The sequence below is a fragment of the Notechis scutatus genome, chromosome 1 (genome assembly GCF_049901735.1).
Source record: "Notechis scutatus isolate UNSWTSFEM ecotype Mainland chromosome 1, rNotScu1.2, whole genome shotgun sequence".
In the NCBI taxonomy this organism is placed as follows: domain Eukaryota; kingdom Metazoa; phylum Chordata; class Lepidosauria; order Squamata; family Elapidae; genus Notechis; species Notechis scutatus.
The window spans coordinates 37,960,483-38,104,661 of record NC_142009.1 but is presented as its reverse complement, the minus strand read 5'-3'; the positions used below and the strand labels follow the sequence as shown (position 1 = coordinate 38,104,661).

Genomic DNA, 144,179 nt, shown 5'->3' with positions numbered 1-144,179 from the left:
CCAAACCTGTATGCTCTTTAGACACAGGGACAACATTTTCAGGACCATTGAAAGGCTGAATGGCTGCTATGCCACATTTTCTCTCTATATTAGTTTGTTTTACAAATCCAAATTAGAAATTTGATTAGTTTATGGTATTGCATAAACCCAGAACATCAGTGCATTCGAATACAATTAGGTAGTATGTCCCTGAGCTGAATATGTTTTTCTTTCTGGAATAAGCTACTTCACGGGATTGTTGTGAGGAGAAAATGCAGAGAAGGTGACAAAAATGTAATTAAAGAACTCAATAGACCTTGTTTTTCACAAATATATGATGCATGTTGTGGTTCTATAGCACACCACTCCTGGGGATTGTTTCACTTTCCTCTAATGTCACAATGCACAGTCTTCTCAAAATATAAATCCTGACATTTCTGGAAATCATTAGATCATTAGAAGCTTGAATGTTGCTTTATTTCATGATGGAAATATGCAAAAAAAGAGGAAATGCTGTCAATAAAGCAGCAGAATACCTAGCAAAACACTTGTCATAAGGAAAGCTATTTGTGGAATTGTGATCAGACAGGTATTATTCCTGTTCCAGAAGATAGGCTAATGCATGGGCACACTGTCATTACCTGCCCGTAATTCCACTGAGAGGTCCCGATAAACAAAACAGATGACACAAGTGAAGGGTGAGCCATTTATATGTGCTATCAGCTTCTTGGACCCTAGCCTACCTGGTTGAATTATGCTCTCCATAATGGCCGGTGGCCCATGAACTTTTATTTATGGTGTCAGCTATGCTAATAAATACAGCCATGAATAGACCACAGCACAGCACAAAAGGTGACCTATGGGCCTCGTTTGCTGAGATGATGGACAGGACTGGTATGTGAATGGCTGTGTGCAGGCTTGGGCTAAACAGGCCCATCCTCAAGTGTTTAGAAACATTCCCTGCGTTCTCGTTTATTTTTCTAAAATAAAATCCATTCCGTGACCCTCGGGAGAAACAGCTATTTGGGACTCATCCAGAAGTTAATCCACCCTGTTATTCTACATTCTTGATGTTAGCCTTGCAGAACAAATAAAAAGGTATCTGACAATGATGATAATGACAATGGCTGAAGGTGGTGGCTAGTGTTGTAAAACAATGACCAAAAAAACATGCACAATCTAAGAAGGGTATTTGTGTTATGGTTTTTCTTTTGAAATATCCTCTCAGAAGTTGAGAAGAACTTTGGGAAGGCCCATCAGTGTTTTAAGGAAATACGGGTGGGTGGTGGGTGGGTGTGGATGGAATTCTGCTTTTGATAAATTGGAATATAACAGCTGCATGCAAGCATCCATCAAGTTCTGAGGAGACCCCAGAAACTGAGGAGAGGAGAAGGTAAACAAGGCATAACCCAGTGCCTCTGCCTCTGCTAAGCCTGTTGTTATATTTGGTATGTTGGGCTGCAGATCAAGGACTCTTCTTGGTCCTTGGTCTGCACTTCATCACAACTAAAAACCCTCATAGGCTTTAGCAGCATTATTGATGATTCAGAGGAATCAACTCATCTTCAGGAAATAACACTGTCTTCAATAGCTATAGTACTTAGACTTATATACTGCTTTACAATGCTATACAGCCCTGTCTAAGCGGTTTACAGAGTCAGCATTTTGCCCCCAAATTTGGGTCCTCATTTTACCCACCTTGGAAGGATGGAAGGCTGAGTCAACTTTGAGCCAGTGAGATTTGAACTGCCAAATTGCAGGCAGCCGGCAGGCAGAAGAAGTAGTCTGCAGTACTGCACTCTAACCACTGCGCCACCACGGCTCATCCTCAGTGTGTAAGAAAGAATTGGGGCTAAACCTTTCAAATAATACTGAAACAGGGAACCCACTCTACTTTTGTGAATCCCAACATAGAGGGTTGGAATTGTTAAGTTTGATATGTATGATATGAGAGATAGCTTAAAGTTTCTCAGTCATGCACACATAAAAACAGGTGAAGCTTCAATTACACTCTTGTGGTGGTCACCTTGAATTTTTTTGAACATACCTGGGGACACTCTTCAGGAAGGAATTTTCATCTCAGTGGTGGAACATATCCATAGCAGGGTCTTTTTTTTCTGTATGTACAGTAGAAGGAACAAGAGTACTAGTTAATACAGAGAATGCATCTTTAACTCTGCATTATGAATATTACATATCCTTCTTACTGAAACAGGTTGTTAATAAATATTTTTCTTACAACATTTCTTTTAATTAGCCTGCTAGATAACCTGACCCAATTCTGAAAAATCCTCACATTAGGATTCCATTAAACTTAATATTACAACCAGTTTGGTAGACCAGTTCAGGTGCCAGACTAATAGCAGGTTGTATGTATTCCTCTTTCATCACAGGTAACTTTGGGACTGTCTATGTTTCTGTCCCTGTCCTTCTCTCCCCGAGGTAGGTAGGTTGACCTCACAGGGTGGTTGTTGTAGAGAACAAGTAGAAATATGAAATATCCCCCCCCCCCCAAAAAAAAAGAGGGGGTAAAGGACAGCCTTTTATTTTTGTCCTGTCATTTGGTTTTGAAGCAAATCATACAGCACATGGTTATGAGATCAAAGAATATAAACGTGTAAGAAGAACCCTATGGTTTAGACCAGTATCAGGATATCATCACTAACAAGTCAGAAATATACAGGTTTACAAGCATTGTTCAGAAAGGCTACCATCCTCTTCCACTGTGGCTCTCCAGCAGCATCCCTGGAGGTAGATACAACTAGGGTAAGTTTAAAAACCATGGAAATTGAGGTCCAGTGCCACAACTGATCATCACCATCATCACTTAATGGCAGCAAATTAAGTTAGTTTAATTATGTGTGTCGTGGGCAGAAGTACATTCTTTTACTGTTTTGAATCTCCTCAAATATAGTTTCAAAATGAAATAATACTGAGATTCATCAGGGGGACTCCACATTTTTAAAAGGCTGGTTTGGGCCTTTCAAAACCACTTAAAGTTTGAAAGAAATGTGGCATGCCAAGAAAAATGTTTAAGACTGCTGAAGTTAATCACAACCTTAACTATTCAGGCAGCAGTATGCCAGCTTTTTGTTCCTATTATGTTTAACACTCCAGATATATAATTTAATGTAGACTTAATGATAGACTCAACCATTCAACTTTAATCGATTTTTCCTCAAGTTCTACACTCCAGAGTGAAGCTTATGGGCCACCACTGAGGCTGTCCATTACTCCAGTGTCAATATGTAAAAAAGAAAAAGAAAATGGTGTAAGAGAATTTATCTTGAACTTATATTGCTATTGGTGTGTAATATACAATAAAAACAGTTAAATTTCAATTACCCACAGGCAATTATAATTTTATTGTTTGACAGTACTGTGGGGATTTTTATAATTCCCAAGACTAATAATTTTCTATAATTTTACAGATTGTGAAATAAACTATTAGAGATTATCTTTGAAAAAGTTCTGAAATTGTAAGGGTGTATCACACTGTTCACGTACATTATTAGTAATTAGAGATCTCTGGATAGTGAAATATCCACTGGTGTTCTGCCAGCTGGATACCATATTTTCTTGCAGGTTTCTATAATCTTGAACTAAAGCAATGAAACTTCTCCAGTACAGCCCACAATCACATCTAAATTTTTATTAGCATTTCCTTGCTCTCTTATTAAGTGACTCTGAAGTGTTTGATAAGTGATATTTGGGCTTCCTGATGGGGTAAAAACAAGGAGAGCCTATAGTATCCTCTTTTCCTGTCATGTCAGAGAGATTTTGTACACATACAGAGAGAAATCTCAATTGTTGATTCTGGAAGACAATTAGTGTTGTTGAAATACCTTTATTACAGATAAAAAGCCAATATTTCTTACATATAAACTATACTTTACCTTAGCTCATACCAGCCAGAGAATGTGATATTTCATACAGTTCTTCATCAAACTACAGGTTGTGTAGTTGATTTTACATTCTAAAGCCATATAATGTTTGAAAACAACAGAGTGAATAGGTTTGCCAGGAAGAGAGACTATTTGGTCCAGTAGTTAAGACACCAGGCTAGAAAACAAGAGGTTGTGAATTCAAGTCTTGCCTTACCTATAAAAGCCAGCTGGGTGACTTTGGAGGAGTCACTCTCTCTCTTAACCCAATCCACCTCACAAGGTTGTTGTAGGGAAAGTAGTAGTAGGAAGATGTTGGGTAGTTATTTGTAAAAATAATAAAGGTGGGATATGAATAAATAATTAGGGATTTGCAGAACAAATATAATCTGAGAGCCATAGTGTCACAATGATTAGAATACAGTATTGCAGGCTAACTCTGCCGACTACCAGTTGTTTGATTCTCACCGGCTCAAGGTTGACTCAGCCTTCCATCCTTCCAAGGTCAGCAAAATGAGGACCCAGATTATTGGGGGCAATATGCTGACTCTGTAAACCACTTAGAGAGGACTGTGAAACACTGTGAAGTAGCATATAAGTCTAAGTGCTTTTGCTAGATGCTATTGCTAATCTGTCTCATTTTATTATTCACTTTTGAATGATGACTTGTCAAGTTTTGTTTTGTTCTGGTTTTGAATTAGTGTTTTTCCTTACAAGAAAAATATTGTTTAGTTGCTGAGTTGGCCTATCCATTGTATAAGAAAACTTGGGACTTTACTCTCTTTAAAAAGGCAAAGGAACATAAACAGGTGTTCTGGTTTTTTACATTTCAAATTGGTAAATACTCTAAGGAGTGCAGAATTCTCTACTGGGATGCAACCTATTTTTCATTGCTTTTTGAAAGGACCATATGCTCATTCATCTACTAACATGCACATCCCAATTCAGGTTGCTTTGTATTTTTTTCAGGTGTGATTTTGACTTACTTTTGTGATTTTGATGTTTTTTTTTCTTCCTTTTAACTACTGAAGTAGTGGATAGCTTCTGCATTTTAGGATCAACTATTGCGAAAGACATGGCAACCATGAAATGTGCCACATGTTCTCTCGGTAGAGAAGCCAGGAAGGCTTTGGAAAAGTTATTCAGATACAAAGATGTACCTATATCTACAAATATCAGAAGCATACAGGCAATAGTTTTCCCTATGAGACTCTATGGAAATGAAAGTTGGATTTATAATCAATCAATCAATTAGACTCAATTTTTTAAAATATTTTTTTCAACAGAATTAAAAACATAACCTTCCTTCCTTCCTTCCCTCTTTCTTTTACACCTTAGAATCTTCAAACCCATAAATCACAAGTTTATTTTCCTCTTTTTTTTTTTAGCAAAAAGTCCATAAGAGGTTTCTAGTCACTGATAAATGTAGTTGCTGATCTTTCTCTAACTAAACAAGTTAAGTTAGCCATCTCTGCTAGTTCTGTCATCTTCACCAACCAGTCCTCTGATGTGGTTATTTCAAAGTCTTTCCACTTTTGTGCATATGATAATCTTAGATCTTTACTCTCCAATAAACAATTTGGTTTCAGAAAAAAACTATCCTGTAATCTGCAACTCTTACACTGCAAAAACATATGGACTACACAACTCGACCAGGGCAAAGCAATAGACGCAATCTACATAGACTTCTGTAAAGCCTTTGATTCAGTGGTACACGACAAACTACTCCTAAAAATAAAATCTTATGGTATCTCTGGACAACTGAATAACTGGATAGAAGCATTCCTGTCAAACAGACAACAAATGGTCAAAATCGGGAACGCCCTATCAAATCCAGTACCTGTCAATAGTGGTGTTCCCCAAGGCAGTGTTCTAGGACCAACTCTCTTCATAATCTACATAAACGACCTTTGTGATCATATCAAGAGCAATTGCGTTCTCTTCGCTGATGATGTAAAGCTGTTCAATACCACAGACAATACTACTACCCTACAAAAGACCTAGACTATGTATCTGAATGGTCTAACATATGGCAACTTCAAATCTCAACAAATAAATGCTCTGTCTTACATATTGGTAAAAAAAATCAGAAAATAAAATACAAGCTGAATAGTCAAGATCTTGTTGATGACCCAAGCTCTGTAAAGGACCTGGGAATACTCACCTCTAATGATCTAAGTGCTAGAGCCCACTGCAACTACATAGCCAAAAAGGCATTAAGAGTTGTTAACCTAATCCTACGTTGCTTTTTCTCTGGTAATATCTCACTACTAACCAGAGCATACAAAACATTTGCTAGACCAATACTCGAATACAGTTCATCAGTCTGGAATCCTTATTACGTATGTGATATTAGCACAATTGAGAAAGTCCAGAAGTATTTCACAAGAAGAGTTCTCCACTCTTCTACTCATTGTAGAATACCTTATGCCACCAGACTCGAAATTCTAAAACTAGAAAACCTTGAATTACGCCGTCTTCGGTCCGACTTAAGCATGGTATATAAAATCATACATTGCAATGTCCTACCTGTCAATGAATACTTCAGCTTTAACCATAACAACACAAGAGCACACAACAGATACAAACTCAAAGTAAACCGCACCAAACTTGATTGCAGGAAATACGACTTCAGCAATAGAGTGGTCAATGTCTGGAATACTCTACCCGACTCTGTAGTCTCTTCCCCAAATCCCAAAAACTTTAACCTTAGACTGTCTACTATTGACCTCACCCCTTTCCTAAGAGGTCTGTAGGGGGCGTGCATAAGCGCACCAACGTGCCTACCGTCCCTGTCCTATTGTTTCTCTTATTCTATTATTTTTCTTATATGTACCCATTTCATATATTCACAACTATGTATACACTTGTACTTATTATCTTGTAAACAATTGACAAATCAAATAAATAAATAAATAAAATAAATAATTTACTGTTCCTTAATCAAAGCAAGAAAATTTCTCATTTCAGTTGAATTTTGATCTTTAAAATTTGAACTCCGAAATTTCTGTTTTGTTACAAATCCACCAGGCATGATAAAATGACCCTTCAAGATATTTACATTTCCAACATAAATTTAAAGTATCTTTATACATTCTAGATAGTTTTACTGGAGTCATAAAGCAACATTATATCATTTTATAGATGTTCCCTTTTAAGTTGTACTGTAACATACATTTCAATCCTTTTAACAATATATTTCAATCCCATGTTCCATCAAATTAACTCCCTATTATGTCCAAATCCTTCTTCCATTTTATCATAGTCTTTCACTTGTTGTTCTTCCATTTCAAATTTCAATAAAATTTTATACATGTTATCATTTACCTGTTCATCATTTGTACAAAGTTGAGTTTCAACTTCTATATTCTGTTGCTCAATTCCAAATGTCCTATTATCTACCATAAATCTTGCTCTTAACTATTCATTCCAAAAACCATTGAAAACTAAATCCCTCTGCAGCCAATTGCTCTTTTGATATCATCTTATATTCTCCGTGTTCCTGTTCTAACAACTCTCAATAGGTTAACCATTTTTCTTTACCTACTATTTCTTTCCTAAAAATGCTTCTTGCACTGAGACCCAGAAAGTCATTTTGGGGCAAAATCTGGGGTTATATCTGATCCACATTCTCAATATGACACTTCTAATGTAATGATTCTTAAAATGTACATTAACTGTAACCTTATTGTACCATAGAAAGTCATGCCGTTTCAAATCTCTAATTCTATTATCTTCTTGTCTATGGAGATTCTCAATCATTCAGGTCATGGTTTCCCAAAGATACTTTTGACAAAAGGCAACTGGACTTTCTTGGTGTCCATTAATTTTTCTATTCCTATTAGGCCTAAGAAATTCACTGGTCTCTTACATAGCTTATGTAACCCATGGCAGCAAAAGATAAGGGTTATCCATCTTTGGTTCTTTACTAGTGCAGAGAAGCTGGGATTCAAAATCGGTCTTCATAATTCAATGTACATAAATGTACATATGTATCTGGTGTGGGAAGTGGGTGGGGCACAAAACTTTAAAAGTGAATTAATTGATCAGAACTACAACAACTGTTGTCCTGTTTTGTCCATACCTAAAGAGCAAGGAGTTGAAATATTCTAATGCTGCCAATAAAAAATCCTTTCCACCAAAATGTGTGTATGTGTTGATATAAAAAGCGCAAAATCTAGGAAAATACTAGGAAGAAACTGATCTCATGAAACGATCCAGTGAGGTTGTACTGTGATAGAGATTCTGATTTATTACACAAGTAAAGTGTATACGAGTGAATGTTTTATAATAAACTCAAAAAGATGGAGGAGAGGTGAAGAGAAAAGAGGTGATTTCAGCTCAGATAAAAATGAAACAAGAATTAAAGAATTCTCCCATCCCAAAGAATATCATTTCACAACAAATGAAAATTTTACAACAGCAAAGAGATAAATATGTCTGGAAAAAAGAATTGCTCCAAAAAGATCATCTCAAGGAAAGGATGGGAAATTCTAATTCTCTGTGATTTAGCTGTCTTCATTGCAACATTTTATGTAGCAAATAACCTTATCTTGTTAAGTATTTTGGGAAATAATATTACCAATTTTAGTACATTCTGTTCATTGGGTAAAGGCATGGGATTAAGAAAATGTGCCTAATGTTCAAAGTCTGCTAATCTTTTCTCACTGAAGCAGCAAGAACTGTTGTACCTAACTGAGCATGCACATGTGCAGGAAATTGCTTGAATAAGTAGCTGTCTTGAAATGAAAGCCAGTTATGTGCCTTTGAATTAAATTAAGCAATTCACCTGGTCATCATCATCAACAATGAATTGCGTGCATGTAGGTGGCAAAAGATGGATAGCTGGCTGTCTTGCTTCTCACTGCCAATTTCTTTCCATGTTGGCTTTGAAAGCAATGAAGGCTTTTGCTGTGAGATCCATAGAACAGGACCATGGAAAGGGTTTTTCATTCTATTGTTAATCCCTTGCATTTTTCAGTGCCAGAACCAGAAGACAAATGTTTTACAGCTGGCAAGAAAAAAGGCTATTAGTTCCTTAAGCTACTAGGAAAAGAAATTATCTATGGATTCATTCACAAGACTCCATTTAGGTGTTTATTATTGTAATGCATATCTAACATAGTTACACATTTGTTAATCTTTTAAATAAGGAATGGAAAGCCTTTTTCAATCAAGGTACTGTGATTTCTTAACTGGAGGTGATGTTATGATCACATTAAAAATGTATGGAAAAATATGGAAATTTCTGTTCCCTGTTTTAGAGCAATTTGATGCTTAACTTCAACTATACTGCACTATCATGTATTTATATATAACCTTTGACTTTTACATATTTGTGACAGTATTGTTCTGGGAATTCTGTGGTCACCCAACAAGAGAATTTAGTTGAAGATGTGTGTTCTAAGGAAACTCTTTTATTCAAAACACTCCTAAAGGCTTTCTGGGTTTAAGAAGAGCATGAATGTATTCTTTCTCAGTATGAATATATAAAGGACAGATATGTTTTCATCACTCAAAATCAAGTACAGCATCCACATTTGGATGAGCATTTGAATCTCATTTACAGCTGCAGTTCTCAAAAGTAGAGGCAGCTAAATAGAAATCTCCATGGAATTAAGAATTAAAAATTAAATTCAATAACCAGGACAACCTCAACATAATACTGGGAGATGAATTTTGGACTTGGATGAACAAAATGACACAGTACTTAGAATCGGGGTGGGCTGCTGGGAGTTTGCAGGGGTTTGGGAGAGCCCCTCCCTAAGATTCTGTGCAGTTTGGAGAACCCCCAAATCCCACTCCTGGCTGGCCCTGCCCACCCTGCCCCTGCCCTCCCAGGAGTCCCCATGTGGCCTGTTTTGGATGCAGGTAAGTGCAGGGTGCACACGGGAGGCTCAGGGAGGGTGAAAAACCGGATTACCAGAAGTTTGGGAAGGCCAGAAATGGGCCCATTTCCAGCTTCCAGACAGCCTCCAGAGCATGGGGAGGCCATTTTCATCCTTCCAGAGGCTCAAGGAAAGCCTCCGGAGCCTGGGGAGGACAAAACATCCCCCTGCCGTGGTCACCCTCAGCAACTGGGCAGGGAACCCATTGCTAGAATTTTTTAAGCCCACCACTGTTTAGAATGCAGTATTGCAGACTAATTCTGCCAACTGCCAGCAGTTCCATCCTGATCGGCTCAGGGTTGACTCAGCCTTCCATCCTTCCAAGATTGGTAAAATGAGGACCCAGATGCTGACTCTGTAAAAACCACTTAGAGAGTGCTGTAAAGCACTGTGAAGCATTATATAAGTCTAAGTACTATTGCCTCCAGAATGATTTGCCTCTAGAAGTTGTGGATGCTCCAACGTTGGAAGTTTTTAAGAATGTGGACAACCACATGTCCGAAATGGTATAGGGTTTCCTTCTGAGCAGAGGACTAGAAGACCTCTACGGTCCCTTCCAATTCTGTTCTTCTGCTGTATAACAAGCTACTGGGTATGGGCTATGGGAAAGTATAAATAATAATGATGCCTATGATGTGACTAGATTAAAGTCAAAAGGACAATGAGCTGTGATATAACAGAGATAAAAATAACGTTTAATGCTTCAAAGATATATATTATTTACTATTGGTACATGGAGTGTCAGAACTATGAACCAAGGTAAACCTGATGTCAGGGAAGAAATGTCAGGACCGAAATGATTTGAACTGCAGTCTGCTATTTCATATCAGAGGAGTATCACATTGTCTATCAGGGAGAAAAAATTCATAAAAGAAGTTGAGTAGCTATGTCTGCTAATTTACAACAGTATCAAAATAAGTCCTTAGATACAACCAGGAAAATGAGAGAATGATCTTAATTCAAATCATTATTGTGATAATACAAATTTATGCTCCAAGCAAAATGTAGAAGTGGAAGTCTGACTAACCATAGAATGCCTACTCAGCACCAACAAGGATGTCATTAAAAAATTGGAATGCCAAAATTGGAAGTAAAAAAGCATCTACATTCATATATATCATGAGAAATAGACTAGAGGAAATTGGACTACAAATAAATCAATTAACAACTACTTGTTCAACGACTAAACAAGTATTGGTTCAGTCCTCAAAGTTCCACTCATCCAAACACTCCCACAGTCATGTGATTATGATTTGGCCACTTGGTAACTGCCTTGCACTTACAACACTTGTCGTGTCTCCTAGTCACATGATTGTGATTTGTGAACTTCCCTGCTGCCTTTCCTCAAGCAAAGTCAGTCAGGAAGCTGGCAGGGCAGATTGAAAATTACTCAGATAAGTCTCACCCACCCACTTTTCCTCAGCCCTTCTACATGTATGATGTGCATCTCCATCTACTTGTGCACTATCTTCACCCATGCCTTTCATGTATCACCTTTCATGTATCATCTCCCACCTGGCAGCAGCCATTCCAAGTCCCACTGTGCTTGTGCTGTGCCTCTCAGTCACCCTTGTGCACCCTCCCCAACCAGTCACACACCCTTCCCTCCCCTTCCCCTGGCAGTCACTTGGAAAATGGAAAAATGCAAAAACTGGTCTGTTCCTTTATATTAAAAAAAGTAGAATTTTATCAACAGGTAATGCCAACCCAATGCAAATAAGTAGAGAAGATGTTGAAGCATAACATACTTTATAGGCTTCAAAATTCATAGAAACAGTAACTGTAGTAATAAAATAAAGAAATGTCTGTTACTTTGAAAATAGACTATGACAGATTTGGACAAAATATTAAAGTGCAGATACATCATGCTGAGAACAAAGGTATATATTGTCAAAACCATGTTTTTTCCAGTTGTGAAAGCTGAGCCATCAGAAAGGCTGAATGAAGAAAATCACATGCCTTTGAATTGTGGTGCTGAAGAAAATTGTTGAAAAAAATTTGGACTTGAGAAAGAACAAGTAATTCAGTGCTAGGCAAAGTAAAACCAGACACCTCACTGCAAGTATTAATAATAAAACTAAACCTTGGACAAGTAATATTAAGGCAAAATTCATTGGCTATCTGGTGCTTGAAAAAATTGGAGGAAATATTAAAACAGGGCAGGTGGGAACAACAACAGAAGTCAAGTTGGATAGATCCTACCACAAGTGATGCAAGCATAATTACTCAAAGACAATTCTGGCAAAATGTACATTGAGTCACAAAGAGTCAGAAGCTGCTAAACAATTGAATGGCAACAACTGCATATTCAATAACTGTGAGGGTGCAATTCAAATGAAACCTACAGCTGCACTACCACTTTTCTTCTGCAATAATTTTTGACAGGATTTGGAAAGAGCAGGTAAGTACTGCTGTAAGTAATACCACAGGTAAGTAATACTATGCTACGCTAAGCATCCACAATGATTGTCTATATGTTATATTTGAATGATGAGAATTGTATTCCTGCACATTTGAAAGGTATCATATTGGAGATATGTGTTGTGAAGATATGAAGACCACATTATTGGTCTTCTAAGAAACGAATTCCTCTGAATTAAGTGGAACTTATCCTTGGGAAATGTGGCTTGATCAGCTTTGTAGTTAGGCCCAGGGTCAGTGGTGGGATTCAATTTTTTTACTACCGGTTCTGTGGGCGTGGCTTGGTGGGCATGGCAGAGGAAGGATACTGTAAAACCTCCAGTCAGAGGTGGTATTTGCCGGTTCTCCGAACTACTCAAAATTTCTGCTACCCGGTTCTCCCAAACTGGTAAGAATCTGCTGAATGCCACCTCTGATCCCATTGGGCCCTGAGGGAAAAGAGCTTTATCTTGTTATTGCTGGTGAACTGGACTAAGCATGAAATAGAAATGACAGAGAAGTATCAATAATAATCATGGTGGAATGGAGGCTCAGCTGCCCTCCAGGAATGATGAGTCCTGAAGCTAGAGGGCCTTTTGTTGGAATGTCAGTCTCTTACAGTGCCAAATGAAGCCAGTACCTGAAGTTCAATTGTCTGTTTCCTTTACTGCTCTGTAACTACCCATTTTCAAGGTGCTTGCCAGCCTCAGAAAGGACTTTTGAATTGAGCCAAGCAGTCTCTTCTGAAGCAAAAGTACTATTTATCGGGGCTTTTTAAGTGCAAGGCAAGTGACCTTGGCATCACCTCAGCTTAGGGCACTTTATTCTTATCAAAGTGAGTTATCTTGAAGCTAACGCTGAATCTTTTCCTGCTATCTTATCGTATTTAACTTCTGAAAAAAGGAAAATGTCTCTTGCAAGGACAAAGTGACAAACTGTCTAAGCCCCCAGAAGTTTTGTGTGACTTGAAAGGTTGAATCTGTAGATACACACCCTGTTTCCTTGGCATGAGGCTGCAGCAAAGATGTTTTATTTGAGAGCTTCAGGTTCGCCCATTGCCTTCTTAGAATAAACAGTGACTTCAGAAAAGGCAGAAGAGATGATGCAAAAAAGATTCTAGAAGGCTGCTCGAAGCCTTTGTCAGTGGCACTCCAAAAAAAAACCATGGTATTCTGGACCGACGGAAGAGCTCCTGTCAAACAGACAACAAATGGTCAAAATCGAGCGTACTATCAAATCCAGTACCTGTCAATAGTGGTGTTCCCCAAGGCAGTGTTCTAGGACCAACTCTCTTCATACTCTACATAAACGACCTCTGTGATCATATTAAGAGCAATTGCGTTCTCTTCGCTGATGATGTAAAGCTGTTCAATACCACAGACAATACTGCTACCCTACAAAAAGATCTTGACTATGTATCAGAGTGGTCAAACAAATGGCAACTTCAAATCTCAACAAATAAATGCTCTGTCTTACATATTGGTAAAAAAAATCAGAAAATAAAATACAAGCTGAATAGTCAAGATCTTATTGATGACTCAAGCTCTGTAAAGGACCTTGGAATACTCACCTCTAATGATCTAAGTGCTAGAGCCCACTGCAACTACATAGCCAAAAAAGGCATTAAGAGTTGTTAACCTAATCCTACGTAGCTTTTCTCTGGTAATATCACACTACTAACCAGAGCATACAAAACATTTGCTAGACCAATACTCGAATACAGTTCATCAGTCTGGAACCCACACTACGTATCTGATATTAGCACAATTGAGAAAGTCCAGAAATATTTCACAAGAAGAGTTCTCCACTCCTCTACTAGTTGTAGAATACCTTATGCCACCAGACTTGAAATTCTAGAACTTGAAAACCTTGAATTACGCCGTCTTCGGTCTGACTTAAGCATGGTATATAAAATCATACATTGCAATGTCCTACCTGTCAATGAATACTTCAGCTTCAACCATAACAACACAAGAGCACACAATAGATACAAACTCAAAGTAAACCGCACCAAACTTGATTGCAGGAAATACGACTTCAGCAATAGAGTGGTCAATGTCTGGAATACTCTACCCGACTCTGTAGTTTCTTCCCCAAACCCCAAAAACTTTAACCTTAGACTGTCTACTATTGACCTCACCCCTTTCCTAAGAGGTCTGTAGGGGCGTGCATAAGCGCACCAACGTGCCTACCGTCCCTGTCCTATTGTTTCTCTTATTCTTTTATTTTTCTTATATGTACCCATTTCATGTATTCACAACTATGTATACATTTATACTTATTATCTTGTAAACAATTGGCAAATCAAATAAATAAATAAATAAATAAATAAGTTTTAAAGGCCAAAATGCTCCAGTTTACTGAAGTGAATGGAAAGAAGGAACTTTTGATTCCTTCTGAAAAATGAAAATATTTCCTGTTCTTCTTTTTATAATTTTTATCCTGCCTTTATTATTTTTATAAATAACTCGAGGTGGTGAAAATACCTAATATTCCCTCCTCCTCCTATTTCCCCCACAACAACACTATGAGGTGAATTGGGCTGACAGAGTGATGGGCCCCAAAACAACCCAGCCAGTTTTTCATCTCTAAGGTGGGACTAGAACTTTCAGATCAATGGCTGTGATATCATTTTAGAAACAGGACCCAAGTGACCAGGCCTTCCATCTGCTAATCTATTAGAAGCCATACATTCACAAGGACCTCCAAATTGGAACTGGTCCTTCGGGGATAATGCAACCCCATCCAGAGACAATAGAGGGATGATGGAGGAAGTCCAATGTACAAAAACTAGCTCCCTCTTACTAAGACTTGTTCTCTCCCATCCAGATCCTAACAGCATCTAGACAATGGGAAAATATTTCAACAGCATCTTCAGTGGGATCTGGGATCATAATATACAGTTACTGTACATTTCATCAGTGTACTGATGGTATTACACTGAAATCACTGGTTGGCCTGCTCTAGTGATATCTTTTGTGTGTCTGAAAGCAATATTCTCTTCTTTTTTCTCTCTCTGTACATCCCAACTTCTTTTAATGATGCACATTTCATGAATTTAAATTTAAATAGTAGCCATGTAATGAAATTATTGAATTGTGTAACAAGTGCATATATAAAATATAAACAAATGAATAGTATTTTCATCAGAGATATCAAAAGCTAATTAAAACAGAATTTATGATCTGGGGTTCATCACACAGAATGGTCCCAAAGGTGCTTTTTCAAGAGGCAACTGGACTTTCTTGTTTTTCTTTGAAGACTTTTCGCTTCTCATCCAAGAAGCTTCTTCAGCTCTGGAGGGTGACTGAAAGTATTTTGAGAGTGGTAACGGAAGCTGTAATATGCAAACAAACATGTGGGAATAGGGCATGTTCTCCATTTTTCCCCCACACTGGAGAGGCTTTGTTGGGATTTTCCCCCTTTAATGTGTTTTGTCTATCTGGAGCTTAAGTTACAGTCTTTGTGGCTTTATTTTAAAACTATAGCCATTTTTACCCTGTTGATTTTTCACACTCACACTCAGACTATGCTCCAAAACTGTTAAAAGCAGAGGTTGGTATGGTGGTTTGACATTGAAATGAGACACAGGGAACTGTCTCTGAGAAAAATGCCAACCCTGAGAGAACTCAGGTAGCAGTATTTATTGAGAAAAAACACAAGCAAAATACAGTATGCATATTCAGAAAACAATGACCTCAACAGGAGATTACTTCACCAGCATGAGAACACACAATCTTGGAAAGTCCCAGATGTTACCTTGCAAGGGTGAGATCATACAGCCACGGAAAGTCTCATGGGAAAGTTTGGAAAGTCCCATGAGAAAGCACAACTGTGTATCTTGTACCTTGAACTTTCACCCATTTTCCTATTCCTTCTAAACTGGCAGAATCAAAACAGAATGAGGCACTCTGAGCAAAGATACTCCTACCCCCACCAAGAATGCCCACATCTTCCTAGACTTACTGCTAGTTATACAAAGGCCTTACAGAAAATGATAAAATGATCAATAGGTTATATTACCACATTCCCTCCTTTTTTATTTATTCAAAGATAGGGGGTGTTTTAGTGGCATAGTACACAGTTCCCTCATGACCTGATCCCTCACGCCGGAAGACTGAGGTACACATTTGTAATAGATTAGGAATACATTGAATAAAACAACATAATAAGATACATATAGCAATAATAATAACAACCCCTTGCAATAAGGAACGAAACCATGATCCATCAGGAAGCCAGGACCACAGACTGTCCCAGAATGATGCATTAAACCCATCAGCTCCAGATTGATGCTGAGCAATACGATCTTCCATGTCCTGAACAGTTTTTGTAATGTTTGGCTCATAATTATGTATAAAAACACAACAATGTGAATGAATTAAAGCACAAACTCCTCCTTGAGCAGCTAACATAATATCTAAAGCATATCGATTTTGCAAAGTAACTGTACAATTTCAGACATTTCTACATTAATCATCTTAATATTCTTTATAGTATCATTAAACATAGCAACAGTAAAATTATTTAAAATATGAATATCCCTATAGTTCATAGCAATTCCCAAAGGCGGGATAAGACCTCGAGAAATTTGTGTCCATAGATTACCTCCCCTGGTTAGACCTGATTCCAGCTCACGCTTGTTGCGGATTCTGCCTTCCGGCAACTGATCCAGTTTATAAATTACAGGTATTACAATGTGCATATCCCAGACCAATTCCCAGGAACCTCTCGATACCCATACTCCCACATAGGAACCACACATCATTCCCCATAGCCCAAGGCTCCCCGGGCTACCTCAGAACCATTCTTCATCTTCTCAAGATATTGACACATATAGCACTGAGGAGAATTGAACTGAGGGAGACAGGTATAGTTCTGCACACTGCTATTATAACAGATGGTTGGCATTTGAAAAGTGACATTACACCTGGACCAATTCCCTAGGAAAGTTCCTCCAAAGTCATTTCGGTGAAGCATACATACGCCCTTCCCTTTAAAGACACCTTGACCTTAGCCGTCACATTCCGATTATAATGTGTGCATTTTTTCTTTTTGAACATCTGGAATTGCTCTGTTGTAGCACAAGACAACTGTTTTCTCCAGGTTGCATTCTTTATTAAATCTTTTTCCTCAAAAGGCACTCCATGCAATGTTAGTCCTTCTCCCACTCTCCCAGGAAGGTGCATACACAACCAACAATTGGTGATGTTCAAGTTTTTGGCAGTTGTGCGCAAATCTTTAATGTAATTATTATCGGTCCACAAATCATCGCCCAAATCTCCGGCACGCTGAACATGCTGTCGCTGCTCTCTCCGCACCCGAGCAGCCCAGGACAGATTAGGCAGAATCAGCAGGATCAGGAACCACAGATGCGCCATCCTGCTCCTCCGAAACTTCCTTCACAGGTGCCTGCGAATGATCAGGCCGAACACACCGACCAGGAACCCAACGAATTTGACCAAGATGTTCAACTGCTGCATAACCACGTCCCCACGTTATCAGCTCAGCAGGAACCCATGCCGGATCTGGAAGGAACCGCACCAACACCCGAGGTCTCACTGCATCTGTAGAAGGAGAAGAAAAATGCCTGCTGGCCGCGCTCGCAGGGGGTTACCAGACAAATTTAAAAATTTAAAGTATACAAAGCTAGATTTAATTGATCTTGAATCGCGGAAGCCCCAGGAGCTTCCCTCCTTTTTATTTAATTTAGTCAACATGGTCTTGAGCGTGGAATTATGACGTTCTACAATAGCCTGCCCAGTAGAATTGTATGGAATGCCAAATTTATGTTCCACAGACCATTGTTTGCAAAACTGATCAAAACCGGTGCTCCGATAAGCCGCACCATTATCAGTTTTTAAAGTTTTAGGTGTACCAGCAACTGAAAAAGTCTTAATGCAATGATTGATGACATGTTTAACCATCTCACCTCTTTGAGGGGTAGCCATTAAAAATCCTGAGTAAGTATCCACAGTCACATGTATATATTTCCAGGGCGCAAATGGCGGATATTGAGTAACATCCATTTGCCAAATCATTGAAGGTTTCAACCCTCTGGGGTTAACTCCCATAGGGATATTCGTGCCCTGCTTTGAACAAGTTGGACATTGTTGAATTATGGCAGCAGCTTCTGCAGTAGTAAGTTTAAATTGCTGTGCCAATGCTTTAGCGTTTTGATGAAAATAACTATGACTATCCCATGGCTGGACAGTGAGGACTGAAGTTACAGCACTGTCAGCTTTGGCATTACCTTGTGATAAAATTCCAGGCAAATTACTATGACTACGAATATGAGCAACAAAACACACATTCACACGCTGCTCCAAACATCCTTGTAACAGCAAAAGCAATCTTAAAATATCAGGTGATATTCCAGGAGACAAATAAGAACCTGCTACTAAGGGTAACAAATTATACACATACAATGAATCCACTATTAAATTAAAATCCTGATTGTGAAAATTTTGAAAAGCCAAAACTACAGCAGCAAGTTCTGCCTGCTGGGCAGACTTCTGCTCTGAAGTCACTTTTGTATGCCAAATTCCAGATTTATCTTTCCAAACACAAGCACCAAAAACTTTCCCTCCATCAGTAAAAACTGTAGGAGCATCTGATATAGGCTGAGTTACAAAAGACTTGCTAAATTAATTCTGACTGATTTATACAAAGATAGCCTAGGATCGGCTGGAGGATGACAAGAAAATTTCCCTGGCCAGGAATGTACCAAAACCTGCAAAAACTCACTATTGCAAATCATCTGTTCCCAGGTAGCTAAAGCAAAAGGAACATAACATGTTACTGGTTCCATACCAGCAATAGCCTTGCAGCGCTGACGAGCACGATTAAAAATATCAGCAAGCTGTTCTGTGATACAATTTATGGATTTCGATGGTGTATGAGACAAATGAATCCATTCCAGAATCCTTAAAGCAGTTTTTCTTTTACCTGAACTATCAATGCGGTAGCCCTTCGTTCTGAGATTAAAATTACTGATAATGGACAATCTAACAAACATCTATCTGTCCATCTATGGCTTAAAACTTGTTCAATCAATGACAAAATCTTTTTTTGTTCTTCATTTAAGGTTATTATGTCAGATGCTTGTTTAGCACTAGCCAAAGCTTGAAACAAAGGACTTAATTGAAGTGTAGTTAAACCCAAATACGGCCTGATCCAATTTATATGACCCAAAAATTGTTGTAAACCCACTAAGGTTAAAGGATTAGGAAGAACAAATTCCAATTTCAGGGGTGTAATGTGACTCAGGAATAATTTATGACCTAAATAAGCAAAAAGAATATCCTTTTGCAATTTTTCAGGACTAACTATTAGGCCTTTCTCCTTTAGTATAGCAGTTAAAAGAATGACAGCAGAATTCATGGCATCATCAGAAATATTAGCAGCTATCAAAATATCATCCATATAATGATAAACCTTCCAATCCGGGAATTTACTCCGAAAAGGTTGTAAAGCCCAATCCACAAACATTTGACACATTGTAGGACTATTTAACATTCCCTGCGGAAGGACAGTCCATGCATATCGCTTAGCGGGCTGCCCCTGATTTATACTCAAAATAGTAAAAGCAAACAAATCTACATCTTCAGGGTGCAAAGGAATGGAGAAGAAAGCATCTTGCAAATCTAACACTCTTATATTCCATCCATCAGGTATTAAATTAGGATTAGGCGTTCCACACTGAAGTGGACCCATTGGCTTTAATATAGAATTTATGCTCCTCAGATCATGTAAAAATCTGTATTTTCCAGATTTCTTTTTGATAACAAAAACTGGAGAATTATAAGGACTAGTGGTAGGCACTATATGTCCTTTTTCTAATTGTTGTTGAACCAATTCATGTAAATGAACTAATTTCTCACTAGTCAAAGGCCATTGGTCTATCCACACTGGCTCCTGTTGGAGTAGTTGTAATTTTAATAACTCCACAGGTGGGTGTTCAGTCATCATGAATGACAACCCTTGTATCAAACTGTTGCATCAAATCTCTGCCCCACAAGTTAACGTGAAGGCGCAGAACAATCGGCTGGACAAATGCAACAGCCCCTCCCTGCTGTGTTTTAACTCTAAGAATCTTCCTACTAACCCGTGCGTCTTGAAGTCCTCCGACTCCTCGAACAGACGGTGTAGGATCTGTCGGCCACTCCCTAGGCCACTCACTTTCACTGATCACAGAGACATCTGCTCCAGTGTCCAGCACTCCAGTAAACTTTCTGCCTTCAACCAAAAGAGTTAATTTTGGTTTGTCATTTTGCCTAATACCTTGCATAATAGAAAACACACTAGACTCCCTATCCATAGATCCAAATCCACCCTGACAAATTCCATCTGACTCTCCCAAAGACATATTTGGCAAAACTATAAGCTGTGCAAAACAATCCCCTTTTTTCAAAGATTGAGGGACAGGTGAGTGAACCTGAATTTTGATCTGACCCTCATAATCCGAATCAATAACCCCAGGAACCACAAACAATTGACGCCTATGAGCCGATGATCTAGGAAGAAGAAGACCCACAGAAGCCGGAGGCAACGGACCATAGAAATCCGTTGACCCCAAACAAACTACATGCGGAAACCCCAATTCCAAATCCTCGGCTAATGGAAGATCAATTCCTGCTGAACCTTTAGTAGCTGTACCTCTCTCTGGTGGTTCCAACCCTTCGGACATTACTTCACTCTTTAGAGTAGGGAGAATGCCCTGATCCCTGCTTCCTAGTTTTTTCCCTCCGAATGAAGTCTGCACTGATTTGCCCAACGGTATCCTTTCTTACATTTCGGGCACACTGATTTAGGACCAACACCCTGTCCCATTGATCTCTTATTCTGCTGACTTTGACCTCCTCCAGGAGCCCGACATTGCGCTTTAAAATGTCCAGGCTTCCCACAATTGAAACAATTCCCCTTTTGAGCATGTCCTGTTTGTAAAGCCAGAGCTAAAGTTTCCATGTTAAAAGACTGACTCCCAACCTTCCTACATGCATTAATCAAATCTGCGATTTCTCTCTCTCCACTTGCTACCAGTGGATTTAAAATCTTTTTGCAATCTGTGTTAGCTTGTTCTACTGCTAACTTAAAAAGCAACTCTTTCTGGGCGAATTGATTATCAATTTGTCTTTCAATAGCCAATTTCAGTCTGCTAATGAAATTTTCATAGGGTTCATTGTTCCCTTGTTTGATGTTAGTAAAGGTCTTCTCACCACCTTCGCCGTCAGGAGAGACCCTATGGCTTGAAAAATTATTTGTGGGAGAAGAATGAACCCTTCCTCAGGCATACCATCTCTGTTGTTCCACTGTTGTAAAATTACCAGCTCCATAAAGCTGATCTGGGGTAACATTTGCTGTTCCCCTCTGGACTGCCAGCTGTCTCCATTTCTGATCTAACACCAAATATTGAGCTGGAGTTAAAATCATATTCAACAGAGCTTTCCAGTCAGCCGGAATCATTTTATTTCCATAACCAACTGCTTCTAACAATGCCTGAGTATATGGCGTTCTAACACCATATTCTTTTGCTGCTTGCTTAACTTCCTCAAAATTCTGAGCTGTAAAGGCTTCCACTCCCGCCGCGGATTTAATGCAGCATCCATGACAATTTCTACTGGATTAAGTTGAACTTCTACTCCAAACTCCACCAAATCATCTCCTGATAGTTCCCTCTATTCTTTGCTTCTTGAATAGCTGCAGTAACTGCATCCACCTGAACCCTTAAAGGTAAACTCTTATCTTCTGACAAAGTATTTCTAGCGCTAGACAGTTCCCCAGATTTATCTGGAGGTGCCGTCGGCGGCAACAAACGTACCGCATGGTAAAGCGGCAAACCTTCTTCGGGGTGATAGGAGCGGTTGTTCATAAGTAGCTAATGCATCCATAATCACTCTCCAGGTTAACAAAATTGAAGAAGGGGCACGGGTTCCTCGTGCAAAAATTTCCCTATCTTTTTCCAGGACTCTACTTTAATACTACCTCCCTCCGGATATGACTTAATATTTTTCCAAACATACTGTAGTAAGTCCTCAATTTCTTTCTTTCCTACAGCACAACCCCTACTGCCAATTCCAAACCCAAAACTATTCCCAATGATCCCTCTCAATTCCCTGATGTGCTCTTTCTGAGCCTTCGAGAGATCTCCCCCATACTCACGAAAAGAATCTATCTTCGTCCAGCGAAGAAGATGAGGGCCCAGTCGGCGTCCGCACGATGAGTATAGGATGCGGAAACGTATAGCCTTCCAAGCTATCACGTCGGGGTCACCATTTATGGTGGTTTGACATTGAAATGAGACACAGGGAACTGTCTCTGAGAAAATGCCAACCCTGAGAGAACTCAGGTAGCAGTATTTATTGAGAAAAAACACAAGCAAAATACAGTATGCATATTCAGAAAACAATGACCTCAACAGGAGATTACTTCACCAGCATGAGAACACACAATCTTGGAAAGTCCCAGATGTTACCTTGCAAGGGTGAGATCATACAGCCACGGAAAGTCTCATGGGAAAGTTTGGAAAGTCCCATGAGAAAGCACAACTGTGTATCTTGTACCTTGAACTTTCACCCATTTTCCTATTCCTTCTAAACTGGCAGAATCAAAACAGAATGAGGCACTCTGAGCAAAGATACTCCTACCCCCACCAAGAATGCCCACATCTTCCTAGACTTACTGCTAGTTATACAAAGGCCTTACAGAAAATGATAAAATGATCAATAGGTTATATTACCACAGGTTGGGATAGGGGAGATACAACCCTGAAGCTTCAGGTTGCTGTTGCTGCTCTATGGGCTTTGTCTTTACTTTTCTTTGAACTTTACCAGATACATATCAGGGAAAGGAAGGAAGGAACTCTTGGTATGTGGAATTCACAACACTATAAAATGAAAGCTAATTGTGTAACCATAAGGGAAGAAACTGGCTAGGAGAATAGCTGCAATTTATACTAGAGTTACTATGTGGGCAAAAATAATTGTTTTGGCTGTGTTGATCTCATCAGTTAGTGAGTATGGCTTCTTTTTAGATATGCTATCTGAGACCCAGAATGAAAACAGAACATAAGCCACCCTGGATTTTGTTTAAACCCATCACAGTAATATGGAGTGTCAGAGAACTAAACAAGACATCACAATCTTGTAGATAGAAGACAATGTTTGGAAGGAGGTCAGCTGTTTCAGCTTTATTTGTACACAAAACCAGAGTTGTATTTCAAGCAATGACACCTTTTTGAAGAGACATTCTTATAAAAATAATACTTCTATTCCTTTCTTGTTGTGAAAAGAGGAGAAATAGTCACTCTAGGAAAATATTTCCTTCTCCTCTAACTAGCTGTCTAGATTCTGTGACTTATTTTATTGTTCTGTAGAACTGAAGAAAGGGAAATGCATTTTTCTTTTCCTAAATTGAGCTTTATCTCATTAATACAAGAACAATTTAATGGAAAGGAGTTTCTAAAATTAAACTGGATACTTGGACACCTAGATTCAGCCTGGAGAAAACGAGTATTCCAAAGCATTAAACTTACTTTATCAGGCATTACATCTGACAAGCTCTCATAAATTTTACATAGATTTTAACTTATTTTAATATTATGCAGACCTAGCTTAAAATATTCTCATGAAATAACTAAAATGAAGGTGCTCAGCTATAAATTAGATGTATCATCTGTGCCACTCATGCATGCATACACACACACACACAGAGAGAGAGAAACAGACACACACCACACACACATACACACACAGAGCAAATATATTCATATATTACAGATGCAGAAAGACAGATAGTTAGATGTGACAACAATGGGTGAAATAAATTAAATAAGTTCTTATTATCCATCCAAAACTTGTATGCTTACTTTTTGATGTAATTGGTTACTTTTGTAGAAAGGGATATTTAAGTTGATGTAACATGTCAGACAAGGTTTACCTGCTGAAATGGTTTGTAATACAAAAATGTACGTGTGCATGAGATATATCCCATTATTTTGTTTGCTTGTTTTCTCTTGGCCACTACAAAATCTTGGGGATCCTGGGCTATTTCCTACTCCCTCCCCCATCACTCTGTCAATTGGAATTGAAAAAAATGTAGTTGCTATTTTTACAAAACAAGCTAGGCTCAAAGAAATAAAACTATCGTGGCTTAACTCTGGCCTCCTTTCAGTCTATCAGGTTATGCAAATCAAATTCCTAAGTATAACATTCCTTTCCCCAAAATCCACTGACTTCACCTTCTATATTACCTGATGAGTTCACTGGTGGTGCAGGTTATTTCTGGTGCTGTTGCTTTGGCTTCAGACAAGAAGTCTCTCCTGATTCTGTCCTAGTGCTCTCTCCTTTTCTCCATTCCTGGGACTGAGAAACTGGAATACAAAATTGTCAAAGTCTCAGATTTGTCCAAACATGGAAAATGTATACTGTGGAATTGATATACATGCACATTTATGAAATGTGTGTTGCAATTTGCCTACCAAGGCAATGAACTTCCACATAGTTAGAATTCTTCTCGCTTACCCTGTGTCTGTAGATACTAAAAATCTGCATATTTTTACCCCTTTCGGCTTGTCATTAATGTTCAGAGAAAGCTCTATGACATGTCATTATCTCCTCTTTTTTATTATTATTCTGCTACCCACAGACCTAAGATAATCAGGCATTTTTACCAGCATCCTCTAATTGCAGTCCTGTGGTTATTCAACAGTTCAAAACATTGCAACTATCAGAGGATCTTGAATGAGGTCTTATGCTGGAAGTGTGTTTATGGACGCATATCAAGATGTCCTCTCAGTACATGATTGCAACAGGGCATTAACATGCATAGTCTATCCAGAGGAAAGGGGAGGGGACCTTATTTCGAGGTACAATCCCTCAGTGGGCAGTAAATTACCCATAATATCTCCCACACTAGCAATTAGCCCTGTTTGCTGACTGCCTGAATTGTTTCACAGTAGTTCGGCACAGTTACCACCGTACTTAAATTGGCATAATTCCAATGTATAAGTCCTCCTGCCTTACAGGCAGCATGTATGCAATGCGATGCGATGCGATGCGATGCATTGCAAACTGGCCATAGCATCATGAAACTTACCTGTCTGATTATGCTCCAACCAATTTTTTGCCTTGTTTGGTCCCCTCTGCCCCATATTAATGAAAGTTTCTGATTATGGTTTCAGATGAAAGTTAATGGAATTGGTGTTGAAAAAATCAGGAGGATTTCATTCCTGGGGGAAAAAAAGTAATGCAATGTTCAGTTCCTTTGGAGGGATGTTGGCAAATTCATTCAATTCAGATTTGATTGAAATGCAAAGGGAGAGGGGATCATGCTTAACTTAGTTCTATGAGATGATCAAGAATAATTTCCCTTTTACTTTCCCTTTCTTTCTTAACAGGATAACAGGGTTGGAAGGGACCTTCTGGAGGTCTTCTAGTCCAACCCCTTGCTTAAGCATGCTTTTATTGATGCTATACATATTTGCTAGCTGCAACTTCCCAAAAAGTTTAGAGACTCTTTCTGGTGCTTATTAAGTGATTGAAGATGTTTGCATAAACACTAATCTAAACACTAATAATATTACTATGATATAACATGGAGCATAGGATTATGCCAATGTTTTTTAAATATATCCTAATCTTAGCCAATCTCAGAAAAGGAAGCAGGGTCAGACATCAAGAGATCTCCAAGAAAAAACAAAACAAACAGAAAACACCTCAAAAAACCTTTTGAGGGAAGACAACAGATCATATTGTTGCTAATAAAACTGTCTGAAACAAGACCAGGTAACCATAAAAGATTTCATCTGTATTTGAATGTATTTAAGAGTATAGATATTTGTGCGACGTGTTACATTCACCACATCAGAAAAAGAGGACATGCTAAACACTGATAGACTGAGATACCTTAGAGAGATTATATTCCTTCATCCCTATCGCTTTAAGGCAGTGTTTCCTAACTTCAACAACTTTAAGGTATGTGAGCTTCATTTCCCAGAATACTACCAAACAGTTGGCATGGGGAATTCTGGGAGTTGAAGTCCATACATCTTAAAATTACTGTACTTGAGAAACACTGCTTTAGGTCATTATGTGTGATACTTCACCTATGTGGTAAATGAACCCCTGGAGCATCCTTTTGCTCTGTCAGAGAAAGCAGATTCCACCTCCACCCCATCCCCACTTCTAACCTTCTAACAGTGAGAGTATCACTGCTACTGATGGTGGGAAAGAAAGAAAGCAATTATGCCTTTGCCAGTAGCAACTGAGAACAGAGGTCCTAAACAGATATAAAGGTAGCATAAAACAATATGGAAGAGAAGCAAGATCACAGGAATTAGCACTTGGACTTGATATCCTTGTGCCTGTTTGAGTTTCCCCTGCCAGTTGCATTTCTCAACTCAATATTAATGTGTCCATTGATAAAACAGTGCATTTTTTTGATGTGACTACTTGATGTATGAGAGAATTAAGATGCTTTTGTGGGATGTTTAACTCATGCACATTAATCCATGCACATTAATAATATATGGAGCGAAAAGAGATATTGAACATCAAAGTGCACATAAAGGATCAAACTGCAGCTTTAAGAAGTGGGCTGGGGAATCTAAAGTTCCCAATCCCAGATCTAAAGGGATGCTCAGGATCATTCCATGTCAAAATGAATTGGCTTATGATTTGAATCCATGCTCCTCTTTCTGCTCTACCATTGCTCATTTTTCTTGTTTCTCCTTATGAAGAGCTTGCTCGTTCTGTTACATGGATGATCAAAATGGAACACTGCCTGCCCTCCCACAAGCCCCCTTGATTGTGATGCTAACATTAAACTCAAGATTTATTTTAACTTACTTCATGCTTTCCTTTCTTATGCTTTGCAGTCCCATCTAAATTTCCCCCATGGAAGTCAGGACTTTTTTTTTTAAAAAAAGTTTCATTTCAATTTCTCTATGATATAATCAGACACTACTTAATTAGAGAATATGTGCTATTTATCCAGGAATTATGAATTTCCAAATACATTTTCTCTCTGCTGATTGCAGATAATGCGAGGAAGCATTCCCTCTGATTCATTAGCCTAGTAAAAGAGATGTTCAGAATTATTTGGTATAATTCACAGCACTTAAGAAAGCATATATTTTCATAATACTTTAAATCCATTGCTTATGGTAGTAACTCAGCCATATTATGACTAGCTTGCCATAGCAATGTCATCTTAAAATTGTGGGGCTGCCATTTTTTTTTTAATTGTAACTGGCCAAGGCGCCAACTGATTTAGTGTATTCATTTCTGCAAGTGATTACCATGTGATAATATGAATTCTGGTTCCTGTGTTTAGCAAATTGTAATGGCAGTTGTAATAGCAGGGAGGTATAATAGTTTAAGAGAAAGAACAGTAGAAGAAAGAGGTGAAAAAAACATAGTTTCTGCAATGATCATTTCAAATACTACCCTGAATGTCATCTAAATTCATATACTGGTTTCTTTTGCATGCTTCATTAGTGCATAGTGATCTAATACCCAGCTGAAAAATCTGTAAGATGTAGTATGGCCACTAACTTAGGCAAATTTGAAAGGAAATGTAACAATTTTATTAAAGATGAATCATCAATGAATATTAATGAAGAATGATTAGTTATTTGAAAAAAAAAAACCAGGTTTGGAGACTGCATTTTTGCTTTAAATGAGATATACTGGGGAGAAATCGTAAAATATTTGTGTGCATGTATGTCTGATTAGAAGCTGTTCTCTAAAACAGGATTCAGTATCAAACAGATTTTTGTTGTATTTCATCATCTTAGTACTTCTGTTCATTTGAAATGACCTTTGTATAGCCACATATATATTAGAGATGTTCATGGTGTTGTGAACTAAAGAAATGTAATTAATAAAGATTCATTTGCTTAGCAGGATCATAATCCTGCACGTCCTATTGGCCCATATAATGGCAAGTTATGATTGGTTCATTCCGAGCAATCTGACTGGCTGTTGGAGGGCCGCGCCAAGATTCAAACGCTATAACACTATCCATTGGTTATCCGGATAGCAGCTTACGCTATAAAAGAGTGACTGCTAGCCGGGGTTTTTTTTGTCTCTGTTATGCTTGTGAATAAAGAGCTGAAGTTCAAGGTTGACAGTCTGGTCTCCGTTCATTAAACCCATGCCTCAAACTTAACACTGGCGACGAGGATGGGATACGGAGACAAAAGAGCTGACTAAACCCTACAGAGCACCAACCGAAGCACGTGGCTGAGAGCGCATCTACATCGACAGGATGTCAGGTGGCGCTATACCACCTGCTCCTTTTGACCCGGAAAAGGAAGACTGGGAGTCGTATATGGATCAGTTTCAAATGTTTCTAGAAACCAACAATTTGAAAGACGCAACACCCGGAAAGAAGCGGGCGGTGTTCTTGACCCATTGTGGACCAGCCGTTTTTAGGATGGCAAAGGCGCTCGCGAAACCAGCTGAGGTGAAATCAATGGATTGGGACAACCTCGAACCTATCCTACGGGCTCACTATGCCCCCGCCGTACCAACGTTGGTCCGGAGACACGAATTTTATCAACGGGATCAGCGGATGGGTGAAAGTATTGCAGACTTCATCGCTGACCTTAGAAACCTGGGAGGCCTCTGTGGTTTTTCAGACCTAGAAGAAGCTATGCGAGACCGCATAGTTCTGGGATTAGATGACCACACAGTACAGAGCAAGATCATGGCAAAAGGGGACATCGATCTTGCAGATGCCATTGCTGACACTACTGCAGCAGAGGCAACCAAAAAGTCGGCCGCTCGAATGCGCCGCACCAACGCTCCGCTCCGTCAATTCGCCCGTGAAGCCTCGCCTCAACTAGAAAGACACTCAGCAACAGCGCACCATGAGGACCTCGAGTCCCAATCCGAGAGTGATGAAGAAGAGGTTAACAGACTTCAGGCCGAACGAGATCAACAAACTCTAAAACTTCAGCGCCCATGTGCGGGTTGTGGGGGAAACCACCCGCGATCCGGTTGCAAATTCCTCGACGCAATCTGCCGTTCCTGTGGGAAGAGAGGCCACATCGCACGGGTCTGCAGAAGTAAGAAGGAATTCAACACAGACAGAAAGGAGAACAACCTCCGCCAAACCACAGGGAACCTCCCTGCAAATCGGGATCATTTGAATAACCAATGGAACAACCATGCCTACAGCAGCAAAACATCTGCTCTTCCAGCACGACGAGAAGAGACACACCAGACTATTATTGGGAAGAGAGCATCGTCCAGGAATTCCACGACGTGTTTTTGGACAACTTAGGCAAGTACAAGGGGACCCCTATATCATTTAGCCTCAATCCAGAAGTAGCCCCTATCCGCCTTAAGCCTCGTCGGTGCCGTTGCCCTTAAACCCAAGATTGACGAGCAACTGGATAAGTTAATAGCCCAAGGGGGTGTTGGAGCCTATTGACCATGCCGTTGGGAAACCCCATCGTAACCCCCATCAAACTGGATGGGTCGATCAGAATTTGTGGAGACTACCGCGCCACTCTGAACCACGCACTCCAACAGAGCGCTTATCCGGTGCGGTGGTTCAACATCTTCTCCACTCCCAGAAGTTATATAGAAAATTGAAAATGTTAAGAAGATGTGAAATGGTATGTAAAATGAATATGAAATTGAATTTGTGTCTGTACCAAGAGTTTTAACCTGGGATTAAGCAACTTTCAGAAAAGAGATTTTTTATATTTTTATGTTTTGTGTTTATGTGTATTTATGTATTGTTTGTCTTGAAAAATAAAACTTGTTTTTTTTTTTTTAAAAAAAAAACATCTTCTCTACTCCCTGGGCGGCGGGAAGATCTTCGCGAAGTTAGACTTAGCGCAAGCGTATCAACAACTACCCGTTGATGCGGAAACCGCAGAGGCACAGACTATCGTTACACACCGAGGTGCCTTCAAATGCAACAGACTCCAGTTCGGAGTGAGTGTAGCCCCCGGGATATTTCAGAGTCTAATGGAGAGACTTTTACAGGGAATAAAAGGGGTTGTACCATATTTCGATGACATGTTAATTGCTGCCCCAAATAGAGAAGAGCTTGAAAGGCGTCTCAGGTTGGTTTTACATAGATTTAAGGACGCCGGTCTCAAGGTTAAAAAAAATAAATGTCAACTATGCACTGAAAGAGTAGAGTTTCTCGGATACCTCCTCGATAAACACGGTATTCACCCTACCGAAAACAAACTCAGGGCAATCAAGAACGCCCCAAGTCCTAAAAATAAGACTGATCTCCAGGCCTTCCTGGGACTTATTAACTTTTACAACATCTTCTTGTCCCAGAAGGCGACCGTAGCTGAGCCCCTACATAGACTTCTCGACAAGAAAGCCACCTGGGTCTGGGGACATCGAGAAGAACACTCTTTTCAAAAAGTGAAAGACTTATTAACATCCGATGCTGTTCTAATGCAGTACAACGAGACTTTGCCGTTAAATATTACGTGCGACGCATCACCATTTGGGGTTGGAGCCATTTTGAGTCACGTGTTACCAAACAGACATGAAGCCCCCATTGCGTACTTTTCGCGGACATTATCGAAGGCTGAACGGAACTATAGCCAACTTGACAAAGAGGCTCTTGCTATTGTATCGGCCGTGAAGCAATTCCACGAATATGTGTACGGGCGGCCCTTTACTCTAATTACAGACCACAAGCCTTTACTTGGCATTTTAGCAGGTGATAAACCAACCCCGTATATATTATAGCCTAGAATGACTCGCTGGTCAGAATTCCTAGCAGCCTACAACTACGTACTGCAGCATCGCCCGGGGAAAGCCATTCCCCACGCTGACGCTTTGAGCCGTTCCCCACTTCCGGAAACCGTCAGCGACCCAGCTCCAACCCTCACCACACTGCAAATTGAAACCCTCAACTCACCACCACTAACGGCAAGAGATATCGCTGCCGGCACAAAACGAGACTCTATCCTCGCAAAAGTTCTCAGTTGGGTCGAACGCGGGTGGCCAGTCGAAGAAACCCCCACCATTTTCGCGCCGTTCAAGCACTGGCAAACGGAACTATTCTCCCAGAAGGGCTGCATCCTATGGGGAGATAGAGTCGTCATGTCAGAGAGACTACAGCGACTCGTGTTGCAAACCCTGCACGAAGGACATCCGGGCATCGTCCGCATGAAGGCTCTCGCTCGAAGCTACGCGTGGTGGCCAGGCATCGATAAACAAATTGAAGCCTGGGTTACCACGTGTAGAAACTGCCAAGAAGTCAGCAATGCCCCACCGAGAGCAATTCCCACTGAATGGGAAACTCCTCGAGGCCCTTGGTCCCGCATCCACATTGATTTCGCGGGACCCACGAAAGGACACACTTTTCTCCTAACCGTGGATGCTTACTCCAACTGGCTCGAAATCCACAAGATGAAAAGCACAACTACTGACTCTGTTATTAAAAAACTAGATAGATTATTTGCAACACCCAGTTTCCCAGACGTTCTAGTTTCCGACAACGGACCCCAGTTTACTGCCCTCACCTTCGAACAATACTTGGCGGACCGGGGCATCCGCCATGCCTTAACTTCGCCGGCTCACCCTGCGGCAAACGGTAGGGCTGAACGGATGGTCCAATTCCTTAAAAAGACACTCCAAAAAATGGATCCGGGGGACATCGACGCTAGATTGAACAAAATACTCTTACTACAACACATTACCCCCCACAGTGTCACCAACAAGACCCCAGACGAACTTTTAATGGGGCGGAAGCTTCGCTCCCACCTCGACCGACTACACCCGTCTTACTCGCCAGAGAAACCTTGTGGATCCAGCGGAACATATAGCCAATTCAAGGTAGACGACTTGGTCTATGCAAAAAACCTTTCCGGCGAACCATTGTGGGTCCCAGCCACCGTAGTCTACCTCACTGGCCCTAGATCTTACCGCCTTAAGACGACAGACGGCAAGATGTGGAAACGCCACATAGATCAACTTCGATCTCGCTTACAACCAAGTATCCGCGACCCCTCCGACTTCCAAACTCAAGGGGGAGGGAATACCGAGGGGGACGAAGGCCGTATAGACGATGATGTAATCGAGGACAGACGGCCGCTAAACTGAATACTCGCGCCACCTGAAGAAGGTCCGGGATCAGGGGCATCCTCCCCGCAGAGGAACATCGTAGTGGAAACATGCCCGCCCGATCCAGGAATGGACTTAAGGGACCCTGATAGTGCCGAAAACAGCACCGCGGAATCAACCCCGGGCGAAGACGAGCCTTGCGTTCCACCGGAACCGAACTTTAAACAAAAACCGGTGGAACAGCGAAAATCAAATAGGCAGGTAAAACGACCTGCATACCTGCGTGATTACATCACCACGGCCGTCAAACGAAACCCAGGGGGGAGGGGTGTTGTGAACTAAAGAAATGTAATTAATAAAGATTCATTTGCTTAGCAGGATCGTAATCCTGCACGTCCTATTGGCCCATATAATGGCAAGTTATGATTGGTTCATTCCGAGCAATCTGACTGGCTGTTGGCGGGCCGCGCCAAGATTCAAACGCTATAACACTATCCATTGGTTATCCGGATAGCAGCTTACGCTATAAAAGAGTGACTGCTAGCCGGTTTTTTTTTTGTCTCTGTTATGCTTGTGAATAAAGAGCTGAAGTTCAAGGTTGACAGTCTGGTCTCCGTTCATTAAACCCATGCCTCAAACTTAACACATGGGGCATGGTTAAAAAAAAGTAAAGAAAGCATTCATAATGGTACAATTAAAACTTTGCTTAATTTTTTTTAACCACACCTTATGGTACAAATAAATAATTGAGGTTTTATCATACAGTCTTTCAACTGGTTGCCTCATGCTCACAATTGGGAGACCACCTATGCAAACTGATTATTGATTTGGCATTTCATTCATCAATGCTAATAAGTGGCAAATTGCCACAAAAGTCCCAAACTGGTCAAGTTTGAACCTATCAGTCGCAAATAATGTATTGCACTTTTTGAACATTTCATTTCTGCAATTGACTGTGAATGAAAATTTGACAAACCAAAACATTTTTTAAAAATGGCTGTAATCCAATATGGGGTAACAACCCTTAAGCTCTTTATAATTATTAGGTTTAAACATGCTCATAACTGCCTTGAATTGTGGCCAGAATCTTAAATTTGTTGATAAATGATCTTAAGGAGACACTGTTTGTATATTCTCTTGCCAAATTTAATACTTCACACACAAGGTGCAGTTTGAAAAACTCAAAATCTGACAGCTGCTGTAATTGGGACCATTAAAAAAAATAAAATGAGGTGACTATCATAGGACCAAATTAGATATGACAGGGACAACCAGTTTTGGTTGTTCACATCTTTACCTTAATCAGCTAAGTTGCAAGGCCTAAAGTGTCACTTGATGGAGGGGAGTTGACCTCTGCAGTCCTTTTCTTGGCTTACCTGTCCTTATTTGTTTTGCACATTTGTTCATGCCAGGTAGAATTGGCTGGAATTGGCAGAGCATGGGAAAGTAAAGTAGGAGAGGAGCAGAGAACATTATGTGTACAAAGTGGAGAAGGATTGCTGGAGTGTAGAAGAAAGAATGGCATGGACAATATATTTTGGGGGGGGCGGGGGAGGTAAAATAGGATGGGAGAAAAACATGGGAGCTAGTGAAAAGTAGACAGAAGATAAAATATGGGAAATTTAGAAGGGGGTGAAAAGAGAGGAGGTAAAAGATGGGAAGTAAAGTGGGAAAAGAAAAAGAAAATGCAGAGCAGAAGAGAGGGCTTAATTCACACCTGAACTCTGACCTCTCTATTTGCGTTCACATGAACACACACAGATGAACTCAGATACACTCAGATAGAGCTAGAGAATATATTAGTAAAATTGTAGGAATGATATTTAGAAACAAAGAAACACAAGGCAGAAATTCTCCAAATGAATGACTATTCCCCATGCTAGTTGAGAAATGTTGGGAGTTGATGTCCTCAAATCTTAAAGTTGCCAAGCTGGAAAAACACTGGCATACAATGCTCCTAAGAAACACATCTTATCAGGTTCATTTCCAAGCTATGAATTAAATACACAAATAGTGGTTTTAAACCAAAGGTGATTATTTCAGAGAGCACAACATGCAGAGCCAATTGTTGGAGGTGTACAACCCTAATCCTGCTCTAAAACTCTTTAGATAGAGAAACCTTGCCATTGTTCCTTGAAAGTGCATGAAAGTGTGCTCTCCTAGGAATTCCAAGAAGTTGCCCTTAGCCAGAGAGTGTGCTTTTGCAATCAACATCCTTTTCCAGTTTCATTGTTTAGCATTTGTTGATTTCTTTCGGAAAAGCCCCATCCCCCACCCTTATCTGATCTTTATTTATTTATTTGGAAAATTTATATTTCTGCCTACTGATTAAAGAGAGCTCAGATTAAGCTCAGACTGGGAGGACTCTTCACCTCATTATAGTGTTGAATTTTAATATTTGTCTAGAGTCTAATTTGTTTCTTTAAACCTTTTGTATTGATTGCAGTGAAAAGAATATGTAGGGGGGTGACTTAAGGGGTGGGATTTTACCAGTTTGCACCTATTTGCTAGAACCAGTTGTTAACATTCTAAGCAGTTCGGAGAACTGGTTGTTAGAAGAAATTACTGGCCTAATTCTGTAAGGAAGGCAGGAAGGAAACATTCTGGTGTTGCTTACAGAAACTGCCTCTCCATTAACCCTTATTACATTCTTGGCAGGACTAGACTTCCTGTCTCAGGAACTTCTCTGGGTTTTTTCCCCTTCCTTTGATGGTACTTTGCTTGTGTGGAGTGACCATTCAAAGTTACAATGGCACTGAAAAAAGTGACTTATGACCATTTTTCACACTTACGACTGTTGCAGCATCCTCACAGTCATGAGAGGCCAGGAGAGGAGATGCGTGCCTCGATGTGAGTGATATTGAGTTGGCCACACACAGCCAATAACATGACCACCAAGTCATGTCCACCCAGTCACATGACCACCAAGTTTAAATGGTTCCACCCAGTCACATGACCACCATACCTGTTTAAATGGTTCTGGAGTATCAAAGCAAATTAAGATTCTTCTGGAGTTCCCAATAATGCTTTTCTCAGCAAGCCATTCAATAGCTGGACTAATGTGGCAAAACAGGTCTTCTGAATCTCCTGTCTTCCTCACATCAAATGATAGAAATACTTAGAAGATGTTATCAAGTGTAGAATAAAGAGTCTGGACCAAATGCAGGAAAATGATTTCTGAAGAAAGTATGTCCCATACTGATCTTGTCTGGATAGGGCACATTACTACGCAAATATGGCTGCTTCATTCCCTGCAGTTACAGGGAATTATATGAGAACTTTCCCTTCCTTGGTGTTCATGCTATTAATTCCCTTTTCAAATCTGATTCTAGATTGTGAGAATATGGAAGCAATATTTCTTGAAATCCACAGATAGAAGGAAAGTAGAAAGGGACAGAGTTCAAGATCTCCTTAAAATGAAAAGTTTCTTAGTGGGATAGCATTGGACACAAAATAATGCCTGTTATTTCTCTGATTTAAACCATAATCCTGGAAAGTCTGAAGTTGACAGAAAGCTAATTTGCTCTAACAACAACACCTCCCATATCATTGGAAGGGCAATTAAAACTAGGCTTGTGTCCATTATTTGCATGTTAATGGCATGTGCTAAAATATGTAGAGATTTACAAAGGAATAAAATCTCCTCCAACCCAAAATATATGAAATGGCTTTCATGCAGCTATGATGGGTCATAAACTATCAGTGGATCTGCTAGGAATGCTGAATTCACTGCATGGTTTTAAATTGCAAATGGCATCTGTGGTTTTTAAGAGAATAGGAGGTAGCCTGCAAACTGTGTGGATATGGGAGGAATGAATATATATAGTATAAGCTAAATAAAGTCACTTTGGAGAAATGCATTGTGTCCTGTCTTGTGTAAATTGAAATCAAGCTTTTGGCTCAGCCTTGGCAAATGTGGGGGGGGGAGGAGGAAAGGGGGAGTAAAGTTGGTTAAGGAAAGCCAGACGCGGTGACAAAAAAGCAAACAAGAACAGATCTGCAACAGTTCCCCTCAACCCCTCCTGCACTGCAAAATGGCCTCTGATTAAACATCTACAAAATTCCAGTCCCTGATATTAGCCAGACTCTCAAGGCCAAGTTTCTCTTTGCACATAAAACAAAAAATAAATTAAAAACAGCCACAGGCTGAGATTTTGTTAACAATCCTCTCCTTATGACCATGGCTTCCCCATATGGCCTTCTCATTTTTAACTGTATAATAACTCCCCCTTTTGCATTTTGGGACCTTTTAGGGGTTCTAGAGTATCAAAATGAAAGGAGAAAGGGGGAATTTCTTTAAAAGGGAAAATGGAGGGGGGGGATTGTTAAAAGAGTCTCTAATAAAAGAGCTTGATATGAACTTACAGGCCAAGCTGCCCCACCCACAGCAAAAAAATGAACAAACCCAGGCTGATAAGCCTTTAGATGGAACTGGACACTGGCTGTAATCAGGCCCAGTTCCTCTAGGCTAGAATGCCTATTCTCCAGGAATCTTAGTTTTTTTTCCATTTGCCAGCATGTTTTTCTCAAAAGAGGAAACATTCAGGTCTCATTTGTAAGTTTCTGAAAACATAAGGCTGCCCACTTGAAAGAGAATGCTGAACTAGTCAAATTATCAATCTCATCCAATAGGGCTCTTACATGTGGTACATAATTGAATAAATATTAATCATCTCTCAGCATAAAGGAACCATGTATAATCTGAGCCCACCACCCCAACATGATGCAGAATTATAATTTTTAATATGACAGAAGAAAATGTGGGAAATAATTATCTTAACTCTTTTTCATTTAATCTGATTAATTAAAAATAATAATTCCATTTAGTTTTGGCCTTGACTTATTCACATTCTCTTACCCTTAGCTACTTTTGTAAGTTTAGTCCATATACACCACTCAAAGGACTATTGTTGTCTGCAATATAAACAGCATATATAGTACCTCAAGGACAAAGTAATGAGTTCCTGGGCAACCAGAGATTCCACTTATCTCAGAAAAAGTCAAGAGAAATTTTAAAAAAATCATATCAGTCCAGAACAGTCTGTTTAGCCTCTTTCAGGAGAAAAGGGAGCCAAGCCCCAGTAAGATGTATGGTATGGAATCATTTACAGATTCAAGCCCAAAAGTCTGTTCTGAAGGACTTAACAGACATCAGGAATACAGCTGGGGTCTCAAACATTTTAGTTTTACAAACTCTTCATTCAGAACAATCAGTGACAGTCACAATGGTCTGGTTCATCCTCTTATAATGCAGTTTCAGGCTTTAAATGTTAGGGTGTTAGGGTAACATGTGGAGCCACCACCACTGTGACATAGTGTTATGAAAGTCAGGTTGTTATGGTTTGTTGAATAAATCATGGCTTAAAAATATTGCTTTTTTTGCATTATGTGTGAACTATGCAAATATTCCACTATAAGCTATAGACTGTTGTATATTTGCTGAAACTGACTATTTACGTTCCAGGGCTCTGGCTTTGTGCCCCTGACTTTCACTGATATTTCACATATTTGCACCTCACATACTGTATATTTATTAGCTTGGCTCCTAATTTTATTGTAGATATTGGTCTTCTGCATTACTTGTAAGAAGATGATAGAGCTTCTTGGGTCAAAGTCACATATGGAAAATATGCAGTGAAAAGTGGAGACTTTGCCAAGAATTGAGATATATTTTGGGGCAAGCCCCATAGTATAAAATGCTGGGGGGACTGAAATGGTGTTTGGTGCTATTGGACCTAGGAAAGATTTACAGAAACTTGGATACAGCTTTGTCACCTCCACAGTAGCAGCTGTGCAGTCTTTGTTTTTTTCTCTCTTTTTTTCAGAAGATTAAAAAAAAAAAAAAACTTCCCATCTCCAGGGCTGTCAATCCATTTTCCAGATGATGTTAAGTTTTACTTCATTATTACATGGTTGCAGGCTTTCTTTTTTTGGAACCATTAAAATGTATGTGTGGTGCATAGGGAGGAGACCGAGAATATTAGGGATTTGCAAATGACAGTCCAGACAGCTAGAGACATTTTTATATTGTGAGTGTCTGAACTGGTTATTTCTTACCTGAAATTTTCAGCAATAATTAACAAATGTGCTTCTTCTTCACAGTATTTCTTTTAAGCAGCCTGTTTTTATTCTTTTGTTTTTATAGTGTAATGGCACTTTTCCTTCAAGAAGTCCCAAACGAGTTCATCACAGCCAGTATTTTACCATCTGCATATAAAAAAAGAAAAAAGAAAGAGAGAAAATCATGAAATGTTTATAATTCAAGGAGTGTATATTTCTGAGCAAGTAAGCTCTGATGTACACAACTGCATTGTCTACAGGAGCCTCTCTGGTAATGATACAAAAAACACTCACATGCACCTAGGCAAATATAATGGGAGACCAGGCAGACTGTCTTTAGTGCAAACTTTAATCTCCTACATTACAATTATATTGTTGAAAATGATACTTGTGGCTGCATCTCATTTGTGAATCCCAGCAAAGGCTGGATCACAAATTCCTCATCAGAGGCAGCCGAACTTGATCTCTACCAAATTTGGACCACAGCAGGAGGCTGTGAGCAGAGACTGATTTGCATCTCAATACTTTGGCCACCCCAACCTTTAAATCTCACTGCTGAGCTGTCACAATGGAAACTGGGATGAATCTTTGGTGCATTCCTGATTTGCATTAAATACAGATTCATTTGTAGCACAATGCATTCTGGTTGTTAATGGGGGTAAATGGAAATGGGGGTGAATGGAACTCTGGATTTTAGGAAGTCTTGTTGGAAGTACTTGATAATTTCTTCAGGCTGGGGAAGGGGGGATGTTTGGTATCTCTTTAAAGATGATACTGGGGAGATTTTTTTTTTCCACTTCTGGAATCATTTATTTATGCTGATCATGAGTCTGATTCCTAATTTTACTTATGAAATGAATTGAGAAAAAGACATAGAGATTACACTTAGAAACTACTGCATGTCAAATTATTTGTCTAACTCCGACTAGCAACAATGGAATATGTATATATATTATTATGAAATCATGACACTGAAAGGGAACTCAGAGTTCATTTCATTCTAGGTACCAATCAGTGCAGATCCCTATCAATGTTTGGGCTTAGTGGGAGATATAGTCTCAGTTTATCTGGAAAGCATCAGTCCTAATCTATTCCCTGTCCTTGAATACTTTCTTGAATCCCAGCTGGGTGATTTGGGGCCAGTCATTCTTTCTCAGTCCAACCCATCTAACAGGGTTCTTGTGAGGAAAAATAGGAGGAGGAAGGACTATTAGGGATGTTTATCACCTTGAGTTATTTGTGGAAGGAAGGAAGGAAGGAAGGAAGGAAGGAAGGAAGGAAGGAAGGAAGGAAGGAAGGAAGGAAGGAAGGAAGGAAGGAAGGAAGGAAGGAAGGAAGGAAGGACATAGTTCTCACTATAGGACATTTCTCTGAATATTTAGACAAAGCTAAATTATCAGAGATTCCTAGCCTTTGTACTAATTCTGCTTAATGGAGCAATAAAAACCAATTTATCTTCTTCCTCTGCATGATAATATTTTAGATATTTGAAGATAGCTACCATGTCTCCCCATAATTTTCTCATTCTAGACTTAATATATTTATTTCTTTCATCCATTCTTCATGACTTTTTTATTTTTTATTTTCAGATTGCCTCAGAATATAATTTGCAAATTGTTGGTGTGTAATGATGCATCTGCAAGGCAAAGAAATTCTCCTGCATTTCTTTCCACTTTTCATGCACTTTGATGAAAAAAAATGTTTTAAAATTTTCCACAGAGTACATTTCAACAAAATACCCATGTCTGAATTGTGGTATTTGTACATACACAATAGTGAGGGGAATATTCTCTTTTTCACTTTAATATTCTCTCTCCAGCAATGTTCAGACAACCTAGTTTCCTACCTTCAATCAATCCTACAAAAGACATTACAAATTGCTCCTTCTCTTGTAATAATTCCTTTGAAATTTTCTGTTTGATAGAGAATTTTGAAAAAAAAAAAAAGTATGCTTACCTCTAATCCTGAATGGCTTGTGCAGACAATATGCTTAACCTAGTTACTGAAACAACGAACTGGTGCAAATACAGTCATGAAGTCTCTAATTCGTTATATGAGCATGTCATTCAAACTCAGATAGTCAAAAGTAACCAAATGCCCTGCTTAACCTTTCTTTCTTAGCCTTACAGATAATGGGAACATCAAGATCCTTTACAATGCATTTACTTCCTATTTGGTGGTCCGCAGGTGATTGACAGCCAAATAAGATAACCAGCCAGGTAACCAGATCTCCAGGAACTATAAATTTGAAACTGACATAGAAATTGTATTTTTTTCCCTAGCAATTCTTCCCAAAATATTAGTTTCCTAATGTAGTGTTAAACAACTTAATTACATTTGGAATAGTTAATCTTTTTAAGGAAAATGTATTTGATGATGCCCTGTTCTCAGCAAGTGGGAAAGGTCTCTCTCTCTCTCTCTCTCTATTCCTGACTATCAAATATTTTCTATTGGGTCCTGTGTTTGCTCCTCAATCTATCTGCCCTTAGAAAAGCAGGAAACAAAATATAGCTATTTTATGAGAAATGTTATTGTTAATTAATTTGAATATTTTAATATATTGTTTTGAATATTCTGTTACATGGCTTGCTTTGGTCTTTCCCCGTATAACTATCTTTAGATGCATTGGACTAATCTCTTCCTGTTCACCCAGCATTGCCAATTTTATTGGCTATGCAATTCCCACTAAGGAGTCACGAAGCTTGGTTAGACTATATTTTTCCTCCTTTCTTCCATAATTATATCTTTTTTTTTAAAAAAGAAAAGGTGAAGGGCTTAGATATGTTGAACACAAGTTGCCTCCTACAATTTATTTCCAGAGTTTCTTTTTCTAATAGTGATATGCAGATTGTTTAATAAATAATGTCAGTTTGAGGGGAAAAATGAATGAGAGACTCTCTCTCTCTCTCTCTCTCTCTCTCTCTCTCTGTGTGTGTGTGTGTGTATGTGTATAAGTCAGAGAGAGAGAGAAAGACAATGGAGACACAGAGAGAAGATACTAATTAAGAAATGGATTTAGGCCGCCACAGCCTCATACATGAGACAAAAGGTTAAGTAAATGCCAAGGGTGCTATGGCTTTTCAAACAATGAATATTAGTTTTAGAATCATTAATGTCTCCTTAGAAAACAGAGTCGTATCAGAGACTTTCATGGTAAAATAACCAAGATTGGATCTGTTTCTTTATAAAATTAGAAGTTAAGTTATTCTTTCTTCAAGAGCTAAATATATGCAATTAACAGAGCATAGAAAGGCAATAGGGAATTGGACTTTCACACTTTTGGCAAATGAAGTTGAAAGAACAGCTTCGCGAGGAGACCAGCTGCCTCATGAATGGGTCCTGAGCTGAACCTACTGGCGGGCATTAGGAACACCAGAGGCAAGCAGAGACTGCAATGTAGTTTTCATTAATAGTCCTTTAATTGCAGACAAAGCAGTACCTCACAATCGAGAATGAATTCGAACTAAGAGGCCTTTTCAATTCTATTTTCAGTGGCATGGGGCATTCCAAATTGTTTCCTTCCTCAGTAGTGCTGTCGGCCATATCAGAGGAGTTCCCGCTGGGGTAGCCTGACCGTTAGACACAGTAAGGTACAGTCTTCAGCAGTTAATTTTAAGGTAAACTTTTAGTTATTTTTTAAAAATGTTTTCTACCTCCAGATTTACTGGATACTAAACAAGAATTTTCCTAAGAAGAATGAAGAGTCATACTAACCACACAGAAACATTATTGTTCCTTCCTCCTGTCCTTGAGATAGGAGAAAATAATGTGAGTATAACTTGTGTTGCCCTCAGGTTCTCCATATAAGAAAGATCTAGAAAATTGGGGTGAAGTGATACTACCTAAGGAATGGCTAGATAAGAGAGCTGCAAAATGGATGAAGAAAAAGGCTCAGAAGGGAGCTTCCATAACTTCTCAGGCTGTAAAGGAGATGGTCGGTGATTTGTACTTTCAGATTTGTAAGTTTCTGTTAATATAGCTTTACAATAAAGTTGATTTAGTCATCTGGTTATATTTCTACCTGAGACGGTTAACACCCACCATTCCATGGCCCCAAATGCTAGTAATTGATAGATTTAGGCTGTTGAAAGGATGCAGATCATTTTAAAAAATCCACACCCCCTGGAAACTGTTGGTAAATGAGCAGCTACATTTTATTCCTGGACAAGGATGCAAAAGAAGTCTCATGTATTTAAAAAAAAACCAAAGAGAGAAATAAAGGAGAAAAATGTAACTAATCCTCAAAAGGGAGGAGTAAACTGCTCAGGAATTTTACACTATCTTTCTTTAGCTTCTCCTTTAAGAGATAGTGAACATCTTTAGGATAAGTAGAACTTCATGGCCACTTTCTGAACCATGGCTGCCAATGACATGCAATAAGGTGTTATTTGATGACATTTCTTTAAATATTTAGAAAGTCCATCTTTTAGGACAATGATATATAACCTTCTTCAGGAGCAGCAGGAACTACATTAATCTTTTTTCAGAGGCAGGGCAGATGAAGCTGGAATTTTACATTTGGGGAGATAATTCTCTTTGCGTGGAGGTCTGTCTTTGAAGTTAAGCTTTTCAGTACTTTTATTCCAGTGCTTCTTGCTTTGATACAGAAAGTAATTAAACTCCCACCTTTTTCACCCATTAAACCACCAAGATCCAATGGCATTGGAGGAAGACAAAGAGGCAACCTTGAGGATCACAAAACATTGCAGCTGTGAGTTATCTCTGATCTGGGACTATGAAAAATTGCCTTTTCCCCATGCAAGGCTGCCTAATTGTTCAGTTTATCAATGGATGTGAGGTGATGCTCCACCTTTTAAAGTATGATGCATGGCTTTCATAGGTTTGCCACCTGTAGTCCTCAACTTACAACAGTTCAAAGTTACAACGACACTGAAAAAAGTGATTTATGACCATTTTTCACACGACTGTTGCAGCATCCTTATGTCATGTGATCAAAATTCAGATGCTTGGCAACTGACCCACATTTATGATGGCTGCAGTGTCCTGGGAATCATGTCATCTTCTGACAAGCAAAATCAATGGGGGAGCCAGATACACTTAAGATGTTACTAACTTAACCTCTGTAGTGATTCACTTAACAACTCTGACAAGCAAAGCCATAAAATTTCTGTTGCTAAGTGAGACATTTGTTAACAACAAATATCTCACTTAGCAACAGAAATTTTGGACTGAGTTGTGGTTGTAAGTTGAAGATTACCTGTATTTCGGTTTTGTATCCAGTTTGCCTTCTTTTACAGTTGACACCATATTTAATATTTCTCAGTACTAGGTAAAGACAATTTCTTGTCTTTAGGTCTGTGATGTCATTTAAGTGGTGTCTGGTACATTGTTTATTTTTATTAAACCACTTTGTGTTCTATGCCTGAAAAGTTGCTGTTGCCCTTTTATTTATACATCATATTTATTACATTACTGCTATTTTGTTTAAAAAGATATAAGCAGTTTTCTTTTTTTATAGTTTTACTCAAAAGACAGGTAGAAATATTTTAAAGGAATAAATATAATAATAACATTTGTTCCAAGGTAAGAAATCACCTGTAGCTCAATAGATTCCTTTCCCTTCCAGGGAGGCTCTTCCAGTTTTATTTGAAAAAATTAAAGTGTGTTAATTACCCATCCTGAACTCTTGCTTGTGCAGACTGATAAACACTTAAAAAAGGAAACTGCTGACATTCAGGAAGGTAGTTATGAATACTTTCTCCATTTCTCTTGTGTTCTCAAAAACACATTTATTTGGTATTGTCCTTTGGTATGTTAAAAACTTGGTATGTTTTCAGATAGGCCATGACACAGTGTGCTCTGAGTATCCAGAGATGATTGGCCTGAGGTGATACTGCCAGTTAGATGCAGGGGAGATGAGTTAAAAATCTTTGGAAGCATTTGGTCCTTTGGGCTTAGCTGCTTCTGGCTACAGAAATGTCTTTTGCTCTCCACCTGCTGCTTGTGCAATCATGTCTTTCTTGTAATTCCAAGGTTCCCCCCTGACTGCCTCTCATGACTGGCACTCAACCAAGATGTCCTGTTGTCTTCCACATCTGTCCTGGTGATCCAGCAGCGTTGAGACAGCTCTGTTCAATAATAGATCCAATTCTAGCAGTTAACTGCTCTTTGGAGACTCATTGTTTTTCTACCTTAAGAAAAAAAATACTTAGTAATATGGTTGTAGTGTGCTTCAAATGGGGTGGAGTATTTGCATTAATAAAGTTCTGTTTTCTAGGTGTGGAACATGCTATCCATAAGAAAATTAGAAACCAGCCTGAATGGTCCATGTTGCCTAATAAAAGGTAAACATATGGCTGAAATAGTGCTTAGAATTACTGTTAAGCCATCTTCTTGCCTACAGCATCTTAAACATCTTATACAGTGTTACCAGTTGCAATAAACTGTATATGTATACACAGTACAAATAATGCTACTTAAACTATATTTCATCTATGTTTTGTTCCTAAACTTGGTCAGATTAGCTGGGGTTGGCATATCTCATTTGCTTACCTGAAGAGATTTCCTTTCTGCTTTTGAGATAAAACAACTGGAAGTAAGTATGCGGTAATCTAAGTAGCTAAACTTCTTGTGTAGGAATAATAGTATAAGATATAAGTTGCTTATTGTTCCCAAGAAGTTTTAAATAAAATATTGGATCTCTTAGGCTAATGTTCCACATTTTGGTTTCAGATGATGGGTGTTTCTAAATCATCACACTTAAGGAATCTCACATCAGTGAAAATTGATTAGGAAGGGTAAATTTAGACATACAAAATTGTAAAATGTAAAAAGTAAAAAATGTAAGTGCACTATCGTGCCTACCATCCCATTCCTGTTGTCCCCATTTATTCATACCTATTTCCTATATTCTTGCTCATGTTTATACTTATACCTATTATCTTGTAAGCGATTGAGAAATAAATAAAATAAAATATCTTGAAGATTATCTAGACCAGAGGTGGGGAACTATGGGCCATTTATGATTTGTGGACTTCAGCTCTCAGAATTCCTGAGCCAACATGGGAGTTGAAGTTCAGAAGTCATAAATGGTCTATAGTTCCTCATGATTGATCTATACTAAACCTGACCCACTGGAGGAATTTATTACTACAGCAACACCACAAATGGCTTTTCAGCCTCTATTTTGACATGAATAGCAGTCCATTTTTGAGGTATTTTAGTCCGCTGTTGAACAGCTTATATTGTTATAAAATCATTTGTTATGTCCAACTGTAATGGTTCTTTGTAATTTAAATATAATTTAATTTGAATAATTATGCCTTGTTTTTTATAAGACAGTCCTTCAAACACTTGAAAATAATTATCATCTCTTGCCATGCTAAAATAAAAAAAAACTTCCTCCAACCATACCTCACAAGTTTTTTCTTCTTAGTTGCTATTCTGAAGATCTTGTTTGCTATCCTCTGGACACCCCACAGTTTGTTAATGTCCTTTTTAAACTTAGTGCCCAGAATTATACTCATTGTTTTAGATGTAACCCAACCAATCTGAATAGAGTGAGATGATGACCTACTTGCTCTTGACAAAATGCTTTTGTTGTTGCAGCCTAGGATTGCATTTGTTTTTCTTTTTTTCATTATGATCACATTGATGGCTTATGTCCAGTTTGGATTCATCAGGATAACAAAACTCTATTTACATGTACTGCTGTTTATTATGCTGTCTACTGTGTTTTCTATTCCTATCCTATAGTCACTCCTTTAATTTTTCCTATTCAGATTAGGATTTTGCATCTGCCTCTGTTGAAATTCATCTTCCTGGCTTATGCTTGTTGTTTCAGCTTGTCACAATCTTTTAAAATAAACTATTTGCTATTCCTTATAACATTGTCATCTGCAAAACTGATAATTGTATTTTCTAAACATTCATCCAAATAATTTATAAATAAGTTCAACAATATAGGATGTAGAACACTTGATACTTACTTTCAACTTGATATGAAGGCAAACTTTTCAGGGGTCTTCAAACTTGTCAAATTTAAGACTTCTGGACTTCAATTCCCAGAATTCCTCCTCTAGCCATGTTAGCTCAAGAATTCTGGGAGTTGAAGTCCACAAGTCTTAAAGTTGCCAAGTTTGAAGACCCTTGTTCTATATCTAACATGAGCATTATGAATTTTGCCATTTCTCTTTCTACTATCTCATAGGAAACTTTGTTGAACGGTTTATTGAAATCAAGGCCATTAGGTTAGCCATATTTTTAAAGTTAAATAAATTGTTCATTCCAGCAGGAAAAAGATTGGATTATTTCATCATGATTTATTCTTGATAAAGAAGCCAAGTTATCAGTCATTCCTAAATTTTCATCAAGTAAATGTCCAGGGTTTGCCCAATATTGATGTAAACATATTAGACTGTAGTTACCCAGGTAGTTACCCATGGTTTCTCCCTTTTTAAAGTTAGGAAGAATAATCAGCCTTTTTCAGTACTCAGATACCACACCCATGATCCATGATTTCTCATAGTTCATCGAAAAGGGCTCCAAGATAACTTTCCAGACTACTGAAAGACTCTCAGATGTAACTGGTTTAACTTATGTATGATTGACAGTGCTTCCTTGTCATCTTTTTACTTACCTTGGATTTCCATTACCATATGTCAGAGTATATTCATGAACTGGAATAGAGCTTAGTAACAAGGTCAGCCAATGACAGTTGAATTGAGGGCTGAAACTTAATGAGAGAATCCGGGCGTGGTTTATCTCTGTTCTGTGCTCAGCTCTAAAGTGAAAGAGAAAGTAACTTGCTTGCTTGTCTGCTGAAGTTGAGTTGCTGCTCTGCTCTGAACCTGTAATATATCTGCTTCTGTTTGAGTTTGCTCCATGTTGGAGAAATCTACAACTGGTTTGTAAAATTTACTTTATTGTTTATAAAGAAGTTAAATGAAGCCTCAGCCATCTGTGTTTATTTTTCCGGTGCTGAATTTATACTGCATTACTCTGAACACCATATTTGTCAATTGTTTTGCTAATTCCATTTTAAGATGCTTTTGCTATGGGGAGAAGACAAAAACAAAATAGAAATGGAGGAATTCTACTATTCCCCATCACTTGCTACTATCCTATCATCCTCTTATAGAAAGGGATCTGTTCTTACATTTTCTAAGACAACCCAAAACTACCTTGTTTTTAGCCCAAGTTCCTTTTGCATTTTAAACTTTTGTTCTTTCTATCTAGAATGGTGTGGAAACTTTCCTACATTATTTTGAATTACATCTGTCACTCATTTTACACACACACACACACACACACACACACACAGAGAGAGAGAGAGAGAGAGAGAGAGAGACTTGGCATTTCATTAGCAAATCTCAAAGAGGTTTTTAATAAAATAATAGGCAAGTCATATATAATGTAGTAAAATAAAGCACAATCAAAATCATTACTCAAACAATTAAAATGGTAAACTATTTCGACACTTGTTAGATGTAACAGGCAATAAAGTCATCACAGAAGTGTCCAACAAACAAACATATTTATTGATTGGCAGTGCCTCTCCATGCTGGGACCCTGCCCATTCTCCTTCAGAAGAACATTCTCAAAGTGGACATCAGATCTGAGACACTTTGGGAACTGTATTCCAATGTAGACTCTGAGGAGCATTTTTGAATGTTACTTTTTCACAGCTTAAACTAGATCAATCGGAATGTTTGATTGCTGTGGAATTTTATACTCATACCTGGCAAATTCATAGCAACAGTGAAATGTTTTGAGAAATCTCCTATTTTTCACCCTTTTTTTTCCATTTGGGCCTGACAAGCCTGTGGGCGAAATTAAAGGTATGTCATTCACATTGCATAGACGTTGCAAAAGACTGTAAATTTGCCAACCTCTTTGATGAAATAAAAGGGCTGTATGTATGATTCATGTAGGAATATGAAGTTATTTTTATTCCTTAGGTGAACTAATAATCACCGGAGAGCTCAGGAAATGAAAAGGTAAACTGACAGGGAAAGTTCTCACTAAGGGGGACCCTCTGGGGTATTCTGACCCTTTTATAATGTCTTTTTGAACATGAGGTTAAAAGAATGTCAGAGTGCAATTTCCCCAACAAGCAGGGCTTGTTGGAATGATGATGAAAACAGTGTAGCACAACTCACACTATAAATCCCATAAGAAAGGGAAACACTCCAACTGCCCAAAATTAGTGTCATTACCACAAAGGAGAGGAAGGACATATTGATTCATGATAACTTTCCAGTTGCAGTTGGAGTGGCTTCCTTTGCTTGCTGAAATTCTTGTCTGGCTCCCTAGCCCAGAAGACCTATTTAGAGTTGTTGTTAAATCACTGGTACTCTTTTTTTTTCCAACAGAGTTTAGGAAATTCAAACTGCGAGTTCTCTGATTATTTATCGGCTTAGGGCATCCATCCCCAATCGCGATGAGTCCAAAATGATGAAGCATGCATGATAACATTACAGTCTAGCCTTTCATAGCTGCATCTTAGTGGTACATAATGAGTGGAATTTGTATTGTGATGTACATTTCACGTGAACCTGACTTGAAGCAGCCCATTGACTACTCATCTCATTATTTACTCTGAACTTAATGGTAAATTGATGGATTTTCACCACTGGTCTTTTTTTCTTATTCAATTATTAGTTGCGTGATAATTTAATCCATGATGATGCTTATTGGTTCCTTTTGGTAAATATGCTGATGCTTCCCATGAGCTCATGGTCATGTCAAAAACAATATATAACTACCAGAAGAGATAACTGGTTCAAATTGCAGCAATGTGAGCAGTAATGAGTATTGTTATGCCCATGTGTCATCACTGCTACACAAGATGCATTGGTTATCGATTGGATTTTGGATATCATTCAAGCTTCTGGTTATCAGCTATAAAGTCCTTCATGGCATAGGGCTTGCTTATTTGAGGGATCAACTGTTTCCAATTGTTTCCATCTGACTGGTAAAGAGGGTTTGTTCCAGGTCCCATTAATTAAATGCTATCATCTTATGATACCAAGGAGGACTGCCTTCTCTATCACAACCTCAGCTCTATGGAATAGCAGCTCCCTGGAGATACACATGGCTATAATTCTCCTTTGTTTCTGGAAGTCTCTTAAGACTGGTTCCATTCCCAGGCTGGGATTCAGGGTGGCTATGGGGCCCCTGCTAAGTTTTTTCATGTTAGGCAGTGTTGTTTTGACTTCATCAATTACGTAGTTTTTAATGTGTTTTTTTAATGTATAGATGAAATGGAATAAAACAATTGGAAGGGACCTTGGAGGTCTCCTAGCCCAACCCCCCTGCTCAAGCAGGAGACCCTGTACTATGATAGAAAAGTGGCTGTCCAGTCTCTTCTTAAAAGCCTCCAGTGTTGGAGCACCCACAACCTCTGAAGGCAAGCTGTTCCACTGGTTGATTGTTCTTACTGTGTATCACCCAGAGTCTTCTTGGAGTTGGACAACCTTAACAAATACAGTAAAAAAGAAAAATATTATTCGGATACAAAACTAATATTTCAATAGGGATGACTTATTTTTTAATGGTCACATAAATGGATTTCATGTATCTATATTCAGTAAAAAAAATTACCAGAACACAACCAGAACACAACTACAATAAAAAGTTTTGATGTGCAATTTTCATCCATCTATTATGCTGCACTTTCATAAAAGTATGCATCCAGCCATCACAATCATCTTGATTTTTTAACCGTACTCTATGGACATCTCTGCATCATGTTTGAAAAGCAACTAGAGGTCACTTGCAGCACTTTGTGAAGGCAGATCTGCTACTCTCCAAAATGGGTTTTAAGCACAGAAAGTGACACAAATATTATCTACAGCTTTGAGGAAGAGGATGTGTGCTCTATCCCTTCCTCACTGGGATTTTGTATTCATTCAAAGGATCTCTTTATCTGCATTTTATTTATGTTCTTCGGTGATTTTTTTTCATGCTTCCTCAGTCCAAAACCTAACTCCCCTCTCCCGTAGGCTTAATGTCTCATCTTCTATGGTTTTGATATTTCTGTTTTTATGCTGGAATGCATCTGGTATAAATAATGAGACTTTTTTTTACAAAAAAAATTAACTTAAAAGCATGCATTCAGAAGGAAGCAGAAACACACACATAAATGCACGGGAGGGGGGGAGGGAGAGGGGGAGAGAGGGAGAGGGGAGAGAGAGTTATCTACAATATTGTCTTATGGGAGACGTAGGAACCAAAGACCTGGGCAAAAGTTTAGAATGGAGTGGAGTGGAGTGGAGTGGAGTGGAGTGGAGTGGAATGGAATGGAATGGAATGGAATGGAATGGAATGGAATAGAATAGAATAGAATAGAATAGAATAGAATAGAATAGAATAATGAAGTTGGAAGGGGCCTTAGCAGAGGTGGTATTCAATAGGTTCTGACCAGTTCTGGAGAACCGGTAGTGGAAATTTTGAGCAGTTCAAAATAACATCTCTGAACCAGAAAATAACATCTCTGACTGGAGATTTTACAGTATCCTTCCCCTGCCACGCCTACTGTGATGACTCGTAGTCTCTCAAAATAACCCAAAACCCAAAACATACATTAAAGTCCAGTAATGCCTTCAACTTAACTTCACTGTTTTATTAGGCACAGTTTAAAGTCACAAAAATAAATAATGAGGCAAAATGAAAACCAAAACAAACCACATTGATGAGAATTCCGAAGTAAGCCAAGAAGCAATCCAGGAAGATAAGGGAGGAGAGTCCATGGGAAGAACGCCAGCAAAGATAAACCTCTTTCAAAGAAAACATTAAACTTTGACTCCAGCAATTCTGACTGCGCAGTTACAAACTTATATACATAGCTCCCAGCTGCAAGCCACAAGGAGGATCATAGTAATCTCCTCCTGAGTAGACCTTGCTTTTCCCTGATCCTCTCCTCCCTGCGTGACCTAGGATGGCTAGGGGATGGGCCTGGATCCTCCTCTGATTGCTCAGCCGGCCTCTGCCCTTCCCCAGCCTCCTCCACCACCTCTGGAGCCACACTCCTACTCCCTGTTGGCTGTTCCTCCTCTTCCTCAGAGTCAGTCTCCACCAGGGGCATGACACCTACCAAGCCACACCCACAGAACTGTAGTAAAAAAAAATTGAATCCCACCACTGGGCCTTAGAGGTCTTCTAGTCCAACCCTCTGCTTAGGCAGGAAACCCTATACCATTTCAGACAAATGGTTCTCCAATCTCTTCTTAAAAACCTCCAGTGTTGGAGCATCCACAACTTCTGGAGGCAAGTTGTTCCAGTGATTAATTGTTCTAACTGTCTGGAAATTTCTCCTTAGTTCTAGGTTGCTTCTCTCCTTGATTAGTTTCCAAAAAGAGGACTTCCCTGATGAAACAGTAAGAGCTGCAAGATTGCTAGGAGAGAAAGGTGCCACCTTTCGTTTCGATGACAATTTTCTCACATGGTGCAGGAAAGAATGGAAAAAGGTGGTCTCTTTCCTCTTTCCTCAGAGACCCTAGTGTTTCCACCTGGGAATGTGCATTGAATGGTCCTGTATCATATGGTCTACCTGCATCACACCATCTATTCTATTCAGAAGGTTCACTTTGCAACCCCCAGTAGAGTGGACCAGGAATTCCTAGGAGTTCAGTTGCCCACCACCAGCACCTTGGAGACTGGCCTTCCTCATCAGCAAGGGGAAGCCATTTCTGCTCAGCCCCAGGGACATGCTTGGTGGCAGTAGTCCATATGAGCAGCGCTACCAGTTTGGCAAAGCTTGGCTACCTGCCTTCAGGCAGAAAAAGAGGAAAACCAATCCCCCTCCAATTTTCCCACCAGGCCTCAAAGTGTTTGTGACCCGTTGAGGTAATTTTTAGGAGAATGAGTGCATACAGGGAGACGTATTTGAGAGTAGTGTTTGAATAATACACATACAGAACACAGATACACTGTACAGTAAATGTAGGTTTTTACTTCCAGAAAGATTTAAGCAAAGTTCAGAATAGGCAGTCCAAAGTCATTCACAGTTAAATCAGTCAGTTTTTTCAATCCAGGGATAATCCAAATATCAAAGTCCAGTGTCAAAAAACAGTTCAGTAACAGACTTACATTAAATCCAGTAATATCAGTCAATTAGAAGAAATGGTGGAACAGCAATACTTTCCAACAGAAGGAAACAGAGATACACTCACACTCTCTTCTGAGACTCAGACTAAGACTAAAACAACCCAGGTTTCTGGCTCCATCTTATGGCCGTTTGAGAAACCACACCCAACTACAGTTTTGCATTTTCTTAAAGATACAGTTTTAAAATATCTATCCTGCTTTATATATTTCTAACCCAAATACCTGTTAGGTGACTCATATTCCTAACATGACCCACATTTTGAGAACCCCTGGGATAAAGAAAGCAGCCTTCATGAATTAGAAATGTATCTGAGTTCTAGCTATGTAGTAATTAAAGTGTGGCCATTTCTGAAATGGTAGTGCCCTACAAGGAAAACACAAAATCACATAATATACCCAGAATGAAATGAACCAAAATCCACTAAAGAAAATAGCTCTAATCCTTCATTCTATAAGATTCAGGTTAAACACATGTTTGTGCATGTTGAGGAAATGTAAAAGCAGAGTGGCTAGACAAAATGTTAAAGTCAGGACTTACTTCTTCCCTAAACCTACAAGGGATAATGGGGTGTGGGTTAATGACATGAGAAGGTCTTGTGTTACAAAGCTCAACCTCAGATCCTTTCGCAAAGTTTGAGAGTATTTGAATTTGCCCTTCAATGAATGCCCTGCTTCACTAAATAGACAAGTGTAAACTTTGCATAGGATCATTGAACTACCTATTGGAACCATAAATGAAGAGTATTGGTTTTGCTAGTATGAATGATGCTTATGGTTTGAGTGTGGGGGCTGTGGAAAAAGGCAGCAAGATGTCTGCAGCTTACATTTCTCCACTGCCTTAACATTTAAAAGTAAATATATATTTTTTTCCAGGATGTATAATTCAGGATCATTCAGAAAGTATCTTTGTCATTCTCACAGTCATTGATAGAACGATATACTCAAATCCAATGAATAAACAATTTAAAAATTCTAAGGAATCCTGAAGGTAGAACCATGGCTTCAGATTTTTTTTGTTTTGAAAACATCTTGCTTCAAATCAAGTGGTTCAGTAATTGTTCTACTGCTGGGACAATAATTGTAGTCATTTTATTTTGTTGTATATCTTATAAACCAGATTGAAATGAAATGAGTTTCTCAAATTGAATAAGCTAAAAACCACTGGTGCTAAATAGTTTGTGCTGATGGACTTCAACTCTGTTCTGGCATCTGTCCTAAAAATGGGTGACATGTTGGTTATCAATGCCCACATGATAAACACAAGACATATGTAATTATATAGGATCTACCTCATATGTAACTGATGTAAGGATTGTGGATGAGGAGGATCAAATGAGAATTTTAAAAAGTGGACATGTCAATGAGGATGAACAATTTTTTTTTTTAGTTGTAGACTAATTATTACTTTAGGAACTTGTTCTTAGGTATAATATGTTTTAAGGTGGTTTGTTTTCTACATTGTTTGCCATTCAGAGCAAAATCTTCTCACTGGCAACACCAACATTATGGAAAATATTTTCCTAGGTGGTTCATCAGGCAATCAACTCTGCTTCAAGAAACCATAACATCAAACTGAAATGTATTAAGAAAGTTTGATAACCCTGGAAAAACTCCCTGAAAGACCATGTTCAGCCACAGCAACAGAATTAACATTTTTTTAAAAAGATGTCTTCAGTGCACATCACATAATAATGCAGATTGACTAGCCATGTGTGCTAGAATACTCCCCAGAAGTCTCTGCACCAAAGACCATTTGTTCTTGGAGGCAGAAGCACAGAAACCATTGCTCTCACCATTGCACAGCTCTGCCTCAAGCCTAGTCACTGCTAAATGCATCTCTGATGTATCTGAGAAAAGCAAACAGGCAGTTATATCATCAGTCCAATGTTTCCCCTTATAGAATAAGGGGATTCATTAGACTCACTTTATCAATGGTGAGGTTTACAGCTGAATACATGAGAGAAATTCGTGTGAAACATGAGCCAGGAGTGAGGCATTGCATCTTTTCATTAATAAGCCCTCTTCTGGGATCTGGCATTAGCGAGATTCAGTGGATCATAGAGCACAGGGGTATCATTTTTACACGATTACTCTAAATTCTTAAACTAGGGGCTTAAGAGAGAGTCTTCTTATAAAGGCAGTCATGGGAATTGTTTGAATGATTGCCACCGTGTGAAGCAAGAATATGATCTGTGCCAGGGACATTCAGGCATGAGGGACATCAGCAGGCAGCTTCAGTGCCCACTGGGGGAAAGCAAAGGCTACAACAAAAGAAACATGGAATGTATTAACCTGATAAAAATAACTCTTCCCTGGTTGTTTTCATTGCTTGGACTGAGCAAAGTAAATCATCCTCACTGGCACTCTCGCCAAGCTCTGAGTTATCTTTCTTCTTAGTTTCCTTTCACCTCACCAATCCCTTGCATTATTTCTTCTTTCTTCATTTTGCTCTCCCTTAAAGCAGGCTGTGCTGGAGGTACAAAATGTGGGGCTGTTCAATTGTTTTGCTTTGAGATTTTGCTCCCTCTAAAGACAAGGATCAGCAATTGGAGACAAGTTAGGCTCCCAGGGAGGTCATGCCAAGCCTCTAGTTGTCAGTCATGTAAGTAACTGCCACTAGGACAAGTTCCAACCGCAGCAAGATTTGAGGGCAGACCAGTTGAGTCTTTCCCCTCCAGTTATTCCTTCTTTACTGAAATAAATACCAAACAAATCTTTTTAGAGCTTAGGGCAATGTGTGATCCAGTCACTGAAGGTATATCAGATGGTAGAAGAAAATATTCTCTCCCCCCCCCCTGCTCTTTATAACTGACCTGGATATACAAAACAAATTTGGTTTAGATGAGGAATCACATCATTATATGGTAGTTTTTAGTAGACTTTTCACTCAGAATGGCATAGGTAGATTCATGTGTATGTCCCCCCTCCCCTGTGTGTGTGTGTGTGAGTGAGAATGAGAGAGAGAGAGAAAGGGAGAGGGAGGGAGGGAGAGAGTCTCAGTTTAGGATCCTGTCTATTGAGCTTCCTGTAACCAGATCTTGTCACTGCAGAAGTGAACATGGGTAATGATTTATGGTTTTCTTTAATTGGAACATCTCCACATTAACCAGACCTAGTTTAAATAATGGGATCTTGCTCTTGCCTGCTGTATTTCCAGTTCACAACTCCACCTCTGATAAGTGACTAATCAGCTTCTTAATTTACATGAAAACCAAACCTTTTTATATAGAATTGAAAAAGATTGTGTTCATGTGTGTGTGTGTGTGTGTGTGTTTATGTGCAGGTGTAAGAGAGTGAAAGGGCAGGAGGGCTGAGGCCTCTAGAATGTCTTCAGATAAATAGTAGCTGCTAAGGTATATATACTGTATATATGCAAGCTGTATATGTGCAGTTTGTATTTCAAAAATGTTTTGAAACATATGGAATACTTATAGAGAAAAGAATCCTTCTCTTCAGGTAGAGAGTGTGTGGTTTAATTAATGAACTAAAACAGTGTCTGAGGATCTGCAAATAAGGTTGTGAATGTAAAGTACAAGTCTTTCAGGCAAATCTGAGCCATAGTAGTAGACATTTTTCCTCATTGGAAAAGCAAGGACTAAGAAAATCAATTCCTCTTCTAGCAAAATCCCAAAGGTGCTTTTTCAAGAGGCAACAGGACTAGCAACAGCAATAGCCATCACTCCAGTTGTAGACAGCATCTCATTTTATTAGAAAACTAGAATATATCAAAATATCTATGGAGATTCTCAGTCATCCAGGTCATGGTTGTCCCAAAGGTGCTTTTTTCAAGAGGCAACTGGACTTTCTGGGTTTTCTTTGAAGACGTTTTGCTTCCCATCCAAGAAGGTTCTTCAGCTCTGACTGGATGGTGTGGAATGGAGGGATTTATACTCCTTGCAGACAGCTGGTCATTTGCATTATTTTAGTGAGTCATTAACACTTCTTGGATGAGAAGCAAAACATCTACAAAGAAAACCCAGAAAGTCCTGTTGCCTTTTGAAAAATCACCTTTGAGACAAAAGTATCTCCACAGATATTTCTAGCAAAATGTTCCAGTTAATGCAACCTTCATTGTGAAGTGAATCTTCGTAGTCTTCACAGTGAAGTCTGAAGTTTTTCTTCTTTTGGTTCAATCAACCATAGTCTAGACTGTCATACAAATTGGGCCAGACCATAAAGGTATGACAAGAACTGTACCTGATAAAAGGCTGCAGAAAGGTGCACTTTCCAACAATTAGGCTGAAATCACTTTTATGTGAACCCAGAAGGATTCAGGTAAGATGAAGAAAATGATTATTTCATCCAATGGTCTCTCAAGCTTTACTTTTATAGCTGTGGCACATATTTGATTTTTTTCCTCTTTCCTTTCAATTTTTTTTCTGGTGCATTTTGCATTTTCTGCAAATATGATTGCTTAATCAGGTACAGTCTTGACATGGGAGCTAATGCCATCTTAAATTTCATAGACAGACTTGTTTGTTCAACCTTATTCATCCAAATAGCAGATGAGGTGGTGAAAGCAATCTTAAATAGCATCCCTTCAGACAAACTAGCCAATCAGAATGAAAACTGGTCTTTCAGTCTTCTCATATGCAATTGTTTTCTTTGAGAGGAAAAAAAAACATAATTATTTTCCCTTCACCATGCATTCCAGTTTGGCAGGAAAGAAATAACACTTTATATGAATTGAAATCTTAAGAGTGGTTTTGTCAGATAAACTTTGGGTTACGTCATAGATTTACTACAAACTAAAGAACATTGGGCCACACTTCCTGGTCTAGATTCCTCTCAAAGTATCCCTTGTCACCAAAGCTTCCTTTGGGTCCAGAAAAGGGACAAAGGGAAAATGATGAAACTTGTATGGCAAGGCAATTATGAAAATGCCGGTCCAGCTTGCTTCAAATGAAGGCATTCAAATATGTAAGTCAGACATTTATGTAAAGATAAGATGCACTTGTCATTGTTTTGGAATATTACAGTTTACTGTGAGTACTGCTGTTTCCCTATAGAGTAGAATTTGACTTGAAAAAGCTATGCATGGGTCAGAATTTTTGTTGTAACTCAGAATCAGGCTATTTCGTATTGCCTCCAAGGAAGAAACATGTCACCCTCAAATTAGTTGATTCATAAATTTTAATTTAGAATATTTCATACATGATCATCTCAACATAATGGAAAAGACTATGTAGACTACAGTATGTGGTTCTTCATTCAGTTGTCCAAATGTTCCCATTTTTTTTCTTCTACTTTGGGTTGTTTAGGTTCTTTCTGGAAACTTGAACTGAATCCTTAAAGCAAAAGCCACCTTATTTACAGAATAGTTGTCTGACAGCTTTGAAACAGAGAATTGTTTACTGTAACAGGACACATGAATTATAGACTTACTTAAAATTGGTAAGTTTCTACAATGGTGGAGTTTCTACAACACATTGAATTAACCAACCACATATTAACTTAGACTAGAACATTGCAACATCCACAATATTTAGGCTACTGCTATGACCTAGAAAATTTCAGATGAAAAAATTTAAATTACCCCTAAATGGCAACAAAGAAATTGAATTTTCCTTACTTCTTTGCTGTCATCTGGTAACCAGGCAGATTTTGCAGCCTAGATCTGCTAAATGTCTATGGTGATTTTCAGTCATCCAGGTCATGTCCCAAAGGTGCTTTTTTCAAGAAGCATCTGGACTTTCTGGTTTTTCTTTGAAGATGTTTTTGCTGAAGAAGCTTCTTGAATGAGAAGCAAAACATCTTCAAAGAAAAAACAAATAAGTCCAGTTGCCTCTTCAAAAAGCACCTTTGGGTTCTAGATCTCCTAATTCTGTTATTGATTAAGTGCCTGAGGTAATATAATTTTATTCATTTTATATTTGTAAACATGATTGACTTAGACATGTATAGATTCTCTGCTTTGTTTTTGTGCAATGAATACAATCTTTGGCCAGTGAGATAGTGGAACATGTCTTTAGGAATGTGTTTTGGGGGACATTGTTGTAAAAGGGGAGATAAATGATTATTTTGTCATTCCCTCAGGTATTCTTAAAGTCTCACATTTCAGTTAAAAGTAGATGACTCTTGCAATAGGACTTTGTAATGGACAACTAGGGAGGCTGCAAAACAATTGAAGAAATACACTCTTCAATTATAGAGTGTGGCAAATATAAATCCTTATCCATAGCATTTCTTACCTCTGAGTAAAGTAAGATCAGAAAAATTCCTCCTCCCAAAAGAAACTGTAAACCATTCTCAGGATGGGAGAGGAAGGCAAAGACTTATTTGCAAGGGGCAACAGCTTTAGAAATTGCAGGACAGAGTTTAGCACAATTACACCTAAATAGTAGCAACAGCAATAGCCAACACTCAACTTGTAAACAACATATCATTTTATTAGAAAACTAGAATATGGCTACCAACAGGTAAATAGAGATAACTCAGTCCTTCTTGGTTTCAGTCTTAATTAAATAACATTTGTTCTCTTTTCTACTTCTTTCCCCCCTTCTTTGATCAAACTGCTTTGGAAAAAAAAGATACTTTACATATCTGCCTAAGTGCTGTTAACAACCTTTGCCTGTGGTTTGTTAAAATTAAAAGAAAAAGAAAAAGAGGGGTGGGAGGGAAAGAGAAGTGTGATCTTGCTAGAGAAGTAATTTGCTTCACTCCAACCAATGATGGCTTGCACTTTATGCAAATTGGTACCTAGGGACAACAAATCCCATTTAATACATATGCATAGTTCAAAAAATAAAAAAATAAAAGTGTCACAAAAGGAAAGAGCACAAGAAAAGATAAGCTGCAAGTCAGCAGAAGAACAGGTTCCCAGGAAATTTACTGTCCCAAATTGGACATTTGTAACAGATGATGTGAACAAGTGTTAAGTTTGTTTTCGGCAGCTTTTCATGTACCTTCTCTAGATATCACTTAGACTATAGTTTCAGAATTTGAACTGTTATATATAGTTTTTAAAAAATAAAGTGTGTCTGTGGGCTTTGGAGTGTTGCATTCCATATGGTTGGGGAAGAGCCGAGTTATTGCGACAAGCATCTTGTGAAGCTCATTATGCATGGTGGCAGCAGCCTTGGATGCGAAGTGATGCTCATAGCTATAGGGTACATACATGACAACCCACCGTCAGTAGATAGAAAGTGGAAATGAAAGATGCTGAGACACAGACTACAGCTTGGGGGAACATGTTAGACAAAACATCTGTTGGTATTGGAGCGTCACATTATCAGATCATTGTAGCCATGCATTTTTAATAAAGCTGTCCGCTCCTCCTGAAAATATAATTTTGAAAGTAGCATTTGATTTAAAAAAAATCTTCCAATAAGAATGTATTTACATGTGTTATATGTGATTTTTTAAAAAGCCTGCTAATAGTTCTTTATGAATGGAAGGCAGTATGAAATGCAAGCCTTTCACAGTGTTAGTAAAAGGCATCTAACCAAACCCAGAATGGGGCAAATTTGGTTGCAAAGCAAAATATATTGAATTAGCAATGTGTAGAACAAGGGTGAAGAACTATGACCCTTTCACGATTTGTGAACTTCAACTTCCAGAATTCCAGAACCGCCTGGCTCTGGAATCCTGGGAGTTGAAGTTCACAAATCGTAAAAGGGCCATACTTCTCCGCCCGGATATTGTTCTGACCCAAACCTGGTTCCAAGAGAGCAAACACAAGACAAAGGCAGCAGCACAACCTTTTAATGTTTCTTCACAGATAAAAGGCTGCTTCCAACTAATTAGCTCTGACAAGAAAGAGCCTTGCCAAGTTTTTGCAAGGCTGCCAAAAAAACAACAGATAAGAAATAGTTTACAACACAAGAGTCTTCAAATACCAACTGTAATGTCCATGAGGCTGAGCTTCAAAACGTCTTTGCTTCCTACAAAGAATGTTTGCTTCACAGCTGGCCTTTATCTTCTTGAAGGAGGAGCCATTACCTTGCAGCCTTACTCCCGAGTCGCCCGTGCTGTTGTAGCTGCTCTTTCCTGCAAGCAAACCTGCGTGCACGCGCGCTTGGCTCCTCGGGAACCTCCTCATCGCTGCTGCCAGCACCCACAATCTCTGAAGGCAGTGGTCCACTCCCTAATGGTCCTGGCCCCTCTGAGTCCTCGCTCTCCTCAGCTGTCCGCACCTGCTGCCAGTTAACCACAACAGATATAGACTATGCTAAATATGCTCCAGTAAAAAAAGTAACCCAAGTCAAAATGAAATACTGCATGACTCCACACACCTGAGAAGCAGCATGCATATAGAACATTTAATTGGGCCTCTTTCTAAGCTATATAAGTTAATATTCTAAAGAAAAGCTAACTTAGTAAAATGAAGTGGTAAGGTTTAAGCCTAACCTTATCTAGTGATTTTGAAATTTCAATTTCCATAGCTACAGTGTGAACCAAGAAGTTCGATGAACAATATAACTGACTGTCCCATTATGTCTTTGGATATTCTCAGTCATCCAGATCATGATTGTCCCAAATATGCTTTTCCAGGAGGCAACTGGACTTTCTGGTTTTTCTTTGAAGATGTTTCACTTTTCGTCCTTTTTTGGATCAGAAGCGAAGCAAACATCTTCAAAGAAAAACCAGAAAGTCCAGTTGCCTCTTGAAAAAGTACCTTTGAGACTGTCCCATCATATTATAAAAATAAAGAGATCCTTGCTACAATAACAAAGTAGGGATGCTAGTTCTCACCAGGGATTTTTTTTAAAAAAACCTGGTATATTGTGAATCATTCCTGAAAACTGGTAAATACAAATCTGGACTAGGTTTATACATATCAGTGCATTCATAGCATTTAACTGGAACGCTTCGAAGGAGAATCATAATTTTCCTCCCATCTTTCTTTCATCCCAGAATTTGCAATGAGAATACATTAGTTATTGCATCTTCTCCAAATATTAAAGTAAACTGATTTATGAAAAAACAAAAATGCACTTCATTTGATATCACAAATACATATACATATATATATGTGGATCTTTGGTTATTCGGGTTTTCTCCCGTGTAAAATTGGAAATATCTTGGCAACGTTTCAACAAAATCTCATTTATCATCTTCAGGCTTGGGTCTTCAGCTTTGTGCTTCTTGGAGTAATGTGAGCTTGCAGCTGCTTCTTCTTTTTAACTGCTAGTGGGGGTGTGACTTGATTGGGTGGGGGCTTGACTGTGTTCTGATTGGGTGGGGGTGTGTTCTCATTGGTTGGGGGTTTGGCTGTGTTCTGATTGGTTGGGGGGTTGGCCGTGTTCTGATTGGCTGGGGGTGTGTTCTATTCAGGTGGGGGCTTGGTTGTGCTCAGGTTAGTCTTAGTTGCTGGGGGATTTGAGCTGGTGAGCTGTGATCCTGTTGTTTGGCTTCGCATTCGTGGTCGTGCCACATGTTCATGGTGGGCGTCCGTTCGCTTCATGTATGGGTCGGAGGGGTTTGAAGTGGGTAGTGATGCAGCTGCGGTACGGCTTCTGGTCCGTGGTCATGTCTCATCATCTGTGTGGGTGTGAGTCTGCTTTCTACGTGGAGGTGTGGTGGTAGCATCTTATGTGGCCCTCATGGATGTGGGTCTGGTGTCATTCTTCATGTTAGGTACTCGTTTGTTAGTGAGGGCGGGTTTCCAAATGGCTGGTAGGCAGGAGGTATCATCTTGTTTATTCATGCTGTGTGGGCGTTTTTCTATCTCTATGGCTTCTCTGATTATTCTGTTGCTGAAGTGTTCAGTTTTGGCGATAGTTCTAGTATTTTTAAAGTCAATCTCATGTCCTGTGGCTTTGAGGTGTTGGACCAGGGAAGAGGTCAGTTCTTCTTTTTTGATTGAGTTCTTGTGTTCTTCAATGTGTGCACTTATTCTTCTGTTGGTTTGTCCGATGTATGTGGTGGGGCAGGCGGTGCATGGGATTTCATATACTCCTTGGTTTTCTAACTTGATTCTGTCTTTAGGGTTTCTTAGGATGGTGGATATTTTTCTGTTTGTGCAGAATGCTGTCTTAATGTTGCGTTTTTCGAGGATCTTGCTGATTTTGTCTGTAGTGCCTTTTATATATGGGAGGAGGGCTGTGCCGTTCTCTTGTTCTCTGTCTTGGATTTTGGTTGGGGTTTATTTTTGGATTAGGTGGGTAATCTTCTTTCTTTGGAATCCATTGGCTGTTAATACGTTAGTGAGAGTGTGTAGTTCAGTTTTTAGGTGTTGTTCGTCGGCTAAGCATTTTGTTCTGGAGATGAGTGTGTCGGCTACGGAATTGATCTGTGCTGGGTGGTGGTGTGAAAGTGTGTGTAGATAGCTGTTTGTATGTGTTTTCTTCTGCTAGATGGTGTGTCCTAGGGAGCCATTGGATTTTTTGTATACTAAGACATCTAGGAAGGGAACTTGATTGTTAGCTTCTGTTTCCATGGTGAATTGTATTTTGGGGTGTAGGCTGTTAAGGTGTGTGAGGAAGTTATTCAGTTTTTCTTTCCCATGTGGCCAGATTATGAAGGTGTCATCTATGTATCTGAGCCAGAGTTTGGGTTTGTGATCATATTTTTCTAGAGCTTGTGTTTCAAAGTGTTCCATGTAGAGGTTTGCGATGACAGGTGAGAGGGGTGATCCCATGGGTGCTCCTTCTATTTGTTTGTATTTTTGTCCATTGTAGGTGAAGTATATATTGGATAGGCAGTGGTTGGTCAGATCTAGGATGTGCTTGTGGGGGTTGTATTTGTTTTGGATGACTGTCAAGGCTTCTTTTATAGGCACTTGGGTGAAGAGGGATATGATATCGAAGCTCACTAGTAGGTCGCTGGGCTGTAAGTTTTGTTTCTTTATGATATCAATGAACTGGAATGAGTTTCTTACGTGTGAGTTGATGGATTCTGCATAGTGCTGTAGTTGTTTGGTGAGAAATTTGGCTAGGTTTTGTAGAGGTGAACCTATGGAGCTGACTATTGGTCTAAGTGGGGTTCCTTCTTTGTGTATCTTGGGCAGATCATAAAGCTTAGGGCATCTGGATGATTTCTCTCTGGGTATGATTCTTTGCTGGATTTCTTTGCTGATGGGGGAGGCTTTTATTTTGGATCTGGTGGTTTTTTCTAGGTAGGTGGTGGGGTCTGTGTTTAGGGGTTTGTATGTGGGGTCTTGGAGTAGGTTGGTTGACTTGGTTTGGTAGTCAGATGTGTTCATAACCACTGTTGTGTTGCCCTTGTCTGCTGGTAGGATTATTATGCTGGTGTCTTCTTTCAGGTTAAGTAGTGCAGTTTGTTCTTCTTTGGATAAGCTGCTTTTGGGTGGTTTGCTGGTGCAGAGGATGTTGGTGATTTCAAATCTGATTCTGTTAGCATCATCAATGCTAACAGTATTGTACCGCAGCTGCATCACCACAGCTGCATCACTACCGCTTCAAACCCCTCCTACCCATACATGAAGCGAGTGGATGCCCACCATGAAGATGTGGCACGACCACGAACGCGAAGCCAAACAACAGGATCACAGCTCACCAGCTCAAATCCCCCAGCAACTAAGACTAACCTGAGCACAACCACGCCCCCACCTGAACAGAACACATCCCCAGCCAATCAGAACACAGCCAACCCCCCAACCAATCAGAACACAGCCAAAACCCCAACCAATGAGAACACACACCCCACCCAAGCAGAACACAGCCAAGCCCCCACCCAATCAAGTCACAGCCCCACTAGCAGTTAAAAGGAAGAAGCAGCTGCAAGCTCACATTACTCCGAGAACCACAAAGCCGAAGACACAAGCCTGAAGATGACAAATGAGATTTCGTCGAAACGTTGCCAAGATACTTCCAATTTTACACGGGAGAAAACCCGAATAACCAAAGATCCACATACAAATACCCACGAAAACCTCAGAACACACACACACACATAATTTTTCCCCCCACTTAATTATCTTTGTCTTATTAAACTTAGCACATGGATGAACCTGTCCACCTTCAAGTTTGATAGATGAAGACACAAAAACAAAAGAGTGCATTTTGGCTAATAAGCCAACTGGAAGAGACATTGAAAGGTTGGAATTATGTATGGCAGAAGACAATTATGTAAGCTAAATGATTCTTTAATAATGAGATCCATCAAAAGACAGCAGTCAAAGAACAGCTGAATAGAAAGCTTTCTCTCTCTCTCTCCCTTCCTTCCTTCCTTCCTTCCTTCCTTCCTTCCTTCCTTCCTTCCTTCCTTCCTTCCTTCCTTCCTTCCTTCTTTCTTTCTCATACATGATGGAATATTACTACCTTTTTAAAAAGACACCCTGGAACAAAAATCTTTATACAAATTGGAACAAACAACATTATCACTGATTCAGATGGATAATCTCCCCCAAATTCATACCATCTAGATGGACAAAATTATAACTTCCATTATTTCCTGGCTACAAAAAAGACTGGCATATAGAGGGGAAAAACAACTTTCACAATTAAGAATTTTCAGATGTGCAGATTACAAATGTGCAAATTCAAATCCAACCTTCCAGGTATCAGACTGTTTGAGAAATATACCTGTTGGGATCTTTGGAGAGTTAGTTCTAGTTCATGTGGCCTGAATAAACAGATTCATGGCCTGACCTGATTTATATTATTATAGCTTATATTAATATAAGCTGATCTGGGACAGGATAACCCTTGGCTTCTGAAATGAAATTGTAACTGTTCAGCTAAACACAGGGCAGTAAATTAGAGGACTGGATCAGAAAGTTGCGATTTTAGAATTCCTGGAGATATCTATGGACTACATGTGATGTATAGAACTACTACTGTAGAACAATGCCTGCAGTGAAACTAGTGTCCTTATTAAAAAAAAAAAAAAAAAAGAATGGCAGCATGGGTAATCCATAGAAATTGGACCACTGAGATTTGCCTTCACCCCAAGAGTAAAATTTATATTATATTGATTTATATTGACTGTTTCCTAGTATGCTTATTGTACCCTATGACTATCATTAAGTGTTTGTGTACCTTATGATTCTTGATGAATGTATCTTTTCTTTTTATGTATACTGAGAGTATTTGCACCAAGACAAATTCCTTGTGTGTCCAACCACACTTGGCCAATAAAGAATTCTATTCTGTTCTGTCCTGTCCTGTCCTGTCCTGTCCTGTCCTGTTCTATCCTATCCTATCCTATCCTATCCTATCCTATCCTATCCTATCCTAAAAGGAATTCAATTTCTTCCTTTTTTGGTTGATCACTTTCCTATCAATAAAATCTTTCATTCTCAGAATGCTTTTGCACTAATCATTTTCAAAAAGCATTCAGAGTAGTTGAGGTATTTGTTGAAGAGGGATGACACTACTATGAGATCCCTTAGTGTAATTTGCTGACTTTTGAGCTTCCCACTTCAGCTGAATGGAGAGAAAACATGGAAAGGATTTCTGAGCCAAAGGAAACATTTGAGTTCTTCCCCCAAGCTACCCTTGCTACTTGCCATTCCAAAAGTCCCTTCTTCCCTTATATAACAGCTGCAGCTGCACCAGCAGAAACAAGAGGCTGTGACTCTTTCCTTTTCTTCCCATGTCAGTCAACACTCAAAATGCTGTGGTCAATTACTAGAACTCTTAAAACAAATCATATCTTTTTTTTTTTCTGATGAAAAATACATTTATGGCCAGGACTGAGTATCTATCCCAAATCATTTTTGCCTGGGTGAAGAGAGGGGGTGCATGCTAAAATATCTCCTTCTTTCGGAAGATACAGTATTGAGGGGCCATGCTGGGAGACATCTTGATGGCTGCTCTCCCCTCCTTTGGGATATCCTATTCCTCCAGGTACCTTTTCTGCCCCCATGCTTACCCTCTTGACACCCTACCACCCAATGTTAGGCTAACCTTGACCCTGTTGTTCTTACACAGAGCTGTTAAGACTTGGCTATTTTCCCACATCTGTCAGGGTGATAGTTGAGGTCAGATGGGTTAGTTGATGGTTTTCTTGGTTGCAATAGTAGTGTTGTCGTTGCTTATTGCTTTTATTTAATTGGTTGCTTGGTTTTTAAAATTTGTTAACCATTCAGAGTCACACTGCAAGATGGGCAAATTATGTCTTTCTGTCTGTCTATCTACAGTTTCTATCTGTCTGTCTGTCTGTCTGTCTATCTATCTACCTACCTACCTATCTATTTTTTCTCTCTGTGTGTCTGTCTGTCTGTCTTTCTGTCTATTTCCACGCTGTTACTATCTTCTAGGACTTACAATTTCATTATTTTAATTTAATTTAAACTTTACTTCATGTAAATTAAATTTTTCAATGCATCTTCAGTAATATAACTATTTGCATATATTTAGCATTTTTTCTGACATATTAAATCTGTATTTATCCTACATATATAGAATACATCTAAAGGCTTCATGCAAACATGGATCTTCAAATTGTGCACTTGAAGTAAAAACATAGTCTCTATGTCGGCTTTGGAAGCCATATTCCATGCTGCCATATAGCCTGAGAAAGTGGGAGGGGTGATTTCAATTGAGTAGTTCTAAGTAGACAAAATAAAATTATTTTCTTAGTTCAAGGTTATTAAGTGTGGTGCAGCAGAAAAAAATGATCTTACACTGGGGTGGATCGTGATGGGTCCATGTGATGTGATGATGGGGAAAAGGGGATGGATTGTAGTTTGGGACATTGTGGGAAGTCCGGGAAACTTTTAGTTTCTAGATTCCACAGATGTGCCAGGTGCTATTCTAATAAAGGTACTTTTGAGATTATGTTTGTCTCGGAGTTACTGATTGGAATGGAGGTTTGCTGGAACACTGACACTCTGGTCAATGAGTTCACTTAGATAAGATATGGAACCATGGAAAACAACTAGAAAGCTAGTGTTACAGGTGACTTCAGTTTGAAGTCAACTACAATTCCTGAACAAACCTTTTCAAGACAACAAATGGTAAATGCAGTAATGGAAAACTAGAAACTTTGTGCAAAATCAACCAAACAAATGTTCTTAAGGTGAAAGAAGATTGCTTAGTAAGAATGTCAAGCCAGTCAGATAACATGAAGCATCAGATTGAAAATAGTATTGCAATGTCATTTCCACAAATATGTTGTGTTCCCACTAGGGGTGGGATGCTACTGGTTCTGCCCAGTTCTATAGAACTTGTAGCTGCAAAGAGCAGCTGACACTGAACTGGTTCGGTGTTTGGTCCACCCGCCTGCCCGGGCTCTAGGCCGTCCTTTATTCCCTGCTTTTCCCTCCTCAGCTGCTTTGCGCGGCACAGCTGATGATTTCTTGCAAACGCTGCACACACGATTGTTCCCAGTTCAGAGAACTGGCAAATCACTTCACTGGCTGGCCCCACCTCTCCCCGCTCACTCACTCCTTACCTGGCATCCGAGCCATCCAACTTGCCTGGTTTGGTAAGTTGCTATTTTTCCTTTTTTTCTTCTTGACCATTAGCTGTTCTGCTCTGCCAGGAGATTTAGATTAGCTAGAAATCAGGAAATCCTTGGGTTTCTTGCTTTCTAGCTAAACTAAAAGCAGAGCCGAACCTTCCTTAGGATTGAAGCTTTTCAGTGCAGACTCAGGTAGCTGATTGCAGATAGATAGATATCCTAGCTGATGTGGTTAAAAATTCAGATACATTCTTTTATCTATGTCCATCATGTTCTCCTAAGCTAAACAAACTGAGTACCCTACCTGACAGAGTTGAAAGCATAGAATCACTCATTCACTCAATAGAAGAACACTTAGCAACACATTTTGAAACAACTATAAAAGTAAGCCTAATTTCTGTTGGAACAAAAAATACAGCACAGATAAGTGAGTACCTATCAGCTCAAAATCAAATCCCACAACAACCGCAACCACTACCTCAACTACAATCACAACTACAACCAAAAATAACCACCAAACCACAGCCACAAACAATTACTATCCCTTCAAATAATCCCACAAATAATATCTCCTTACTCATCAGAGACACCATGGAACGTGAACAGAAACGTCCAAATGCCATCTTATTTGGTCTCGAAGACACCAACGAATCAGATGACATCACCAAAGTTTGTGATATCATAAGCAACTCAAATACAACAAACATCTCTCCTGAACATATCATTGAAATAACCAGAGATGGCCATGGGTACAATACAATGATGCTTCTGTGGCCCCAAGATTTTGTAGAGTTGAATGCAAAAATGAGGCCAGCAAACACATATTCATTCATACAATAAATGTCATTGCAAAGACCAATCCCAACCACAAAAAACTTCCCTCAAGACCAGACTTATCCATACTGCAAAGAATCTGCTCCCATGAACTCCGCACAGAACTCAAAAACCATCTAGACAATGGAGAAAAGGACCTATACATTGACTACAGAGCTGATTACATCAAAAGAAAGTCACACAACCCATAACTCCACATCCAACAATCCAACATCACTCAAAACCAGGCATGCATACCGCTAACTACCTCTATTCCAACCACAACAGGCCTTAAATGCAAACTACTCAATGCAAAAAGCCTTGTAAATAAAATACCTGAATTTCTCCTCTTACTAAATATGGCTAAATTCGACATTATATTTGTCTGTGAAACATGGCTCAATGCATCTCTCCCTGACTCCATTACCACAGTAAGAGACTATCATGTTTACCAATCAGATCGTGAAATCCATAGAGGAGGTGGTGTTACTATCTTCTATAACAAGTCCTTACATCTAAAAAACATCCAAGTTACCCAGAAGCTTGCTATTCCTGAGACCATCATCTGTGAACTGTCCTTAAATATCACATTTTGGTTCTTACTATGTTACGGAGCCCCTGACTATGACATCGAACATGCAAACAAGCTAAATACACTACTAACATGGGTAGCATCCTGCCCATACGTTTTTATCTTTCTTGGTGACTTCAATCTACCTCGTATTAATGAATGAATGTACAACTGAATGTACAACTTAATGAATGTACAACTGAACCCACACATACAACCTTCTACAATGCTTTTACAAATCTGGGACTGGAACAACTAGTAACCAACAACACTAGACTTAACAACTGCCTCGATCTCATCTTCTGCAATAGTTTGAATTCAATTTACGGAATACAAATTAAAGAACCTTTTTCCAACAGTGACCACAATATGATTGACTTTTGTCTCAACATACGTCCACACAAAAATCATCACAATGACGGAATCCCCAATTATAACTTCAAAAAAGGCAACTATGATCTTATAAACAACGATCTCTCATCCCTTGATTGGCAATTTCTATTCTCTGGATGCAATATTGTAGAAGACCATTACAACATATTTTTACTTGAAGTCAAAAGAGTCATCAAACTATATTAACAACTCCCAAAACCAGAAAAAACAAATTACCCAAAACAATAAGGAAGCTTCAATCCAAAAAGAAATCACATTGGCGGAAAAACAAATCTGGTCATGTTGCCAACTTCAAAAGCCAATGCAATAATTTATGCCACCAGATAAAAACTGAATGCACCAATTATCACATTAAAGAAGAAGAAAACCTTCTATGCACCAATTCCACCCATGCTTTCTACAATTTTGTAAACAACAAACTAAAAGACTCAAGGTCCATCCCACCCCTGAAAGGACCTAATGGTAAAGACTGCAATGATGACACCATTAAAGCCAACCTCTTTAACACATTATTTGGCTCAGTATTTGTAAACAGCAATGGATCATGCTCAGTATTTCCTAGCCGAACCACTGACAACTACAATGATCTAATACATATCGATTTTACAGAAGACAATGTTGAAAAAGCACTATGCAATCTAAAATCATCTCTGTCTATTGGACTGGATGGAATATGTGCCTACTTCTTAAACAAGCTACCCACTGCCATAGCCGAAGCATAATCTTTGAAAAAATCTTTCAGGACCAGCTCCTTGCCAAAATTATGGCCACAAGCCACGGTCATCCCCATCTTCAAATGGGGATGACAGAGACCCACCCAGTCACATGACCACCAAGCCACACCCACAAATTAGGCAACAGCCACAGAACTGGTTAAGAAATTTGAATCCTACCCCAGGTTCCCACACAGTCTAGATTTGTTACCTCATTTAAGGAAGTAGAGTTTGGGGGAAAATTCAGGAAGGGCAATAAACAGATAAAGACTATGGAGCTCTTTTCATCTAAAGGAACAATTACTTTATGATTTATGTAATTTCAGTTTTTTCTTGGTATTTTACCTTTAATTATTTTTATTTTATTATTAGCTGCCTTGAATAGACAAAAAGGTAGCATAAACAAATGCAGTACTGGGGACCTTTTAATTAATAGAATTGAAGATAGAAGATAGAGATATTGTATGTATCTTCATAATGCGAAGAATTTGCCATTTTTTAAAGAAATTGTTTATGCTGCAAATCTTGAATTAATCTTAGAATTTGTAGTGATAGGACATTATGAAGAAGAAGAAACAGAACTTGCTCCCTCATTAGGCAGAATATTAATACTGGTCTACAGAAAGACAATTTTGTCAGCTGTAGGGAAAATGTCAGGGGCTTCTTGTAACTGAATTAGCAAAAGGGCCTCAACAAAGCTTACTTTGTTGAGTTAGTAGATTTTGAATTAAGACACATTTTATCTAAAGCAGAGGACCTAAAGAAAGCATGGCAATTTTATCCATAGAGGAATCTCTACTAATATTTAAAAAATTAGACTTGAGTAAAGGCAACCTTTTGAATTTGTTTGTCAAATGTGTATGAAGAGGACCTGGTGAATGATTTATTTGAATTTCCCCAGAAGAAATTGGAGAATTTCTCCAACAAATTCTCAAAGGCAGTCCTGATCCTTAGCAATGTTAGCCAGATCATTACTCTAAAAGCCCAGTGGGAGAAATTCCTTCAGGTGTCTTCTCTTGGGATTTAATGGAGGTGTAGAAAACTGAGGAGGCTAGAGACCTTTGATGAGAAAATTATCCAGCAGAAAATTTTCATTTCATACACTTCCATCCCTTCAAATGGAAGGAAGGCTAAGTAGGGTAAACCATTGCTGGTTTCTTGGGAAGAAAGGCCACATAAGATAAACCATAATCAGATAATAACTCTAAAAAAGAAGAAATCTTTTGTTTAATTCACTGATGGCTTACCTATGGGGTAGATCATATTCTTAAGCCATGTTTCAGAACAAAAGCCCCAAAAAACCTAGTTCAAGTTAAGCTATGACCTCACCCTAGCAACAGGTCAACTTAAAGAAGCACCCACATTGCCTTTCTAATGTTTTCACAAATAAAAGCTTAGTCTCTTGCTCTCTGTGGTTTTAATACGTTAGATGTCATCATTTGTATGCAGTGTCCTGCTTGTTATGTTCTTTCTCTTTCTGTCTCTCTTTTTCAAAGAAAATGTTTTTTGGATGTTAGCCAAGGAGTCTGGGTCCCTTGTTAGTTCAACAATTACTTTTTCACCACAATATATCTGAATCTGAGCCAAGATGTGGACTGATACTGAATACTATATCAACCAACATTTTAAAAAAATATTTTGCTAGCCTCCATCACATTCTGGGAAATATTCCTTTGCCATGGGGCAACAATGAAAAAGAATGAAGGAATTTATTTCTCCAAACCAGTTGTAGAATTGGAAAGGTTCTTAAAGATCATCTACTCCAACCCTCTGCAATACATAACAGAATCATTAAACCATCCAAAAATGGAAAACTCATAACCTCTATAGGTAGATACTTTTACTGTTATATAAATCATAGCTTCATGATCTTTTCCTTATAATTAAATGAAATCCAGGTCTGTACATTTTATAGCTTTTATTTCTGGTTGCAATTTCTGTGGTTTTTGACAATAGTGACTGATCATGAATGAAGGTGAATATACACGCCTTAGGATAATGTTGTAGGATCCAATCTGGGTTGGTCACTAGGATCAGAGGTTCAGTGTTCTGAGCTTTTGGACTCGCCCATCTTTAGAATTTCTCTCTAGCAGAGTTTGTGCTTTGGGCTATTTTGTCTGTGATATTTGTATGGTGTCTGTTTTATGTGGCTTTTTAGATGTTGATTGGGGTATTGGTGTCTGACTATTAAGTTATTGGCCGTTGTTTCCTTGTACTGCCAAGCCCTCACCTCCTAAGTGACTGAGTCATCTCCTAAGTCTCTTTTAATCTTCCCTAAATCTTATTTTCTTCAGGCTGAGCATTTCAAGTTCCATCAAAGTGCCCTGATAAGGCATGTTCTCAAATTGCTGTCATATTTGCTACCCTCTTCTGAATCCTCTCCAACCTGTCAATATCTTGATTGAAATGGAAACCCCAGAACTATGCTCAGTTCTTCAGGTATAATCTCACCAGAAGTATCATTCATCACTGAGTAGAGATGAATAACAACATTATGTCTTTGATATCATGCTACTTCTAATGAACTACAGAATTGAATTAGTCCTTCTAGCAACTAGTTTATATTGTCATGTTCAGTTTATTATCAGTGACTATCAACACGTCCTCCCCAGATACAAATGTTTCAAGTTTTGTAAACCCCCTTTGTTGTACATATATCCTTTTCTGTTTCTCCAGAAATATAATATTTTACATTTTAAAGTACAACTTGTTTTTCTCAGCCCCATCTTCCAATTTGTACAGATTAGGCTGTAGTCTTATTCTGCCATTCTGGATGTTAAACAGATTTCTCAGTTTTGAGGTATCTATAAATTTGATATCAATATCGTAATGTAAATCAAGAAAAATGTTGAAAAATATTGGTCCTAAAACTGCTCTCTGAGGAACCCAAGTGGTTGCAGCTCCCCAAATCAGTATAGGACCATTAATAGTGGTTCTTTGAGTACAGTTAGCCAATCTGTTTGAACTGTCCAGTTGAGCCCTCCAGCCACACTTAGTTTGTTAATGAAAATGTTCTATGGAATCTTGTCAAAAGCTTTGCTGAAATCAAGGTAGATTATATTCATTGTGCATTGTACCTGTTAGAACTCTATCTTTCAGAGTTACAGAGGCATCCACTTATTCATGCTTGCTTTCTAAGTCCCTTTGCCAACTGTTTTTCCCTTTGTTTCTCGTATTGCAACATTTGAACAATATCCCTGGGACTAGTTTTATATTCTCCTATTTGCCCTTTTTTGAAAACCAAGGCAGCATAAATGGTTTATTTCATTTTATACTCCAGAGAAAGATTAGGTAAAGGACCACTTTGGAAGCATGGGGAAAAAGTGAGGCCTTAAGGCCAAATCTGCATGCTCTAGGTACAGCACTGTAACCTGTATTGAGTTTGCCAGAGTTCAGTGTTGGAACGGATGTTTCTGAGTTAAATCCTTTTCTCATGGACTTCTGTTGCTGAGAATTAAATCTTAAATTGAGGAACCTGATGTAAGATAACAGGATAATTTCATTAGCTTCTTCAGTCTCTGCTTAGCTTTTCTCTTTAATGGACAGATATACTCATGCCCTTCATACAAATTATTAGTATGCATAGATGGGATTATAGAAACGCAATGTACATACAGATGCTGGGTTAAGAAGCAACATTGCAAATCCCTTTTGAATGCTAACATAACTTGGCATCTCAAAGTGCCACTCCAAGTAGAGATTCTTTTGGCTTTAAAAGGAATGCCAGGCATTTACTGCAATGTAAAATCAAGCATAAAGGCTCATCTGTGTTAATCTGGAAGTCCCATATAAAAACCTTTGATTCTTATTCCTGCTTCTTGAACACATTCACTATAAGTATTTGAGTACAAAGCTGGGGTATAACCATTTCTTCTTCCCTGACTGCAGAATCTGCATCTAGCAAGAGGGCTTGGAATGATAATCTTTTAAGTTACTTTCTTTCTTTCTACAATTTTATAATCAAGAAGCATTCAGTTATAACCATAAGCAAAGATGTTCCTTCCCCAAAGCAGTTTACGTTGGAAATGTTAACAAGATAGCATGGGAAGGTTAGTAACATTAGAGAAGAACACTTATACTTGGGTCCAATCAAGCAGAAAAATGCATATGCTAAGTAACCATGCAGTAACAGCAATTGTCCTCACTATTAATTTGCAAGCTCTTTATTTCCTTTAGTGAATTTTTATTATTATTATCTTTATGGGGGAGAGATTAACTGGAAAAAATATTTTAAGAAAAAAAAAAAAAGCAAAGACTTGTAAGTGAAGAGCAAACAAAACATTGTATTCTTTGTTTCTTTCCAGTGCATGCATGTATTTTTTTGCTTGATTTACTCAATGGTATTATTGCTTTAATTTCAGAAATGAGATTCCTCTTGACAAGTGACAAGCTAGTGAGCTTAAGAGAGCTAGCTCCTCTCCCCTCTGTTCTCCCCCTCTTCTGCAGACATGTAATTAATGGAAGCCATTAAAGATACTTGATTCTGATTTTTATATATGACGACTAAGTAACCTATTATTGCTCATCCCGGTCAGAGATTAATGAGAATTTGTTAAAGGATAAAAGAATTATTAAACAAGTTGCAGAATATGTATGACCTGCAATACACTATGTGATAGTGTGAATAATATGGAAATGGAGCTGTTTATTTCCTTGACTAATGAACAGTGTTAAATCCACTAGAAGTGAGGTGTCAAAGTGAAGGAGCCAGATGGGTGATTCCCCACCCTCCTCCCTGCACCAGCTTCCCAATATAATTTTTAATGGAAAGAAATGTTGAGATCCCATTCCACCAATGGGGGAATTGCTTTCATTTGGGTGGTCTTAGTGGATGATTAATAAGGAATTTCAAGTTTCAAGTGATTTAAATCATTGTCAGGTTTCAGCAATAACTTGTTAGCAAGCAGAGGAGGGAAAATTACATAGGGGAGCAAGTTGGAGAATATATGGGAGATTGGAAGGCTTACTTCCTGCAGTGAAAGTGTTGTCCCATGTTCAGAGATAAAGTTACTCTTATAGATGTGTAAAATCCTCATGTCTGTGAGCTGGGCAAAAGAAATAAGTTAAAAATAAAAGCCATAAAAGATCTCTAATTTGAGTGGAATCAGGTTGTAATTTGCCCAGGTCTACAGTTTCTGCAATGTAACCTCTTTTTCAAACATAGTTACATTATTTTTATGCAGTATTTATGCATCTTTTATTTAAAAACTAAGCTGGAATTTCCTTGATCTCCTCCCTCCTAAAGTCTAGTTTAACTAGTGCCCAAGATTCCTTCTCAATTCAAATGTGTGGTAGAATTTTGTTACATCCCAGATCACTTTATGATGTTCCTATGCAGAATAGGATAGGATAGGGTAGGGAGGATAGGATAAGATAGGATAGAGTAGTATAGACTAGACTAGAACAGAATATAATTTTTTGTTGGTGAAGTGTTTTTAGTATTTGTTCTTCTTATAGCCAATATTTATCTCTGCCTACAGATATGCCATATCTTATGTTTTCCTAGCCTATTAGTGTAAAATGAAACTAATTGCCCAGCCTCACTTAAAATAAATAAATAAATACCTGTGCTTTAAAAAATCTATTATGTCTCACCACCTGCTGCTAGTCAATGGGCTGTAACTATCAATGATTTTATTGAACAAAGGTGTGAACCTGAATATAGTTCATTTTTTAAACAAAAGAAGATAGCAATAAGTGGCATTGGCCACAAGTGTGCTGCAGTGCCAAGGGAAAAGTCCTTAAAATTGTCAGTGCTGTTCCTTCCATCACCTGTTTCAGTCTAGGAGACATTTGAGAGATGATGGTTCATTTTGCAAAACCACCTTTCTAGATAGCCCCCATGCCTTCAAGCAGAGTATGATGAAAAGTACAAGTGGGGAAGGAAGGGACTGTTGAATATCACTTCCCTTTTTTAAATAAATGGATGGAATCCTTCTTTAAATGAAAATAATCTTCTATTACTTGAATGGGCTGCAGTTGGCTCTGAATGCATGGAAGTTATTTAAGGATTTGAGTTAGGGACAGGTCCAAATAGAGACACCAATGCAGCCTTCTCTGGCCTGAGCTAAATCTATATTTTTTTAATACACAATATACCTCCTAGCAGTCATAAACAGAGGTTTGGAAACTGTGTGAGAATATTTTTTAATATATAAAAAAACAAAACAAAACTGAATCTTCAGACATACACAGTTTTTTTTAATATATAAATAGCTTTCAAACAGATTTCTTGCTAAGGGAATGAGAAAAGGCAATCTCCTTGTAACTAAGCTGGGAGGCCAAAGTCTTTTATCCATTGTTACACCATTTCCCTTCTGGGAATGGTGTTATCAAGGGCACTTAGACTCAGATTAACCAGGGTGGGCTTCAGTTAAAAGAGGCCAATAAGGCTTGGCATTTGTTCTGATAAAGGGCAACTTACTCTGAAGAGCATTTATAAAAATAAGCATTAATTGGACTATCTCAGAAGGAGTATATGTATGCAGGGCAGGCTTAAGGCCCCCATAAGTATATTATAATTAAAACAAAAGAAACAATTCAAGATTATTATTGCCTTCCATAATTCTGTAAGCTTGGTAGAAGGGATGGCATGTCAGTCTGAGAAAGAAGCAGGAGGGAGAGAGGATAGCAAAATATACTGTATGTTGATTATTTCTCATAATTATACAAGCTGACAAGACTAATTTTAAAACCTAGATCTTTTGGGTAGCTACGTATGTTTTTTCAGTGGACATGGCCATTATAGAATATGTCTACTTAGATAAATACTATTCTTTATAATTAGAGTCAGAATCTGTATAAAAAATTTGCATGTGGAGTGAAGATGATAATCCAGTGAATAGAGTCAAAATGGAAAGTAGGACAGTGGAAATAAATACGATAGTAGAGCTGGGTGAAAAATACACTCTTGAAGGTAGCTTCATGAGGCATGCAATTGAAAAACTATGCACATTTTGTTGTGTCCTTACATGATCCTATTCCTTATATAGTGCAGGAACTGCAATACACAAAGTAGCTGAAAGCCAGCATGGGGTAATGATTAAGGTGTTGAACCTGAACAGAGAGATTGAAATCCAAGTAGGCCTTCAACAAAAGAAACTCATTGAGCAACTTTGGACAAATCTCTCTCTCTCTCTCTCTCTCTCTCTCTCTCTCTCTCTCCCTCCCTCCCTCCCTCCCTCCCTGACCTACCACACAAGGTTGTTGCTGCTGAGATAAAATAAAAGGAGAACTACCCAAAAACTCAGATTTTCTTTGCATATATAGCTTGCTGTCCAGCATAATCCCTATCCTATTTTATAATGGCTTTCATTTTTTCCACCTCAATTTATTTACTTATTTATTGAGATAATTTATATCTGCCATAAACATTGGTCAGTAACATTAACAATGGTTAACAGAATCCATATAAAAATAACAACATAAATAAGCATCCATTATAAGACACACAGAAATACATAACACATGCATAATAAGCTAAACATAAAATTAAGAGAGTAAATTAACAAAACCACAACAAAAAATAAATAAAACAATATTCATTGACAAGCTTTACTGTCCTTACTCCCTATGAAATACTTCTGGTTTTAATAACCTTCAGAAACCTAGTAGCAGTGGATAGGTCCCACCTTCAGAGGGAGGCTATTCCAAAGCATAGGTGTAGCCACTGAAACATCCACTCAGTGCTTCTCACTTCACTAAGATGTGGGATCCAAGAGCAATTTTTCATGAGATATATACAAGATGGTGAGTGGGTTTATTCCAGAAGTGGTATTCAGCAGATTCTGACCAGTTCTGGAGAACCAGTAGCAGAAATTTTGAGTAGTTGGAGAACCAGCAAATACCATCTCTGGCTGGCCCCACCCCCATCTATTCTCCGCCTCCCGAGTCCCAGCTGATCAGCTGGGTCTTGTTTGGTTGCCCTGCACAGAAGAACGGAGCTGGAAAGCAGGTTAGTGGAGTGGGAAGGGAATGGGGTTTTGCAGTAACCTTCCCAAAGAAGTGGGGAGAGAATGGAGATTTTACAGTATCCTTCCCCTGGAGTGGGGTGGAAATGGAGATTTTAAAATATCCTTCCCCTGCTATGCCCACCAAGCCATGCCCACCAAACCACGCCACACCTACCAAGCCACACCCATAGAACCGGTAGTAAAAAAAATGTGAATCCCACCACTGGTTTATTCTAACTGGAGGAAACAGTCCTGCCAATACCTTAGTGACAAGCCATAGTGAACTTTATTTGGAGATGATTGTTCAATCAGCTTCATGTCCATCTAACATAACATAGTCCAAATTATGTTGTTAGTCTAAGTTAAACTTTATTATTGAATTCTTTTCTGAAAACATAGTACAATATATCTATGGCAATCAACTAAACTGGCCACTTTTATAAAACAAAAGAAAGGGGATGATTTGCTTCTTTCCCACCCTGTCAGTGTTCCAGAAAACAAATTCCAACTCCAAAAACCCTGAGACAGGCATTTTCTCAACGTTCCATTTTATTAGTTGTCATACTGACACATCTGGAAAAACCTGAATCTGAGAATTCCAGGTTTTCCCTCAGTAATTGAAAATCAAAGGCCCATCCCTGCCCCCCTCAGTCCATTACATGGCCCAATCACCATCTGTCCCAACTGGAGACATTCCTCTAACCACTCCTTGACCAGGTGCAGGATGACATGACCTTGACTGAAAAGAAGAATGCTATTATGTCTAACTACTCACACTCTATGAAATCCCCCCTCCCAATTTCCCAGGCACAGGAATGTGGCAACTTGGAAGCTTCTGGTGCTAATATGGCTTCCAAGGCTGGCATGCAGATTTTAAATTAAATCCTTTGTGTTTCCCAAGCTTTTAATCAAAGTATTCATTGTGAGATTTACTCCACTTCCCACTAGTGCCTTCATCTGAGCAATATAGACTGAAATCCAACAAATCAGATTTTTCAAATTATAATATTCAACTAGCCAGCTCTTCGGTTACAATGTCCCTTTTTTTCTTGCTATATCCTAAATTTTAGCAAAAAGGAAGAGTTAAAACATATTTTGTTTCCCCAAGTCTACTCAGATTCTTCCCATCTTTGATGTTATATTCAAGATTTTTTCAAGAATCACCATTCATTCCTACAAGACACAACTAATTGCCTTATTTTTGGTACTACAGTATATTGGTGTTGGGTCTGTTGCAATTGGCAAGCATTAACAGCTTTTCAATTAGTTGTTTTGGATATTTTTTAATAAATGTTAAGACATGTAAATATAAATAACACAGAGACCAAAACATAATAACATAATAACTGTACACTATGGATCTGTGTATCTCTCATAAACCACAAATTATACTTAATTAAAGTAATCAAAATAGTTTTAAGTTTCATTTGATTGTCAATTAAATAGTTTCTAAAAACAAAATAACAAGGACATTTGTCTATTCTCTCTTTTTCTTTGACAAATTTGTATGTGTTTTTCCCCAGTGTACTTATATAGAGCTATAAATGAGGCTTCTACACCTAAGCTCGGATCAGATGAATGGTTTGTGCTCCAGGGAGCTCATTTCATACGTGCCTAGAGTGAGTTGGAATAGATGCACATCATATCTTGATGAAGGGATGGAGCACTAATCTCCCTTGCCAAGGTCTCTCTCCACCTTTGCCTTTGTCATAATTTGTTGATAACCTAAGTTCCAGGAAGAACAAAGATCACTACAAACCCAGAAGAAGTACCAGTAGATAGCCATATTTATACTCATCTATGTGTCACTTGACAAGAACAAGAGGTAATGAGCACATCAAGAAGTACTAGAATGGGCACTGCCATGGGGTGTTGAACACCAATGGAACTAGTGAATCAAGTGATGTTTTACCATTGTGTGGTAGTCCTTTGGGACTTATCCAAGCAGCCATGAGCCTTGAGGTTCACTCTATTGCTTTCTATTAGGGGTGGGGGCAGAGAGTGAAACCCCTGATTCTGTCATTCAATAGTTGAAAATAAGGACTGGATGAATGGTAGAATGCTAGCAACTACTGACTTTTCTTTAAAGGTGAAAGATGAAAACTCCTATTATGAACTTTAATTTCGAGCAAATGCTGTCTTTCAAAAAATAAACTTGATACAAAGCAGATTGTCATTACAGCATTTCTAAATCACATAGTATTAGGCAGTCAGATTAGAATTAGAATTAGAATTTTTTATTGGCCAAATGTGATTGGACACACAAGGAATTTGTCTTGGTGCAAATACTCTCAGTATACATAAGAGAAAAGAGGGTACAATAAGCAATCAAATCATACTAGAAACAGGCAATAAAAATGGTTAGGATACAAGAAACAAAATTACAGTCATACAGTGACAAGTGGGAGGGGATGGGTGATAAGGAGTGATGAGAAGATTAATAGTGGTAATAGTGCAGACTTTGTAAATAGTTGGACAATGTTGAGGGAATTATTTGTTTAGCAGAGTGATGGCGTTCAGGAAAAAACCTGTTCTTGTGTCTAGTTGTTCTGGTGTGCAGTGCTCTATAGCATTGTTTTGAGGGAAGGAGTTGAAACAGTTTATATCTGGGATGTGAGGGGTCTGTAAATATTTTCACAGCCCTCTTTTTGACTCATGCAGTAGGAGGTAAACCCAGACCTGTGACTCCCAAGTATATAATTATAAATAGCACTGTTCCAACAGTTGGTGGGAATGGAATATGGATAGTCAGACCATTGTATGAGATAAGATTGTCATCATCATCATTCTCCCTCGAGCCGCTCGGAGCATCCAGAGACTGGGATGTGCTTCCGAGTCCTCTTCTTGCAGGCTGAGCTTTAGATGAGGAAACGCTCCGCCCCCTCACGTGACATCGCGGGCGCCTCCCCAGTCTTTTGCTCAGCCTCGAAGAGTCAGGCTGTGTGTTAGAGAGCTCCTTGGCTGATCGCAGATTCCTTCCTATTTCTCTTTCTGATAAGGTTTGCCTTCTTTCTCCTCCTGCGCAAAGGGTCTGGACTTAAAGGAAAAATTTCCCTCGTCCCTGAGACGAAGCTGCGGGCTCGCAGCGCGCTTAGCGCTACCCCCGTCCTTATCAGATCGCATCGCTGCCTCCGCGTTGCCTCGTGGCACGCGTTGTTTTACTTTCATTTACTGCTGGATTCCCCCCACCCCAAACGCCGACCGGGAGGGTTATTGCCCCTAAGGCCCTAGGCGTGCCGAGCTGACCGGCAAAGCCCTCCTTTTCCGTCCCGGCGTCCCGACGGTTCAGCTCGCGGTCGCCATTTTGGCTCCGCCTCGTGGTGGGCGCCTTTTTTCTGGTTCTAGCTGCGGTGAATTAGAGCCCCAGGCCTTGGGTCAAAGCTTTGCTGCCCATTTCTTTCTACCTGGCTCGCTCTTTTATCTTAGTTGGCCTCCCGCAGTCCGTTTCGGGCGAAGTTGCAGCCCCCTCCGGTTTTGTTTTCCCTTGTCTGGAGGCCTGCTGCCAGAGGCCCTCTCTTCTACATAGGCCTCAGGCGTTTATTTGACTGATCCGGCCTGTACTGAGATACCAGTTACTGCTACTGTTCGAGAATAAAAGGAATATATTTGCAAAATAATAATAATAATAATTTCTGTTTTTTTGTACAGTAATAATTTTTTTTCATAGATATATAGACATTTACGGATAACCTGTATATATATTGCGTACAAAAAAAAAAAAAAAAAAAAGAGAAAAAGATAAAAAGAACAAACAAAAAGAAATCAAAGGAATTACAAATAGAGTATCTATTTTTCCTGTACATACTATATTATTCAGATACCTCACTGTTATCTCTGTACACTACAAATTCCAAAAGGGGAGAGGGCCAGCTTCACCTTCACCCGGCCTCATCCAGGCCTATTCTGGGCGAGCCAACCGCCTTTGCTAGTATTGTTACCTAACATGGCAGGCGACAATCCATCTAAACGTCCTTCTTTGAAGGCTAAAGCAAAGTCCCACTACTTGCGCAGGCAGGACAAGGAACCTAAGGGCTCCAGACAGGACAAGGAACCTTCCAAGGCCGCACAACGTGACGCCTTGAGGCGCCACAAAGCGTTAGAAAAAGAGTTCGACCGGCGTTCAAGGGAGTCCCGCTCGGAGACGCCTATACCTCCTCCTCCAACCCCTTCTACCTCTGCTCTACCTCTCCCCTCAGACCCTTCTTCCCTACCTAGGCGCAGTTCGCTTCAGGGTCTTCCGACCCCCGGACCTCCGACCAGACGGACCCCGAAGCCACCTTTACACCCACAGCCGCTGGTCTGCGCCAGGATGAACCCTCTACCTCCGAGGTTCCACCTCACATCAAGGCTTGGATGGAATCAGCCATCCGCCAGGGCATAGCAGAGGCACTACAACACGTGTCCAGATCAGGTTTCTCTCCATGAGCCTCTGAACACGATTCGTTATCACTCAGATCCCTTCCACAACCGGTCCCCCAACTGATCAGGTACTCTCTCAGAGGGATAGCCCTCCACCGGTTGGGGCCCAGATGGAGGAGGAAGGGGACTTTGGGGACTTCAGGGAGGAGGAAGAGGATTCCCGGATGGGATCCTCCCGCTATAGTGAACCCCTCTTAGAGGCTGACATCATGGAGGGGAGATGTCGGAGGGCGAGGGCCCTTCCCCCGACCAACCCACCTTTGGGGGCTGTTCAAACCACATATGTTCAAGTCCCTCCTCCTTAAGGCCAAGAATGTATCTGGCCTTCTTCCCCAGTCCCTGCTGAACCCCCCAGTCCAAGAGGGCCCAGAAGACTCCATTTTCACCCAACCAGTGGTGGAAGCCGAGGTCATCCCATCCCCTCCCATCTTCGTAGATCTGGTTGCAAAGCAACTTACCTCCTCAGGGACACCTCCTGCTCCATCTAGCCAAGACAAGAGATTCTTCAATCTCGATGCGGCCCTGTCTAACCTTCTGAATATCCCGGAGGTTGATGACCCCATTGTGGGTCTAGCTTCTTCCTCTACCCCTAGTGAGGCCCTAGAGGCCTTAAAGCCTGAGGACAGGCGGGCGGAGCTGGCGCTGCGTAGGGCCCACCTATCTGACGCCTGGGCCATTAAATCGGCTACGGCCGCCTCATTTTTCACCAGGTCTTCCATCCGCTGGCTACGTCAGCTCAAGGACCACATCCCTGCTTCCAATCTGAGAGCTCACCAGGATATAGCGAAGTTAGTGGCTGCAGCCAGTTCTCGGCTGACGCCACTTACCAGTCGGTAAAATTTTCTTCCAGAGCCATCACGTCGCACGTTTCGGCTCGCCGCATGCTATGGCTCAAACACTGGCAGGCGGACGTAAAGAATAAGGTCAAGCTGGCCACTGCTCCCATTACGGAGACAAACTGTTTGGCCCAGCTTTGGAACCACTGCTGGTCGAGGGCCGCAGTAAGAGAAAGTATTTGCCCTCCCTTTTCGAAGATCGGAGACCAGGGGCCCCCAGCCCTTTCGGAGGAGCTTCCCCGCCCCTTCTACCAACCCCCTTCCCGCCCAGATACCCTAGACCTCCTTCCTTCCGGTCCCAGGACCGCTCGGACCCGGTGACAGAACCAGGCGGTGGCGGCTACAAGAGACCATTCCGGGATCGGGAGGAAGGCCCTACCGTAGAAGGTAGATCCTCTTCCTCCCTCCCCATTGGCGGCCGCCTCAGCCACTTCGCCGCCCAATGGGACATATCCACCTCCGATGCATGGGTTAGGGACACAATCAGGTTTGGTCTCGCCCTGGAGTTCAGGTCCGCCCCCTGATTGTTTTATCCCATCCCCTCCTCAAGGGATCCCTCCAAACGGGCTCTAATGGATGCAGCCATCCATCATCTTCTTGACATCCAGGCCATTCAACCTGTCCCTCCGGCCCAGAAGGGAAAGGGTTTTTACTCCCATCTCTTTGTGGTGCCCAAACACTCTGGGGGTTGGAGAGCCATCCTAGACTCGAAACGGCTCAACCGTCACCTCATCCAGCGTAGATTCAAGATGCACACCTTGCAATCAATTCTCTTAGGCACCAGGCGGGAGACTGGTTATCTTCCATAGATCTGTCGGAGGCATACCTCCACATTCCAATCAGGCCCTCCCATTACAAATTCCTCAGGTTCTGCCATAATAACCTTCATTATCAATACGTGGCCCTACCCTTCGGTCTGGCTTCGGCCCCGGACCTTCACCAAGGTCCTGGCGGCCCTGGCGGCCCATCTCAGGACCGTTCCCGTCCGCGTCCACTGCTACTTGGACGATATTCTTATTCTCTCCCGTCCAAATCCCAGGCAGTCAGGGATACCAGGGTCACCCTCTCCGCCTTACGGGCACACGGTTTTCTAGTCAATTGGCAAAAGAGCCAACTTACCCTTCTACTCGAATTAACCACTTGGGGGCCATAATTGATTCGGTGTCACAGAGAGTTTTCCTCTCTCCGGAGAGGTTCCTTAGCATTCAAGCCCTGGTAAATCAGATCAGGCGTTCAAGGAGGGTGGCCTTGTTGGACCTCTCTAAATTGTTGGGCAAAATGGTATCATGCATCTCCATTATTCCCTGGGCTCGTCTACACAGCAGATCCCTCCAATGGTTCCTGCTCCCGTTCCAACGATCCGGAAGAAGCAACTCGAGGGTCAAGGTCAGGGTCCCTCCAAAGGTCCTCACGTCTCTTCTCTGGTGGACCAATCCCGCCATCAACAGAGGCCACCTATTCGCGGAACCTCAACGACTCACCGTCACTACGGACGCAAGCCTATCCGGTTGGGGCGCTCATCTCGACTCGATCTCTGCACAGGGCAAATGGTCGCTGACCGAGCAGGGTGCAGCATCAATTGGTTAGAGCTTCACGCCGTCCTTCTGGCCCTGCGCAGCTTTCCTCAGATCCGCAATCATCACGTTCTCGTGCTCACGGACAACGTCACGGCCAAGGCCCATATCAACAAGCAAGGGGCACCCAGTCCATCCAGCTAATGAGGGAAGCCGGCGCCTTTGCCGCTGGGCAGAATCCAACCTCCTATCTTTAAAAGCCGAACACATCTCCGGAGTAGACAATACTCAGGCGGACTGGCTGAGCAGGGCCACGGTGGACCAGGCGGAATGGCGTCTCCATCCATCCCTTTTCGAGGAAGCGTCCAGAATATTCGGCCTTCCGGTGGTGGACCTCTTCGCTTCCCCGACCAACACTCAGCTTCCACGGTTCTTCTCCCGGTATCCGTCTCACAGGTCGGAGAATCACAACGCTCTGCGTTGCCCATGGCCCCAGGGCTCCTATATGCCTTCCCTCCGCTCCCGTTAGTTCCCAGAGTAGTTCAAAAACTCATTCAGGAGAGGGCAGAACTTCTCCTGGTGGCTCCCTATTGGCCCAGGCGACCGTGGTTTGCGGATCTCCGCATCTTATCAGTAGCGCCCCATGGAGGATCCCCCGGACAAGGTCTCCCTCTCTCAGGGGCCCCTTCTGCATCCGGAGCCTCAATGGCTCCAGTTAGCCGTCTGGAGGTTGAGCGGATCCGTCTGACTTCTGAGAATCTTTCAACTCAAGTCATCGACACTATTTTGGCCGCCAGGCGCCCCTTCCACCACACGAATTTATGATGCCACTTGGAAAGGGTTCTGCAAGTGGTGTAGCGGGTCTCAGGTTAATCCCCTCTCTCCCTCGGTGGCACAGATCCTGGAATTTCTTCAGGAGGGTCTTCGCAAGGGGGCTCGCACCTAACACCCTGAGACGGCAAGTTTCTGCTCTCTCAACCGTGGTCTCCTGTGATAACTACGGTTCCCTTTCTCACCACCCCAGGGTTAGATCTTTCCTTAGGGCGCCACCAACCTGTGCCCTCCTACCGTTCACAGGTTCCCCACATGGGACCTCAACAAGGTCCTCGTTTCTCTTACACGTCCCCGTTCGAGCCTTTGAGGGAGTCATCCCTGCAGTTTCTCACCTTCAAGGTAGTTTTTCTAGTAGCTATTACTTCTGCTCGTCGAGTTTCGGAATTAGCAGCTCTGTCAGTCAGGAGCGATCTATGCGTGTTCCACGCAGACCGGGTGGTCCTTCGTCCCGACCCTACCTTTCTACCCAAAGTTAACTCTCCCTTCCATAGGTCACAGGAACTGATTTTACCAAATTTCTGCCCCAGGCCCTCCAGGGGCAGGGAGGTCCTCTGGCACACCCTAGATGTTAGAAGGGCCTTGCGTATTTATATTAAGCGCACTCAATCCATGCGAAGGTCGGAATCCCTCTTCCTATCCTTTCAACCCAGGTCAATGGGGCTTAAGGTTTCCCCTTCCACCATCAGTCGCTGGATCAGGGCTACTATTGCGAGGTGCTACCTTTCCCATTCTCTGCCCGCTCCGGGTGGGATAACCGCCCATTCCACCAGAAGTGCAGCCACCTCGGCGGCCTGGGCCACACAAGCCCCCATCGCTGACATTTGTCGGGCAGCCACCTGGTCCTCTCCGTCCCCGTTTATCAGACATTATAAAATAGATACGTACGCCTCAGCGGAGGCCTCTTTTGGCCGACGGGTCTTACAGAGGGTCATCAGTGATCCGGAGGGGCCTTCGGCCAGGCGGAGTCCCACCCGTAGGACAGCCCAGCTTTGGTATGTCCCAGTCTCTGGATGCTCCGAGCGGCTCGAGGAGAATGGGCGTTGGTTCTTACCTGATACGCCCCTTCTCGGCGAGCCGCAAGGAGCATCCAGCCCCACCCTAATTTCTCCGTCTGGTGGGGCTCTTTCTTCAGCCAAGGAGCCAATAGTAGATTAGAAAGAATCAATAACCTCTCTTCTCGTTATCGCAAAAACTGGGGAGGCGCTCCGCGATGTCACGTGAGGGGCGGAGCGTTTCCTCATCTAAAGCTCAGCCTGCAAGAAGAGGACTGGAAGCACATCCCAGTCTCTGGATGCTCCTTGCGGCTCGCCGAGAAGGGGCGTATCAGGTAAGAACCAACGCCCATCATCATCATCAACATCATCATCACCATCATAATTGGCTAAGGTCAGCAGGGTAGAGAAGAATGGCATAATGAAGTCACTAAAGAAAATGGACTTTTTAACTCAATTTTTAACATATTTAGAACACAATGGGGTGATGTCCTGTTTACTGTTTTGATGCTACATTTCAATGGTACAAACTGGCAACAAATGTTTGGGTGATACATGATACTCAAATTAAGAATTGTCCAACCCTGTTTGCTCTTCCTCAGAGAGTCAATGAGAAAAGGAAGAGTATTTCCCATTCTCTTCAACCTAATTCTTTTAAATGGAGATTTCAAGCTTAGATCAAATAACTTTAATACATATTTGTTAGATTCCAGGTGATAGTTATTCACATGTGTTGAACCATAAAGTTCTTATTCCATAAAAGTGAATTGTGCCCATTATTATTTATTCACTTTTTTTTTTTAAAAAAAGCACACTTCTATGATCAGTTTCATTTGATGTCAAGTTAAGAAAAGCATAATATATCCCTAACACTACTCTGAAAGTGTGTCATCATGCTAACTATTGCCTTTTCTCTTTGCTCTCTTCCATGAACAGCTACCATGATTGCTCCCACTCTTTTGCTGTCATCGGCGTTTAATCAAACTCAGCAGCTGTTTATAGCAATTACTATAAAGCAATAGACATTATCCTTTAACTAACTGTCTTATTAATATAGGTAGTTACACAGCTATTTCATAGTTAGTCTTAAATAACTGCCTTTAATTATTTTATTAACATAAATAACCATCTCAATAAATTTCAATTAAATGCACATGCAAGAAACAATTTAAAGCATCACACTAAATTGCATCTGGTTACTGTCGTTTAAATTAATGGCACTACATCGTTCAGTTAAAACACAACCTTAAGTTATTTGGGAAAATGATTTTTTTTTAAATTGGAGAGAGGAGAGTGAGGTATTAATGGATTGGCAAAACTAAATGTCATCACTTGAGAATAAGGTTCATCATGGTTTTTATATGTCAAACATTTTGTTTACCAAAATATATAGAGGGTGTGATTGCTTTTAACTTGACTATTGAAACTAAAGTTTCAATGATTTATATTTCATTTTGACCTTAAAATATTGCTTTCCCACTGATTTGTGGGAATTGGCAAGATGCTGATGACAGAAAAATCATTTATCTTGAAAACAAATATGTATCAAGTTCTTGATGCCTTTCTTTTTGTCCCTTCAGATCAGTTTGCTGAAGTTTCTTCTCCAGAACGTTACTGCTACATTGCCACCACTAGACATAGTTTTGCAGCTATCATTCAAGAAGATTCAAGTGACATATTTGGAGCAATAGGGAGAACCTAATTAGAACCTAGTTCTCCAAAATGACAGACTGCTCTTTGAACTACTTATTCAAATGTGCTTCTTTCTCTGCTATGCCACAAAACATGACAATATTCTATAAAGTTTTACTTACTTAAGTGCCATTATTTTAAGTTCAATTCCTGGTAACTGGATAAACACCCACCATCTGGATTTCTTTTTGAACGAAACAATTTCAAAGAACAATCTAGTAATATCTTTTAGGTTACTGAAATAGATTATGGCTCTATGTAGAACAGCAACAACAAAAACATGCCAAATTATCAACTGGTGCAGGTGTAAGATATCCACAGGCTTGTATAATTTCTTGGGTTTTTCTTCCCCCCTGCAGCTACTTCACCTTCTGATTTCTTTCTGTAATATGAATCTTTTCTAAGCAATTCACATATTCCTTTGTATTTTTATTTTGTGTTTTATTGTGCCTTATCCCTCCCCAAATCAAACATGCCAATAGCATTTTAAATAAATAAATAAAAACCATAATCAGTAAACTGTCCAAAGGTATGCATACTCAATGGGACATTTCCTATTTTCTCACAGTTTTAATCCTATCCTTAAAAAAAAAGATTAGAAAGTTCAATATCAAGAACTAATTGTAGACAACCTTCATATATAAATATAATTTAAAGGTAGAATTCTTGTGTTATATGCAAAAGAGCAGCTGCGATCAGTCACTCTGGACAATTTAACTATATAGACTAATAACCCAACTTACTACAGAGTATTAGATGTCCAGGAGGGACAGAGTACATTCCAAAGAAGAAACTTAGTCCAATTGTTATGTGTGAGAGAAAGACAGTAAAGACAGCCCCTCCCTAATAGTTCACATTGTGTATTGTATATGGAGATAGTAGTGTGTTCATTCTGTTTATAGGTGTGAAAAAAACAAATTCAGCTTATAAATATCACCAAGTGTCATTCTTGGTTTTGGTCCTAACAGTTAAGGATAGTTTCTGGGTATCTTTCTATACCTTCTGATATCTGTTTAGCCATCAAGACTGGCATATGGAAGTTGATTTTCTATTAAAGTTCATAAGATGATGCTTTATAAGGCTTAGTTTTGATAAAATTCAGCAGCATTTGAAAGAATTAAATCATTCCAGGAACATTTCCCACCTGGTCATAGTTTAAGAGTGGAATTCTCTAAGGAATATAATATATAGAATAATATGAACTTGATAACTTCATATTTTTCTCTCTCCAGGAATATGTGAGAATCTTCTATCTCTTGAAATCTTATTTAAAAACCATTTGACTTTTTAATGAATTCTTCAGATGCTTTACAAGAAATTGAATTTTTAAACCGACTCTATAGGTTAAGATGAGTGTGGGAGAGGGAAAAAAAACTTATCCAAGTATCTCCAAGAAATACAGTTTTTTCAATCTTTCTCAAAAACTTCTTAGACATTTTACTCAAGAAGAAATCTCTGTTTGCTTCAAATCTTTCTTTCCATGAAATTCTTGTTGCTTCTTTTAAAACAAAGCTACCACCTTGAATGAGTTGTTGATGCTATAGGCTACCTTTAAATCTTATCAGTGCATCTTTCTTGTCTTTTGACATATATGCAATCCCTGGAATCCAGAAATCTCTGTATTTGGACAACTAAATTATTACTTGTCAGTTCAACCTCAAATGAGAGACAGATGTTTTGTTTCAGTAATGTTCCCTTCAGAAAGCCAGGCTTACTTTCTTGTTCTGCCTCCTTGCTTCTTCCTTGCATATTCCTGACAGTTCAGGTACATGCCTTAACCCTGGGAACTTATATATGATCTTTCTTAGTCTCTCAATTAAGACTGTATATTTTAGCATTTTAAACAATGGTTGAGCCACGTGACTATCAGATGTTACATTTTAAAGAATAGAAAAAGAAATTACTGACAATGTAAATATATTTGGATGGAATCTGCATGTTAAGCAACTTTCCTTTGAAATATTTTGTTGCAGAATTTTTAAGATCTTTTAGACAAATTCTTGGCATTAACTGGATTGATATTACAACTCTTTGTTCAATGTTACATTTCTTCCCCATTTCTTAAATATTAGTTAATCTTACTAAAATGTGTTTTTGTTTTCTTGGAATTGTAATAGCAGTTCTACAGCCTTATCTCTGAATATGATTCACTTGGGTTTGGGGCAAAATATAGAGATGGAATGGATCACACCTGTAGATAAACGGTTCCCCACAGACTCTCAGAATTTTTTTGTTACTTCATTGCATTCTTCTGGATCAATTATGAGCATTGGGAATGGAAGGCATAGTATGTCCTGTTTTCTTCTTTCTCCATGGCCAGTTCCAATTGGTATTGTTCATGGGGAGAGAGGTCAAGCCCAAACAGTATCAAAAGGCTTGATACTTATAGCCTTCCCCCAAATAACTGGTTTGATATAGGCTGTTAAACCAAAGGTGGTATTCAGCAAGATTCTGACCAGTTCTGGAGAACCGGTAGCAGAAATTTTGAGTACTTTGGAGAATTGGCAAATACCACCTCCGACTGGCCCTGCCCCCATCTATTTTTGGCCTCCCAAATCCCAGCTGATTGGCTGGGTCTTCTTTTGTTGCCCTGCACAGGAGAACGGAGCTGGAAAGCAGGTTAGTGGGATGGGGAAGGAATGGGATTTTGCAGTAACCTTCTCCAGTCACGCTCACCAAGTTATGCCCACCAACCTATGCCATGTCCACCAAGCCATGCCCAAAGAACCGGTAGTAAAAAGTTTTGAATCCCACTACTGTGTTAAGCTATATGCAATTGAGAACCACTGTACCAGAAACATAACTAAACATGCATGCGTCAGATCAAAAATGGTATTAGATATTCCAAGAATATGCCAGAGTAGAGCATGGAACTTAATGTCTCCTGAAAAAAATGAAGAAACAGAACTAACTCTTGAAAATGAACCATCATAATTTCTGCAAAGGTAAGCCTTGTCTTATGAAATCTTTTTAAAAAACAAACTTTTAGATAAAGTGATTCAACAGACAATGCCAACTTTTTAAACCTCAAAGCCATGAGACTACTTAGTAACCAGAAGAGATGTACCTTTCAGGAACTGGTAACTGGGAGAATAAGGGCAATTTTCAGTCTGGAAAGATGGGAAAGGAACCCCTTCCAGGAAGCAGTATTGGAAAGTATTTATACAGTCTGGAGTTAGATATAAACACTGATGGGGCAAAGCTTTCTGTGATGTCAAATTGTTCAAAGTTAAAATGTAAAATTCTTCAAGTGAAGTTAAATATGTCATCATTTTATGGACACATCCATGCAATTTTTTTTCAGGGGGGCGGGCAAGACTATAGAAGGGGAGGAATAAAACTGTGGAGTCTTGAAAGAATAATAAGAATCCTTTGAGAATAATAAGAAACCTTTGAGTTGAAATAGGTCCTTGCAATTTCCTGTTCATCCACAAGTTGCCCGCATAAGCACACCAATTGTGCCTGCCGTCCCTGTCCTATTGTTTCTTTTTATTTTTCTTATACGTATCCATCTCATGTATTCATAACTATGTTTATACTTATACCTGTTATCTTGTAAGCGATTGACAAATCAAATAAATAAAAATAAATAAAGTTATTTTCTTGGTTTCAAGCAGAGGTGGTATTTAGCTGGTTCGGACTGGTTATGGCAGACCAGTAGCGAAAATTTTGACTGGTTCAAGGAACCGGCAAATACCACCTCTAGCTGGCTCCGCCCATCTGCCCCACTCTTACATCTCCTATATTCTGTTTATTTGCTCAGCTGGTTCGCACAGCAGAGCGGATTGCCACACCTCAGCTGAGCTAAAACATCAGCATTGAGGCAGGGGGCAGTGTCTGAGCCCTGTGTGCAGAGGCGCAAAGCCCGCATTTGGCACGTGTGTGTATTACGTGCCTGTACAGCTCACCAGCATTGATACAAAGAGCGGTGTTTGAGCCCTGCACACGTGAAGCAAACTCTCCGAACCGGTAGGAAAATATTTTGAAACCCACCACTGGTTTCAAGACAGGTTTGCTATTGGCCATTTCTGGGATGCATTGTGGTCTAGTTTTCAGTATTGGGCTTCCTAATGGTATTCTCTCCAACCAATTCTGTTTAGTTTTTGTTGTTGTTGTTTCTTTGCTTTTGTTACAGCAATTCCGTAAAGCTAATATCACTGGGACTTTTCTTCCTGGAGCAAAGTTACCAATACTCGAATACAGTTCATCAGTCTGGAATCCTTATCACGTATGTGATATTAATACAATTGAGAAAGTCCAGAAGTATTTCACAAGAAGAGTTCTCCACTCTTCTACCCGTTGTAGAATACCTTATGCCACCAGACTCAAATTCTAAAACTAGAAAACCTCGAATTACGCCGTCTTCGATCCGACTTAAGCATGGTATATAAAATCATACATTGCAATGTCCTACCTGTCAATGAATACTTCAGCTTTAACCATAACAACACAAGAGCACACAACAGATACAAACTCAAAGTAAACCGCACCAAACTTGATTGCAGGAAATACGACTTCAGCAATAGAGTGGTCAATGTCTGGAATACTCTACCCGACTCTGTAGTCTCTTCCCCAAACCCCAAAAACTTTAACCTGAGACTGTCTACTATTGACCTCACCCCTTTCCTAAGAGGTCTGTAGGGGCGTGCATAAAGCGCACCAACGTGCCTACCGTCCCTGTCCTATTGTTTCTCTTATTCTTTTATTTTTCTTATATGTACCTATTTCATATATTCACAACCATGTATACACTTGTACTTATTATCTTGTAAACAATTGACAAATCAAATAAATAAATAAATAAAATAAATAATGGGAGACATAAAAGTGAAATAATAATAAGAAACAAAAAAAATATAATACTATGACTTGGCGATCAAAGTTGAACACTTATGAAAAAAGAAATCTACAATTCATATTTCACTTGATTCTCAGTGACTCCTATTCCCTCTACCAGTTCTCAAAATAAGTTTAATATATATTAATAAATTGATTATTAAACTGATTAGAACCGATAGTTCTGCAGGTAGTCCATGGTTATAAGTCATAAAGGTTGTAAATTTTATTACCTCTTTTGTGCCAGTCATTAATATGTGTGTGTGTGTGTGTATGTGTGTAGATTTTCACAGGTACAGGTAGGCAGGTCTTGGCGTGTTCGGGTCTTTTCCCGTGTAAAATTGAGATTATTTTGGTGATGTTTCGACGAGGTCCCACTCGCCATCTTCAGGCTGGTGCTTTCAGCTTCATGCTTCATGCTTTTTTGCTCGCACAAACATATTATACAGTGGAGTCTGGGCAGTTCCTGCATAATTTCAAAGTACAAAGACAAAAAGTCAGCTATCACCTTTTGTTTCAAATGCATATTGATAAAACTCCTGCCCCTGACACACACACACACCCATCCATGAGTGGTATGATGCTGAAAATGAACAAACAAGAGAGAGAAACCAAGGGGGAAAAGCTCCTGGGACAGCTTTCAGCTGCAGAGTATTCTCCAAGAACTCTGTCCAAGAATAATCTAGTAAAATGTGGACAGAGAACCATTGACCTCGGCTTTTCTCTGAACATATGCAGCTCTGATCAGTCTGGAATTTCAAGAAAAACAAGGTCTTGAACTCTAATCCTCAGACACATAACAAAGCACACTTCACAGCTGTGATGCACAGCAACTATCAGCTTGGAGGACTGAGTAGGTCCCAAGACAATGCCTCTTTTATCACCCAGAGGACAAATATCTAGACAGCAATATTTTCTGCATGAATGCTCCAAGCATCTCGCAGAACTCCAAACTGAAAGGAGAAAACCCAAGCTAAGAGTGTTTGCTGAGTGATCATTTTAATTTACTACTTAATGTAAATCTAAATGAACTGACACCCAGTTTGAGATGGACAGAAAACAATCATCACAGAGACAAAAAAGGAAGAAAGGGGGGGAAAGGAGGGGGTAGACAGAAAGAGGGGGGAAGAGAAAGAGAGAGAGAGAGAGAGAGCTAATATTGCAACCTCTGAGTGGCAGAGGTTTAAGCAAGTTTAGCAATGATGCTGTAAGAGGGAGGGAGCAATGGGCGGGAGTTCTGTTTCTGCAACTCGATTTCCATAATAAGTTGTGTAATTTATTTATTTTTTTCCACGGTTGATTTATTAAACTGTGGGAACAATGGAGGGCCAGAAATGGTTGCTGGGTATGAAAACATTTCATTATGCAAAAGCACAAATAGCATTATCCCAAAGCGAAAATGATTTGGGACTCTACTAGACAAGATGCTGGTATCAGAAGGAGGGGAAAATGCAGGTAACTTGACATTAAGTTGGAACATTCATTCTCAATTATTCTACATTGCAAGTAATCTTGGTGGGAACAATAGATTGTGTGGGTGGGGGGGGGGGGGGAGATTTGCATTCTTTGTTGTGCATGTCTTTGTCAGTTGAATTAGAGAAAAAAGGAAGCATGATTTTATGTGAAATAAAGGGAAATAAAACATATAATGCTTGGCCCCAAATTCAGCCTTTGTTATGAATTCATAGCCTCTGCAGCAACATTTTAAAGCTTGTTTGTAAGCATGCTTTGTTTTGTAAAGGAATGTATTTATTGAGTTATCTATGCAAATGAGTACCATATGTTTAATAAAAATATTAAAATGACTGAAATAAAAGATATAACAGATACATTTATTAGAAATCAATTGTAAATTCATTTTTATTATTAGATTTTTAGTTTGGTTAGGCCAGTAATAGTTTGGTTAATTGATAACTCCAACAGCATGTACACTAGTTATTCCTTTGAACTGTTTTTAATTCATTTTTCTCTTGTTCCCATTTTTTTAAAAATATGACCGATAGTTAGAAGCTGCAGCCTTATGACCCTATGATCCATAGATAAAGAAAGTGGACTAATTTCAAAAAGAAAAAAGCACCCACATTGAAATTTAAAATACTTTATGACCACTGCCATTCTGTCCATGACAATAGCAAAAAGAAATGGGAAAAGTTATATCAGAGCTGATTTATTTTTATTTTATTTTGGTCAACTTAGCAGGGGTGGGATTTTACCAGTTCGCACCTATTTGCTAGAACCAGTTGTTAACATTCTAAGCAGTTCAGAGAACCGGTTGTTAGAAGAAATTACTGGCCTAATCCTGTGAGGAAGGCAGGAAGGAAACATTCTCGTGTTGCTTACAGAAACTGCCTTTCCGTTAACCCTTATTACGTTCTTGGCAGGACTAGATTTCATGTCTCAGGAACTTCTCTGGAGTTTTTTTCCCCTCCTTTGCTGGTACTTTTCTTGTGTGGAGTGACCATTCAAAGTTACAATGGCACTGAAAAAAGTGACTTATGACCATTTTTCACACTTACGACTGTTGCAACATCCCCACAGTCATGAGAGGCCAGGTGAGGAGATGCATGCCTCGATGTGAATGATATTGAGTTGGCCACACCCAGCCAATAACATGACCACCAAGCCATGTCCACCCAGTCACATGACCACCAAGCCATGCCCACCACCTAAGCCACACCCACAGAACCAGTTGTTAAAAAATGTGAATCCCACTCCTGCAGCTTAGCAATAGCATTTAGACTTATATACCACTTCATGGTGCTTTACAGCCCTCTCTAAGCAGTTTACAAAGTCAGAATATTGTCCCCAACAATCTGGGCCCTCATTTTACCAACTTTGGAAGGATAGAAAGCTGAGTCAACCTTGAGAACTCCTGGCAGTGACCAGAATTAGCCTGCAATACTAATACAGAATTAGCCTGCAATGCATTCTAACCACTGCGTCACCACGGCTCATATCAAACTTCTCATTTTCCCCAGCTTGACCAGAGAAAAGCGGATGGGATTATCATGCCTGTGGAGCAGGTGAATTCCCATGTTGTGCCATGCATTTATGAAGACATAGTCGTCCCCCCAAAGTACAGATCAATGTACATGTCTCACTGCCTTGTACTGCATATACCATGTTGCATGAACATCTGAAAAGCTCAGGAGGATCTTCAGCCAACACAATATATGGGCCCATTTTAAACCTAAGGCAGAAACTTGTCCACCCAAAGGATACAAACTAAGCAATGTGTATTGCACTGCTCAGGTGACCCTGAGTACACAGATAAACCTCCAAGTGGCCTCAGTGACACTCTAAAATAATGCAAATGACTAGCTGTCTGCAAGGAATTTAAATCCTTCCATTCCTCACATAGACATTAAAATAATTTCAATAGCATCCTAAAAACTATATAGATCTAGTTTTAAATAATTCAGGGGAGCCCTGCTTCTAAATATTAGTGCAGCACTCTCAGTTTGTTTATTTTATTTTAATTTTGATGATTAGACAGAACAGATTAAACAATACCATGATGTAACTTTAGAGAGGGGTTAAATATATATTTGTTCTTATAATGGCTGTGAATATTGGAAGCCACTTTTTATATTTTTTCTTTCTTTTTTCAAGTTTTTTTGCACTTTTTGCTTTTACTTGGATTTTCTTTCTTTCTTTATATTGTGTTCATTTTTATCTTGTGTAAATGTGTGTGTAAATGTATGCATGTGTGAGATTTTCACAATAATAAGATCCAGTGGTCAGCAGGTGTTTGATTTTATCTTCCTGCCATATTGTTTGAATAGTCTTCTACTATATGTGTTAAAGAACAAAAAGCATGAAGTCATCAACTGAGTTGGTGTAATGCAATTCAGAAGTCCACTCTACCTTTAATATTCTCTGAAAACAAGGATTCAACCAATAATTCTGGATGTTATCTACCAGCTCTCAAGACTAAAGCTTTAATAAATGGCTGAAAAGAACAATAAACAATACTGACCAAAAGAAAACTGTTTTGGTAATGTGACTTAGGGCAATAGGAAATATACACATTTAACTATTTAACCTTCTTTTATCTTGTGCTTCTGCTGGCTTGTCTCCAAATTGGTTTAACAAAATCCTGTCCAGGTTGAGACACTTTGGCAACAGTGGTTTTTAACTGTACATCTTCCAAAGTCACTGTATGAGTGAGATGGATACTCTATATATTTGATACCTAAAATAAATAAATAAATAATGAAACATCCAAGAGCCAAGCAACAAGCTGGGAGGATTCAATCCTCTGCCTAAAATAAATAAGTTAGATAAAGAATTGTTGTTCAGTCCCAACTGCAGGATGCCATGTCTGTTAGGAATAACCATAGTTACCTAACGTTGTTTGGGTAAATAATATATAAACCATGATAGCAAAGTTTAAATGTGTTTTTCACTTTAAACTCTAAATGATATAATTTGGGTGCGGTTGAGAAACTGCCATAAGAGGGAGCTAGAGAACCTGGATTGCTACTGGATTGATGGTTGATTGTTCTGCGTGTTTCCTGTTGATGACGTCGAAGGAGGAAAGAGTTTTGAATGCTGCATATCTAATCTACTGTGAGAAGATATTTACTGGACTGATTTATGGATTGACATTGTAAGTTAACTGATTTATTTTGACACTGGATTTTTACAATTGAACAATCTCCGGACTGAACTGACTGAACACTAGTGAATGATATTTGGACTGTTTGACCCTGCTAAACTCTTAATGGAATAAACTATTCAACTAAGACAGTGTATCCATTTTTACTGAGTGTGTAAACTAAAAAACGCTTTCTCTCATATTCACCTGAATGCCTGACTGCTGTGCACATTCTGCTAGGGTATATCCCTAACACTGGTTATGGGCCCAGGCTGCACAGTCAGACTAACCAGGATACAACAGGCTTATATAAATTGAGAGTTAGTGTAGTTACACAATACTGTAAACCGACAGCTGTGTTTTATTAGTTTATTATAGTTTAATATCCAAAGAAAAATGGCACAAGTCAATTTACCAAGTTTGTCTCTAATATCCAAACTGGATGGAACAAACTATGTTTCATAGTCTATGAAATGCAGTCTACTTCTACGCAGAGAAGGTTTGTGGAGTATAATTCAAAACCCACCAGAGGTAGATGATTGGGATCCAGAAGATGAGAATGATGCCCAGAAAATAAATGAATATAAACTGAAAAATGAGCAAGCTCTATGTATAATAGGACTGACATTCTGTGACCAGCAGCTTGTCCATATTCGTGGAGAAGAAACAGCTGCTAAGTGTTGGGAGAATTTAAAGAAGATTTATGTTCGAGACAGTGTAGGAGCACATATAAATCTTACATGGAGGCTGTTCAGAACACATCTTCAAAAGAATGGAGACATGTTGACTCATATAAACACTATGAAGAAGATTTTTCAGGAACTGCATGAAAAAGAACTTATCTTCACAGGACTGCATCAGGTTTATATAATTTTGTCTTCGTTAGATGAGAGCTATGACGACTATGTAACTTCACTGGAAGTACTGCCAAAAGATAACCTCACATTAACTGACATTACTGGCAGATTAATTGAAGAAGCCAGGAGAAGGCTTGAAAGGGATCAACTGAGAAGGGAACAACCACAAGAAGAGAAATTATCTTCAACAGCCTATACAATTAAAAAATGTTTTAATTGTGGAGGAAAAGGACATTTGGCTAGATTCTGCAAAAAAGGAAAACGTCAGAATGCCAAAAAGCATCAAAAAGATGAATTTTTTTTTGAAATAGCCATGTATAGCAGCAAAATTGTAAATAATAATTTATGGGTTGTAGATAGTGGAGCGTTGCACTGCATAACAAAAGATAAGAAAAGATGTATTAAGATGTCAACGAGTTCACAACAGATATCGTTAGCTTATGGCTGGAAAATGAAAGCAAAAGCTGAAGGTATTGCACATTGTTCATGTATAAAAGAAAATGTTAAAATGTTGTATGTACCACAACTTAAGTTTAATTTGCTTTCAGTTAGAGTTTTGATTAAACTAGGTTATGTAGTTACCTTTAGGGGAGAAAACTGCATAATAGAAAAGGAAGGTAAAAAAGTGACTGCAACTCTAAAGGATGAATTGTATGTATTGAATGATAATCAATTAGAGGTGGCTAATACAGTGTATAATAACGTTAAGCCTCATGATGAATGCATACATTTGCTACACAGACGTTTAGGGCATATAAATTTTAAAATGCTCAAGCAAACAGTTGAACTGTCTGAAGGTATAAAACTGAAGCCTTGCAGTAAGTATTTGCACTGCAATGCTTGCAGTCAAGAAAAGAGCAAGGTAATACCAGCAAATAGAATTAATGGATTTAAAACTAAAGAGCCTCTAGAGGTCGTATTTGCTGATATTATAGGTCCTAAAAAACCTAGTATGGGAGGTGCTCGTTATATATTAAGCATAATGGATCATTACTCAAGATATGGTTTCTGTTATTTAATGAAGAGTAAAACGGAAACATATCAGAATTTCTTTAATTGGTTGAAGTTTGCTGAAAGAAAAACTAAAAGAAAACTAGTAACTCTTGTAACTGATAATGGTACGGAATTTATAAATAAGAAATTCCAAAATAGACTGAATATGGCAGGTGTTGAACATAAAAAGTCTGCAACATATAGGCCACAACATAATTATTTTATAGAAAGACGAGGCCAAACAATACAAGCAATGGCTCGTACTATGTTGTCAGATTCAGGATTACCTGAAACTTTGTGGGGAGAAGCAATAATGTGTGGTAATCATATATTAAATAATGTTGTTAACACAACAACAGGTGAATTACCATTCACACGGTGGCATGGTAGAAAACCTGACCTAAGCTACATGCACACATTTGGAGCACCAGCATGAGTGCACATTCCTACACAACTGAGACATAAGGGGCAGTATAGGGCTAAAATGTTATTCTTTGTAGGTTATGAATCTAATCACAAATCGTACAGATTCTGGGAAAAAGGTACATCTAGCGTTTACTGTAGTGCTAGTGCACAATTCCTTGAACATGTAGGATGGGAAAAACTGGAGCAAGATTCAAGTAAGGATATAATCATAGAAACCTATAGAAGATCAAAACAATATATCAGTAAGCAAAAGAGTACAATTAAAGAAGAAGTACAGGAAGAGCTCACAAAACCAGAACAGGAAAGAATAGATGAACAGGATGAGGTAGATAAACAGGAACAAGTAGTACATGAAAGTCCACCTGTAAGCCCTGTAATACCTAGACGTTCAACACATGAAACCAGACCACCTGACAGGTACCAAGCAAGTGTAGTTTGCCAAGTTAGTAAAGTTCCAACTACAGTTGAAGAACTTAGAATGTATCCTGAAAAGGATCAAGAAAATTGGCATAGAGCGATGGAGAAGGAACTAAATTCACTGAAACAAATGGAAGTTTATGAAAACGTTAAATTACCTCCAGGTAAAAAATCCATTGGCTGTAAATGGATATTTAAATTGAAAACAGGTAAATATGGAACTGTTACCCATAAGGCTAGGTTGGTAGCTCAAGGATTTAATCAAACTGCAAGTGATTATGACGAAGTATTTGCACCGAGTCTAAAAGCAACAACCTTGAGAGCAGCTTTAGTGTGGGCAGCTAAGAAGAACTATATCATAAATCACTATAGATGTAGAAACTGCCTATCTGCATGCACCATTGCAGCACACAATATACCTAAAGAAACCTGTAGGAATTAAGAACGATAGAACAAATAATGACTGTTGGAAGCTTAAAAAGAGTCTCTATGGATTAAAACAATCTGGTTACGAATGGAACCAATATATTGTTAAGGAGTTAACCAATATAGGGTTTAAAGCAGGTTTAGCTGATTCATGTTTATTTAAGAGAGAGACTAATGGAACAGTATCATTGTTATTATTATTCACTGATGATATTGCCTTAATCACAAAAACTAATAATGAAGCTACTGAAATAATATCATTATTAGGTAAGAAGATAAAAATAAAGCAACTAGGAGAGATAAAGCAGTATCTAGGATTAACCATAAATAAAACCAAAAGTGGCTATAAGATATCTCAAGAGGATAAGATTTATCAATTACTAAAAACATACAAGATGGAACTTTGTAAGCCGGCTAAAACTCCAATGAGTCAAGAATTTAGCCACACTGATATTCAAAGTCAAAAGTTTGATAAAACTATCTATCAATCGCTAATTGGTCAAGGCCAGATATTGCTTATGCCGTTAATCAATTGGCACGATTCAACGCTGAACCTACTGAACGACACTGGCAAGCGACAAAGCGTATATTAAGATATCTTAAAAGGACAATGCACTATGCATTGTATTTGGAGCCAAAAGATGATCTGATTTTAAGTGCATATGCTGATGCAAGTTTTGCAACAGACATAAACACTAGGAAATCAACTTCAGGTACGGCTATACTGTTAGGAAAGACACTGATTGGTTGGAGGTCAATTAGACAGCAACACATAAGTATGTCTACAATGGAAGCAGAATTTTCATGTCTATCTTTGTTGTGTACTGATTTGATTCTTTATAAACAATTGTTAATGGATATGGGAATAAATGTAAATGATTCCATTGTAGTATATGAGGACAATCAAGCAGCCATACGAATGGCTACAAATATTGCTGTGAAAACAAGAACTAAGCATACAGATCTTAGATATCTAAATGTAAGGCAATCTGTACAAAGTAATTTGATAAGACTGGAATATTGTATGTCTGAAGACAATATAGCTGATCAATTTACGAAGGCCCAAGGTTCAATCAAACACAAAGAAAGTTGTGATGATTATGGGTTAAGATTGTAAAGAGATGTATATATTTTTATGTTTCCCAAAAGGGGAGTATGTTAGGAATAACCATAGTTACCTAACGTTGTTTGGGTAAATAATATGTGATAGCAAAGTTTAAATGTGTTTTTCACTTTAAACTCTAAATCAGGGTCCCCAACCGCCGGTCCGCGGACCGTACCGGCTGAACAAGCCTTACCGGGCCGCTGGTTGCTGGCGCCGCCATCTTTTTGGTAAAAAAGCAATTTTTCGCCAAAAGATGGCGGCGCCAGCTTCCGTGAGCTTTCGGGTAGAAAGCCATTTTACTCGAAAAGCTCACCAGAAGCATGGCGCGCTATTGACAAAACACCCGTGACGTCACCGGAAGTGATTTTCGTCAAAAAGATGGCGGCGCCAGCTAACGCTGAACCGGGCGGGCGCCAGCTGACGCCGGACCGGGCCGTGGCGTCGAAAGGTTGGGGATCCCTGCTCTAAATGATATAATTTGGGTGTGGTTGAGAAACTGCCATAAGAGGGAGCTAGAGAACCTGGATTGCTACTGGATTGATGGTTGATTGTTCTGCGTGTTCCCTGTTGATGACGTTGAAGGAGGAAAGAGTTTTGAATGCTGCATATCTAATCTACTGTGAGAAGATATTTACTGGACTGATTTATGGATTGACATTGTAAGTTAACTGATTTATTTTGACACTGGATTTTTACAATTGAACAATCTCCGGACTGAACTGACTGAACACTAGTGAATGATATTTGGACTGTTTGACCCTGCTAAACTCTTAATGGAATAAACTATTCAACTAAGACAGTGTATCCATTTTTACTGAGTGTGTAAACTAAAAAACGCTTTCTCTCATATTCGCCTGAATGCCTGACTGCTGTGCACATTCTGCTAGGGTATATCCCTAACAATGTCCTCCCATTAAATAATTCCCCTGGTGCTATGCCCTCCCCTCTTTTTTTTTCCAGGAAAGTTATTGCCAATCACTTTACCTTTTGTAGCTGAGTCTTCCTGGACAAATATAGTGTATTTCATGCAAATATAAAATGCATGAAATTAAGCTAAATATATATATACAAGATTAAGTTGCATATGTTTGCTGGTATAATGATAATTTTTAAAATAAAATTTCCTTCTAATAGATTCTATAATTCCCTTTATAAAGACATGCTAGCACATAGAACCTACTTAGCTTGAAACAAACCAGAGTTCTTTTTCAATTATGTTGTTTTTTTCTGTTCCTGAGCTAGATAGTGTTTCCTTTTTTTAATGCATGGGGAAACCATTCTACTATATGAATTGAAAATGATAAAATAGTAGAAGAGAAAAATACATGTCCAGATTGTTATGAGGCTGACCAGGGGATTAATAGAAGATAACATTGTTTATTTATGCTCTCTGGAAATATATATCTACTCATTCTGGCAATACAGGAACTGGGCAGTAGATAAACCCTAAGTTCCAGCTATGCAGGCCTGCTAACATTAGAGAACCATTAGATATCAGTAAAGATGCCAACAATCCAAACTTTTTGCTGTCCTCTGGTGTTTGTGTAGAGTTTTTCATGTGTCAAAATCATTTTTGTGCTTTATGTATTTTGTCATTTTCCTAGAACTTTATAAATAGAGTTCCATGAACCTAGCCTTTGGATACCATTCATTCACAATGCATCAGCACATGCATTCCCATCCAAACAAACAAAAACATGTATCTCTGTGGACATCCTGTGCTGATTGATTGTTTTCAGATAATATAGAGTTTTTGAGATTTATATCTTTTCCTCAGAAAGGAAGATATCTATTTTCTATAATCAAGTTGTAAAGTTGGCAGTTGATTCTGCAAAATAACCATGCTCCTCATGAATATGTCTTTCTGTTTATTTCTCCACAATTTCCCACTATAGAATTTTATTAAATGAACCTGATTTTAATATCCCAGTAAAGGAAGAAACCTGTATCATTTGATTCTACATCATGTAAAAAATTATTCACCTTTCCCTCTTCTTCTCCATCTTCTACATACAATGAAATTCAAAATGTTGTAACCTTTTCTTTTGGGGAATTTCTCTAATGCCTTGTTTCTTTAGGGTGATCTGTACTGCATCGGAAATTATAGTGCAAGTTGCTCCTGACTAGAATATTTACTTCAATTACATCTTTCACATGGGTGATTTGGGGTGACTAAATTACTCAACAAGAAAGGCTTAATCCCTCCTTATGTGTTGTGATTCTGTTTGGAATTGGGTCGAACAAATGCTAAATCTGCAGGAAATATATGCTCAATAACCATAACCTATTTATAAGGTCCTAAAGACCCGTTTCTATGAGTAGGGAACCCATGTTTTGGTTGTGTTACTGATTTGTGGGATGTATTTTCTCAGCTACTATGTATTTTAATTTTTATATTGGTGGAATTATTTTAATTTTAATCTTGTTCACTGCCCTGAAATGATTGATTGATTAATTGATTGATTAATTGAATAAATCTGATCCAATGCTGTGATAGGCTGGCAAATGCTTTGAAAGCTTGGAAGTAAGTGGGGTGGTCAAATAATCACTAAATTCTCAAAAATACTTTTATATATTCTTTTGGCTCCAAATTAACGCTAAAAGCCTTTGGATAGGACAATTGTGGAGCACTACTGGAGTTTTGTTGTATGGGATATTTTTTGTTTGAACATTCTAATTTTTCTTTATTATTATTATTATGTTTACAGTTTAAGCTTCCCAAAGTTTTTCTAAAGTTGAGCAGTCTCAAATAAAATCAATCAATAAGCTCCATTTTCTATTTATATGAACCTTCTATTTATATAGCCTATTCTTGACACTACACTCTTGTATTATTCATAAATTCTTGATGGTCTCTCTGGTTCCTGTGAGTGATGCTAAACATGACATTTTGGGAAGGATAAAGATTGCAGTTAGTGGGACAATAATAATAGATCATCAGGGTTCAGATTTTCTAGATTTTAATGGATTGAAAAAGGGATATATGTTTTAGTTGTATTTTATTATAGTAAGGTAAAGGTAAAGGTTCCACTCTCACATACGTGCTAGTTTCCGGCTCTAGGGGGCAATTGTTCATCTCCGTTACAAAGACGAAGAGCCACCGTTGTCCAAAGACATCTCCGTGGTCATGTGGCCAACATGACTAAAAGCCAAAGGCACACACAATTCTGTTACCTTCCCACCAAAGTGGTCCCTATTTTTCTACTTGCATTTTTACATGCTTTCAAACTGCTAGGTTGGCAAAAGCTGGGATAAGTAACGGGAGCTCACTCCATTATGCGGCGCTCGGGATTCGAACTGCCAACTTTTCTGATCGACAAGCTCAGCATCTTAGCCACTGAACCACCATGTCCCTTTTATTATAGTAAAACTATGGCCAATTTTAGGGATTTCAGAGCTGCCTTTCTCTAAGGAATTCAGGTTGTCCAGGGAAATTCACCCTACAGTACTTATTCTGTCCTGTGCAACTGAATTGCTAACCTCCTATTGGATTGCTATATTTGGGCTGTGCAAATATGAACCTCAGACAGATTATCATCTGTATGGTCTCTCAGTGCTGTCTTACAGTGATTGTTTACATATGATACTCCTATAATTTAATCTTAAAAGCTCTTTTTTTAAGGATTTTTTCTTAGAACAGTAGCAGAAAATATTGAATGAGGAATAAAGATTCAAATCTAATGGCCAGTGCCTCCTTACATAAATTTCATTCTTTACAATGGTAGGTTCTATTAGAATGCACAGTTAAAGTTATTCCGTGCTCCAGAAGTTGAATTAGATCACATTCTCTTTTTCACCTTAAGCCTTTGTATAGCATGCACAGCCTTTGTTCTCATTAAATTTTATTGTCCCAGTCAAAAATTACAAACATACGTTTAAGGCTCATGAGGAATTTCCTGTTTTTATTTTGACACAATGCTTATAAAGGAGGGAGTCCCTTGGCAAGTGGCAAACAACAACAACAAAGCCAGTTTAGAGGAATGGGAAATTTTTTAGCATGGGGTGGGGGGGGACGAGTCTGAGGTAAACATATGGTTTAAATGCTCTTGCCTATTTCAGCTCAAGCTGGGAGAGTGGAAGACTGTTGGTTCAGAGATCCAGTTCACTGCTCTCTCCTACTGTGCCTGCCTACTAATTGCATCCCATGTTTGTCAATCAAATATTTGCAATTAACAAAAATATTCCCTTAAGAGACATATAACAGAGGTTGGCGAAGCAGCCATTGCATTACTATTAGAGTCAGCACCAAGAAAGAGGGAGGGGGAAAGAGAGAAAATCCTTCAGTGATATAAAACTGAAAAAATATTCTGTTGCGAGTGACACCTCCTGAAATTTTCAGTCAAAATATTAACAAGCAGAAAAAGTGAGCAGTAGGGTGTCAAAGGGATCTTTTTAAAGGCATAGATACTTTGAGGTCAGTCTTTCTCACTTATTTTCTACCTCAAAAGGTTCAGTTTCATAGAATGTCTCCTGGTTGTTTTTCATTCAGCATATCCATTGCTGAAGGATATGAGTTGATTGAGCTTTTTATTTAACTCCAATTTAACTAATGTCAGAAAGCCCAATGTTAACTTTAACAAGCAACCATGTGTTTGGTTCCAATTTAGACCAGGAGGAACCAGGCCAGAATCATTAGGCCAAAGCAAAGTTGAAGGAAATTGGTGTTACCTAAAGAGCTGAGTTGGGGAAGCTATTAATTTGTGGGGAATTGGGGTTTCTCATTCCAATCCAGAAATTACAAGTAATTTTCAATCTCTGTGTTGCATCTAAAATAGGTTAGAGAGGAGAATGCTAGTGTTGTGGGAGTTTAAGTCACAGATTGTCCAGTGATAAGAAACTACAATGTAATTTGAAGACAAAAATCATTTTCATCTTTGCTGATGTAAAAGGCTAAACTAAATTGCAAGCCTTGCTGGAGGTTAAATTAGAGGCTTTGCATCATGCAGAATGTTTGTTCAAAAATATAGACATATAATGGACTCATATAAAGATGCATCATATAAAACTGGATTTTTTATCATTTATCCCAGTACTGCCAATACTGACTAGCAATACATGATGCTCAGAATTAAATAGGATTCTTCTGTTTCACCCTGACTTGTGGGAAGTAAAACCAAAATAATACCCTGAGATGCAGCCATTTTAATTTGCTACAGTGAAAAAAATGAAATATATTGTGGCAACCTATAGACTAATGTATTTATTATGGTGTGAAAATGTGCAGATCACAGTAATCTTCAACTCATGTAAATCAAGTCTCTCTTTCTATCTCCCTCTTTAAAACAACCGTACATTGTTTTCTCCCTCCCAGATGAGACAATAACAAGACTTGCTTCTTAATTTTTGCCATTTCCCATTCTAGTCCCCATATGTGCTGGGACAATTATTTGTTGGGACATTTTTTTTCTAGAGGTTTTCTAGAGTCTGTGGCCACAATATCTTGATCATCAGGACAAATCTTTCTGCTTCTTTCAATAGAAGGCTAATCTTTTTAAAATGCTACAATAAGCATTAATATCAAAACATATGTTTTGAAAAAAAATGTAAATATTTGTTCATCCACAATGAGTTACTTTCTTTTGTTTTCCAGTGTCCTCAAAAATAGCAGATCTGTTTACTCTTGTGACACCAACAAGGATGGATTGGGCTTTGTGCAGGAGTGATGCAGGGAACATAGTTTGCATTAGAACAACAAATTAAATTAGTGAAATAGACATAAAGGAGAACTGAATACATACATCGTTTAGGAGTACATGTAAATACATGTTATAATTTTAAAGAAAGATACAAAATGTTAATCATTAATAATCAATATTTATACTTTTAAAAAGTCTGTATAGATGGAAACAACCTATTATGAATGTTGATGTTAAGAAACATGGAGCCAAAATTGAATAAAATAATATTTAATCCTTTAATTAAGGTATTCTCCAGTATCACCTGAAAAATTAACATGACATCCGAAAAGTCTTTAAAAATCCTTTAATTAAAGAATTGCTGATTTTAATAGATGATTTCATGGGATAGTCAAATCTGATTGTGTCTTTATCATTAATATATTGTCGTATTCACTATAGGATCTCTGACAGCCTGGGATTTCCTATTCAATTAATCCATTAAGACACCAACCTAGTTGAAAATTACAGACCAATCTCTTTATGCTGCATCACCTGTAAAGTCATGAAATCAATTATTAACCAATCCATTATCCTGCACTTAGAGACAAACAACCTACTCTCTAATAAACAATTTGGTTTCAGAAAAAAACTATCCTTCAATCTGCAACTCTTACACTGCAAAAACATATGGACTATACAACTCGATCAGGGAAAAGCAATAGATGCAATCTACATAGACTTCTGTAAAGCCTTTGATTCAATGGTACACGACAAACTACTCCTAAAACTAAAATCTTATGGTATCTCTGGACACCTGCATAACTGGATAGAAGCATTCCTGTCAAACAAACAACAAATGGTCAAAATTGGGAGAGTCCTATCAAATTCTGTACCTGTCAACAGTGGTGTCCCCCAAGGCATTGTTCTAGGACCAACTCTCTTCATACTCTACATAAATGACCTCTGTCATCACATTAAGAGCAACTGCGTTCTCTTCGCTGATGATGTAAAGTTATTCAACACCACAGACAATACTGCTACCTTCAAAAAGACCTCGACTATGTATCAGAATGGTCAATCAAATGGTAACTTCAAATCTCAACAAATAAATCCTCTGTCTTACATATTGACAAAAAAAATCAGAAAATAAAATACAGGCTGAATAGTCAAGACCTTGTTGATGATCCACTCTGTCAAGGATCTTGGAGTGCTCATCTCTAATGATCTAAGTGCTAGAGCCCACTGTAACTACATCGCCAAAAAGGCATTAAGAGTTGTTAACCTAATCTTCCGTAGCTTTTCCTCTGGTAATATTACACTAATAACTAGAGCATACAAAACATTTGCTAGACCAATACTCGAATACAGCTCATCAGTCTGGAACCCACATTATGTATCTGATATTAACACAGTTGAGAAAGTCCAGAAATATTTCACAAGAAGAGTTCTCCACTCCTCTACTCGTTGCAGAATACCTTATGCCACCAGACTTGAAATTCTAGACCTAGACAACCTAGAACTACGCCACCTTCAGTCCAATCTAAGTATAGTATATAAAATCATACATTGCAATGTCCTACCAGTCAATGAATACTTCAGCTTCAACCATAACAATACAAGAGCAAACAATAGATACAAACTCAAGGTTAATCACACCAAACTTGATTGCAGGAAATACGACTTCAGCAACAGAGTGGTCAATGTCTGGAATACTGTACCTGACTCTGTGGTTTCTTCCCCAAATCCCAAAAACTTTAACCTTAGACTTTCTACTATTGACCTCACCCCTTTCCTAAGAGGTCTGTAGGGGTCGTGCATAAGCGCACCAACGTGCCTACCGTCCCTATCCTATTGTTTCTTTTATTTTTCTTATATGTATCCATGTATTCATAACTATGTTTTTACTTATACCTATAAGCAATTGACAAACCAAATAAATAAATAAAAATAAATATACAACAATTTCCCTGATTTAAATAATGGTACAGAAGTAGACTGGCAACAAGAAGTCTCGAAATAGTTGAATATTCTCACAACAGTGGAGCTTGGGAGATTTTTCTCCATCTCTTCAAAAGCATCCTTTTTAACTCAGTTACCCTTCATTTTAATGTGAAGATCCAGCAAAACTGCTGCTGAGGGTTCAGCGGCAACATAGTTTTCCACAGCATGTCATTCCACAGCAAAAGAGTAACCTGCACCTTTGAGCCCTGTGAAATGCTCAGTGCTTTTCACACTTGTCCATCCCTTCATCATTCAATAAAGTAAACTGAGGCCTAGGGAGAAATAAGAAACTGTGTGCCTGAACAGAGGCCTTATTTTCACTGATCACTCTCAAAGTGGCTAGTCATAGAAGTCACTGGAAAGCAAAAGGAGGGATATTTTGCTACTGTTATTGTCCAGCTGTTTATACACACATATCTGTGACCAATGATGTACGTGACAGTCGGAGCAGTCAAAGGGGATTAGCAAGCTATTTGATGTTGAAAGCAATGAAGAGAAAATTATTCTGAAGCAGCATCAGAGTAGCAAAGCGATAGCAAGACCTAAAATTGGAAAAACAAACTCCTTACACAGATGTACATATCTATAGCTTCCATTCATCCTATGGCAAGCTTCTCTAATCAGATGCTGTGCACTATTTCATAAGCATTTACTTGAAAGTTCATCCACTGAGTCGTTCTGTACTCATTTCACTTCAATATTCATCAAATATTTCTGTCATCCATGTTTTGCCCAAGTGGATTTGGAAACAACTAAAAACATATAAACAATACAATGAAACGGTCAAGATTAAAAGATCAAATTAGCCTTTAAACACAGTCAAATTAATTTCTTGCCGTTTTCAAAAATTTAAAGATTTTCTCATCAAAGAAAGAAAAGAAATGTTGGTAATATCCAAAAATAGTGAAAGAGCTATTCTAAACATCCCTCTGTATTGGAATCATAGAGTAACATAGGAGGACTACTAAAACCTTTGAATCCTCCTCCTCTTCTTCCTCTTTGTCCATGAAAAGATGTACATATTAAAGCTTGCTAGACAGATGGCTACCTATGAAAAAGCTCCCACAAGCTCGCTGGGTAATGGATCCTATGTTTAGCAGCTCTTATTCTCAGATGACTTTTTTCTAATATTCACTGTTAGGTAAATGTGCCACCACTGAAAAGGCCCAAGATCTAACCATCCTCCTTCAGTATATTATTAACAAGGAAAACAAAGGAAAGTGTTTTCTAAAGCTCCAAGGGCATTAAGGGGAGTGCATGAAGAATTTCTGAAGACTTTCGTTTCTATTGTCTCTCTCTCTCCTTCATTGTCTTCTATATATCTATGCTGATATACATGAAGGCTGACTGCAAATTGCTTGTCTTGAGCCTTCTGGTTAACCCCCATTGGCAGGCTGCCATTTTAATTTACTACAATTCTCCAACATAGCATTGCTCTGGGACAAGATAGGAAATTAAGATAGTGATCCCCAGTGGGAATCTGGCAGATGCCATTTTAATTTCCCACAATATCCAGCAGCAATTCTACAATTAGGGGCACTGCAGCAAATTAAAGTAGTGAGTAGCTGATCAGACTGTTGTTGTTGACACCACTAGAAAAGCCCGCTGGAAGGATACTAACATCAGTGGAGGACCATCAGAGGACAATTTGCCAAGGATCCCTCAAACATTGAGCCAAAAACATATGTGTGTATCTATGAGTATGAAACACTGGGTTATGCATTGCATTTGATTGAATCCCAAATCCAGGATTTTTCCTGGAATAGATGTGCTAGATATCTAAAGCAAAAAGAAGTATTCACTCTCAAGTGACCACAAGCAAACTTGAGTCCATCTACAGATTTAGCACATTGGATCCCTGCAGAAAGGCAAATAGTGTGTCTGTCTGCAGTCACTTAGCCCTCACTTCCTCCATATGGAAAATGTTAATGTGAGGAAATGGAGGGGGGAGTCAGGTGACAAGTTGACCTTCTTATCTAAAGTGAGGCTAAATCCTGCCCCTTGTGCATGGGAAATGCTGTATACTCCCTTTGAAACAGGCATATTCCCCTTCCCCTATTGTCTTCTTGCCCTGGAGTAAAAGAATTAATGAGATAAACTTTTTATGAGAGTAAAATTTAAATGTTTGCTTGCAGATGGCGAGAGAGGAGATATCGCCTTACATTGGCAGAGGTCTCTGTCATTTCTTTTATCTTGAATAAAAGCCCTCTGTGAACTTGCTTGCTTGCTCTGACTTGGGAGTATTCCTTCCTCTTGCAGATTCTTCTGGGGCACTTGATACTTCCTGCAAGCAACTTTATAAAAAAAAACCAAAAACAGTTAAAGAAAATACAGCCACCTCACAGCCACCTTCTGACTTCTACCTCTTATCCTTACCCAATTAGAAATTCAGAGGAAATTCTCATTCCCTCTCATACAATTCACTCCCATTTAATTCACTCCCACTCCCATCAACAGAAATTTTATAAGAAGGACAATTTTACCAGTTTTGGGTGTGCGTTGATCTTAAGACTGCCCCCCCTGCCACTCAAAATAAGCATTAAAATTTATGTACTGCCTTAGCCTGGCATCCATAAGATAATTGTTTCTACTACAGCAGACTGAATTGTTACAAAAATAGCATTAAATGGTTCATCAAAATTCATATCCAGATGCTGGATACTGCAAGGCTTTGGAATCTCAAGTGATAGAATAACTTGGTCCCATGAACCAAACAGAATGTGTTGGGTTCGTCTCAAGAATATCTCATCCAGAGAAGAAGTTGGTTCTGGGACATGAATACAATCAGAAGTGCACTGTTGAAGAGCTATTTGAGCACATTCTCCAAGACAGATTTTATCCTTTACTCTGCAAGATAGCTGAATCAAGACAGAGTGTGGTAGTTCTATTTTTCCTCCAGCTCTCTCTCTTCTCCCTCTGGTCTTTTATGAAATTAATTGTCTCAAATTAATTTAAGATACACTTTTTAGAAGCCTGGATCTTTGTTTGGGTTACAGTTTTTACTTATTGTTAATTTATCTTCAACAGCAATTTTTATGGCTGCTTGAACTTTTATGACTGTGTAACTTATATAATCAAGGTTGAATGGATTTTGCTACTAGGATAAATGATAACTGTGTTGTGAAAAAAAGTTATTGGTAGTGTTTCTTTTTTTCCTTTCTCCACAGTGGCCTGACAGGCAAAGGACTTTATTCACCTGGGGTGAATTTTTAAAATGTGTTTCAAATGTTTTATTATGAAGCTTTGCATCACTGATGGAAATCTTCACAGGGGATGATGGCAGTGCAGATTGAGGATTGAGGGCCACAAGTCCTTCATTCCCAACTGTATGAATTTATACATAAGCTGGTGCTCTCAAGCTGTATTGAACTATTACATCCAACCAGAACAGTTAATGTTTTGCTTGGTTGAATGATGGGAATTGCCCAAAATCCCTGGAGGACATGAGAAGGATGAATATTTATTTTCAAGATCATACTTAGAAAGAAAATATATTTAGAAAATATGTTTTACAAATACACCCACATATATATACACATTTGCAAAACACTTTCACATAATTAAATGTATGTTTCCATGCATGAAAAACAGTAAACAGTGGCCAACTGGCTTGGCAAGCATGTGGGAGAAGGTCTTTTAAGATTTACCATATGGGTATGAAACTCCCTTCAGGTGTGGTATGTACGATTTGTTTCTCTACAGATCTTCATGCAGGCACAAAACAGGTGTACAACATTTGTGAGACTGAAGATGACCTTTAGTAGTATATTGCCATAGGTACCTTGCTCTCATGAGGGCTTGGACAAAAACTAAATTAGATTTAATTTGTATATTTAGGATTGCACTGAACTCTTATTTCATCATTTTCATATTCTATCACATATGACATGAGGTCTCCGATTATGCAGCATTTCCACTAAAGATTGCTTTATTCCATTTTTTTCATTAAAAAAAGTTGTATTGCACCTATGAATTTTATTTGGTTAAATATATTTTAGAATCTATGTAAAAGATGCCTTGTAAATATTCCCCATTTATTAACAAATGAACATTAAACAACCTCTCCCTGACTTCCCCCACTCACCAGTTTCCAAAAAGAATTACATTTCATAAATTAAGAACTTTAATCAATGTCTGCGCAAAATTTAGGGTTTTTTTTGTCACATGCTTACCAGTACTAAGTTAGATTGAAATTAACACATTAATTTATACTATGATGGAAATGGATAAAGAAAAGCCTCATGTAAGGGATCTTTAAACATAAAGATTAAAGAGGGAAAAATGACAAAATAGAAATGTGTTATAATGTGGGGTTCCACAATCCAATGGAGAGAGAGAGAGAGAGAGAGTATGAGGAGAAACACACACACACTTATTTAATATATTATATACAACATGCCCAACAGAATCTGAAGTGAATTATCACATAACACACACAAACCAAGTGAAATATATTTGGGATAGTCTTAAAGATACTTAATTTTCTTTGGACTTCTTACTATAATGTTCCATTTATATTTCAGTATATTGCACACATTTGTAGACATCACACCTTTTCCTTCAACTTCTTTCATTTGTTCTTATATGTAGAATGTGAGTATGGGACACAGCTTTATGTTATGTGTGGAAACATAATTAAAAGGCTACAGTGAATCCCTGCAAGGCATTTATGCAAATGATCAAACAAAAATGACTGCTAAACATTTTGCTAATCCACCAATGTTGCACAGTCAAAATGTTGTGCAGCTTATTACCAGGAATCTAGCACAATTTTTTCAGTGAATCCTGACATCAAGGCAGAATCTGGGATATTAAAAAAATCAACTTTCATGTAAAAACAAACCAAGCCAAGCCATTACTGATATACCAGGAGACAATACACTCTATGACAAAAAATGCAGAAGATCACAAAGTATCAAGCTGTTAAAATAGAACTGAAAGATTATTGCATAAAAGAGCTTTTGTGGTCCTACAAGTGGCATACATGACACTGTATGGCATACCAAAAATATTGGAAGGTGCTTAAGAAACCTGCACATAAACAAAATTACCATTTGTCAATTACTAAAGACCACACTGCTTCAATCTACACATATATTATGCTTGTATATTATAACATCCTAGGGTCTTGGGAAGAACTTGGTGGATATGAAAGCCAACTCCAGTTACAACTGGTAGCTGTGATTTTACTTTTTTGTGTACAAATAATAATAGCCTGACAAATGTGCCACCCAATAGGGAGAAAATAGTGAAAACTGAAAGAATTAAGATGCCCTATGGAAATAATATCAAGAGTCTGGATGAAGATGATCATTAGAGGTATGTGGGCATCCTTCAAGTTGACAACATTAAGCACACTGAAGTCAGGAAGAATGTTAGAATGCATCATGAGAATGAAAATCTTAAAGTCAGTGGAGGAAACACCGTTCACCAACATTAACACCTCCATTTAGTGGAAAAAAATACCATCAAGGCAATTAATATCTGCGCAGTCCCAGTCATTAGATATACAGCAGGAATGGTGAACTGGACTCAAGCAGAACAAAAGCAAATACTGCATAGGAAGACTAGAAAAATAATGACAATGAATCATGCCCTTCAACCACATAGTGATGTTGACAGACTACTTATCAAGGAAAATAGGTGGCCATAGAATGTTGAGAGTACACCACACAATTAAAGAAGAAAAAAGGGCATTGGAAGAAAATCTGAAGGATAGTAAGGAAGATGCACCAAAGCTAGTATATCAGGAAAGCTTATTGAGTAATAGAAAGATTAAACTGGCTTACAAGAAAGACCAAATGAACAATATAAAAGGGACATGACAAGGCAAAGTATTATATGACCATTTAAACAAAACAAAACAAAACAAAACAAATGAAACCAAAACAAGACAAGCAAAAAAAAAAAAAAACCACTAGCAGGCCAAGCAGATAACAAGGCCTGGCAATGGCTCACAGCAGAAAAGTTAAAAAAGAGACACAGAGGGGCTAATTGTGGCTATACAAGACCAAGCCATAAGAACAAATGCATACAAACCCAAAACTGAGAAGACAGCAATAGACAGCAAATGCCATCTCTACCAAAAAGTTGAGGAATCAGCAAACCACCTAGTTGGCTGCTGCTAAGAAGATCACACAAACTGACTGCAAACAACAGCATGAACAATTAGCAAAATAGTGCATTGGAAGATTTGCAAGAAATACTGCTTGTCTGAAAAATACAAAAAGTAATAGAAAATGAAGAGGTGGGAAACTATGGCCCTTTTATGACTTGTGGACTTCAACTCCCAGAATTCCTGAGCCAGTCGGAAATTCTGGGAGTTGAAGTTGACAGGTCATAAAAGGGCCATAGTTCCCCACCACTGAACTAAAGGTTCTGGGACTTTAGAATTCAAACGTATAAGTGCCTGCCACATAACACTTAACCATTGTTAACAAAAATGACAAAAAAAAGTCTGGATAGCAGTTATGGCAGTCCCTGGAGACAGCAGAAAAGAAGAGAAAGGACTGAAGACGATAACAAAATACAAAAACCTGCATGTAGAAATAGAATGACAGTGGCAGAAAGAAAGCAAATATAGTATCAATAGTAATAGGTGCCTTGGGTGCAGTTTGAAAACAACTGGAGCACCACTTGAACACCATCAGCATTGATAACAAAAGGCATCTTTAATTTGGAACAGCTTACATCCTGAGATGATACGTTTAAAACCATACAGAAAAAAATCTGCCTAACCCAAGTTCTTGAGAAGGACTCAACAGACACAGTAACAACAGTGTTATCAATTAATAAATTGAGAGCCAGTATGGTGTAGTGCTTAAGGCTACAAAAATAAATAAATAATTCAGTCTAGAAACTAGTTCCCCCCTCTAGCACAAAGCCAGCTGGGTGACTTTGGGCTCGTCACACACTCTCAGCCCTGGGAAGTAGGCAATGGCAAACTATTTCTGAAAAGCATTGTCAAGAAATTGTCCAGGCAAGTGCCAAAAGTCAGAAACTGACCTTAAGGCATGTGTGTGGAACCAGGCATGCTCTCTCTCACACACACATCAAAACATTATTGCAAAACATTATTGCAACTTGAAAGCCCACAATCTATAGAAAGAATGTATGTCCTATTTATGGTATCTATAAATGAATGTCATGACTGTTATAACTAAAATAGTATTTAAATTATTAATTATTTTTCCTTTATCTGTATTTTGTTATAATCAAACAATGTTTGCATAGATGAAAATTTAGATAATCATCTCTGTTTAGAGATGATTATCTAAATTTTCATCTATGCAAACATTGTTATTTTAACCTTTTTACTTATTTTTGGTTTTGCCACCTGCTCCTTCACAGTTGCTATCTCTAATTATGGTTCTGCATCAATTTGTACATACAACAGATATGACCATGGTCAATCTGTTCATGATTCATTATAATCTCTGATTATTAGAATCTCTACTCCTGTTGTGACATACAGAAGTAGAAAATGAATTATCAAACAGATCATACCATTTATTATTTGCTAAATTCTAGCCCAATTCAACAGTTTGGACTATAAGGAAACATCTCAACATCAAATCAAAGGGGGATCCATTTTCTCATCAGTTGCTGTTGTTGTTGTTACTACAATTTCAAAGGATCAGAAGACCACATTTGAGAAACTGTCACAGCAAGCCCACGAAGGACTATCTAATCTTTTGAGTTTTGCAGTCTTCAAAAAGGCTGATGAATTTGCTTCACTTCAAAAATATCATTAACACCAATAACACATTTGAGCAAGCCTATTTCTAAGCTTTAAAAGAGAGAAAGATGGACAGAGTCAGATAGACAAGGAAAGAAAGCTGCCAATTAAGACTTTTGATATAATGCTATAAATGCATAACCTGGTATTTTCTTCAGCTGAGAGCAACTGCAGACACAAAGGTATTCTGTATCTTTTTTTTTTCTTCACAGAAATCAATATTAAAGAAATAGCTGCTTCAACCATGCCTTAGACTGTGTAAAGGGTGATGGGGGTGGAGGGGGAACCCACAACCATACTTAGAGGTTAGGTCAATAAGGAATCAATACTGTGGTTGAATCTGCAGGAAGATAAAAGACTTCAACCTCACTACAGTGCCCTATTATTTCTCTGATTCTAGAAAGAAACTGAAGTATTTTACTTTTAAGCAGGAATGTGTTTAGGAGGTCTCAAAAATAAGAAAGAGGTCATTCCAGATTGAATATGGCTGTGGCATTTTATACATGCGGACTTCATAACACAGCACCAAAATACATTTCAGGTATATCTGATTTTTCACAGAGGAACTCAGATATAAAAAAAAACAAAGCAAAGCAACACGGAATTTCCAACAAGGGTTTTCAAAAGGAAGTGTGTAAAAGCCCTGTAAGAAGTAGAGGTAACCCCACCCCAAATGTCACTATATTTCTTTGTTCTGCCCCTTCCAGGGCTGACCTTCACAGGTTCAGCAGAAGTCTGAAATAGTTTCCACTCATTCTGTGCACCATATTCTAACCTGGCCATCCTTATGATAAGTAGACTCAAACTTCCAAAAATAAGAATAATGTAGTATATTTTTTTAGGCATGTGGTGGCTCAGTGGCTAAAATGCTGAGCTTGTCAATCAGAAAGGTCAGCAGTTCGAATCCCTAGCACCTGTTGTCCCAGCTTCTGTCAACTCAGTAGTTCGAAAGCATGTAAAAATGCAAGTAGAAAAATAGGGACCACTTTGGGAAAGTAACAGTGTTCTGTGTGCCTTCGGCATTTAGTCATGTTGGACACATGACCACAGAGACCATCTTCAGACAGTACTGGCTCCTTGACTTTGTAAAGGAGATGAGCATTGCCCCCTAGAGCCGGTAACGAATAGTATGTATGTACAAGGGAAACCTTTACCTTTAGTCTGTTTTTATCAAATCAGCATAAATAAGTCTCCCTGAATTCTTGCTGCTTAATTTGGAAAATCCCAGACAAAGCTAAAGTATCTATCTGTTCTGACCCAAACCTTGTTCCAAGGAAACAAACACGAAACAGAAAAAACCTTTTAATGGTTCTTTATGAATTCCATTCCTTCATGGTTAAAAGGCTGTTTCAAACTAATTGTCTCTGATAAGAACGAGCCTGGCCAAGTTTGTGTAAGGCTGCCAAGAACAATAGATAAAGTTACTAAGAAATATTTCAAACACAAAGAGTCTCCAAACACCAAGATATTCTGAACATCCACAAGGCTTGAGTACAAAAAACATCTTTGCTTCCTGCTGCCCGTGCTGCTGCAGCTGCTGTTTCCTTTGAGCAAACTTGCGCACACACACACTGGGCACAGGCTCCTCGGGGACCTCTTCATCACTGCTGCCAGCCTCCACAATCTCCGAAGGCAGCATTCCACTCCCTGATGGTCCTGGACCCATCCCTGCCTTACACGCAGGCGCATCATCTGAGTCCTCGCTCTCCAAGACCTCAGCTGTCCGCACCTGCTGCCGGCGAACCACAACGCTATCTGGTTGTCTTGCCCCTTCTCTAACTTTACTATCTGTCAAACCAATGTTGCTTAATAGATGTAATTATGTATCTATGTATGTATTATTTATTTATTTCCTGCCTTTAATATTTTTACAAATAATTCAAGGCGGTGAACATATCCAACACATCTTCCTCCTATTTTTTGCACAACAGCAAACTCTATGAGGTGATCTGGGCTGAGAGACAGTGACTGACCCAAAGTTTCCAGCTGGACTAAGGTGGGACTTGAACTCATGGTCTCCCACTTTCTAGCCAAGTGCCTTAACCATTACACCAAACCAGTTCTTAATTTATTAATTAATAACATTATTACTACTCTATCTATTGATTCCTTTTCAAGGACCTGGGATAGATAGAAGTTGTATTTTGATGGTGTTACATGTAATGCCAGACTGTTTATTCAGAAGAGGTTCCCAGCTCTCCTCAACTATGAAACTCACAGCAGTGGGGGAGGAGGGCATTATGCTAATTATTATCTCTCCATGACCAAGATTCAGAGGATCTTTTTGTGATGAAAAATGGGGAAAGGATGCGTTTATTTCATATGCTACCTTGAATTTGGGAATACAAATGGAAGGAATACTAATGACAATAAGTCATTAGACGTGACCACAACTTTGGAATATTTGGACAATATTCTATTTGTTTCATCTCTGAGTAACATAGCAGTTTCAGTTCATATCCTGATCCTTTGGATATCTTCCTATTGACTAAATGAGCTATTTACTCTTTGGAGAAGCTTTATGATATATTCAATTAAAGGATTCCCTAATGTTTGGGTGGGTTTTGCCAAATATCACACAAATGAATCAAGGATGTTCAAACAGAGAGACTTTGAAATTTGATGGGTTATTTCTATCTTTCCCATCTCTAGGGAATCTATGAATTGACATTTGTGCAGGGATAGATATGAGCATGAAGGATTGTTTTCTGAGCTCGTGAGTTGGTTTCCAAATGTTTCGTTACCAGGCTATGTAACATCTTCAGCGGAGTTTAGGGGATGCCAATGTCAGTGTTCTTCTGTTTATAAGGGCTCAATCTACACCTGAGCTACAGATATTCACCACTATTGCAAAGAGAGTTGGAAGGGACCTTGTAGGTCATCTAGTCCAACCCCCTGCCCAAGCAGGAGACCCTAAACCATTTTGACAAATGGCTGTCCAATCTCTTCTTGAAAGTCTCAAGTGATGAAGCTCCCACAACTTATGAAGGCAAGCGGTTCCACTGGCAAATATACTAGAGCTGAAAAAGACAGGTATAAACAGCTGCTTAAATAAATTTTAAATGTTTTTAATAGTTTTTTTTTAAAAAAATTTCAACGTAAGATATGGGGACTTACTCCTGAATTTCTCCACAAGCTTCATGTTTTTCTTATTTCAATATGGTGGGAAAACATGCCTCCAGTTTTGGCAATAGTATCACCAAATATCCACAGTGTGATCATAGGTATCTATGGGAACTGCAGACTGTCAACTGTGAAGCTTCCAATGGGAGGAAAAGCAAAAAAAAAGTTTGTAGCATTTTACTCTGTATTTCATCTGAAAATCACAAACTCAATAGAAGTATAGATGAAAACATTACACACATTTCTCCCCTCTAATATGTGCAGAATTTTGAAGGAAGCCAAGCTGGTTCCAATACGATGAATGAAATTTCTGGACAGGTAGGGGATTTCATGTCTTCCCATGCCTCAGGTTGTATTTAAAGACACATAACCACAACCAGAGAAATAAGGTGGCCAAACCTTACAAATCTGGGGCTTATCTAAGGCTTTAGAGGATTTTTATGTCAAGCCTTTTTGATACTAGAAGAACAGGGAAGCCGTTCTTCTACCTAAGACTTGGTTTCCAATGTTTCTTTGGACTGCAGACAATGCACAGAAGTAACTTGGTAAGCAAAAACAATTGACTCCTACATTGTTAAGCTTTTGGCTTCTTTTGCCAGATTATTCCATTTACTAGCTTAAAGGGAGATCAGCAATAGCATTTTCATTTGTTACTGGACTGGTTTGAACACTGTAGTGGAGAAAAAAATAATAATGGATGGAATCTGTATCAAATAAATATATATTTTGCCTCTCAGTGTTTCTGGAAGCTATGATTTTTTTTTCAAAGTCCTGCAATTGAATATTAAAAGTAAAGGTTTCCCTGTCCAGTTGTTTCCAACACTAGGGTGCAGTGCTCATCTCTGTTTCTTGGCCGAGGGAGCCAACATTAACATTTTCTTTGGTCATGTGGCCAGCATGGCTATATGCCAAAGGCGCACAGAACACTGTTACCTTGCATCAAAATGCTACCTATTAATCTACTCCAGGGGTGTCAAACTGGAGTTCTTTGAGGGCCAGATCAGCATTGTAGTTCTCCACAGGCCAGCCGGGGGAGGGGGACATAGGATGGGTGCCCCGTTTTCGGCCTAGATGGCCTCCTGCAGCACTTTGCCAGCCAAAACAGGGCATGGGGGGCAGCCATTTTGGTTGCCAGGGGCACCACAGGCTGGTCCTTTGCTATTTCCAGGCCGGTCCCAATTTAAGCATCCTATGGGCTAGATACGGCCCATGGGCCTTGAGTTTGACACCCCGATCTATCATATTTGCTTTCAAACTGCTCAGTAGGCAAAGTGCTGGGGAGGGAACAGGAGCTCAGCCCATTGTGCAGCACTCAGGTCTTGAACCTGTGCTGTCAGCTTTCCAGCTGACAAGCTCAGCATCTTTAACAATTGTGCTCCCTTTTACAATTGAATACAAAATACCAATACCTAAACTAAATATTAAGTAGTGGAAGAGGGTGTTTATTGTTGTTACTGCCAGCCCAAATCATTTATTTATTTATTTATTTTATTTATTTATTTGATTTGCCAATTGTTTACAAGATAATTTCACTGTAGGATGAAGGGCACTTTTGCTGAAAGTTAGAAATCATAATCTATAATACATGCTGGTCCAGTGCAGGTTAATAGATTTTTTTTTCAACTCCCCAGTTCATGACTGAAGTGGTCCAAAGTCTTGTCAGTAGTTGGCTTCTTTATCTATGTATTCCTGATCTTAGACTACATCTTAATCAGCAAATTACATGGCTCTCATCTATTCATCTATCTATCTATCAGTGGTAGAATGCTACCAGTTTGGCCCGGTTCAGGTGAACCAGTAGTAATGCAACCCAACTGGTAGTAAAAAAAAAGCCTCCGATCAGCTGAGAGGAGGGGGGAAAAAGCCCCTGACAATCAGCTGAGAGGATAAAAGACCGAAAAGTGCATGGGAAGGTGAGAGGGTCACTCCTAACTTTCCATTTCTTCATCCTCTCAGCTGATTGGCTTGTTAGGTGTGCACATGTTAAGAACATGTGTGTGCGCATTTGGGGGAACATACGCATTAGGGAATGTCCATGCGTGTGCACATGTGATCACCCACCGAACTGGTAGCGACTAAGGTAGGATCCCACTGCTGCTGCCTGTCTGCCTGTCTATCTAGATGGCTAGATAGCTAGATAGCTAGCTATCTTCTATCTAATATTTGTTAATACTATCAATATACAAACAAAACTTTATAAGAGGGCACTATCATGAATTATTTCAACTTATTTTAGCTGAGTGTTTTTACTAGGTTGTATTTTAAACTGTTTTTGTACGTTGTGTGATTAACTCAGTCTAGTGAATCTAAAAAGTGTAAATGTCTTTTGTTAATTGACTAAAGGGTGCTAATTTGCATTTTCAATGATTGCTAATGGGTATTGTTCCAAAAATTCATAAATTGATTAGCTAGGAGCAATAGATGGAAATAGTTGGGTTCCCTCACTTGCAATCTAAAACCATAATGCCTTCATACCCAAACTCTATTGTGAAACCAAGTTTATAATTTTGCTTCACTTTGTTTTGTTTTACAAATAGCGATACAAACATCAATTTCAAATCTTCACTTTAACCTAAAATATGTTGGACAGAATTATTGAACATACAGGTGGGATGTTACCTTAGACATCCTCTCCTTCATCCTTCTGGCCAGTGAAGGAATCCACCACTGTAACATCCTCAAGAGACAATCATCCAGCCTTCCTTTAAACACCTCCAGGAAAGGGGAGTTCAATAAAATGATGTTTTCAAACCAAAAATAAAATGAACTGCAAGATAAAATTAAATCTGGATGTGCAATCTCATCTTTCATGTAAACTAAAGTTTTCATTACCTTTTTAAATCGCAAAAGTATTTTTAATTCACCTCCCTCCCCCCATGAATCTGTATAAACTCTGCAGAATTTGTTTTGCTAATGTAGCCTTAGTTAGGCAACAATAATTCCTGCCTTTGTGTGTATATTTATATGTATGCACACACACACACACACACACACACACACACACACACACACACACAGAGATGAAATGAATCTTTGTCCAGGCTACTCGGGAGGCTATTTAATAGGCTTTTCTATCTATTTGTTATTCCTTATTCCCCAAAGTTTCTATATTAACAGCAAAACATCTAGGGAGTCCATCTGCTGTGGGAGCACAACAGAACCAAAGCAAGTTAAAGGCTCAAGGGGAGCAGGGAAAAAGAAAAAGATAGATTGAAAAAAAGTAAAGTGTTTGATTTAAATTATGGGATAGAGCTATACTCACATGCTTCCTTTTTTTTCCCTTGGACCAGGGACACAGCAGTCATCACTGTCTTAGTCAAGTGTGTCATTCCTTTTGAGGAAACACCAACAGTTGCAATCTTGTCGTGAACTGATGCTACAAAGCAACAATTTCATCTTCATACTTCATTAATTTTCTGAGCAACTGCTCACTAAACCTCACAATATATTTTTACATAATTATGTCACATTGTAATCATCATGGGAAATGAAAGGCAACCCAGCATTGCCTGGTAATGCAAATCAAAATCTTGGCTTGATTCAGTATCAATGCATTCCACCTCAAAAGTGAAACCCAAGCCCTTTCATCTGCAGAATTGTCTCCCGAAACAGATAAGTCTTCCTTGATCAGTGTCATGTTGTGTTCTAGACAATTTGGGAACCTACAGAGCAGATCCCTGTAGAGATTCTCAGGCATCCAGGTCATGGTTGTCCCAAAGGTGCTTTTTCAGGAAGCAACTGGACTTTTTGGTTTAAGTCCAGTTGCCTCCTAAAAAAAACATATTGGGACTACAGAGCAGATTGGGACCTGCAAAAAGAAGGAGGAGGAGGAGGGGGAGGAGAAGCAGATGATGATGTCTGACACAAACATAAACCTCTACTTGCATGATACTGAATTCATCCATAAACAGGCTTACTAATGAATAGAATATTTTATTGGCCAAGTGTGATTGGACAAGGAATTTGTCTTGGTGTAAATACTCTCAGTATACATAAAAGAAAAGATACATTCATCAGGAGTCGAGAATCATAAGGTACGACACTTAATGATAGTCATAGAGTACAATAAGCAATGAATCATACTAGGAAACAGTCAATATAAATCTCAAGTATACCAGTGACAAAGTTACAGTCATACAGTCACAAGTGGGAGGGGATGGGTGATAAGGAGTGATGACAAGATTAACAGTAATAGTAGGGCAGACTTTGTAATAGTTGAACAGGGTTGATGCGACTGTTTGAATTACTCTAATATGTTGTACTGGAACATCCCTTTGATCATAGGAAAGTTCAATTAGTCAGAACAGAGCTGCTAATAATGTGACACATAATTCTATCACTTTATTAGTGTGATGGTACTGTCTTGTCCTGAACCAAGTGAAAAGTCTTAGTCCCTTTTAAAACTCAGAAGGGATTGATATCTGTGAGGGATGTCTCTTTACATGCACTTGAGTAAATGATAAGGTCATCTTCAAAAACCCTCTTCTGGATGATCTCTAGCAAGTAAATTTTGTTGGACAGTTGCAAGTGGCCTGATCATCTTAATTGCAGTGCCCTATTTATATCCTACCCAAGTAGAGTTGCTAGTGTGCATACTACTTTATTATCAGGTGGCAATATCCCACTGCTACCAGTTATTTTAAATCTTAAGATTCTAGATTTTATTGGGTAGAATTGATTGTGTTTAAATATTCATCAGGAGAAGGATTTGGGTATTATTAAGTCTGTTTATTTTTAAACAGCTCCATATGAGGTACAAAAATCAAGATAGTCTGTGTGTTAGTTTTCAGCTTTAGGCTGGTTAAGAATACATCTCCTTAGAGGGGGCAGAATGGAAGCATAAGCTCATGGTGAGAGATCTTTAACTACAGTGGAATTAGTCAAAGCTGCTTGAACAATAGACATGAAAGGAAATAATTCAAAGAACATGGAGTTGGATTCAATTTGGAAGAAGATGTGAGACTTTCAATTAGCACATTTATGTGAGATTTAAGATGAAAATATTCAGGAACAGTATTTATTTAGCCTGCAGCCAAAGTCCATTACTGAGAATTATTCTTAATTAGAGCTGTGTGAGGTTGGGAATACCCACTTGTGTCTACTTCGCTTCACCCACCAAAGGTGCCATCCTCCTTGCCAGTGCCTCTGGCATTCAAAAAGAAAAGGGGGAAAATAGGATGATGAAAGAATAATTTAAATAAAATAAGTCAATTGTGTGGGAGAAAAGAAGTAGAAATATTTGCTTTTCATTTTCTTTCTTTTCTTTGTTTTCCCCCTTGGTTTAATTTTGGTACTGTTATAAAAAAGGCCTGAGCCTCAGGGAAGTAGTGTCATTGGGCACAAAAGAACCCAATGAGAACCTCTGAAAATATATCCAGCAAAATGGAGCATGTTTTGCATTACAAACAGATAACAAATAGTTGGAAATTAGCCATTTAAGAATGGCTTGTTCTATTACTGCAATTTTTGCTACTGGCGGTAATTCTAAATGCACAATGAAACTTATGGCTACCAGTGGAACCTATAACCAATTTCTTCTCTCTACTTTTCTTTTGTTTAATGTTACAGAGTGCTCTGTAGAAACTCTGCTAAGGCTAGTGGTAGGCTTTTAGACAATTCTAGAGATCCTATTGTATGGGCTTATGTTCCCTTTGTTACCTTTAACATTTTCAATCTGGTAACAACATTTGGAAGTCTCTTGAGTCTTTAAGGGGCTTTGTGAGATGTTTGGCTTTTTAGATCAAAGAAAAGAGAAAAAGAGATAAAAAAAAGAGGTGTCAGAAAGAGAAAAATCTGCCTAACTTTATGACTGTGCCAGTTACTGGTATGTATTAGAGGCAGCCATGAGTAAAAAGGAAAACACATACATGTGCCTGTGAGCACATATACACACAAATGGGTGGATTTACCTATCCCGTGCTAATAATGAGTTATCCCAGGTTGTGTCTATTCTCAGATTTTAGCTCATCTAATACATAATCTTAAAAGAGTGAGTGGCCGTGGGTCATACAACTATCATCTATGGCTATGAGAAGACTAGAACTTGAATTCCACTGTCTTAATCCAGCACTTAACCACTGGATCTCATATGTATATACTATATGTATCTTCTTCTCCTTGTGCCATATCTGTCATCAGACGTTGGCGATCATGTTGACAATCCAACACACTGTACTGTATGTATGTATGTATATGTCTCTCTCTCTCTCTGACTGGCTTATTTAAACTATAGTGCACTTATTTAATGTATTTATGCAGCAGAAATATTAGAAACTAGTATTTTTTTAAAAAAAAACATTCACTCTAATGTTTTTAAAGTTTAATAAATAACTTTTTAAAAAGCAATTCTCGATCATATATGCTAAATTATACTTCAGCCAAGGGTATGCCTTCAATTCAAAGCAGGAAACTGAAATAGTACTTGAAGCAAAATTGGAATCTTTTTAGGTAAAACATCAGGGGAATTCCAAACAGCTCTTTGGATCTTAGGCATGTGTTTATGTGTGAGCATAAGAGATGTCACAAAATTTGCACCTTTTAGAAATGAACTTACTACTTGTTGCATGTAAAATAAGAAATATATACTTTAATGACTATTATTCCTTAATTGTATATGTGTTTGTGTATGGGTTTTAAATCAGGGTACTCTCAGCCTTTTTCAATTTGAAAACCTGTTTAAAAAAATCACTTTAAGAGCAAATAATTATTCATGACCTCTTCTCTCAGGGATGTTGAGAAATGGCAGATCCTCATCACCCTTAGTGATTTGGGCAGGGAGACTTGCAAAGAGGTGAAGGTCAAGTGGAAGAAAACAAAACATTTTCTATTCAATGTAAAACATAAAAGTTGTTAATATGCAGTCACTATTGGCTGGCTTTATTGTATTCATTTTTATTTTTACAGCTCTGACATTTTATTTCTCTGGGGTGATTTCATAATATTACAGGTATTGCAAGGATTACTGTTGGGCAGCTTCATGGATTCCTCCCTGCCCAACTGCCTTCTTTCATTGTAGCATATTTGAAGGGGAAGTTTTAATGTCCACATACAGATGATTGTCCAAGAGTTTACTAAGGAGAATCCTTGGTGCCAACAGAAGAACAAACTGAGATAAGTACTTTGAGGTGGTTTGGTCACAAGAAAGAAAGAAAAATGAGAATTGAACTGCAAAAATATGTATACAAGGAAAGAGTGAATAGGGTTGAATGGAAGGAAAATGCCAAGAAGATGGAGGACATCTTCAGAGAGAGGCGGGAGAAAAGTTTAAAGAACAAAAGGCAGTACATAAATTGATCTATGGATGAAATGAAAGCAGGGGTCGTTCTCAAGAGTAGAAAAGTATAAAGAGGTATAGTGAACAGTGTTGGTGTAATCTACATTTTGCTATAAATTGTAGTTACTGTAAAAGAAAAGCCCTCGTGCCTTTAATTTCTATAGCTTACTATTTTTTTTACTTCTTTCCTACTGCCTGCAAAACACTACTTATTACAAGACATACCTGTATGTACTGTACATTGTCTAGTTGTAATCCTTACAACAAACTAGTAAAGTAAGTAGTCAGCATTGTTATGCCTTGAATTTTAGATAAAGAGAATGAGGCTGAAAATAAGTTGCTTGCATAAAGTCATATAGTAATAAATTGAGGGTAGAAATGACATTGGAAACCAGGATGTTGCCTAGTCACTACATTCATACATTTTCATTAATACCATTAATGTAGGCCAGCACTCTTCTTTCATAGCAAACAGATAATTTTGAGAATTAAGGTCCTAGAATCTTATATTTGGGTTTGCCTCCTGTCCCATATTTTAAGGAATGATTCTTTAGAATTTAAATGTAAAATATGAATAAGGAATCTGAGGTTGGTTTGGAGTGGTAGAGGAGGGACTTTTAAGATGATCCAGCTTAGAGTTGTTTTGGGTAATGAGATGAGTAGCATATAAATGTAATAAATAAATAAAGGTAATGCACAAGACTTATGAGGATCAAAATGGCTTTATATTGCAGATACTTGGCAAGATAACATATTGTACTGTGGTGGCTATCACAGTTCCTGGTTTTACATTCAGATGCCCTTTCTTCAGCAATATGTGGAGGATAGGCTTTGGATACAGACCATATAAGCCTCTAAAACAGTGGCATGTTTTGAGAAAGACTGGAATCCTATTCGGGCAGTATGTGCCTATGAAGAATTTGATGTGTGAAGTTCAGTTTGTAGTCCCACTTCTTTCTAAGTTAGACTTGGATGTCACTGAACAGCCAGTCATCCAATCAGATAGGAGTTCACTGATGTCACAATTCAACAAAGATCGAAAGGGCTGCTTAACACTTCCTGCTTGGTTATTGAAGTCTAACAGAAGAATGATCACCTGAACAAGGTTTCTCTGTCCACTTTCTCACAAAAATTTCCCAGCATCTGGTTATGAAGCATCTGGCCACATAGCATATTTTTTCACTTCAAAATCAAAGGGGGAACAAAAAAGGGAGGGAGAGTCAATATATATATATATATAATGCATGGAATGAAAGCCTTTGGGAAGGTTTTTTTTAAAAAAACAACAACCTGTAAAATGGTTTAACATTTTCTTTTTCTTTTTAAAAAATCCTTCTTTGGGATAAATTTTCAATGAAATGCCATATATATATGTTTTCTTAAGTTTTCGCTGGTACTTACATGTATGGTATTCAGCTTTGTTCGGGTATTTTCCCACATCATTATAGTTGTGCTTTTAAAGTTGCAGCAACATTTCGGCAGAATCTCATCTGTCATCATCAGGCTTCTGTATTGTGTTCGTCTGTAAGTCAGACTTTTACAGTTGTTTCAGTTTTAAATTTGGGGCTAGCCTACTGCTGTGCCAGAATGGTTTTTTCTTCATCCTGATTGGTTGGGAGTCTTGGTCTGTGTTTATTGGTCTTGGAGTTTGCTGTGTTCTGCTTGATTGGTGTTTCTAATATCTTCTATCTGTTTTGTGGCTTTTTTTGTCTTGATTGGCTGGCAACATTGTGTTCCTGTATTGGAGGCTTTTAGTGCAGCTTGGCTCCGAGTAAATGGACGGCTATCATTTATTAAGAAGCTCGGTTTCATCTGGGTGCCTGGTTGGGGTGTGTTTGAGCTAGAAGTATCAGGGGGGATCTGTTTGTGCCCAGGTGTTTGCCTGGCTTGTGGTGTGGAGATTTTTTTGTTTGTGAGTGCAGGCTTCCAAATAATTGACAGTCTGATGGAATCATCTCTTCTATTCATGCTTTCAGGTCTTTTTTCAATCTCTATGGCTTCTCTGATAAGTCTGTGGCTGGGGTTTTCTATAGTGGCTAGGGTTTTGGTGCCATTGAAGTCAATGCTATGACCTGTGGCTTTCATGTGTTGGACTAGTGAGGAAGTGTGTTCCAGCTTTTTGAGACTCCCAACCAATCAGGATGAAGAAAAAACCATTCTGGCACAGCAGTAGGCTAGCCCCAAATTTAAAACTGAAACAACTGTAAAAGTCTGACTCACAGACGAACACAATACAGAAGCCTGATGATGGCAGATGAGATTCTGCCAAAACATTGCTACAACTTTAAAAGCACAACTATAATGACGTGGGAAAATACCCGAACAAAGCTGAATACCATACATGTAAGTACCCACGAAAACTTAAGAAAACAAATGTGTGTGTGTGTGTGTGTGTGTGTGTGTGTTTATTTTAACAGCCTCTTTAACAGCCTCTTGCAATAAATTCATTAGTTTACATGTTTCCAGGTGGCCAACTTATTATTACCGTGCTATATCAAGCTTTCCATTTCATACTTGGTGTCCCATTTACACTATGGGTGTAACAGATCTGTGTTTCTACATCTGCATAACATCTATCCCATTTAAGTGAGCAGGACAAGTCTGATGAAACCATTATTTCCCAGGGCTACTTCAACTACAGAATTTCAATAAAGGCTCCACCTTTTCTTCTGATTTCCATTGCCACTGCTTAAAAAGCAAAAGTAGCTGATATAGAAGTGAGCAGGATGAAAACAGAAAGAGGAATTTACAGATCAATACTTGGGAACTGGAGTTTTTCTGGGTCACAGGAACGGGTTTTGGGAATGGGGTGGAAGGTATTGGAATTAAGTTTTGACCTTCAAGTTGCACATATTAGTTATTTTGGTTGTTGTTATTATTATTATTATTATTATTATTATTATTATTATTATTATTATTATTATTATTATTATTATTATTTCAGTTTCTACTCTATAGAATTGTTATGGAGCCATTATGGAATTGGGCAGATTTACAAATTAGATAAATAAGTAGTAAAAAGGCATTTAGTGGTTATTACTCCCCTCAAATGGTCTGGCTCAAGAGAAGAGTATTCATTCCTTTCCTGAAAGCAAAAATAATGGAAACACAATGCAACTCTAAAATAAATGTTTCCCATTACTTTGGAAAAATTGTGATAAGGCCTTATAGATGAGCTTTTGACACTACAAGAAGTTTTAAGAGAGCTTCTTGTCAATTCCAAGAATGACATGGAACAATCCAGTCAGAGGTGAATTCTTTATTTGATTACACACAACAGACAGAATCTTGCCATACTAAATCCTTACTACCCTAACTCTAATGGATGTATCTTGGGAGATTCTAGGGAGTGGCTACTCTCATTTTCTTCCTCTGTCTCCTATCCAGCTCCAGGCTGTTTTGTCTTTTATCTTGCCCTTCCTCTTGGAATGTGCTTCCTACTTTCTAGGAAACTGCTGCTTCACTGTAGTCATCACACTTTTCTTGCAAATCTGAAGTACTGGAGATGTTTATATCAAAATAGGCTATCTCTTTAATCACATTCTAAGCTGCAACTTTGGCACAAGAAGGGTACCAATTTGATGAACTGCCTCCAGAGGATGATGACTTCTCAATAGATATCTGAGTTCTGGTATGAGTTTCCCTGCAGATGCAGTTGGAAGTCTTGCCTGGAATGAGTAGTTGACTCAAAAATTTTTGGCTTTCTGAAAGTTAGGACAGCAGTTTCATATTCTGAAGAGTGGAGGATAATGAAATGTAGAGTTGATTAACAGAATGTAAGTTCAGGAAGACTCATAAGAAATATAATCACACCTACAGCAGTTAAGATTCTTTGAATTCATTCTGTGAAAAATATCATGCTGGCACTGTATCCATTTAACACCATCTAGTAGACTTTCTTTAAATGGTTAAATACCTCTTGGAAGGATCCTTTACAAAACAAGAACTTGAACCCTTGCAGATCTCCTCTGAGCAACTGTATACATAAATTCATGCATATTTATGGTGACTTAGAGTTACTTTATTGATAAAGCTAGAGAAAGAAACTAGGCTATTCTACCATGTAATTTAAAAGTTTGTTGATTCTGCTTAAAGATTGAGGATTACTTCTTCTTAAGATCTTTGTGCATTCTTGGCTGTCTGTTCAGGGATGCTTCTGAGGGAAAATGAAGTCTTCACAGTTCTGTTGGGACTGGCTGCTGGATGGCCTTTGTTAAAGAAGTCAAATTTACATGGTATAGTTTCAGATCATGAGTCTATTAAGGTACATCACTACATGGTTTTTGGAAATTCCTGAAACACTGTATAATTTAGCGCTTTGTAAATAACCTTATAGCATTCTTTGTATTTTTAGCCCCAGCTACAGGGATATTTCAGATTGTTAGTATTTGCCCGATCATTAGCTTTTTATTACTTCATAGGTCTTATAGTAATACAATGTTACCATTTAAATGAAATAAAATGAATCTCCATCTTGGTTCAAGACTTCAGTCAAGAAAGATGGAGGCACAATTATTACAATATATTTGAAGTGAACAAATATAGTGAATTTTTTTCACATGCCCAGAAATGTGAGTTCTGATAATGTCTGAGACACTATTTCCTATAACCACCAGTTTCATATATAATATTAAAGACTATGTTAGGATTTCCTTTGGTACAAGTTTCTTTTTTTCCCCTTCTTTGGGCCACCTTTTGTTTCTCAGTATTGTTTTTTTCACTGATGAAAATGACGGTTCCTGTTCCTTACTGCATTTGCTGATTTCTGATACTTTGAAATAAGCCACTACTGGCCCCAGTTTAAGAGAGCAAATAAAGGACAAGAAAAACCTTCCTAGAGCATGAATTACCTCTCTAATCTCTGGGGATGTGATTATTCTTGGCAGAATGCTCTTGTGAAGTTGTTCGCCACACAGCTGTCAACAGCCTGCTCTGGAGCTGAGAGCGCTAGGAAGATAGCATCTCCTAAAACAGTGCTGCCCTTCTTGCCAGCTGCAATATTTGCTAAAGAAAAAGACATAATGCAAACAGTTTTGGGTTCCACCCTCCCATTTCGCACTAAGCACATAAACAATTACAGAAGTTAGACTTCTGCAGTCTGTAGAGCAGGAACAAGTGTACTAGAGCTAGCTTCCTACTTCCCAAGGGAACACTATGAAGACAGAGGCTCTTCCCATTTAACTACTTCACAAAAAGTTATTTTCAGAGGTATTTTAACTCTGAACATAGAATTTTTATTCAGTACTGATTCTGATTAGGTCATGCAAGCATTTTTTTTTTCTGAAGAGAGAATAGCTATGTATAGTAATATTGGACACATGTTTTCCCCTATACGTCCACTATGTGCACTAGCTCTGCTGTTCCCAAAAGTCCTGCTTCTGTTCACTTTCTTTCGAAGACTAATAGTAGCTTCTGCGACAGCAAAACTTTGATAAATAAGGTTCCCAATAGCACAAATACTCATGTGTGAATGAATTCTAGATGAAACCCAGACATTCAGGGGTAAAGTAGGAAGAACAAGGGTACTGAAGCATTAGTATTTCTATCACCTATTGTATTTACCTGTTTAAGCATAGAATTATTGGACATCCTTGTACTAACGTTAGAATTTGTCAATCATCTAGTTGTCTAATACAGTTATGATTTCACAGGATGAGCATACATACTGGGAGTAGGGTTGATATAAGGCCTTTTCCATTTCAAACCAACAACACCACATTTAGTTTAAAGTAATTTAAACTAGGTGGCCCATGGTGTAAAACAACCTGGATTTCTAGGAAGGAAGATATAAATGTAATAGAGTAATAATAATGGGAATAATAGTTTAGTCCTCTGCACTTTCTGGATTTTAAAGAATATGTTGGTGTTTAGTTACTGCTGATTTTCTTCCTTGGTTATAAAAATAATCTTTTGTTGTCTGGGTACAGCTTTGGTAGGTTTATCTACTTCCTTCTTAAAGAAGAAAGGACTAGTCAATCAATCATGAATGCAGCACACCTACTTAGCTTGCTACTGTACTATTGCCACTTAGCCTGGGAGAACACAAAGTACTGTAGACCTTTGACAGAAAAAGGTGTTTCTTTGTGAAATTGCTACATTGATGCAACTAATGAGGTCTTTCCCTGCTATGGAGTTATTCTGCTTTTTACTCATGCTCAATTCAGGGATATATATTCCTGAATTGAGGATGAGTAAAAAGCAGAATAACTCCATAGCAGGGAAAGACCTCGTTAGTTGCATCAACGTAGCAGTTTCACAAATACACAGACACACACACAGACACACAGACACACACACACACACACACACACAAAATTTGTTATCCCCATGTCTGCTCTCTATCCTGTCTCAGTCCCAATCCCAGTCCCAGTCCCTCCACTCACCTGACTTCCCACCAATGTAACAAATGATGAAGTCCTAACTGATTTTACAAATCTTGAGGTTAACCATGAGATTATAGGAAAATACTACTACAGACTGGTACAACCAAGAGCAATGTAAGCCCTTTTGCATTGGTCTTTCTGATATACTGATGGTGAGAAGAAGCAATGTAATGGAGGCATAAAAGAAAAAAGATGTTGGCAGGATGCGTTTTTGCCATAAGTGTTCATACACTAAACGGGGACAAGACTACAGAGAAAGTGGTGGAATCTCCTTTCTCTTAAGGTGATAATAGAATTTAAGAGAATAGGAGAGGGATTGTTGAGTTGGCATCAGACATGGAGTCTTAAACAACTGAAAAGACTCTGGGTAGAAGAGCTGGAAGGAAAACTTTGATGGAGGGAGTGTAATGGCGAAAGCAACATTGATGGACCTAGTTAGCGGTAGCTGTTGAAGAGTTCTTATTTAAGTAAAGACAAATGTCCGTTGATTAATCTAAATTGGGCTGGGCAGTGCTTTGACACTGAAAGCTTATTAATTCAAGGACAACGTTCAGAGAACACTGCTGAAGAGAAAAGTTGGGTGACATCCAGAAGAGTCACTGAAGATTAAGACCTTGTTTACCCTTCACAGATAATCCATCAGCATTGATTGAAGATAGCAGCAAATAAAGCATTCTTCCATCCAGGGTCTGTGCCAGTATGAGAAAGAAAGGAGGCTGGCCAGTATTTACTTTGCCCTTTCCTTACTGATAAAGTAGGAGGTAAATAGAGAGAAGAATAACTATGATTAATATTAGAGCAACATCATAGCATGCAAACATATGCTAGTTACAGAATTCATAGGCTTTGACAGTTGAGAAGAAAAGGTTCCTTCCTCAAGGCAGTTTAAAAAATCAAGTGGTTGCATTATCAGGAAGCAAAGGGGAAGAGAAAGAAGCCACTAAAATGCCATTAGTTAGTTGTAAATTCTGCTAAACTAATTGATGCTGTTAACTATGATGAGAAAAGAGTTTGAGATCAGGAAAGGAAGGGGGACAAGTAGGAGGAGCTGGGAATGGATAAGAATTTGTATTCTAATTTCAAACTGCAGGAATCCCAGGTGTATTGTCTAGGGTTTCCTGTAATTTGCCTACAGAATAACAGTCTGGAAGAAATCTTTGCAGCACTGTATTAATTACACAGCAGGATAAAATCATTTCTTTGTAATGGAAAAAGTAAGGGACCTAGAGGGGGAAAAAAGACTCTCTAAATTTGCTGACAGAGGCAGGATCCTGTTTAAAATGAAAGAGGAAAAGATAGTTAGAACAGAAATCTGTTGCCTATTTCAAGTTGATTTTGTTATATTTTTCTTTTCCCTACAGCTACATGGTCAAATATGGCAAACTATAAGCATTTGTTGTATGTTGCCTATCGATATCAAGACATTAGTGATGCTCCAAATGATGTATATGGGACTCAAAAATTATGGTAAACTTCAAAAGTTCAAAGTTCAAATAAATAGTAAGATTTTTAAAACAGATTTTAAAATTAGAGGTTTTTCCCTCAAAAATTTAAAGTCAATTTTCAGAATTCATTTTACAATGAATGAATGAATGAATGAATGAATGAATGAACTCATCTATCAATTTGTGTAGTTTTCACAGAAAGCATGTGGTCATTAGCCTACCCCAGCTCTTCACCCTTTCTTTATTTCAGTGATGATATCACATAGTAAGATCAGATAGATTGTAAGATGCTGTGACATCTTCACATTCTCTTCTCAATAGTGGATTGGTTGACAACTTTCCCTTTCCTGCTTCATTGCCAATCAATAATTATAATCCTCTTAACTTCGAAATGTACCACCTTACCTGCTGCTACTTGTCCATATGCTTTCATCCCTCCTCATTAGTTCTCAGTAGCTAAATGAAATATTCTCAGCAGCTCACTGTTGCTACTGGGTTACTATCTCCCCATGCCAGCTGTTGGGATTTTAGAGATATAATAGCATGTGGCCCTCAGTCTAATTTGTTCAGATCTCTGGGAGGAGTATTTTGTCTCTGCTTATAGTTCCTAGTCAACTTTGGCTGATCTCCAAAAGCTAAGCAGGTCGGATCTGGTTAATTCTTGGCTGGGGAACTACCAGGAAATCCCAGGGCTATAAGCTAGACTGGGAAGCTGAATATATGTACTAGCAGAAAATGAGAAACTACTTCCATGTTCTTGCCAAGAATGACACTCGAGCTGATTTTGACCTGAGTGAAGTGAAGAGGGGGAGGAGGTCTTGTGCCTGGTCCCTTTTTAGTTTAGATCCTACACACTACTGATATATTCTTCCTGACATAATTCCCTTTGAAGGAATGACACAGAAGCAATTTCTCCAACTCTTGCCTAAAGTAAAAGTATTCTTGCAGAAGCTAACAAAACCATTTTTTCCAAACTACCAGGACACTGAACTCCAGAATCCCTCAATACAGTTGTTCTCTCCACAGTCTTCCAACCATATTCCTCAATATTATTTTTCTTTAAATGATAATTTGGGCTGGAAACTTGGCAGACAAATCCCTATCAATATGCTTCCTTCATATGTGTGTGTGTGTATGTGTGTGTGTGTATCTATATCTATCTATCATCTATAGATAGATGATCTATCACATACACACACACACACACACACACAGAATATATCATATATCACTATAATAACTGACAGGTGCCCATTTCACTTATTTTATCCAATGTTATAAACTGGAAACCTTTTAATTTCATTTTGTATTTCTACTGATAGAACTTAATATTTTATTGCTTTAAACTTGACCTAGCAAATCACGTCATGAAGGTTCATCTCAGAAGACGGCGTATAACAATAGTTTAAGTAAAACAAAATAAATGAAACCCCATCTGTATACTCTTTTATTTTTGCTGATTCTTTTGAGAGAAAAATAGAAGCTTAATTTCTCAGAGGTGTTTTGTTGACACCCAAATGGAAAGTCTGTGTCTCTGCCTCCCTTATTGTGTTTCCAAGTAATGAAAGTATTTAAGAAGGTGCAATTATGGATTTGGCAAGCACCTGGGCTTCCTGGAAGAGCTTTTTCACACTGAATAAACACATGCACTTGATTTGTTTATATTACAGCACACTGGAGAACTGTCTACAACAAAAGGCTACAACTACCTTGCTTGGGTTTATCCCTTCCCTTCTATTTATATGTGTTTTTTGCTTAAATTAATTATTTACACTCAGGCCACAATCTTCTTCCAGGTGGCAAAAGAATAAAGTGTAGTCACAAAACAGGTGCAAAGGCTCTACAAGACCTCTACCAATGTATTTTTGTTATACTCTTTGGTTCTATTATACTCTACCTTCCCAATATATCCCTATATACTCTTACTTTATATACTACATTGTATGTAGTACATAGCATAAACTATGCTGTTATACTCTTAAACATCTCTCCAAAAAGAATAAAGAAAAACTCCCCAAAATAATCTTCACCTTTTATTTTTTTATTTTTTTATTTTATTTGATTTGTCAATTGTTTACAAGATAATAAGTACAAGTGTATACATAGTTGTGAATATATGAAATGGGTACATATAAGAAAATAAAAGAATAAGAGAAACAATAGGACAGGGACGGTAGGCACGTTGGTGCGCTTATGCACGCCCCTACAGACCTCTTAGGAAAGGGGTGAGGTCAATAGTAGACAGTCTAAGGTTAAAGTTTTTGGGGTTTGGGGAAGAGACTACAGAGTCGGGTAGAGTATTCCAGACATTGACCACTCTATTGCTGAAGTCGTATTTCCTGCAATCAAGTTTGGTGCGGTTTACTTTGAGTTTGTATCTGTTGTGTGCTCTTGTGTTGTTATGGTTAAAGCTGAAGTATTCATTGACAGGTAGGACATTGCAATGTATGATTTTATATACCATGCTTAAGTCGGACCGAAGACGGCGTAATTCGAGGTTTTCTAGTTTTAGAATTTCGAGTCTGGTGGCATAAGGTATTCTACAACGGGTAGAAGAGTGGAGAACTCTTCTTGTGAAATACTTCTGGACTTTCTCAATTGTGTTAATATCACATACGTAATAAGGATTCCAGACTGATGAACTGTATTCGAGTATTGGTCTAGCAAATGTTTTGTATGCTCTGGTTAGTAGTGAGATATTACCAGAGAAAAAGCAACGTAGGATTAGGTTAACAACTCTTAATGCCTTTTTGGCTATGTAGTTGCAGTGGGCTCTAGCACTTAGATCATTAGAGGTGAGTATTCCCAGGTCCTTTACAGAGCTTGGGTCATCAACAAGATCTTGACTATTCAGCTTGTATTTTATTTTCTGATTTTTTTACCAATATGTAAGACAGAGCATTTATTTGTTGAGATTTGAAGTTGCCATATGTTAGACCTTTCAGATACATAGTCTAGGTCTTTTTGTAGGGTAGTAGTATTGTCTGTGGTATTGAACAGCTTTACATCATCAGCGAAGAAAACGCAATTGCTCTTGATATGATCACAAAGGTCGTTTATGTAGATTATGAAGAGAGTTGGTCCTAGAACACTGCCTTGGGGAACACCACTATTGACAGGTACTGGATTAGATAGGGCGTTCCCAATTTTGACCATTTGTTGTCTGTTTGACAGGAATGCTTCTATCCAGTTATTCAGTTGTCCAGAGATACCATAAGATTTTATTTTTAGTAGTTTGTCGTGTACCACTGAATCAAAGGCTTTGCAGAAGTCTATGTAGATTGCGTCTATTGCTTTGCCCTGGTCGAGTTGTGTAGTCCATATGTTTTTGCAGTGTAAGAGTTGCAGATTACAGGATAGTTTTTTTCTGAAACCAAATTGTTTATTGGAGAGTAGGTTGTTTGTCTCTAAATGGAGGATGATGGATTGGTTAATAATTGATTCCATGACTTTACAGGTGACGCAGCATAAGGAGATTGGTCTGTAATTTTCAACTAGGCTTGGGTCTCCCTTTTTGAAGATAGGGATGACTGTGGCTTGTAACCATAGGTTAGGCAAGGAGCTGGTCCTGAAAGATTTTTCAAAGATTATGCTTAGAGGTTTGGCTATGGCAGTGGATAGCTTTCTTAAGAAGTAGGCACATATTCCATCCGGTCCAATAGATAGAGATGGTTTTAGGTTGCGTAGTGCTTTTTCAACGTTGTCTACTGTAAAATCGATATGTATTAGATCATTGTTGTTATCTGTGGTACGGCTAGGAAACATTGGGCATGATCCATTACTGTTTACAAACACTGAGCCGAAGAATGTGTTAAAGATGTTGGCTTTAATGGTGTCGTCGCTGCAGTCTTTACCATCGGGTCCTATCAAGGGAGGGATGGACCTTGAGTCTTTTAGTTTGTTGTTTACAAAATTGTAAAAAGCACGGGTGGAATTGGTGCTTAGAAGGTTTTCCTCTTGTTTAATGTGATAATTGGTGCATTCGGTCTTCTCCTCCTTCTCCTCCTTCAAAAAATAGCTTATTTATGGAAAGGAGGTTATTAGCATAATATGTATAATCAAAGCCCTTATCATCAGATAAAGGGGTCTTTTTCAAGTAGCAAAAACTGCACAGTAGGGCAGCCAGATATCAGAAGAGACAACTGTATGTGCCCCACCACAGTATCCTGTAGAGGAACTTGCTCCACTTCGATACAGTAAAGGCAATTGTTTCATCATGAATATTATGGTGAAATTTAATTCCTAATTTAACTTGGGTGTTAAATTGGCTCCCATGGCTTTTAGAGATGGAATCATGACCATGATTGTGTCCATTTATAGATCATTTCCAGTTTGCATAGTACAATAGAAGTGAACATGTATGTCAGGGCTCCAGCAAATCCACCCTCATTCAAATCAAAAGTCTCTAGCCGCATCTCAGAGAAAAGAAAATTGATTTATTAGAAGTGGCCATGCTGGCGTTAGCTGGGTGCAGCCAATACTAAATTACACCATACATTTCCCCCTTGACCCTGGTCTTCCCCTCACCCACTGGATGTGACTTCTCCAATGGAACACATCAATCTCCAAGAGTCATCCATCATGCTCTCCAATAATCTTCTTATGCTCCGACAACTTTGGGCTGCTGGGGTGATTATCTAGGCATTTAAGGAATGCCTTGTTTTCCCCCACTCCCTTTTTCTGGCAGCTAAAAAGACCAAAGGAGTATTTTTTTAGTTGACAATGTATTCATGAAGTACTTGTGACCTGTAAGAAAAAAAAAGTGAACAAAAATAGAAGTCTCAGCCAGGAAATATTGTGGAATTTGTCTTTTCTTATTACAGATTTTCAAAAGGCATGTTCTAAGGGAAGTGTCATGGAGATTCTCAGTCATTCAGGTCATGATTATCCCAAAGGTGCTTTTTCAAGAGGCAACTGGGCCTTCTTTGTTTTTTTCTTTGAACATGTTTTGCTTCTCATCCAAGAAGCTACTCTCTGAAGAATCTTGAAAAAGCTTATTGAAAAGCTTTTTGAAAAGCCTTTTCTCTTGAAAAAGCACCTTTGGGTTATAAGAGAAGACGAATTAGCAAAAAGGGACTTCCCTACTCTGCTTCCTGCCTGAGCAAGGGGTTGGACTAGAAGGCCTCCAAGATCCCTTCCAACTCAGTTATTCTGTTCTGTTCTGCTTCTACCAAGTGGAGCATCCATGAGAATACTGTTACTGCAGAGGATGCAATGGATACCCTTCATTATAAAAAAATAGATGATAGAGATTGAGATATATGTGCACACACACACATGCAACATTTATTCTGAAGATTTTGAGAGAGAACAAGATGGCTTGCATGGTGCAGAAGGTAGAACACTAGTCTAAAACCTAGGGAATTCTAGGTGGAAATCCCTACTCAAGAGCAAACATTTGACTTTGACCAGTTGCTCTCTCAAACGTGTATTCCTCAGAGTTATTGTGAGAAGAATTTACATGTGCTCATTGATTTGAGCTTATGGATGAAAATATCATCTAGAAATATACATAATAAGTAAATGAATACAGAATAAGAGAGTTGAAAGGGACCTTGGAGGTCTTCTAATCTGACCTCTTATCAAGCAGGAGATCCTACCCATTCCAGACTCTTCTTAAAAGCCTCCAGTGATGGAGCACCCACAACTCTTGAAGGCAAGCTGTTCCATTGGTTAATTGTTCTCACTGTTAGGAATTTTTTTCCTTAATTCTTGCTTCTCTTCTTTGGAAAACAGGTTGAACTCCTCTTCTTTGTGTAAGCCTCTCAAATATTGGAACACTGCTATCATGTCACTCCTAGCTCCCCTTTTCACTAGACTACACATACCCAATTCCTGCAACTGTTCTTCATATGTTTTTGTTTTCAGACTCCTATTCATCTATGTTTCTCTTTTCAGAGTCTCAACATATTTTTATAATACGGTGACCAAACTGCATACAGTATTCTAAGTGTGGACTTACTAAGTTTTTATAAAGCAATGCTAATACCTCTCAAGATTTTGATTCTATCCCTCTGTTAATGCAGCCTAGGACTGTATTGGCTTTTTTGGCTGCTGCTACACAGTTGGGCTCATGTTTAAGTGGTTATTCACTAGGACTCCAATATCCTTCTCACAGTTACTGCTATTGAGCCAGTTTCACCTAATCTGTACATTTCTTGATCATTTTAACTGTAATAACAACACAATCACAATTGTATAAAATTATCTATATTATCATAAGCTACATGTTTGTTCTTTTATGGTTCTTATATTCTAAAATAAACATGTTCACCTTGGCTTGGTTTGAGGCTTTTCTTCCCAAAAGCAAGCAGACATAGGACAAACGAACTCTATCATAAAAATCTGGTGCTGATACGGCCTTGGTAAAGCCATGGCTGCTGACCAAACATACCCTACTTCTATCATCCTCATTGCAGCCACTTTCCATATGGTGCCACTTGCACTTGGCTGCTCTTTTAGGTTGTTTCGAGGAACACCATGAGAGCCAACACATTGATTTCTGCAGGTTTTGTGCCAGACTCATTTGGGATGGCAAAGTAGCAGATTTTTGTGACTCTGTTTTCCCCTCCTGTTCAACACTGTTGTGTCAAACTCAACACCTTTTAAAACATTTTCCTCCTTCTCCTTCTTCTTAAAAACAAAGCACTCATCACCTCCTCTCTATTTTGGAGCACTGTCAGCAGTGGTGGCAAAAGGATGCTTGGAGGCATCTGCCTTTTGTTTTGACAGTGAGAAAAGGAAAGGAAAGGAAAGGAAAGGAAAGGAAAGGAAAGGAAAGGAAAGGAAAGGAAAGGAAAGGAAAGGAAAGGAAAGGAAAGGAAAGGAAAGGAAAGGAAAGCAAAGGAAATATTTTTGGTGGTTTGCTTTTCGAGCTCTAAACATCAGTTCAGTGATTTGGTTTTTTTTTAAAGGAACAAATATGGACTTCCAAGGTATTTGTGCCATATCAAATCCAAGCAATATCAGAATCATACAGTATTATGTTAACCAATGAAGAAGAGGTGATTGAGCAACAATATGAAAACAAAGTGAGCTTACAATATATGGTCCAATATAACCATTTTCACCCTCCTTTCTATAAAAGGCATTTCTTGCTACTGTCTACACAACAGTGACCAATGGTACCAGGATAATCAGAAGGATTGTAGCTTGGTGGGATTGCTTCTACTTTCCATGGAGAAGGCCCTCAAATAGAAGTCAAAACATCTGAATTCTTGCTGACAATCAACATAGACAATACAAAATGGAATAAGTAAGGGACTGGCTCAATCGAATATATCCTTCCATTTCTAAGTCTAGGATATGGCAGTGCCTGCCTATTCATTTCAAGAACTCAAGTGGTTGACCATTTGCAGCAACAACAAGAGAAAGGACATTTAATCCAGCTAACCCAGCCAATTATATTATTGGTGCCCATCCATCCTATAAAAAGGGGTATCAAACTCACATTATCATGGCAGCATCACATGATGTATTGGGATTTTTTTCCCCTTTGCTAAGCCAGGTGTGGGTGTGGCCAGCACGTGACGCATCCGGCCCATGGGCCAGGAGTTTGACAGCCCTGCTATAGAACAAACGTACAAAATAAAGTGCCGTTTGCTTCCCAAATAGTCAATAGAACTTTAAAATTGTACTTAAGATTGGTTTCTGTCACAAGATAATAACACTAAGGTACAAAGGACACAAATGAGACAAAAAAATAGTTGGTGTGGAGAGGTTCATCTTATGCACAAAATCTATAATTACATTTAAGGTCTCAGCTTTGCTCTTTCACTCCCCACCATCACTAGAAAATTTGTCTTCTAGATCTTACCTTTTGCCACCTTATTTTTGCACACATGGGATCTGCTGCAATGACAGGTTAAAGAGCATCTTCAGGTCTGAAAATTCTGAAATAATACAGAAATAAGCTGGTTTGGAAGAATGAAGATAGTAATCAGGTAATATTTCATATTCTTATGATAAATGAGCAGGATGGGATCTCCAAAAGCATGGTTATTCTTTCTGTGTATTGTCATTATGTAAACATTGTTGCTCCAATCCATATTCAAACTGAGATTCTCTCAACTGAAAATAGCCAGGCCTAGGAATAGTTTATAGTCTGAGAAATATCTGGGGAAAAGAACAAAAAAAGTATATTCTTAAGACTAAATATATTGCCTATTGCTGTTCTTTCATATATATTTTTCTTGTGCTAGTATCAGTGCACAGGAGAATGATCCAAACAATATGTACCTTAAACTATCCTATTTCAGCCACATGTTTTGCAACATTCCACCACCAACTTGTGGAATTTTTCAAAAGAAAACATTTCATTGGCATTCTTCCCAGTTACTAAACTTGCCACTCTATTTTTCATAGTCAGTCTCACATACAGCACACTGAAATAGTCCACAAATAATTTTGGCTAGACTAGCCATTAAGGTTTAGGTTGGCAAATCCCTAATGCACAAACTTTATTGAACTTCTTATGAAAGTTCACACTACATGTTAAGATAGAAAAGGCAGTCAAGCTTCTCTCTATTTATGCAATTATAGTGAAAGGACTACAATTTGGAAATA

The 144,179-nt window shown here is 38.7% G+C and overlaps 1 protein-coding gene across 4 annotated transcripts; it reads right to left on the bottom strand.

Moving 5' to 3' along the window:
• Positions 1 to 47,582: 47,582 nt before the first annotated feature.
• On the bottom strand, positions 47,583 to 136,243 carry LOC148132751 (uncharacterized). 4 transcript variants are annotated; one of them, XR_015748780.1, is made up of 5 exons: positions 136,020 to 136,210; positions 128,883 to 128,968; positions 120,508 to 120,641; positions 111,815 to 111,946; positions 107,924 to 110,404 (listed from the first exon to the last, which is right to left on the bottom strand). XR_015748780.1 is itself a non-coding variant. In XM_087961203.1 (4 exons), exons 1-4 carry the CDS (start codon positions 136,055 to 136,057, stop codon positions 110,370 to 110,372), a joined length of 291 nt encoding a protein of 96 aa, XP_087817329.1. In that variant the 5' UTR covers positions 136,058 to 136,210; the 3' UTR covers positions 107,924 to 110,369. The 4 variants fall into 4 exon arrangements, 1 of the variants encoding a protein (XP_087817329.1); XR_015748781.1 differs by lacking the exons at positions 107,924 to 110,404; positions 120,508 to 120,641; positions 128,883 to 128,968 and adding exons at positions 47,583 to 49,700; positions 93,443 to 93,675 and having other exon boundaries at positions 136,020 to 136,243; XR_015748785.1 differs by lacking the exons at positions 107,924 to 110,404; positions 120,508 to 120,641; positions 128,883 to 128,968; positions 136,020 to 136,210 and adding exons at positions 47,583 to 49,700; positions 93,443 to 93,675; positions 123,776 to 123,889.
• Between the last annotated feature and the right edge of the window lie 7,936 nt (positions 136,244 to 144,179).

Bases quoted from the DNA above. Each gene is read 5' to 3' on its own strand.
- LOC148132751 (XM_087961203.1), bottom strand. From the start codon at position 136,057: ATGAGGAGGGATGAAAGCATATGGACAAGTAGCAGCAG. The intron at 128,969-136,019 runs GTAAGGTGGTAC...TTGATTTTGAAG, and splicing joins ATATGGACAAGTAGCAGCAG to TGAAAAAATATGCTATGTGG. The intron at 110,405-111,814 runs GTAAGGCGATAT...ATATGTTTTTAG, and splicing joins TGACAGAGACCTCTGCCAAT to TTGTTTCCAAATCCACTTGG.